The following is a 144,179-nucleotide window of genomic DNA, read 5'->3' on the forward strand; positions in this document are numbered from 1 at the left end:
TTCTGTGCTTTCAGTTTGCCCAAGTCAAAAACTTTCCTCATTTTGAGAGTACTTATACATAAATGTCCAGGAGGGCTGCCGTGTGGTGTTTTTATTGAGCGCCGTAAGTGAAATCAATGAGGAGCGCGCCGCGTGATCCCTCATACTACGTAAGGGAGGCGCTTCCGACAGGTGGCGACTCCGTAAGTCCTCGCCCCCAGTATGGCTAGCCAATTCGTCCGTCTGTCTATCGCCTGTATGCCAAAAACTCCTTCTACGCAACCCTATGCGAATGCAAGAAAAAAAAAGAGAGGCGCGCGATTGGCTGCGCCAGTAGAATGGCGTTGCTCTGCATCGCAGCCGAGGGCGTGCAGCAGTTTCTCTCCGGCTCCGAAATGGGTAGGCCACGCTTTATATGTACGTCTGAGGAGCAGGCAGCTTTCAATCAGCAACGCCGTTCAGCCATTCAACAACGCCGTGAGCAGAACCGGGAACAAACTCGTCTATGCAGTCCCGATGCTGCAGCCTGGGCACAAGAACAGGCTCGTGCAGCCGAGCTCAAGCAGCGTACCGAGGATCCGGCTGCCTGCCAAGCCGTCGTTTAATGAACCGTCAGGATTAACCCAGTAATAGACACCGGGCCCGCACGTTTCAGCTTCGTTTATTAACCGTCTGTACGGAGTGCTTGGGCGGTTTTTCTTTATTTCCTTCATTTGGTTCTGGCTAACTCAGAAGGGCCCTGTTCTAGGGCGCTGCTTTATGATGTAGGTGGGAGTGCGGTGACTTGGTATGTGCCATATTTCGCAGGGTTTATTAAGCAGTCGGAAAAAAAATTAGTGCGCAATTAGTACATCGCTGAAAATACCGCAGTTAGATGTCCCTTGGCTGTGTCTACATATGCCTCATTGACACTTTGATAATTATGATAGTATGTCTCGAGTTGGATATAATTGATTACAATTACCTAATTAAATATAAGTAACGAAAATATTACTGACAGCTACTTCACTGTACTGGATACAATATGCACTAGGTTTTGTTCGAATAACGCATTGCTTTTTTTCTTAAATCTTGGTGCATGATAGTTAATTGGTATATCCTGTATATATTTATGACCTCTGCATGCAAGTGACGATGCTTCTATCACTAATAAATGTTGCAAATTATTAGAAGTGTATTTTTTAATGAATCGTTAGCTTTGCTTACAGGAAAGAGAAGCGATACTGAGAAACATATCATTCACGTGCATTTCACACGCCATTGATAAAAGACTCTGCCGAAGGGGTCACTAAAGTCTACAAGTTTTATTGCGAAAGCAATACTGCTCGCACTTTCCGCCCATCGGTGGTCGTGGCGTCTCCTTACACAGCTGCGCGTCACGTGACCGTGTGACGTCACGCCAGACAGAGAGACGGGGCCCCAGCTCGCGGCATCGATGGTGGAGGCGAAGCCTTGCGCGCCGCTGCTGCGGTGCTACCGAGAGAGGGCGCTCGCTGGTGTGACGTCACGCTAGGAGGATAAATGGGGCTACAGCTCGGCTCCTCGCAGTGGTCGGCGCGCTGCCTTGCGCTATGTCGGATGATGAATAGCCATAAGTTTAACAAAGGGCAACCATGTCCACACCATCAGCCGAACCAAGGCGCAGCCAAGGTTCGGCTGATGGTGTGGTGTGGTGTTTTGACCCTGAAAAAAAAAAAATTGGCTGAAGGCTTAACCAAGCTAAGTCTTCAGCCAATTTTTTTTTTCAGGGTCAAAAAAGCATGGAAAGCATTTGGAAGCGAGGTGAACATACGGCAACATGTTCATTCTCTAGGCTTCATTAAGCTATCCATACCTTTAGTAACAATTGTTAATTGGCGACCGCCTTCTCTTTAAGAAAGTAATAAACTTTGACCTGTGTATATATTTAAATATATTGTGTATGTTCATGGTGTTTACACTGGAAATCTAAAGCAATGTTGAAGTGAGAAAATACGGATGAGGCAGCTGCCACTGGTACTTCTAATGCGCTTGTTCTCCTTTCGTTAAGAATTTCAGAAATAAATCAAATTATAAAATAAAGAGGAAACGCTTATGAGAGCCCCCATAAACGCTAGTGCCACATTTCCCTCTAGGGTATTTATTTAGAAACTCTATGCTTTCCTCCTATCCTCCCCGCAATACCTACTCTCCATTTGCATGCTGTGTGTCTTTCGGGAGGCTGTCAATAATGCGACCGGGCCGTCGCGCAATAGTTTGTTTATATGCGTCATGTATTGTGCCTGTGCCTTGCTACTGTTTCGGCTGGAAGACAGATAGCGATGTAAAGAAGGAAAGGACACTTGATTGCAGCGATGATGTGGCTCGTGGTGTGGGAAACCCTCCACACACACACACACACACACACACACACACACACACACACACACACACACACACACACACACACACACACACACACACACACACACACACACACACACACACACACACACACACACACACACACACACACACACACACACACACACACACACACACACACACACACACACACACACACACACACACACACACACACACACACACACACACACACACACACACACACACACACACACACACACACACACACACACACACACACACACACACACACACACACACACACACACACACACACACACACACACACACACACACACACACACACACACACACACACACACACACACACACACACACACACACACACACACACACACACACACACACACACACACACACACACACACACACACACACACACACACACACACACACACACACACACACACACACACACACACACACACACACACACACACACACACACACACACACACACACACACACACACACACACACACACACACACACACACACACACACACACACACACACACACACACACACACACACACACACACACACACACACACACACACACACACACACACACACACACACACACACACACACACACTTCACCGGCAATTTCGAGTTGTTTGAGGTGGGGTGCTTGCTCGGAACTTTATGGTATGCTGCGCAGACACAGATTTTCTTGTACGTGTTTCGCGAGTGGCCTGTGAGAGTAAAGACAACACATCGAATTGTAATTAATGGAAGCCAAACACAGACACGTGGCGACACTACTTCGGTTAGGTGAATCTAGAGGCAATGCTTCTCCAGAGACGTGCTGGCTTCTCACTGCTCACAGTACTGAGCACGCAACAAGATCCCCTTTAGCCCCCTTTCCATTTTCTGTAAGCATTAATGAGCCCTTAGGGTAAGTCTGTGTGTAGGCAGGTTGGTGGAAAAAAGCAGAAGGGAGGGATTCTGCAGCACTATTGAAAAGCTGGTGGGGCATCCCCAAAGCCAAAAATTTTCGAAGACCCCTGCCTTGTGCAACTGTGCACCATTTCATGTAAGAAAGGCCCATATGCTTGCACAAATCCCAAGTGAATCTGAAGTAATCTGTCAGGCCTTCAAGGTGTCACTTATTGTGAAGAGAGCCTGCACATGACAAAAATGATCTAAAAATAGGACAGAATTGGCAGCGTCATTTTGCTTCCACGCAATTTTAAAGGAAAGGGTCACTCATGGCAGAATGATAACTTTCCAAAAAAACAAATAATTAGGTTCATTCACTAGTGCATTAACATGCTTATGTTCTAAATGTCTCAGAAATATAACTTAGCTCCAACTAAACAAGGCATCCACATATTGGTTTTCCTTAACCACACAGAACTTTCAGACAATTCAGACGTTACCAACTCCGAAAGACAATATGCAATTAGTTTTTCTTGTGCTCCTCTAAATGTCATTTCATGCACGAGGACGTTCAATTAGGAAGCAGTCTACTTGGAGAACATGACCTAGTGAGACGTACAACATTCATGATTTATCGTTCGTGAGTATCACGTGGTCATGGCTACTGCAATATGTGCTATAAACTGATTAAGAGAAATGCCTCTGGCCATTTTCAAAAAGAAAAGCCATTTTCATATTTTATGCCATACTATGCCCACTGGGATGAAGTTGATCATACTTTAGTTCCAATATGATGTTTGTTGCACAGTAAATATTTAAAATATCTAAATATTTAAATAGAAAGATATTTGGATTTATGAAGTGCCCATTCAAATGTTTTGAAATATTTGCACATCCTTAATCAAAGCACTGCTAATTCTTGAAGGTTATTACACGTCCTGCACACAAATTTTGTTGTTCAGGAACTCTCCTATGAAAGACTGCTACAAATCTAAATCGTGAAGAATATATTAAGTGGTAAAAAAAAAGGATTGGCCCATTTTCGTGCCTCCTGTACAACAACGTTTCATACAGTGCAGGTGTTGTTATATGTTTGAGTCAAATTGCAATTTCATAGCAATAATTCTACAGACAAATCTTACATTAGAGCTAACAGAAATGCCAAAACAGTAGTTGAAAAATATGTAGGAACGAAGTAGGCATGGGGGACATGACATTTCACTCAAGACTTCAATTACTTGTGTATCTGTTATAACAAGTGCATTCAATGTTAATAATGAACTTTCAATGGCCATCACTTAACTTCTCTTGGAGTGACCAATACAATAAATGGTAATATCACTACACTGGATGCTGTCATGAGAGTATTAAAATATTAAAAAGAACAGACAATGAATACTCATTAAACACAGGCATTTATTTGGTGCTCTGATGCCAAGTAAACTCCATAAACAATCAATTGCTGTAAACAAGTACCTATTTGTAAAAGAAAGAAGCATAAATAGAAAAATATCATAGTCTCCAGGATAACACCATACACACCAGAACCTACAGGCAACGAGTACATGAGCCTAACAAAAAAGTTCATATGCAAAAAAAAAAAAAAACAGTACTGAAAGAATTAGTCACACAGATGTAAAAAAAAATTCACGAAGGTACAGCCACTAAAAGTAACATCACACATTCTAAAGCTGTTACATAGTGACGATGCGAATACATACAAACCTCGAAATAACAAAAAATTAAGAAACCTGCGATGTAACAAAATATCTTTATTACCCTATCTTAGCTCCACTGAAAATTATGTGGCTTTTTTGGTGATTTCACAAAGCAAGTTTATCAGAAAGTTTCGATTGAACAAAGTTTTTCACTAGTATTTCAAGATTGTGCTTGAACCCTCTATGGCTAGTAAATCTAGCAAAAAACTGTCAAAATGTTGGCCCAGGTAGAAATTGTCAATTGCCTGTGTCCTTAAGCATGAAACATTCAAAAAGCAAGAATCGCTGCCGCACAAATGAGAATTAGGTTTCCCGAAGCGCATGCACAGGAGAACAAATGCAGGTTAGGATGCCTCAATATCAACGCTGCCTCCCACCATCATGGTAGTGATGGCATTTGCCTAGTGCTACATCGCCACCACATTGTGTTTAGCTGCTGAAGTGGACATACTCTATGTAGCTGCATTTGTCACTGTGGCACTGTCGTGTTTCCTGGTGTTTGTATTTTCCATGGTGCCGCGCACATAATCACCAAGTTTACTTTTCGGGAACGTGACACGAGATGAAAAGTGTGCCATAGTTTTATAGCAAAAATACACTCCCTCATGCACAGTAGTTTCACATTTTCATGCACGAGATCAATAGTAAACGACACCTATGTATTGAATTTGGCCTTGACCTGCAACATAGAAAGAATTGGGCAAGAACATTGTCTATGTAAGCCCTTATGTCGTACATTTTTTGCCTTAGTATGAAATGGTGTTCAAGGGATTTTCTGGATTAGGCATTTGTTGACTAAATAATTAATCAAAGTGATGAGAAGCCTGCTCAAACCCAAGGTGTAATTTCCAGCAATTGTTTGCACTGAGCACCTCACTGTTATAAAAAGTTTTTGGGGAGTTTTATCACATTGTGGCTCAACATGTACTTGCATAAATAGCACCAGCCAGACGTAACAAGAAGGATGGAAATGTCAGTAAAACCACTGCAGATGTAAACTTGTACCAATACATTTTTGTTTGTCAGAAGAGTATGTATAAGTTTAGGTTCGTTTTGTCAATGCATTCAAATTTATGTATACAGCCTTCTGTGGTGAATGTGTTCGTGACCTGCCAATAACCACATCTTGGGTATTTCCAGGCTACTCTCCTGTAGTTCCACTCAAGTGACAGTCAAACATTCTGGCAAAACACTTTTCCTTTGTGTTGGCGAGATGTGTGACTATGCTACTCTTTTTCACATGGTCGTGATTATCTATGGGTAGCTGCATAATGAAACGTACAGTGAATGCATTTTACAGTGAAACATTTGGGCACTATACTTGGCTCATGCACAGAAAATATGCACAAGCCAGACACATGGCTTAGACATTAAGCTAGATAGCTACAATGACGCTGATAATTTATCAGTGTTGAAAGGTGGAACATCATGCCTTCCTTTTTCTTTTCTGTAGCAGTGTGCGAATATTCAAAACTTAGAATAGCCCATTCGAATCGGTTAGTGTTTGATTTGAAAGAGACATTTACTATTCTAAATATTTTAATCCTCGAAAATGGCTGCTCTAGGTTCTTTAATCAGCTTTGCTGCACTATAGCTGTGTTATGCAGGGAAGCGTATTTGGCGTGCAGTGAAGCATATTAAAATTAGGACGAGGGCTCTCTCATGGGGCCCCTGCTGGTGCTTACCCACACTGTGCTGCCACTGGATGAATCTGGAGAAGACGACACATACCAAGTGGAAACCTCTGTGTCTGCTACTAATCTGAGAAAAATATGTTCAAACTACAAATATGACCAAATAGCAAGTTTGGATATGTTTTTAGACCCTCGTTCTAATGTAGTTTAGTGTCACCAGTATGCTTAAATGGCAAACTGCATTAGAAACCTGGCTTTACAAGAGGCAAGAAAACCTTGAATACCAAAAACCCAGACATGTCCTTAAGCAACGAAAGCTTCTGAAAAGGCTCCCATCACGTAAGCACTCGGTTAAGCTCATCAACCACCAGCAATTTTGATTTGATTGTGGCAGCAATTTTCACTGAAACAAGCACACATTGGAAGATATGTGCACAATGAAATTTTGGGTGATAAAGAAGAAAAGAAGCGAAAGCAACAGGACGAGTGCTACCATCAGCAAAAATGTGCGAAAGCACAGCGCATACCCCATAATGTGACACGTCGCGAGCCATTTGAAGCGTTATTCATGGGTCATTTAGGCCAGGACCTCTGTTGACGCCGGCGCAGCATTGATGTTGTCAAAGGATCTTTGGCACGCACTTGTCCATGTCTAGTAGTCTCGCAGTAGCTTCTACAAGGAATGGGTCAGCATGGCCAGCCAAGTCAGGAATTTACCGTAGTAGTTTACAGCTCCAAGAAAAGATTGAAGCTGCTTTTTCTCTGGTACTGGCATGGCTACAATGGCATCCATCTTTTTTGTGGTAGGATGTATGCATTCCGCACTCAGTTGCCAGATCGTGGAGGCCATGGGTACACCATGAACAGGATAAGTAGGCCTGGCAACTGTGGCATGCTGACTTTCGCTAAGGCCCTGCTGCTGTTTGTTGATGTCACCACATGAAGTCATCGCAAAGTGAAATGTGGAATTTAGGGCAGCTAAAATTCCAGCAAAGGCTGAGGTTAACTCTTGTTTTCCTTGTATCTTGAATTATTTATGAGTGATAACACTGGTTTGTGGAGGTACATTTTCATCACTTCCTTTGCTCTTAGCTTTACGACATACAGAGAATAGATCTAGGGCAAATATGGTGACCCAGAAGTGTTTCAGGACCCCTTTAAGAGCATAAGGGGAGACTCATGCTATCTGATGCAGAACACTCTGCAGCACGCTCTATGTCTAAATTTCTAATTGAAACCCTAGTTCGACGTGGCTGTCGACCTACTCTACAGTATCATGGTGCTGTGTTTTCTAATGTCTGCTCAAGTAATCAGCCTGTACACAGGACTTAAAGCAGACAGCGCAACGGTCTGGTCGGCCACCAGTATGAATGCTCAGGTGTCGCTTCATGGCACTCTTCAGTGAAAATTTCTGAATCTACGAAGGGCACCGAAATGGCTTCTCGCCTGTATGGGTGTGCAGGTGTTCTTTAATGAAGGATTTATGAGAAACTTTGAGAGCATGAAGTGCACTTTCATGGCTTCTCAAATGTGTGGGTGCGCAGGTGGGTTTTCAGGTTAGTTTTTCGTGCGAAGTTCTGAAGGCAAAAAGGGCATTGAAATGGCTTCTCTCCTGTGTGGGTATGCAAGTGGTCTTTCACGCTGGACTTATGTGAGAAGCTTTGAGGGCATGAAGGGCATTGAAATGGCTTCTCGCCTGAGTGGGTGCGCAGGTGGTCGTTCATGCTGGACTTATGTGAGAAGCTCTGAAGGCATAAAGTGCACTGCCATGGCTTCTCACCTGTGTGGGTGCGTAGATGGTCTTTCATGGTGGACTTATGCGAAAACCTTTGAGGGCATGAAGGGCACTGCCATGGCTTCTCACCTGTGTGGGTGCGCAGGTGTTCCTTGACCTTGTACCTTTGTGAGAATCTTTGAAGGCATGAAGGACATTTAAATGGCCGCACATCCATGTGGACACACAAGTGCCTCTTTAGGGAATCTCTTTTTGAGAAGCTCTGAGGGCACAAATGGCACTTAAACAGATGTTCGCCAGTATGGACTCTGGCAAGTGCTTCCAGACAAAACAGTTTCTCAGCTCCATAGTCACAAAGATTATCTTGGCGGAGGAGTCCCTGCTGTGAATTGTGACCATTGGCTGTTGATGAAGAAATAGAAGGCCTGGATGCTGCATAAATAGAAGAAAAGTAATGTTATGAAATGCATAAAACACAGATACTAAAGCTAATGATGAGCTTAGTTTTTTTTCCATTTGGGAGGTCTTGAGAGTGATTTCAGGTATGGTGGAACAAACGAAGCCTAGTGGCCCTTTTTGATTTACTCAATATTTCTGCATCTGAATGCTTCATGACTCTGTTTATGAAGTCCACCCATACAAATTATTTTTCAGAAAGGTACAAAATTACTAAGTGAGAGAATATGGAGCGTTTGAAGACATTTGCAGATTTCTCTGACCCTTAGAGGACAGCATCAGAAAGCTTCGACCCAGCTTGCTGTCTGATCTTCAATGAGCACTCGAAGGTTTGAAGGCCATATTTGGCACATGCGAAACTTCTGATTCACTGGCACAACAAATTTCTCATACGAGAATTCATAAATGGGTTTCTTCTTGACCACATGCCTAACGTTGGTAATGTTTTCGTAAGTTAAGATAGCACACAGCCAGCTAGGACATACCATATTTTTTCGTCAATAACCTGCCAGAAAGTAAAACCCGCACCCCCTTTCAGAAGAGCCCAGAAAAACAATATGCAATGCCTCTAGGAAATTAAAAAGCTGGACAGAAGCACTTAAGACTGCTTACTTGTGGGAATGCGAAAGTGTCACAGTCCACCTCTTCCCCACTGGCTGCACCGTCTCGTGCCCACTGAAGCACAAATTAGGCCACACCTTTAGTCCGACGTGATATGTGCAATGACACATGCACGAGGCACACCTTTAGCCAACCAGAACCGTGGAGCCGCCGTGGCATCGGGGAAGCATGTTTGTCCCATTCCTCAGAGGCCCAGGATCGTTTCCCACCCAGACAGAAATTTTAAAAATTTTCTTTTCAAAGCTCTTCATTCACTTTGTTTACTGCAACCTCCCTGAAAAATTCAATCCAAGCATTTTATGACGTGTTTTTACTCATTGCACCGTCGGCAATATTTGGTACGATCACTCGGTGTTGTCGCTGCCGCTGGCAGATTTTTGCGCAGTGGGGCATACAATGCCTTCGCATGAGAAATTATGTGTATGCAACCCATAGAAATAAGTTACTACAATTCTCGAGTGTTTACAAAAACACTCTCCCCTCGGGGTTAAACGACTTGCCCATGTAGCTTCTTTTTGAGCGATCTCACCATTCTTTACCTGAGAAAACTACTTGGTGACCTGGGCTTTACTCAGTGTCGTCCTTATAGGCTTAACAAAGTATGAAAACATCTTCAGTTGCAGTTTTGCTCTAAGTGAGCACTGTTTGACATGCATTAAATTCTGCTCCTTGTGCTCAGCCATCACAAAATTTTGGCAAATAATTGCTGAAACAGTCAAGGGATGGTCTAAGCAAAGCTGTGCGATTGATTGATATATGAGGTACTATAGTGCAAGGGCCACATATGGCTAAAGTGCGCCATACACATGGTAATGGGTTTTCAATGAATCGTTTAGAAAGTGGAGTAATGTACTGTAGAATGGTGAATGTAGTATGGCTGTAAATCAGCCACTGTAACGTAAGTATTAAAACAATGACAATGACCAGAGATGTGAGCGATGACCATAAATGTTTTGTTACGCATGGATAGTGTGATAAAAAGTGTAAGTGAACGTAGCACTGCCGCCACATCAGGGCCCTTGAAGGCAAAGGCCTGGAAACACGTGCTATACAAGGTGTACTTAACACAGCTGCAGCCTATGGTAAGGGGCTGTCCCAAGTAACTTTTGGACTGATAATTTGTAAGGTAAGAATGTCAGTGAAAAAATTTAAAACAGATTTGGTGTTGACTAATGGGTTTGTGCCAAGAAACTATGCTGGGTGTAATAGAATACGTTACTGGTATGCAAAGGAAAGTGTTTCTTGCTCTCAACATTCCACAAGCGTGTGGATGATGGTCAGCCTTTCACCATATCTGCCACATGTAGGAGGTTCGTCACCAGTTAATAAGATGTGTATGCAGTATGTGTGCCCAATTCTTACAAGACATAACAGCATATCGGTTTGTTGTGATTTTATTATTAATGGGGAGGTGCTTAACTGTGGTTCAATTACTTTAAACTTCATTCAGGTTTAGGCATACCACAAGCACTGCCAACGTTGTTGAATTTTTTTTTAATGAAAGGTATCAAATCTATGGTGGGAATAGCTATAGATGAGTTGAAATCTTTTGTCGTAGTGGATGTGGCTATTTCATCGGTGAGCATATTTCCCTCGATGCCTCTGTGCCCAGGCACCCAGCATATGACACACTGATTACATGCATAAACAGTGCACAGGAGTGTATAAAGGTCAATAATTACAGGATTTTTATGCCTTTGTAGTGATACTAAAGCCTTGACAATGGTTAATGAACCTGTAAATATAGTTGGCCTCTCTAGCTTTAATTGTTTGATGTTCCTCACAGCCGACAATAGCGCATAGGCTTCAGCCATAAATATACCGGTTTGGCAATGCAATATGCCAGACTCCAAAAAGGAAGGACCGGTTGCTGCATAAGACATGTCAGCCTGTGAATTTGATGCATCAGTGTAAAACTCCCGACAGGAGTTCTTCGACCAAAGTTCAAGGAAGTAGATTCAAACGTGCATCTACAGAGCATGTTTAGTGACTTCAACAAACGACGTCACATTCCACAAGCTGCCATTGCCGTGGCAGTGTCAGCTTTGCTGGAAGCATTCAATGGTGTTCTAGAAGTGGCTCACACATTTCTTCATTGAAATTCCTCACATGCAGTAAGAAGGGCTCCCTCGCTGTGGGCTCCCTCGCTGATGGCACAGGACTCATCGTTTACAGCTGTGTAACAAGGATGTTCAGCATTCGCGTTTACCTTCAGATAATATGTGACGCTGGAATATGGCCTCTGTAGACGGAGTGACAACTTGTTTGATTCTACATAGTGGCTTTCTACAGGGCTTGTCCTGAAGGCACCAGTCGTGAGGTAGATACCTAAATGGTACACGGAGTATAGGATATTTAGTGCGCTTGGCATTGCAGAATGACAGACTATAGCACCACAATCAAGGCGAGAGTGGACAAGGCTCCTGTACAAGTTCAGGAGGCATTTTCCATCACTACCCTATGTTGTGCGTGACAATATGTTTAAAAGGATAACCTAAGATGGTCGATAAAGGGAAGCTTAGAGTCTAGAACTATTCCCAGGAATTTGTGTTCACTGCTCACAGATAGTTCCTCTCGATCAATCGTGAGTTTTGGCACTGGTGTTACGTCTCTTTCATTTGAAATGAGTATGCATGTACTTTTCTGCATTTTAAATCAATTTACATTAGCCCATTTAGACAATTTATTTAATCCAAGCTGTACCTGTCATTCGCAGATAGAATTATTACATGATATGAAACCTATCTGCACATCACAGATATACAAGTTGTCTCCAAGTTTGTCTCCGAGTTACCATTGGCTGCGCTGAAAAAAAATATTATTCCAGCACGACGGATCCCGGCTGCATCTTCATTCAGCGGCTCGTAAATTCATTGACGAGTCCTTTCCCAACCAGTGGATTGGGCGCAGTGGAAACACATCCTGGCCATCTAGTCACCCGATTTGTCACCGTTGGACTTCTTTCTCTGGGGATATGTTAAATATGAGGTTTTTGAGATGGAACCAGCCAACCTTGAGGATATGAAGCAACGTGTGAGAATCTCCCTCGACAACATTTCCAGACAGATGCTTTTATTTACTATGAACTCTATGAAAGGGCGCCTTCACCTGTGCATCGCAATGGATGGAAAGCAATTTGAGCACATCATGTAAATGTTCTGTGTTGTTGCCCAAAATGATATTCTTGTGGAGTGACCGAATAGGCCTACAACCAAATGAAATATTGAAATAAGCAATTTTTGTTCGTTGATGTTTGTTACATCACTCAAAACTGCTAAACATAGTTTGAAGTCAGGATTTCCTAATCCTAGGCCAAACAACAAATGGGACGGCAGCTGGTATGAAACAATGTCACGCTACAATGCCAAGAAATTCTCAGCTACGGATCCCTCATTTATTTTAGCTGTCAAGCCCATACCATGTAAAAATAAGTCCTGAGAGTTGCATGTCACAATATCGGCACCGCTGCACTGTAACAAAAGCATGGCTTCATTCTTTCAATGAAGCTAGCGTAATGTGAATGAAAATTCTGAGGCAACTGCACTGGCAAAGCACCAGGCCAGCTCCCAACAGCATCTTGATATCGACAGCTGCATAGTTGGCGATGACTCGCCTCTGCCTTCCACCAAGTAAGGAAGTAAAAGCTAACGCTGGCTGCACCTTATGCTAAGTGTCGAGGCTTCCTGGCTAGGGAAAACAGCACGTACATTTCGAACTGGCCGCCGCAGTCATCACATCACCAGCGGACGTTGGGTATGCTCAAGACTTCCGTCTCTCCTCAAGTGCCGAGTTTCGTTTATGAGGGGAAAAAATGTCAGGTTTTCTCATGCTGCAGAGCTGTAGACAACTACTTTTTCTTTTTTTTAAAAACTGATATGACATAGTCTTCTCCGGGGCTACAAACTCAGGATTGACAATAACCCCAAATTTCGCTAATTGATAACTGCGGGCTCATCTTAAAGAAACTCCAGAGGGTGACGAATTACATACTACAGCTCATTAGCCGAGTGGCTAATCAGCACCAGGCATGGGCGAGGGCGAGCTGCTTCGACTTGTGCAGGCATACATTACCAGCAGAACCATGTACTCGACACCATATGCCAAACTCACAGCCATGGACTTGGCTAAATTAAACACAATGATAAGAACCACAAAGGCAGCCCTGGGCCTTCCGAACCACGCAGCCACCGCAAGGCTAGAGGCCTTAGGCATGCACAACATGATCGAGGAGTTCTTAGACGCTCACCACACAGCCCAAGTCCGTCGTCTCTTGTAAACCCTGGATGGCTGCACAGTGCTCCAGAAGCTCAGTCTCGAGGCCATCCCCAAGGTTACAGAGTACATGACGATTCCGCGAAAGGTCAGGGGGCATATTTATGCCCCGCCTCTAGCCCGCAATATGGACCCCGAGTTCCATCAGGGCTGTTGGCAGGCTCGTAGTGAAGCCATTTGGCGACGCTACGGCTCGCAACATGGAGTGGTCTACACAGACGCAGCAAGACACCCTCGCGGCAACCTCATGACCGCGGTTGTAGCGGATCACAACGGAGGATTGATAGAACAGACAACAATCATTGCTGGCCGAGTGGTGGAAGCGGAGGAAACCGCGACTGCCATGGCCATGCATGCTGAAGTGAATACCGTCATCACCGATAGCAAGCAGGCCATAGACAATTTCATCCGCGGTAGAATTTCCAAACAGGCGCACAATGTCCTCACGCGGCACCCCCTAAGCGGCTTCAAAACTCTCGTGCGGACCCCCGCTCATGCAGCTGTGCCCGGCAACGTGTCGGTTCACAGTTTGGCTCGAGATCTTGTGCACCGAGCCTCGTCCGCGGATACATAGGCTCTGTAGGCTCTGTTCACAAACAGGGACACTCACACACATAATGGGGGAATGCACATCACTCCTGTTTCCTCATCCCCCCGTCAACAGCGAAACTGACTGGAAAGCCTGGCTCAGTTCCGGAGACGTCGACCGACAGCTTGAATTGGTGGACTGGGCGGAGGAGGCCAAGCAGGCCCAGGGCCTTACTTGAGCCCGATCCCTCAGCCACCTCCCCCTTTCCCCTTCCGCTTTTCAATAAAGTTTACCACCACCAAGAAGTTAATTAGTGAAGTTTAATCAATCAGCTAACTAATGAGCCCGCCTTTGACACCTCCTGGTGTCTGCCACAGCTAGCAGTTTCCTTCTGAAGAGGTTTTCTTTTTTTCTCGAAGAGTACATTTTTATCAATATTTGAAAGTATTCACTGAAACACATTGTATATAGAAGACATTTGCAGTCAGAGCCCCAGTGCTTGCGGGAGAATACTTTTAGAATTTTAAGTGCCTTGCTTCTTTTAATCGTCAGACTATCTATGTGCACAAGGAGTTCAGTTGCTTATTGAATAAAACCCTAAAACTTGTGGTCTTATATGACTCGCAGTATGGCTTCATGTAATTTCCAGATAGCATATGGTTGTAAGCCCTTTTTCTATTATGAAAGAACCACAGCAACAGCTTTTTCAGCGGAGAAACAGAAGATGTTTTTATCTGCCCACTCTGTCAATTCATTCAAAGCAATCTGGATCAGCCGTTCGCAAGTTAACAAGTTTGATGCAAAGCACACAATAAAGGTATAAAAATTTAGAGTTAGGCTGAAAAGTTAAAGATGGCATAATTCTGTTTCTGGAGTTTGTTTCCATTTCGAACAGTGTTGTGCTTACAATAGAACCTTGTGGCAAGCCGTTTTCTTCAACAAATATGCACGAAAGCACTGTGCCCAGACGTGCCTGAAATGTCGAATTGGAGAAATTGGACAAAGTCTGCTAGACACCTCAGCATCTCGCCACAAATCCCCAAGTTTGCCAAATACTCCAATATACCAAATATCCATGTAGTATTGTACGCTTTGTCCAAGTCTAAGAAAATTGAGGCAGTGTTTGTGTAGAAAGGCATTGCGTACTTCACGTCCTAATCAAACAAGGTGGTACGTTCTTGAACAACCCCTTTTATTCCCACATAGATGACTAACAGGTTTTGTGTATTGGGATAAATGATGGGGTATTATGTGACAAAACCAAAATCGCATTATGAGGCATGCCGTAGTGGCAAATTCCGGAAATTTTTCGGACGAACGAGAGTTCTTTAAATTGCACCTAAATCTAAATACATGGGTGTTTTTGCATTTCACCCCCACCGAAATATGGCCACCGCGGCTGGGATTTGATCCCACGACCTCGTGCTTATGAGCCCAACACCATAGCCATTAAGCAACCACAGCGGATGTATCAGGGTAAATGTTAGCCTTGTGTGAAGAATACTTTCATACAATTTTGCCAAACCGCTGGTGACAGCAATAAGTCAGTAGCTGCTGGAAGATGTTAGTACTATTACTGCGCTTTTTCCACGCTTTTGGCATTACTACCGTTTCCAATTCATGTTAAAAAATTCCAGCGGAGCCTCTACCTATGCTTGAGATAAGTGGGCAATCACTGAATTCTACAAGCGGCCAAGGCACGCTGGCGTGTTCGTGCCAGCAGGTCTGACCTGTTAATTCCAGCAGGGTCAGGGGAGCATCATACAGTTCATTTCAGGCACCGATAGTTGGAAATTATATTACAGTCCACTTATATTGACATCAAGAAGAATGAAAAATCCTATCATTATAACCGATCTTCACTATATCTGGACTGCCTTAAAGAGGCTGCAAAACATAGCTTTGTAGCTCCCAAACCAAATTTGCCACTTGCAATAAAAGGTCAACGATATAGTAAGTACGCTGTGAAAAATGAAATGTTTATACCTCTAAACATCATGCCAAGTGTTAGGTGCTCCGAATAAGTAAGAAAGCTGCACTTGCTTCGCAGAAGTTTCAGGTTCGCAACTCCGGTGTGCATTGCACGCAGCTGCTGCACGAACACTGGCTGGAATAATTTAGTGTGCTTGAAATCAATAAGTGGACAGTGCAATAAGTGGACAGTTGAGGACAGTGCAGTTTGGGTGAACATTGGGGTCAGTGTCAAAGATGGGCCATTGTCAATCATGGACATTGACATTTCGGCTTCAGCAATCACTAAATTTAAAAATCTCAATGTTCATGTGAAGCGCCAGGGTTTCTGCTTTACAACTTAAGATAGCATGGACACCGGCACTTGCTTGGTGATCATGGCTTTCAGCCACGTCAGAATAGCTTCCTGAAGGTTTCGGTGGACATCTTGGCTGACATTCTTCTGTCAGGATCCATCAGACTTCTTGCTGAGCTTCTAAAATCTTCAACTTCTTTTTGATAGTCTGATATTGTATGCTTAGAGAATTTTCAAATTCCTATCAGGCATCTGCTTGTAATTGGCCACTTTGCACTTGCCTGATAATGCTGGCCTTCTTTTTAATCGTCAGTCTCCAATATTTGCCTCACTTCAAAGTTTTTGCCAAGCTGGAGGCGGATGACGAAGGTGGTGTCAGCACCATTGGTAGCAGCTGCCAATGAAACCACTAAAGAGAATTGGTTGTTTAAACGGCTGAGCCTAGCATTGCAGTATGCATCTAAAGTGAACCCCAGTGTACATTAGAGGCAATACCAATAGTACAAATCACCATATGCAACTGACAGGTGCCGACAGCAATGACAGCGTGAAGCCTTGTGGGAGGGTGCAGCAAGTGGTGCCTGCTGTAGCACAGGTTGTACCGGAAATGATAGTTCTGAACTGGAATGCGAGCTGCGTGCAACGCAAGTTTGAGGCTGCAGAAAAACAAAATGATGGTGGTGATGTTTGCATTTTCAGTAGCTTTTGAGTTGCGATTGAGAGAAAGAGTCCGGAAAATCAGACGACAACTGTTTCAAACATGAAAAACTTTGGTCGTTGTTATACGTTGACCCTATAAAGCGTGTTGCGGTACCATGGCAGAGTTCGAAAAATCAGTCAGCGAATGTATTATATTTATGCTGCGACAAAGAACAGATATGAATTTTACTTAGTGCCAGTAAAGATACTGTAAGCCATTTCGGAAATCTTATGCTCCAACAGCATGTGACTGAATTATCAAGGAGAGGCTGGGCCTTGGTCAGGTGTTGCAAAACGCCTTTAGCACACTTTTTTTAATTATGGGGTTTTACGTGCCAAAACCACTTTCTGATTATGAGGCACGCCGTAGTGGAGGACTCCGGAAATTTTGACCACCTGGGGTTCTTTAACGTGCGCCTAAATCTAAGTACACGGGTGTTTTCGCATTTTGCCTCCATCGAAATGCAGCCGCCGTGGCCGGGATTCGATCCCATAGCACACTCTTCCTGTGTTTGCCATGTATACTGTGAATCAAAATAAGGAAGTTTTCCTGTTTGTAGTAGTCAAAATTTAGAAAGAGTCATCATTTTTTCGTTCCTGTGGACAACACGCCAACTCTGCAACCTTTGTGCCAACATGTGTTAATATAGCTACAGGTGCAAAAATGCCATCTCTAGGTATGACTTCATTATTGCCTTTGCAAACAATGTGATAACATAGGTGGAAGTGTACAGCAGTATTGTGGCAGTGCACCGTCCGGTTTCTGTGAACACAATTAGAAACAGTGTAAATGTCGATTTTAACTGGAAGCTTTGTTGCTCAACGACTACCCTGTTGACAGTGAACGTGAGGACAGTGCGGTGGAATTTCTCTGTGAGCACTTTGCATGAGATTTACCGATGAACGCAGGTTCAATTCATTGCAAAGGCAATGCAGTTTCCTCACTAGTGTCTCACTTCTCAAAGTGAAAAGGCTTGACTTTTCACATTGGCAAAGGTGGACGAGGTTTTAGCACATTGTAACAAGAGTACTGCTAAAGAACAACTGTCCTCTGAGATAAACTTGTGGTACAGAAGAGGCCTCGTCGACCACTACAGTCTGAAAACACTGTGCAAAAGAACTGAAGCTGCCATCGACTGGAGAGGATCAAAACGACTATGCCCAGCAATCACCAGAAAAGACCTACAGGTCAGCTAAAGTGATAGCTGGCGTGCACCTCAGATGCCCAGTACATGCTGCTCATTGCCTGATGGCAGTGTTTCGCATGCCTAGTTTTGCTTAGTCATGTGCTGCGGGAATGTCGTGACTCAAAGCTGTCTCAGAACGAGAATCCCGACAGTTCCGGTGTGGTTCTCACCTCTCTCAGTGACTGAGCATATTGATAAAACAAACTATGTAGTTAACTGCATTAAAGAATTTTGTTTGAATTTAATTTACCACAAACACAGGGGTCAACTTACATTATGCATTGATATACATTCCCGTTTTTACACTAATACACCGGCTTAGGCATAACTAAGATACTCACTGGGTTTAACGTTATCGTAAGGGCTACAACAACACCAGGGCAAACGGGCTCTGGATTAAGCTCTACCACCTAAGGTGCTTCAGTGTGCTCAATAGAGCAGTATTTTTGCGTGCTGCCCCCAATCAGAATTCAGACAAGAATCACAAACCAACTAATATGTCTTCGGCAGCATAATTTCATACACACTTGAGCAACTCGTACCAAGTAGGCAAACTTGGCTGTTTACCACAAACTCGCACAAACAAGCAAATGTAAGGGAAGTGCCGGTCACTGCCTACCTGTAGTGGAGTATGATTGATCCACAGTCTCTGTAGTCTGCACGCTCCTCGACTCGCTGCCTGCCCTGAAGGAGCACCCAACAGACTTGTCAACCAGAGGGAAGCTGCACTGTGTGCCAACCTCGACCTGACCGATGACGATGGAAGGGGCGTGGCATGCCGTTTTGGCAGTGATACTTTCAGCCAGGCTCATCGCATTTGTGAAGCCTGCACAAAATAATTGGAGTGATTGCAGTGCTGTTATAGCATAGAGAACATGAGAATAAAGGTGCGTAAAAAAAAGAGACGCACGGAACAGCATTTGCAGCCCTAACGTTTCAGTGCATATGTATATGCGTTGACGCGTGGGAGGTGCCACCTTTTTTTACATCGCGACTTAACACATGCGTGTTGTGCCTTACTAACAGTGACACTCTATTGTTTCAACGAAGGACAACGCATATGAACTGCAGCAGTGCTTATCGAAGGCAGGAATAGGTGGATCTGCGACTTCTGCGAGACGGCGGCAACTGTTGCGCGCTAGCTCGCATTTTGAGACCGTCTTATACAGCACGAATTCGCTATCTTTCCGACAAGTGTCAGCAAAAGAACAGCTAATCGTACAATACCATTGTACAAAACTCCTAAAAGTACTCTCATCTAAAGCACTTCCATACTGATTTACTGTCACCTTTTTTTTCCAGATGCGTTGCGGTAGCACATACCAGAAAGGAAACTGTACCTTACACAGTGGTAGTGGTACGACTGCGATGCCTTAGAACGCGAGGCACAACAACAACGAATAATAAGCATCCGCTTGCTGCGGTAAAGCTAGAGCATTTTGAATTTTGAATGAAGAGACGCAGAAGCTAGAGCTGGATAGATCAAAAGTTACAGCTATGGCTGAGGATTGGCTATTATTGGCTATAATGCAAGAAAGGGACATATTTAATATAATATCTCAGCCGTAGCGCAGATGCACCTATCTGATTTAAAGAAATCACGAACGGTAGACACAGTGCAACGGCTCTACATTGAATGCAGTTACAGAAAGTTGGGCCTCGACTGCTGCAACAAGGTCACAGCAGACAAAAGCGGTCTAGCAGAACGTCTACATTATGACGTCACATCCGCCTATTTGTGCACTGCCGGCTGCATGCCCACTTACAGCGTGCGTTATTGACATGTTTCTTTATTCTATGTTGACATTTCCACAGAAAAGGTTGGGGCTGTCACCCGCTTGATGCGTTACAGTTAAGTATATTGCGCGCATAGTTTGCCTCATGGCCACGTCAAATTGCAATCGGCCTGTAGAGTGGGCCGTGGAGACCGTGGCATTGCCTCCGTCATGATCGCCATTGCGTTCATAAAACTATTCAGTAATCTTTTTCAGGGAAGGATGCGCTAGAGAACGAGGACTTAAAAAAAAAAAAAAAACTGGCATGAGGAGCTGTTCCGCCAGATCGTGTTATAGCGCGCTTGTTTTGTCGCTTTAATCAGCTTTAAATTTGCTGCTGCTTTTTTTACAGCTTTCTTTCAGCTCATTTAATCACCTGCATTTTCTTTAATGAGACAAATGGCATCATTGCGCGGAAGAGCATCGCTTGACGTTTCCCAACAGCAGCCATTGGCGTCGTGCCTGCTGCACAACGCAGCTAAAAGGATTAAGACGTGGCATCACCCTGCTACTGCGTGGTGCAGGGTCTGTCTCTGTGATATGAAAGTTAAAAAGAACAAACGAAATTAATGCAGTAAGTGTGGTTAAACTTTGCCAAGCCTGGTACCGAGTAAGAAATGCTGCATAAGTCGGATTCCTAAAGTCAGCTTCGCCGCAGTAGTTGTCCGTTAGCGGTGAAGCATACTCACAAGTAGTGCAGTGAAGCATGCTAAAAGTGAAAAGGGGCCACTGTCACTAGACATAAGAGTATGTTTTCATTAGGTGAAGTGCCAATAGTGACGGCACACAAGAAGGAATACAGACAGGACAAGGCGCGCCTTGTCCTGTATGTATTCCTTCTTGTGTGCCGTCACTATTGGCGCTTCACCTAATGAAAGCTATGCACCAACTAGCCCCACAACGTCTTTTACTGTAAGAGTATGTGTTCCTTAATGATGTGCACGCGTATCCGCCGTCTCCTGTCACAGTACGCGCGCCGAGGCGCCTAATAAGTGTACTGGCAGACCTTCAGAGCTATTTCGGACGTGGTTGTGGCACTTTGGCCCGTTGTTTCGTCCACCTCGTAAGCAAATGTTCACGCGGGTCACTTTTAGAGCGAAGCTGTATATGGCTAGCCGATTCGTCCGCCTGTCGGGCGAGTCGCCGGGAACACCTCCGGTGCAACCCCATGCGCATCCACACAAAAAAAAAAGGTGACATAGTTACGCGCGATTAGCCATGTTGGATTAGCTGCACCAGTATTGACATCGTTACTCTCCGTCGTAGCCGAGCGCGCGCACAGCAGTTTCTCTCCCGCTCCGAAATGGGTAGGCCACACGTAATACGTACTCCTTAGGAGCAGGCAGCTTTCGATCAGCAAGGCCGCGAGGAGAACCGAGAATGAACTTGTCTAATGCTGCGCCGATGCTGTAGCCCGGGCACAAGAACAGGCTCTTGCAGCCTAGCGCAAGAGCGAGAGACAACTTTATTCGTTAGAGTGGGGAGCTAATTCATATGCTCGTCGGGTAGGCCAGATGGCCGCCAGGCGATGCGTGACGGCGACCTCTTCGGCTCGCTCCACGGATCGGAGTTGCACGCCTGGGCTGAAGCAAAGCAGCACTTCCTCCCACGATGAAAGCGAGGGAGAGGCCAGGGGATTGGATGAAGAGGGGCTGGGGTCCTCCTCACAGTCCCAGAGATGCGACTTAGCGAAGCTATAGCTCGCCGCACAGGTGACAGTACGGAGTTACTCTGTCCGGATAAATGTGCGAGTATATACGTAGGCGTTCGGATATGAGTGTCTGTGCATGACCTGCGCCAGGTACGTGATCTCCTGAAGCTTGTTTAGTTTACTGTGTGGTACGTACGGACCTAGTGTGCCGTGTAACGCGCAAGCAGCAACTGCGTACCGAGAATTCCGCAATCGAGCCGTCGTTTAATGAACCGTCGGGATTAACCCGGTGATAACCACTGGGGCCGCACGTCTCAGATTCGCTGGTTAGGGAGTGCTTGGGCGGTGATTTTTTTTTCTCTGAACTGTTTATAGTTCTTCCATAGCTACGTCATTTCGCAGTTTTCGAAAGCTAAACGACGCTTCTGCACCAGTAGTGTCGCCACCCATTTACAACACAATCAATGTCATTTTGTCACTGGGAGACCACCAAACGCGGGGTACTCACTCGCTCACGTGGAAGTTCGTAACTAGCCAGATCAGCGTTCCTCTCGAGGAGCTGCTTTGCATCCACCCATGCTATGTTTCACCGTAAGACAATCTGTATGTCTAATCGAATAGCATACTTGTAACTTTTTACTCTTGCTTCTCTACCAGCCACTACCAAACGCTTGTCGGTACGTCGCTTTGCCACCAGCTAATTCTGTTTGAAATGGGGGAGACTCACCTGCGTGAAAACTGCCAAGGAAAGCAGTTGCCCTGATGCAGACAAGCTCCCTTGTCAAAACGTTTGCACAAGCCTATTCGACCATCATTATTTGCGCATTACGATGAAGCATGCCGATATTGCGAAGGGTTCACGCGAATCGGGAATGTAGGGTTTCAGTCAGCAAAGAATGTATTGTTCTAATCTCAGCAAAGCAGATTTTCGCGGGAGGATGATGTTTTGACAACTTTCGTTGGTTAAAGGCACACATGCCAGGTTAGCTCTTGTCACTAAAAGTATGCATTGCCGTATGCCTCACTGCAGGACACATAGCCGAAACCATAGGTGACATGTTCACCCTTGTCGCTATTAACATGCTTCACTGGAAAACACATTGTGTATTGCGGTGAAACATACTAGAGCACATTTGTCAGTTTAGAATGCAAATACCTTTGCCCTTCGCTTTTGTGATATGACACTCGGTATAATGAAGACATATTCACTGCTAAAGACATCTGCATTGAAATGAAGACATGAACATTGATGGCTGTATGTGTCATGCTTTACATCCTTTTGCTTTGTTGTGTATCTGTCATACTGCCATTGTTAAATTTTCCTCTTTGTAAGGTGCTGACGTGCATAAAATCAGATCACAAGGAGTCACTGCGTAATGATTGTTCAAAGACCAGTGTGATGGCTTTCCTGAAGAGAGGTTCGGGTTAAGCTCCTGTGAAGATTTTTTTAGAGGGTACGTAGATTTCCTAAAAGAAATCAGGTATCAGAAATCAGACCTGTGGTACCCTGGGTTTGGGTAGTTTGGGTATGTAATGGTGGAAATTATGCAGAATACATTACCTTTTTTTTTGCCTGAAACCAAGAACTAGCTGAAGTAGGTAAAATATTTTAAATAGCACCTATGAACAACTGCAAGGTGTGCACACCTAGACTCAAAACACACAATTCTCTTGATTCAGTCCTAGCAGGCTTTTATCTGCTTTGTTGAAGCCTCAGGGGCATTTTCAGCGGCACTGTTTTGTCTGCTTTTTGCTCAAGTGTGCCCTAGACATAATTGAGCGATTTGCACTTGCAACTGGGCAGTAGCCTTACCTCGGGAGGCCAGTGGTAGGGCACATTTTATAAAACTAGGCAACGCATAGTATTACCAGTATTAGCAGAGACCAGTTTAAGTATGCATCACCTTTGATATCCTTTAATAAAAATCTCTAGCACATTTACATCCTAGATCTTAAATGCTGTATAAGTTTTCTTGTTCACTGCAGCTGCGCTCGGCTTCTGTCCAAATGTGAGCGCACTTATATATATATATATACATAGGCATAGCTAATCAGGGAGCCGTTAGGAATGGGCTGCCGAGGTGGCAACATGCAAGTTTTCGCAGCCAGCTGCAGCTGCGAGCGTGGCGAGCTTCCCCGAAGATACCGTGGAAGCCTTCAACACCTGCCGCGGTGACTCGTTTCGCAGGGGCCGCGAGGTGCCGCGTCAACAACCCCTCGGCGCCGCATGACTAAACGCGATCAGCTATTGTTAGTGAAATCGCCAACGCCTTCACGGTTCGTCTGAAGCAGGGGGATTTCCTGGAAGGAAGTACATTGCGGTGCCTCTTCACGGCTCTTTGAAGACGCCAGACAATTGGCAGCGGCGGAGGCCACTGTGCGAGGTCCGCGGCTGGGGTCGGGCGTGACCACCTAGCTACGGGGACGCAGGACAATGGACAACACGACGGCCGCGTTGCGAAGGTCAGCTTCGAGTGCAGTGAAAGTGCGTACGTGCGTGTGTAAACCGTCCCGCAGAAAGGCGGCTTGTTTACGATGCCGTAGAACGTTTTGCCTCACCTAGGGATCTAGGGAACACGAAGTGGATATAACCAGCTGTTGTCGGCGGCTAGAGTGTGCTCGTCGTCGTGCTCTGTGCTCGTCAATGTACTCGTGAGCTGTGTGCTCGTAAGCTGTTTTCTGTATGCTTCTTCTTGTGTGCTCCATTTGGGAGCCACACTAGACTGTCGATGTATCTCATAAACAAATGTAAATACTGTAAATAAATCCTGCTCGACTAGTCCTGTCGCCCCAAGTTCCTCCGATCGTCCTACAAGCCCGACTCCAAATCAAATAGAGCATTTTTCTTTACATACCTTCTTTTTATTTATCTTGCCTAGAATCAAGAGTGAATGCATTTAGCACATGAATCTGCTGTGCATGAACCTAGCTTACATTGCCATGTTCAACAGCACAGTATGTGTAGGTGGTGTTGGTTCATTCAAGCTATGCATTACTACAGCCTTTAACAGTATGTATCATGGTGTGAGAGAAGAGAAATGGATAGAAAAAGAAGTCTGCTGTAAATAAAGTGTTTCTACCCACACTTCTCGTTGTTTATCTATGCTTGTATCCCTGTATTTTCTAGCAAAACCAATTATATGGGGAATTGATCGTTATAAGTTCTCGTGAGCATTTTCAGCAACAGCGCTGAGCCCTTTCTCCTGGTGCACTGCTAAAATGTATACATTCAGTAAAATTGAAGTAGAAGGCGAAATAGCAAACATCAATGCTTGATGCAGCATTTGTCAGAGTTGTATGTCAGCAATTTTCGCGTAAAACAATATGCTCAGACAGAGCATACTAGCACTACAAAGCACCCATCTTTCAGGTTAGGTATACATGAAAACAAGATATTTAGTGGTGGTCACAAGAGATATGATGGCTTTAATGAGAAACTATAGACGTTAAAGGCAGCTGTAAAAATGTTTTGAGAATTTATGCAATATGTAGCGTTTACTCAGTTCAGATAACTTCCGAAGCTGCCATAACACATTGATAACTGTGGATGAGGGAACAGTGGTAGCCCTATTTGGAGCATGAAAAATAAGTTAAGATGGAAACAAAAGTAACAACTTGTAATGCAATTAAAGAATCTCGCTATACTTTTAAAAATGATGCAGTGAAATGAATTTAGTGTCACAATTCCCTTTTTTGTTTTACTTCATTTGGGTTACATAGACTGATTGTAATAACACGAGAAAGCAGAGGGAGTGGAGCACATTAGAAGAATGCTAGTATGTCTTTATATTCTGCCTTGTCTACATTGAAAGTTCAGTAAAGCTAACTTAGAAAGCTAGGGTGAAGCCATTGGTTGAACCTCTATGGTACACAACAGTTTCAATCGCTAACCTCACTGCTTGGGTTTAGAGTGCCTTATTTATAGTGCATACCTATTTAGGTGTTGAGCTATTGGAAGATCAAGGTCACCAACATGCTGAAAAATTAGTTTACTGAGTAGAATACATGGCGAAGGACGGAAACATGGGACAGAGCACAGGGAGTGTATTCTGTAAGTGTCCACTTAGTGGAAATGTCCACTTCATCTGCTGCTGAAGTTCTGATTGGTTCGGCTGAGGTACGCATGAGAATGAGGCAGGCACCCCCAACTAATCAGCACTTCATCAGCAGTGAAATGGACTTGTCCACTAGGTGTACACTTACAGAATGCCCCCCCCCCCCAACACCAACCCCTAGCTACCCCCAGCTCTCTAACATAGTATTTCTGTCACCAACATAGTGGTAACCACGGGAAACAGGGCTGAATACTAAGTGCTCCAAAAGGGAAGCCTTCATCGAAACAGATATGGAGGGGGGAGACTGCATGCTCAAATTTGTTGGTTCACAAGTTTGCCAAGAACGAGTCATGCTAGAAGTTGATGCAGACTACACGTTTGATGAATAACTGCATTGGCTAAAATTATTTAGGTACTTTTTACGAGGACTGCATGCTTACTGGAAATATCAAAATAATTGTGTTAGCACAGAATACCCTCCACTAGTGGTGATGTCCTTGAAAGAATGAAAATGCATGTGTTGAACTTGTGTGGTGCATGAAGTTACATAAAAAAACTCAGCAATTAAAACAAAATGGAAAGATTAGTACTCCAAATATGTCACCACCTCTTTAGGACTAGATGAATGCAAATAATAAGCAGTTGAAAATTAGACACCATCCACAAAAACAGAAGATATGAGATGTAACGGCTCACACATCAGAGCCTTGCTCACCACAATTGTGAACAAAGCTCCACTAGAACAATCTCTTATTTTTCATTTTTGTGGTTGGCGTCCAATTTATATTACCATGCCATACCATGTGCATTAACAAACAAAGCTTGCATAACCCATTTTGTTTCTGTGTTGCTTCAAAAACTTTTGTCGTTTCTTTTCTGATAATCTGTGATACATGTTAGCAGAAGGACAACAGTAACAACTTTCACACCTGGTTATTGCAATATATTTGGCTAGTTTTACATAATCAAAAATGACAAATAGTTAATCATTTTAGCATACAAATACTTAGCGTGAAATAGACTATTCATATGAAAAACTTCAAATATTCGTCCACCCCTACAAGTAATGCTTCCTTTACCAGTGTTCGAGGATTAAAACAAAACAATTACTTCACCATTGCTAACACAACAGCGCATTGAACATGTGCCAAAAATTGCCTCTGCATGGTCCTTTTAATAAATAGGTCATGTGTAGTACTCTGCAGTCTGATTGAGTGAACTGAAGTAACATAGGGTAAGTAGCATCAATTGACATGAGCTCAGTTTCTGTGGTTTTTTTCGATGCCGCTATACTGGACAGAATTGGCAAAAAAAAAAAAAAATTGCACCCATGAATGATCCGGACATTGCGATTCGAGGAGCTACGCCCCCCCCCCCCCCAATAAGGTAAACACATTCAAATCTCAATCTAACGAAATTTTCTGTTCTCTACAAGGGTGACAATGTGGGCTTCTTGGTCAATCATGGAATGTAGTGTAGTGCAGCAAAAACATGGTCACAAGCAGAAATGACAGACACAAGTGCCAAATTATGTGTGTTCCACTTCTTGTATCCTTGTTTTTGTTGCACTATATTAGATGCCGTTCGATACTCTAGCTGTCACATTTATGAGCAATGAAAACCTAGAATCAACTGTTTTGCCTGACTTACAGTAATAAAAAAGCAAAATGCGGATATAGTAGGTTTAATTGAGTTCTGGTGATTTTAGTATCATTGCCGTATAGCTTTTAAGAATGCTTAATTGTTTCTCCAGGGAAGGCAAAGCACATGCTCAACTGCTACAATAAGTGTGAACGTAGGCAAAAGTGATATCTTAACGCGACAGCGTTAAGGAGCTCGTGTCGCAGAAAAGCCGGTGTCGGCGTCCGCGGGGTGGCCGTGAGCGAAAAATCCCTGCAGGCAATGTATATATAAAAACAACTTGCAACATGGGCCGCGAGGGAATCGAACCAGGGTCTCCGGAGTGTGAGGCGGAGACGCTACCACTCAGCCACGAGTCCGATGCTTCAAAGTGGTACAAAAGCGCCTCTAGTGAATGCGGTGTTGTCTTAGAAACGTGCCGTAGAAAGCTATACTGCGGTGTAAATCGGTAATTATGAGCATGTAACTTACAGAAGTTGCAGTTACTCGAGTAGCGAAGTGCGTTTCCGCTACATTTCTTCTGCGCTTTCCGCACACGCAGTCATCTTGCGGCAAACACAGAAGACCCCCTCCTCTCAATGTACGGCGCTGCCCCGACAGGTGGCGCGCCACGCGCGCATTGGGGCTGTGCGGGGACCGGTGCGAGGCGCGTCCCCTACTCCCTCTCCCCTGACAACGCTTCGCCGTGCTCCCCCACGGGTTGCAGAATCAAGCGTCCTTCCTTTGTTTAGATCACTATATATCTCTCTGCCCGTGCCGATCACGACGTTTGGCTGGTGTAGATCGTTTCTCCCTCCGAGACACCGAGTTCTTTGGTTCGTTCCGCTTGCTCAGGCACACGTTTCGTTGCCGCGCCGAACGCTGCGTTGCTCGACGCTCACCGCGTGATTGGTGGGTGCAAAGTCCGATGCGGGGCGCCTCGTAAGTGATCGCTGCGCCGTAGCGCATTGTGTTACACCCCTTGGCGGGTCGACGGGAACGCTGTCGCGTTTCACTCTTGAAGGCGAAGCTTAAGCGTCCTCCAATTTTTTTGCTCTTGCATCGATTTTATGGTATGTTGCTTGATTTATTCAAGTAATTTCGTTTTAACCAAGCTCTCAATTGAAAAAAAAATATTAAACCTCATATCCTAATAAAATTTGTTAACTAGACTTGCTGTACTTTATAACCAAAGTACTGTGTAACCAAAGAAGCTACAGACGCCATGAGTGGCGAGCAAAATTAAAATGACATTGCTTTAGTCTAAACACACCGAGCCCTGCTGTGAAAGTACACGTTACGTGCATTGGGCAAGAAAAAATCTGAGGGAACCACAATACCGCACGCATTCATTCAAAGCAGAACATGAAAGTGCCACGGACTTGAAATGGTTATAGGCATTCGGGAGCAGTCTTTCGATTACCCATTCTTACTATCAGCCACACGCTAGCATAGCACGGCCATGTGGGAAATGCAACTGTGTGGGCACCTTGCCGTGCGCGGATCAGCAGGTTGTAATATAGTGGCACTCTAAGGGTGCATGTTTAAAACAGCGCTTTTGCTTTGCCTATCACCTGAGCTTTGCGATTGCTCCGTGGTTGCGTGCCTTGCACAGTACAGAATTGGCCCCGGTACCGAGAGTACATGGGTCGGGCAGACCTTTGCAGACGAAGCGCGAACGTGAGCTCAACATAAACATGTCATTGTTATTCTCTAGAGATTATTTATGAGGAAGCATCGAATTGTGCATTGAGCGAAAAAGCTGGTGTCTATAGTCTCAGCGAAACGGCATCTAAAATCCCATTGGCTGCGACAAGTGCCTCAAGAGCGTGCCGCGATGGAACAGAGCAGGTGAACAGGCACCAGGAGTTGCGCGAGGGGAAAGGGCATCGTCGTGACGCCACATCATCCTCTCTCACAAGCCGGCATGCGGCCCCATATCTCTCTCTCCCTCCCTCCACTGGGCTTAGCAATGCTGGCCATCACTTCTTTTGGAGCCACAAATAGAATTAAATGCTAAAATAACTGCATTGCATGCTGTCATGAGAGTACTAAAATAACAAGAACAGACAATGAACACTCATTAAACACAGGCATTTATTTGGTCCTCCAACGCCAAGTAAACTCCTTAAAAATCAATTGCTGTAAACAAGTACTTATTTGTGGAAAGAAGAAGCATAAATAGAACAATATCAGAGTCTCCAGGATAACACTAGACATAGCAGAACCTAGAGGCAACGAATACATGAGCCTAACAGGAAAAGTTCATATGCAAAAAAAAAAAAAAGAATAATACTGAAAGAATTAGTCACGCAGATGTAGGAAATATATACAGAAGTACAGCCACTAAAGATAACATCAATTATTCTAAAGCTGCTACATAGCAACAATGTGAATACAGACAAACCTTAAAATAGCAAATCTCAATTTACAAAACCAGCGATGTAACAAAATATTTTTGTTACCCTATCTTAGCTTCACTGAAAATCATGTGGCTTTTTTGATGATTTAACAAAGTACATTTATCAGGAGGTTTCGACTGAAAGAAGTTTTGTACTATATAAAGTACGTACTTGAAGCTTCTATGGCTAGTAAATCTAGCAAAAAAGTATCAAAATGTTGGCCCAAGTAAGTCATCAATTGGCTGTGTCCTTCAGCATCCCACCGTTCAGGGTAGTGACGGCCTTTGCCCAGTAGTACACTGCCACCACATTCTGCTAGCAGCTGAAGTGGTTATACTATATGTAGCTGCATTTGTCAGCATGGCGCTGTCATGTTTTCTGGTGCTGTCATGTTTCCTGGTGTCTGTATTCTCCATGGTGCCGCACACGTATTCACTAAATTTACTTTTCGGGCACGTGACACGAGATGAAAAGTGTGCGATAGTTTTATAGCAAAAAAACCTAAATCATGTGCAGTAGTTTCGCACCTTAATGCACAAGTGCAACAGTGAACCACACCTATGTATTGGATTTCACCGTGACCTGGTACCCTGAAAAAATTGGACAAGAACCTTGTTCACGTTAGCCCTTATGTCGTACATTTTATGCCTTAGTGCGAAGTGGTGTTCAAGAGATTTTCTGAAAGATGCATTTGCCGACTAAATAATTAATCAAAGTGACAAGAAGCCTGCTCAAACCCAATGTGAAATTTCCAGCAATTGCTTGGACTGAGCATATCGCTTTCACGAGAAAGTTCTTGGGGAGCTTTACCACATTGCAGCTCAACATTTACTTGCACTGATAGTACCAGCCAGATGTAACAAGGAGGATAGATATAGCAGTAAGACCACTGTAGGTGTAAACTTGTACCCATGCGTTTCTATATTTGTCAGAAGAGCATGTATAAGTTTAGCTTTGTTTTCTCCAGGCGCTCAAATTTCTGTGTATGGCCTTCTGTGGTGAATGTGTTCATGACCAGCTGATGACCACATCTCGGGTATTTCCAGAACTCCTTCCTGTAGTTTCACTCAAGTGACAGTCATACTTTCCGGCAATAAACTTTTCCTTTGTTGGTGAGACATGTCACTATGCTGCTCTGTTGGACCTCTGTTGCCGCTGGCACAGGTTTGATGTCATCAAAGGATCTTTCGTGGGCACTTGTCAACACCCATGTCTGGTTGTAACACAGTAGTCTGTACAAGGGATGGGCCAGCGCAGACACTAGAGGCAGGAATTAACTGTAGTAGTTTACAGCTCCGAGCAAAGAACGAAGCTATTCCTTGTTTTCTGGTGGTGGTGCGGCTACAATGGCATCTGTCTGTTCTATTGTGGGATTTATCCCATCTGCGTACAGTCAAGAGATCGTGGAGGCCATGGGTATGCCATGAAAAGGCTGAGCAGACTTGGCAACTCTGGCGTGCTGATTTTTGCTGATGTCCTGCTGCGATTCTTTGACGTCACCACATGAGGTCATAGCAAAGTGAAATGTGGAATTTAGAGCAGCTAAAATCGCAGCAGAGATTGAGCTTAACTCTTGTTTTCCTAGTGCTGTATATCTTGAATTTCTTTATGAGCGATAATGCGCTTGTGTGGGTCGATTTCCATAATTTCTTTTGCTCGTTGTCTGATGACATGCTGAGTATAGATATAGCGCACATATGGTAACACACAAAAAGCATTCCAGGGCCCTATTAAGAGCACATGGGGACACTTGTCCTACTTGATGCAGCAGAACACCCTGTAGCTTTCTCCATATCTATAGATTTCTAACTTAAGTTCAACATACCTGCTGACCCACTCCACTGCATGGTGGTGCTGTGTCCTCTTTATGTCTGCTCAAGTACTCAGCAAGTGCAAAGGACTTGGAGCAGGTGGCAGAACAGCAAGGTCGGTCACCTGTATGAATGCTCAGTTGCTGCTTCATGGCACTCTTCAGCGAGAATTTCTGAGTGTATGAAGGGCAATGAAATGGCTTCTCGCCTACATGGGTGTCCAGTTGTTCCTTCATGTTGGCCTTGCACGAGAATCTCAGAGGGCATGAATGGCATTGAAATAGCTTCTCGTCTGTTTGGGTTCGCAAGTGTTCCTTCATGCTGTTCTTATGCGAGAAGCTTTGAGGGCATGAAGGCCACTGAAATGGCTTCTCTCCTGTGTGGTTTCGCAGGTGGTCTTTCAGGTCTGGCTTTTGTGAGAAGCTCTGAGGACATAGAGGGCATTGAAATGGCTTCTCGTTGTGTGGTTTTGCAGGTGGTCTTTCATGCTGGACTTATACGAGCAGCTCCGAAGGAATGAAAGAACCGCCACGGCTTCTAACCTGTGTGGGTGCGCAAGTGGTTTTTCATGCTGGATTTATGTGAGAAGCTTTGAGGGCATGAAGGGCATTGAAATGGCTTCTCGCCTGTGTGGGTGCGTAGGTGGTCTTTCATGCTGGTCTTACGTGAGAAACTTTGAGGGCATGAAGGGCATTGAAATGGCTTCTCACCTGTGTGGGTGCGCAGGTGGACTTTCATGGTGGACTTATGCGTGAAACTTCGAGGGCATGAAGGGCATTGAAATGGCTTCTCACCTGTGTGGGTGCGCAGGTGGACTTTTATGCGGCTCTTTACTGCGAAGCACCGAGGGCATGAAGGGCACTGCCATGGCTTTTCACCTGTGTGGGTGCGTAGGTGGTCTTTCATACTGGACTTATGCGAGAAACATTGAGGGCATGAAGGGCACTGAAATGGCTTCTCGCCTGTGTGGGTGCGCAGGTGTTCCTTGACCTTGGCCCTTTGCGAGAATCTTTGAAGGCATAAAGGACATTGAAATGGTCGCTTGCCCATATGTACACACAAGTGCCTCTTTAGAAGGTCTCTTTTGGAGAAGCCCTTAGGGCATAAATGGCACTTAAAAGGATGCTCGCCAGTACGGACCCTGGCATGTGCTTCCAGACAAAACAGTTTATCAGCTTCATTGTCACAGAGATTATCTTGGCGGAGGGGTCCCTGCGGTGAATTGTGACCGTTGGCTGTTGATGAAGAAATAGAAGGCTTGGATGCTGCATAAATAGAAGAAAAGTAATGTTATGAAATGCTTAAGACACAGATAGTATCATGATGAGCTTAGTTTTTTTTTTCATTTGGGACATCTTGAGGGTGATTTCAGGTATGGTGGAACAAATGAAGCCTAGTGGTCCATTTGATTTACTCAATATTTCAGCATCTGAATGCTTCATGACATTGTTTATGAAGTCCAACCGAACAAACTATTCTTCAGAAAAGTGAAAAATTACTAGGTGAGAGAATCTGGAGTGTTCGAAGACATCTGCAGATTTCTCCGACCCTTAGAGGGCAGCGTCAAAAAGCTTCGACCTAGCTTCCTCTCCGAGCCTTTAAAAAGAGCACTCGCGGTCTGAAGGCAATATTTGGCACATGCAAAACTTCTGATTCGCTGGCACGAAAAATTTCTCATGTGAGAATTCATTAATCAGTTTCTTCTTGACCACATGCCTAACTTTGGCAATGTTTTCATAAGTTAAGATAGTACAGTGCGAACTAGGACATGCAGTATTTTCCGTGTATAACCTGCTAACACATAGAACCTGCGCCCCTTTTCAGAAGAGCCCAGAAACACAATATGCAACACTTCTAGGAGATTAATAGGTTCGGCAGAGATGCTTAAGAGTGCTTACTTGTCAGAATGCGAAAGTGTTATAGTCCACCTCCTTCCCATTGGCTGCACCGTCTCATGCCCACTGAAGCACACATTAGGCCACACCTTTAGTAAGACTTGATATGTGCAATGACACATGCACAAGGCACACCTTTAGCCAACCAGAACCGTGGAGCCACTGTGGCATCGGGGAAGCATGCTCTTCCCATTCCTCGGAGGCCCAGGAAAATTTCCCACCAAGACTGAAATTTACAAAATTTTCTTTTCATAGCCCTCGATTTACTTTGTTTGCAGCAACCTCCCTGAGAAATTTGAAGTCAATGCGAGAATTTTTGACGTGTTTTTACTCTGCACCATCGGCAATATTTAGCACGACTGCTCGGTGTCACCGCTGCCGCTGGCAGATTTTCGTGTACTGGACATATTGCTTTCGCATTAAAAATTGCGTGTATATAACCCCCAGAAATAACTGCATACAACCCTCAAATGTTCGCAAAAACAGCCTCCTCTCAGGGTGTAACGACTTGCCCATATAGCTTCTTTTTAGTGAGCTCAAAATTCTTTATCCGAGAAGACTATTTGACTTGCTGAGCTTTATTCAGTGTCGTCCTTATAGGCTTAACAATGTACGACATCTTCAGTTGCAGTTTCGCTCAAAGCGAAAACTATTTGGCATGCATTATGTTCTGCTCCTTGTGCTCTGCCATCGCAACATTGTGGCAAATGATTGCTGAAACGGGCAAATAATGGTCTAAACAAACCTGACTGATTGATTGATGTATGGGGTTTTATGGCGCAAGGGCCAGATATGGCCAAAGTGCACCATACACATGGCAATGGGTTTTCAATGAATTGATTATGAGATGGAGTAATGTACTATAGAATGGTGAATGTAGCAGGGCTGTATATAGGCCGAAAATCAGTCACTTTAATTTGCATAAAATATACAAGTATTAAAACAACAATGACCAGAGATGCGAGCTATGATAATAAATGTTGAATGCAAGGGCCTGGAGGCACATGCTATATAAGGTGTACCTAATGCAGCAACAGCCTCTGGTAAAGGCTGTCCTACATATTTTTTTTACTGATAACTTGCAATGTAAGGATGTCATTGAAAAATTTGGTGTCGACTAATGGGTTTTTGCAAAGAAACTGTGCTGGATGTAACAGGATACGCTGTCGGTAAGCTAAAGGAAAGTGTTTCTTCATGTGAATTTCTGCTTCCCAACATTCCACAAGAGCATAGATGATGGTCAGCATTTCACCACATCTGCCACATGTAGAAGGTTCGTCGCCAGTCAACAAGATGTTGTGTGTACAGTATGTGTGCCCTACTCTTACTCGACATAACAGCACATCAGTTTGTCGTGATATTATTATTAATAGGGAAGTGCTTAACTGTGCTTTAAATAGATTAAATTTAATTGAGGTTCGGGCATCTCTCATGCATTGCCAACAGGGTTTAATTTTTTTTAAGGAAAGGTTTCAAATCTATGGCGGGAACAGCTATGAATGAGTTGAAATCTTTTGTTATTGTGGATGTGGCTATTTCGTCGGCGAGTTATTACCTTTGATGCCTCTGTGCCCAGGCACCCAGCATATGACACACTGATTACATGCATAAACAGAGCCCAGGAGTCTATAAAGGTCACTAATTACAGGACTTTAATGCTTTTGTAGTGATACTAAAGCCTTGACAGCGCTTAATGAGTCTGTAAGTATAGTTGGCCTCTCTAGCTTTAATTGTTTAATGTGCCTCACAGCCGACAATAGCGCATAGGCTTCAGCCATAAATATACCGGTTTGGCAATGCAATATGCCGGACTCCAAAAAGAAAGGACCGATTGCTGCATAAGACACGTCAGCCTGTGAATTTGATGCATCAGTGTAAAACTCCTGACAGCAGTTCTTCGACCAAAGTTCAAGGAAGTAGATTCAAACGTGCATCTCAAGAGCACTATTAGTGACTTCAACAAACAACGTCACATTCCACAAGCTGCCATTGCCGCAGCGGTGACAGCTTTGCTGGAAGCATTCGATGGTGTTCTAGAAGTGGCTCACGCATTTCTTCATTGAAATTCCTCACACGCAGTAAGAAGGGCTCCCTCACTGTGGGCCGATGCTCAAAAAGTACGGCACAGGACTCATCGTTTACAGTTGTGTAGCAAGGATGTTCAGCATTCGCGTTTACCTTCAGATAATATGTGACGCTGGAATATGGCCTCTGTAGACAGAATGACAACTTGTTTGATTCTACATAGTGGCTTAATACAGGGCTTGTCCTGAAGGCACCAGTCGTGAGGTAGATACCTAAATGGTACACGGAGTATAGGATATTTAGTGCGCTTGGCATTGCAGAATGACAGACTATAGCACCACAGTCAAGGCGAGAGCGGACAAGGCTCCTGTACAAGTTCAGGAGGCATTTTCCATCACTACCCTATGTTGTGCGCGACAATATGCTTAAAAGGATCATCTAAGATGGACGATAAAGTCTAGAACTATTCCTAGGAATTTGTGTTCGCTGCTCACAGATAGTTCCTCTCGATTGATCGTGAGTTTTGGTACTGGTGTCACGACTCTTTCGTTTGAAATGAGTATGCGTGTACTTTTCTGCATTTTAAATCCATTTACATTTGCCCATTTAGACAATTTATTTAATCCAAGCTGCACCTGTCATTCGCAGATACGTAGAATTATTACATGATATGAAACCTATCTGCACATCACAGATATACAAGTTGTCTCCAAGTTTGCCTCAGCGTTACCATTGGCTGCGCTGAAAAAAAATGTGATTCCAGCACGACGGGTCCCGGCCGCATCTTCATTCAGCGGCTCGTAAATTCATTGACGAGTCCTTTCCCAACCAGTGGATTGGGCGTAGTGGAAACACATCCTGGCCATCTAGTCACCCGATTTGTCACCGTTGGACTTCTTTCTTAGGGGATATGTTAAAAATGAGGTTTTTTAGATGGAACCAGCCAACCTCGCGGATATGAAGCAACGTGTGAGAATCTCCCTCGACAACATTTCCAGACAGATGCTTTTATTTACTATGAACTCTATGAAAGGGCGCCTTCATCTGTGCATCGCAATGGATGGAAAGCAATTTGAGCACATCATGTAAATGTTCTCTGTTGTTGCCCAAAATGATATTCTTGTGGAGTGCCCGAATAGGCCTACAACCAAATAAAAGATTGAAATAAGCAATTTTTGTTCATTAATGTTTGTTACATCACTCAAAATTGCTAAACATAGATTGAAGTCAGGATTTCCTAATCCTAGGCCAGCACTTACAACAAATGGGACGGCAGCTGGTATGAAACAATGTCATGCTACAATGCCAAGAAATTCTCAGCTACAGATCCCTCATTTATTTTAGCTGTCAAGCCCATACCATGTAAAAATAAGTCCTGAAAGTTGCATGTCACAATATCGGCACCGCTAGAACAAACTCTGCACTGTAACAAAAGCATGGCTTCATTCTTTCAATGAAGCTAGCGTAATGTGAATGAAAATTCTGAGGCAACTGCACTGGCAAAGCACCAGGCCAGCTCCCAACAGCATCTTGATATCGACAGCTGCTTAGTTGGCGATGACTCGCCTCTGCCTTCCACCGAGTAAATAAGTAAAAGCTAACGCTGGCTGCACCCTATGCTAAGTGTCGAGGCTTCCTGGCTAGGGAAAACAGCACGTACATTTCAAACTGGCCGCCGCAGTCATTGCAACACATCACCAGCGGACGTTGGGTATGCTCAAGACTTCCGTCTCTACTCAAGCGCAGAGTTTCGTTTATGAGGAGAAAAAATGTCAGGTTTTCTCATGCTGCAGAGCTGTAGACAACCACTTTTTCTTTGTTTTAAAAACTGATATGACATCGTCTTCTCCGGGGCTACAAACTCAGGATTGACAATAACCCCAAATTTCGCTAATTGATAACTGCGGGCTCATGTTAAAGAAACTCCAGAGGGTGACGAATTACACAGTACAGCTCATTAGCCGAGTGGCTAATCAGCACCATGGCATGGGCGAGGGCGAGCTGCTTCGACTTCTGCAGGCATACATTACCAGCAGAACCATGTACTCGACACCATATGCCAAACTCACAGCCACGGACTTGGCTAAATTAAACACAACGATCAGAAGAACCACAAAGGCAGCCCTGGGCCTTCCGAACTACGCAACCACCGCAAGGCTAGAGGCCTTAGGCATGCACAACACGATCGAGAAGTTCTTAGACGCTCACCACACAGCCCAAGTCCGTCATCTCTTGTAAACCCCAGATGGCTGCACAGTCCTCCAGAAGCTATCCCCAAGGTTACAGAGTGCATGACGATTCCGCGAAAGGTCAGGGGGCATATTTATGCCCCGCCTCTACCCCGCAACATGGATCCCGAGTTCCATCAGGGCTGTTGGCAGGCTTGTAGTGAAGCCACTTGGCGACGCTACAGCTCGCAACATGGAGTGGTCTACACAGATGCAGCAAGACACCCTCGCGGCAACCTCATGACCGCGGTTGTAGCGGATCACAACGGAGGATTGATAGAACAGACAACAATCATGGCTGGCCGAGTGGTGGAAGCGGAGGAAACCGCGACTGCCATGGCCATGCATGCTGAAGCGAATACCGTCATCACCAATAGCAAGCAGGCCATAGACAGTTTCGTCCGCGGTAGAATTTCCAAACAGGCGCACCATGTCCTCACGCGGCACCCCCTCAGCAGCTTCAAAACTCTCGTGCGGACCCCCGCTCATGCAGCTGTGCCCGGCAACGTGTCGGTTCACAGTTTGGCTTGAGATCTTGTGCACCGAGCCTCGTCCGCGGATACGTAGGCTCTGTAGGCTCTGTTCACAAACAGGGACACTTACACACATAATGGGGGAATGCACATCACTCCTGTTTCCTGATCCCCCCGTCAACAGCGAAACTGACTGGACAGCCTGGCTCAGTTCCGGGGACGTCGACCGACAGCTTAAATTGGTGGACTGGGCGGAGAAGGCCAAGCAGGCCCAGGGCCTTACTTGAGCCTGATCCCTCAGCCACCTCCCCCTTTCCCCTTCCCCTTTTCAATAAAGTTTACCACCACCAAGAAGTTAATTAGTGAAGTTTAATCAATCAGCTAACTAATAAGCCCGCCTTTGACACCTCCTGGTGTCTGCCGCAGCTAGCAGTTTCCTTCTGAAGAGGTTTTCTTTTTTTCTCGAAGAGTACATTTTTATCAACATTTGAAATTGTTCACTGAAACACATTGTATATAGAAGACATTTGCAGTCAGAGCCCCAGTGCTTGCGAGAGAATACTTTCAGAATGTTAAGTGCCTTGCTTCCTTTAATCGTCAGACTATCTATGTGCACAAGGAGTTCAGCTTCTTATTGAATAAAACCATAAAACTTGTGGCCTTGTATGACTCGCAGTATGGCTTCACGTAATTTCCAGATAGCATATGGTTGTAAGCCCTTTTTCTATTATGAAAGAACCACAGCAACAGCTTTTTCAGTGGAGAAACAGAAGCATTTTTTATCTGACCACCCTGTCAATTCATTCAAAGCAATTTGGATCAGCCGTTCGCAAGTTAACATGTTTGATGCACAGCACATAATAAAGGTATAAAAATTTAGAGTTAGTCTGAAAAGTTAAAGATGGCATAATTCTGTTTCTGGAGTTTGTTTCTATTTCGAACAGTGTTGTGCTTACAATAGAAACTTGTGGCAAGCCGTTTTCTTCAACAAATATGCGTGAAAGCACTGTGCCCAGACGTGCCTGAAATGTTGAATTGGACAAAGTCCGCTAGACACCTCAGCATCTTGCCACAAATCCCCAAGTTTGCCAAATACTCCAATATACCAAATATCCATGTAGTATTGTACGCTTTGTCCAAGTCTAAGAAAATTGAGGCAGTGTTTGTGTAGAAAGGCATTGCATAATTCACGTCCTAACCAAACAAGGTGGTACGTTCTTGAAAAACCCTTTTTATTCCCACATAGATGACTAACAGGTTTTGTATATTGGGATAAATGATGGGGTATTATGTGACAAAACTAAAATCGCATTATGAGGCATGCCGTAGTGGCAAATTCCGGAAATTTTTAAGACGAACGAGAGTTCTTTCAATTGCACCTAAATCTAAATACATGGGTGTTTTTGCATTTCACCCCCACCGAAATGTGGCCACCGCGGCTGGGATTTGATCCCACGACCTTATGTTTATGAGCCCAACACCATAGCCATTAAGCAACCACAGCGGGTGTATCAGTGTAAATGTTAGCCTTGTGTGAAGAATACTTTCATACAATTTTGCCAAACCACTGGTGACAGCAATAAGTCAGTAGCTGCTGGAAGATGTTAGTACTATTACTGCGTTTTTTCCACGCTTTTGGCATTACTACCATTTCGAATTCATGTTAAAAAATTCCAGCGGAGCCTCTACCTACGCTTGTGATAAGTGGGCAATCACTGAATTCTATAAGCGGCCAAGGCACGCTGGCGTGTTCGTGCCAGCAGGTCTGACCTGTTAATCCCAGCTGTGTCAGGGGAGCATCATACAGTTCATTTCAGGCACCGCTAGTTGGAAATTACATTACAGTCCACTTATAATGACATCAAGAAGAATGAAAAATCCTATCATTATAACCGATCTTCGCTACATCTGGACTGCCTTAAAGAAGCTGCCAAACATAGCTTTGTAGCTCCCAAACCAAATTTGCCACTCGCAATAAAAAGTCAACGATATAGGAAGTACGCTGTGAAAAAAAAAAGTGTTTTCATCATGCCAAGTGTTAGGTGCTCCGAAATAGTAAGAAAGCTGCACTTGCTTCGCCGAAGTTATAGGTTCACGACTCCAGTGTGCATTGCACGCAGCTGCTGCACGAACACTGGCTGGAATAATTTAGTGTGCTTGAAATCAATAAGTGGACAGTGCAATAAGTGGACAGTTGAGGACAGTGCAGTTTGGGTGAACATTGGGGTCAGTGTCAAAGATGGGCCATTGTCAATCATGGACATTGACATTTCGGCTTCAGCAATCACTAAATTTAAAAATCTCAATGTTCATGTGAAGCGCCAGGGTTTCTGCTTTACAACTTAAGATAGCATGGACACCGGCACTTTCTTGGTGATCATGGCTTTCAGCCACGTCAGAATAGCTTCCTGAAGGTTTCGGTGGAAATCTTGGCTGACATTCTTCTGTCAGGATCCATCAGACTTCTTGCTGAGCTTCTAAAATCTTCAACTTCTTTTTGATAGTCTGATATTGTATGCTTAGAGAATTTTCAAATTCCTATCAGGCATCTGCTTGTAATTGGCCACTTTGCACTTGCCTGATAATGCTGGCCTTCTTTTTAATCGTCAGTCTCCAATATTTGCCTCACTTCAAAGTTTTTGCCAAGCTGGAGGCGGATGACGAAGGTGGTGTCAGCACCATTGGTAGCAGCTGCCAATGAAACCACTAAAGAGAATTGGTTGTTTAAACGGCTGAGCCTAGCATTGCAGTATGCATCTAAAGTGAACCCCAGTGTACATTAGAGGCGATACCAATAGTACAAATCACCATATGCAACTGACAGGTGCCGACAGCAATGACAGCGTGAAGCCTTGTGGGAGGGTGCAGCAAGTGGTGCCTGCTATAGCACAGGTTGTACCAAAAATGATAGGTCTGAACTGGAGTGCGAGCTGCGTGCAACGCAAGTTTGAGGCTGCAGAAAAACAAAATGATGGTGGTGATGTTTGCATTTTCAGTAGCTTTTGAGTTGCGATTGAGAGAAAGAGTCCGGAAAATCAGACGACAACTGTTTCAAACATGAAAAACTTTGGTCGTTGTTATACGTTGACCCTATAAAGCGTGTTGCGGTACCATGGCAGAGTTCGAAAAATCAGTCAGCGAATGTATTATATTTATGCTGCGACAAAGAACAGATATGAATTTTACTTAGTGCCAGTAAATATACTGTAAGCCATTTCGGAAATCTTATGCTCCAACAGCATGTGACTGAATTATCAAGGAGAGGCTGGGCCTTGGTCAGGTGTTGCAAAACGCCTTTAGCGCACTTTTTTTAATTATGGGGTTTTACGTGCCAAAACCACTTTCTGATTATGAGGCACGCCGTAGTGGAGGACTCCGGAAATTTTGACCACCTGGGGTTCTTTAACGTGCGCCTAAATCTAAGTACACGGGTGTTTTCGCATTTTGCCTCCATCGAAATGCAGCCGCCGTGGCCGGGATTCGATCCCATAGCACACTCTTCCTGTGTTTGCCATGTTTACTGTGAATCAAAATAAGGAAGTTTTCCTGTTTGTAGTAGTCAAAATTTAGAAAGAGTCATCATTTTTTCGTTCCTGTGGACAACACGCCAACTCTGCAACCTTTGTGCCAACATGTGTTAATATAGCTACAGGTGCAAAAATGCCATCTCTAGGTATGACTTCATTATTGCCTTTGCAAACAATGTGATAACATAGGTGGAAGTGTACAGCAGTATTGTGGCAGTGCACCGTCCGGTTTCTGTGAACACAATTAGAAACAGTGTAAATGTCGATTTTAACTGGAAGCTTTGTTGCTCAACGACTACCCTGTTGACAGTGAACGTGAGGACAGTGCGGTGGAATTTCTCTGTGAGCACTGTGCATGAGATTTACCGATGAACGCAGGTTCAATTCATTGCAAAGGCAATGCAGTTTCCTCACTAGTGTCTCACTTCTCAAAGTGAAAAGGCTTGACTTTTCACATTGGCAAAGGTGGACGAGGTTTTAGCACATTGTAACAAGAGTACTGCTAAAGAACAACTGTCCTCTGAGATAAACTTGTGGTACAGAAGAGGCCTCGTCGACCACTACAGTCTGAAAACACTGTGCAAAAGAACTGAAGCTGCCATCGACTGGAGAGGATCAAAACGACTATGCCCAGCAATCACCAGAAAAGACCTACAGGTCAGCTAAAGTGATAGCTGGCGTGCACCTCAGATGCCCAGTACATGCTGCTCATTGCCTGATGGCAGTGTTTCGCATGCCTAGTTTTGCTTAGTCATGTGCTGCGGGAATGTCGTGACTCAAAGCTGTCTCAGAACGAGAATCCCGACAGTTCCGGTGTGGTTCTCACCTCTCTCAGTGACTGAGCATATTGATAAAACAAACTATGTAGTTAACTGCATTAAAGAATTTTGTTTGAATTTAATTTACCACAAACACAGGGGTCAACTTACATTATGCATTGATATACATTCCCGTTTTTACACTAATACACCGGCTTAGGCATAACTAAGATACTCACTGGGTTTAACGTTATCGTAAGGGCTACAACAACACCAAGGCAAACGGGCTCTGGATTAAGCTCTACCACCTAAGGTGCTTCAGTGTGCTCAATACAGCAGTATTTTTGCGTTTTGCCCCCAATCAGAATTCAGACAAGAATCACAAACCAACTAATATGTCTTCGGCAGCATAATTTCATACACACTTGAGCAACTCGTACCAAGTAGGCAAACTTGGCTGTTTACCACAAACTCGCACAAACAAGCAAATGTAAGGGAAGTGCCGGTCACTGCCTACCTGTAGTGGAGTATGATTGATCCACAGTCTCTGTAGTCTGCACGCTCCTCGACTCGCTGCCTGCCCTGAAGGAGCACCCAACAGACTTGTCAACCAGAGGGAAGCTGCACTGTGTGCCAACCTCGACCTGACCGATGACGATGGAAGGGGCGTGGCATGCCGTTTTGGCAGTGATACTTTCAGCTAGGCTCATCGCATTTGTGAAGCCTGCACAAAATAATTGGAGTGATTGCAGTGCTGTTATAGCATAGAGAACATGAGAATAAAGGTGCGTAAAAAAAGAGACGCACGGAACAGCATTTGCAGCCCTAACGTTTCAGTGCATATGTATATGCGTTGACGCGTGGGAGGTGCCACCTTTTTTTACATCGCGACTTAACACATGCGTGTTGTGCCTTACTAACAGTGACACTCTATTGTTTCAACGAAGGACAACGCATATGAACTGCAGCAGTGCTTATCGAAGGCAGGAATAGGTGGATCTGCGACTTCTGCGAGACGGCGGCAACTGTTGCGCGCTAGCTCGCATTTTGAGACCGTCTTATACAGCACGAATTCGCTATCTTTCCGACAAGTGTCAGCAAAAGAACAGGTAATCATACAATACCATTGTACAAAACTCCTAAAAGTACTCTCATCTAAAGCACTTCCATACTGATTTACTCTCACCTTTTTTTTCCAGATGCGTTGCGGTAGCACATACCAGAAAGGAAACTGTACCTTACACAGTGGTAGTAGTACGACTGCGATGCCTTAGAACGCGAGGCACAACAACAACGAATAATAAGCATCCGCTTGCTGCGGTAAAGCTAGAGCATTTTGAATTTTGAATGAAGAGACGCAGAAGCTAGAGCTGGATAGATCAAAAGTTACAGCTATGGCTGAGGATTGGCTATTATTGGCTATAATGCAAGAAAGGGACATATTTAATATAATATCTCAGCCGTAGCGCAGATGCACCTATCTGATTTAAACAAATCACGAACGGTAGACACAGTGCAACGGCTCTACATTGAATGCAGTTACAGAAAGTTGGGCCTCGACTGCTGCAACAAGGTCACAGCAGACAAAAGCGGTCTAGCAGAACGTCTACATTATGACGTCACATCCGCCTATTTGTGCACTGCCGGCTGCATGCCCACTTACAGCGTGCGTTATTGACATGTTTCTTTATTCTATGTTGACATTTCCACAGAAAAGGTTGGGGCTGTCACCCGCTTGATGCGTTACAGTTAAGTATATTGCGCGCATAGTTTGCCTCATGGCCACGTCAAATTGCAATCGGCCTGTAGAGTGGGCCGTGGAGACCGTGGCATTGCCTCCGTCATGATCGCCATTGCGTTCATAAAACTATTCAGTAATCTTTTTCAGGGAAGGATGCGCTAGAGAACGAGGACGTAAAAAAAAAACTGGCATGAGGAGCTGTTCCGCCAGATCGTGTTATAGCGCGCTTGTTTTGTCGCTTTAATCAGCTTTAAATTTGCTACTGCTTTTTTCACAGCTTTCTTTCAGCTCATTTAATCATCACCTGCATTTTCTTTAATGAGACAAATGGCATCATTGCGCGGAAGAGCATCGCTTGACGTTTCCCAACAGCAGCCATTGGCGTCGTGCCTGCTGCACAACGCAGCTAAAAGGATTAAGACGTGGCATCACCCTGCTACTGCGTGGTGCAGGGTCTGTCTCTGTGATATGAAAGTTAAAAAGAACAAACGAAATTAATGCAGTAAGTGTGGTTAAACTTTGCCAAGCCTGGTACCGAGTAAGAAATGCTGCATAAGTCGGATTCCTAAAGTCAGCTTCGCCGCAGTAGTTGTCCGTTAGCGGTGAAGCATACTCACAAGTAGTGCAGTGAAGCATGCTAAAAGTGAAAAGGGGCCACTGTCATTAGACATAAGAGTATGTTTTCATTAGGTGAAGTGCCAATAGTGACGGCACACAAGAAGGAATACAGACAGGACAAGGCGCGCCTTGTCCTGTATGTATTCCTTCTTGTGTGCCGTCACTATTGGCGCTTCACCTAATGAAAGCTATGCACCAACTAGCCCCACAACGTCTTTTACTGTAAGAGTATGTGTTCCTTAATGATGTACACGCGTATCCGCCGTCTCCTGTCACAGTACGCGCGCCGAGGCGCCTAATAAGTGTACTGGCAGACCTTCAGAGCTATTTCGGACGTGGTTGTGGCACTTTGGCCCGTTGTTTCGTCCACCTCGTAAGCAAATGTTCACGCGGGTCACTTTTAGAGCGAAGCTGTATATGGCTAGCCGATTCGTCCGCCTGTCGGGCGAGTCGCCGGGAACTCCTCCGGTGCAACCCCATGCGCATGCACAAAAAAAAGGTGACATAGTTACGCGCGATTAGCCATGTTGGATTAGCTGCACCAGTATTGACATCGTTACTCTCCGTCGTAGCCGAGCGCGCGCACAGCAGTTTCTCTCCCGCTCCGAAATGGGTAGGCCACACGTAATACGTACTCCTTAGGAGCAGGCAGCTTTCGATCAGCAAGGCCGCGAGGAGAACCGAGAATGAACTTGTCTAATGCTGCGCCGATGCTGTAGCCCGGGCACAAGAACAGGCTCTTGCAGCCTAGCGCAAGAGCGAGAGACAACTTTATTCGTTAGAGTGGGGAGCTAATTCATATGCTCGTCGGGTAGGCCAGATGGCCGCCAGGCGATGCGTGACGGCGACCTCTTCGGCTCGCTCCACGGATCGGAGTTGCACGCCTGGGCTGATGCAAAGCAGCACTTCCTCCCACGATGAAGGCGAGGGAGAGGCCAGGGGTTTGGATGAAGAGGGGCTGGGGTCCTCCTCACAGTCCCAGAGATGCGACTTAGCGAAGCTATAGCTCGCCGCACAGGTGACAGTACGGAGTTACTCTGTCCGGATAAATGTGCGAGTATATACGTAGGCGTTCGGATATGAGTGTCTGTGCATGACCTGCACCAGGTACGTGATCTCCTGAAGCTTGTTTAGTTTACTGTGTGGTACGTACGGACCTAGTGTGCCGTGTAACGAGCAAGCAGCAACTGCATACCGAGAATTCCGCAATCGAGCCGTCGTTTAATGAACCGTCGGGATTAACCCGGTGATAACCACTGGGGCCGCACGTCTCAGCTTCGCTGGTTAGGGAGTGCTTGGGCGGTGATTTTTTTTTCTCTGAACTGTTTATAGTTCTTCAATAGCTACGTCATTTCGCAGTTTTCGAAAGCTAAACGACGCTTCTTCACCAGTAGTGTCGCCACCCATTTACAACACAATCAATGTCATTTTGTCACTGGGAGACCACCAAACGCGGGGTACTCACTCGCTCACGTGGAAGTTCGTAACTAGCCAGATCAGCGTTCCTCTCGAGGAGCTGCTTTGCATCCACCCATGCTATGTTTCACCGTAAGACAATCTGTATGTCTAATCGAATAGCATACTTGTAACTTTTTACTCTTGCTTCTCTACCAGCCACTACCAAACGCTTGTCGGTACGTCGCTTTGCCACCAGCTAATTCTGTTTGAAATGGGGGAGACTCACCTGCGTGAAAACTGCCAAGGAAAGCAGTTGCCCTGATGCAGGCAAGCTCCCTTGTCAAAACGTTTGCACAAGCCTATTCGACCATCATTATTTGCGCATTACGATGAAGCATGCCGATATTGCGAAGGGTTCACGCGAATCGGGAATGTAGGGTTTCAGTCAGCAAAGAATGTATTGTTCTAATCTCAGCAAAGCAGATTTTCGCCGGAGGATGATGTTTTGACAACTTTCGTTGGTTAAAGGCACACATGCCAGGTTAGCTCTTGTCACTATAAGTATGGATTACCGTATGCCTCACTGCAGGACACATACCCGAAACCATAGGTGACATGTTCACCCTTGTCGCTATTAACATGCTTCACTGGAAAACACATTGTGTATTGCGGTGAAACATACTAGAGCACATTTGTCAGTTTAGAATGCAAATACCTTTGCCCTTCGCTTTTGTGATATGACACTCGGTATAATGAAGACATATTCACTGCTAAAGACATCTGCATTGAAATGAAGACATGAACATTGATGGCTGTATGTGTCATGCTTTATATCCTTTTGCTTTGTTGTGTATCTGTCATACTGCCATTGTTAAATTTTCCTCTTTGTAAGGTGCTGACGTGCATAAAATCAGATCACAAGGAGTCACTGCGTAATGATTGTTCAAAGACCAGTGTGATGGCTTTCCTGAAGAGAGGTTCGGGTTAAGCTGCTGTGAAGATTTTTTTAGAGGGTACGTAGATTTCCTAAAAGAAATCAGGTATCAGAAATCAGACCTGTGGTACCCTGGGTTTGGGTAGTTTGGGTATGTAATGGTGGAAATTATGCACAATACATTACCTTTTTTTTTTTTGCCTGAAACCAAGAACTAGCTGAAGTAGGTAAAATATTTTAAATAGCACCTATGAACAACTGCAAGGTGTGCACACCTAGACTCAAAACACACAATTCTCTTGATTCAATCCTAGCAGGCTTTTATCTGCTTTGTTGAAGCCTCAGGGGCATTTTCAGCGGCACTGTTTTGTCTGCTTTTTGCTCAAGTGTGCCCTAGACATAATTGAGCGATTTGCACTTGCAACTGGGCAGTAGCCTTACCTCGGGAGGCCAGTGGTAGGGCACATTTTATAAAACTAGGCAACGCATAGTATTACCAGTATTAGCAGAGACCAGTTTAAGTATGCATCACCTTTGATATCCTTTAATAAAAATCTCTAGCACATTTACATCCTAGATCTTAAATGCTGTATAAGTTTTCTTGTTCACTGCAGCTGCGCTCGGCTTCTGTCCAAATGTGAGCGCACTTATATATATATATATACATAGCCATAGCTAATCAGGGAGCCGTTAGGAATGGGCTGCCGTGGTGGCAACATGCAAGTTTTCGCAGCCAGCTGCAGCTGCGAGCGTGGCGAGCTTCCCCGAAGATACCGTGGAAGCCTTCAACACCTGCCGCGGTGACTCGTTTCGCAAGGGCCGCGAGGTGCCGTGTCAACAACCCCTCGGCGCCGCATGACTAAACGCGATCAGCTATTGTTAGTGAAATCGCCAACGCCTTCACGGTTCGTCTGAAGCAGGGGGATTTCCTGGAAGGAAGTACATTGCGGTGCCTCTTCACGGCTCTTTGAAGACGCCAGACAATTGGCAGCGGCGGAGGCCACTGTGCGAGGTCCGCGGCTGGGGTCGGGCGTGACCACCTGGCTACGGGGACGCAGGACAATGGACAACACGACGGCCGCGTTGCGAAGGTCAGCTTCGAGTGCAGTGAAAGTGCGTACGTGCGTGTGTAAACCGTCCCGCAGAAAGGCGGCTTGTTTACGATGCCGTCGAACGTTTTGCCTCACCTAGGGATCTAGGGAACACGAAGTGGATATAACCAGCTGTTGTCGGCGGCTAGAGTGTGCTCGTCGTCGTGCTCTGTGCTCGTCAATGTACTCGTGAGCTGTGTGCTCGTAAGCTGTTTTCTGTATGCTTCTTCTTGTGTGCTCCATTTGGGAGCCACACTAGACTGTCGATGTATCTCATAATCAAATGTAAATACTGTAAATAAATCCTGCTCGACTAGTCCTGTCGCCCCAAGTTCCTCCGATCGTCCTACAAGCCCGACTCTAAATCAAACAGAGCATTTTTCTTTACATACCTTCTTTTTATTTATCTTGCCTAGAATCAAGAGTGAATGCATTTAGCACATGAATCTGCTGTGCATGAACCTAACTTACATTGCCATGTTCAACAGTTCCAGTATGTGTAGCTGGTGTTGGTTCATTCAAGCTATGCATTACTACAGCCTTTAACAGTATGTATCATGGTGTGAGAGAAGATAAATGGATAGAAAAAGAAGTCTGCTGTAAATAAAGTGTTTCTACCCACACTTCTCGTTGTTTATTTATGCTTGTATCCCTGTATTTTCCAGCAAAACCAATTATATGGGGAATTGATCGTGATAAGTTCTCGTGAGCATTTTCAGCAACAGCGCTGAGCCCTTTCTCCTGGTGCACTGGTAAAATGTATACATTCAGTAAAATTGAAGTAGAAGGCGAAATAGCAAACATCAATGCTTGATGCAGCATTTGTCAGAGTTGTATGTCAGCAATTTTCGCGTAAAACAATATGCTCAGACAGAGCATACTAGCACTACAAAGCACCCATCTTTCAGGTTAGGTATACATGAAAACAAGATATTTAGTGGTGGTCACAAGAGATATGATGGCTTTAATGAGAAACTATAGACGTTAAAGGCAGCTGTAAAAATGTTTTGAGAATTTATGCAATATGTAGCGATTACTCAGTTCAGATAGCTTCCGAAGCTGCCATAACACATTGATAACTGTGGATGAGGGAACAGTGGTAGCCCTATTTGGAGCATGAAAAATAAGTTAAGATGGAAACAAAAGTAACAACTTGTAATGCAATTAAAGAATCTCGCTATACTTTTAAAAATGATGCAGTGAAATGAATTTAGTGTCACAATTCCCTTTTTTGTTTTACTTCATTTGGGTTACATAGACTGATTGTAATAACACGAGAAAGCAGAGGGAGTGTAGCACATTAGAAGAATGCTAGTATGTCTTTATATTCTGCCTTGTCTACATTGAAAGTTCAGTAAAGCTAACTTAGAAAGCTAGGGTGAAGCCATTGGTTGAACCTCTATGGTACACAACAGTTTCAATCGCTAACCTCACTGCTTGGGTTTAGAGTGCCTTATTTATAGTGCATACCTATTTAGGTGTTGAGCTATTGGAAGATCAAGGTCACCAACATGCTGAAAAATTAGTTTACTGAGTAGAATACATGGCGAAGGACGGAAACATGGGACAGAGCACAGGGAGTGTATTCTGTAAGTGTCCACTTAGTGGAAATGTCCACTTCATCTGCTGCTGAAGTTCTGATTGGTTCGGCTGAGGTACGCATGAGAATGAGGCAGGCACCCCCAACTAATCAGCACTTCATCAGCAGTGAAATGGACTTGTCCACTAGGTGTACACTTACAGAATGCCCCCCCCCCCCCACACCAACCCCTAGCTACCCCCAGCTCTCTAACATAGTATTTCTGTCACCAACATAGTGGTAACCACGGGAAACAGGGCTGGATACTAAGTGCTCCAAAAGGGAAGCCTTCATCGAAACAGATATGGAGGGGGGAGACTGCATGCTCAAATTTGTTGGTTCACAAGTTTGCCAAGAACGAGTCATGCTAGAAGTTGATGCAGACTACACGTTTGATGAATAACTGCATTGGCTAAAATTATTTAGGTACTTTTTACGAGGACTGCATGTTTACTGGAAATATCAAAATAATTGTGTTAGCACAGAATACCCTCCACTAGTGGTGATGTCCTTGAAAGAATGAAAATGCATGTGTTGAACTTGTGTGGTGCATGAAGTTACATAAAAAAAACTCAGCAATTAAAACAAAATGGAAAGATTAGTACTCCAAATATGTCACCACCTCTTTAGGACTAGATGAATGCAAATAATAAGCAGTTGAAAATTAGACACCATCCACAAAAACAGAAGATATGAGATGTAACGGCTCACACATCAGAGCCTTGCTCACCACAATTGTGAACAAAGCTCCACTAGAACAATCTCTTATTTTTCATTTTTGTGGTTGGCGTCCAATTTATATTACCATGCCATACCATGTGCATTAACAAACAAAGCTTGCATTACCCATTTTGTTTCTGTGTTGCTTCAAAAACTTTTGTCGTTTCTTTTCTGATAATCTGTGATACATGTTAGCAGAGGGACAACAGTAACAACTTTCACACCTGGTTATTGCAATATATTTGGCTAGTTTTACATAATCAAAAATGACAAATAGTTAATCATTTTAGCATACAAATACTTAGCGTGAAATAGACTATTCATATGAAAAACTTCAAATATTCGTCCACCCCTACAAGTAATGCTTCCTTTACCAGTGTTCAAGGATTAAAACAAAACAATTACTTCACCATTGCTAACACAACAGAGCATTGATCATGTGCCAAAAATTGCCTCTGCATGGTCCTTTTAATAAATATGTCATGTGTAGTACTCTGCAGTCTGATTGAGTGAACTGAAGTAACATAGGGTAAGTAGCATCAATTGACATGAGCTCAGTTTCTGTGGTTTTTTTCGATGCCGCTATACTGGACAGAATTGGCAAAAAAAAAAAAATTGCACCCATGAATGATCCGGACATTGCGATTCGAGGAGCTACGCCCCCCCCCCCCCCAATAAGGTAAACACATTCAAATCTCAATCTAACGAAATTTTCTGTTCTCTACAAGGGTGACAATGTGGGCTTCTTGGTCAATCATGGAATGTAGTGTAGTGCAGCAAAAACATGGTCACAAGCAGAAATGACAGACACAAGTGCCAAATTATGTGTGTTCCACTTCTTGTATCCTTGTTTTTGTTGCACTATATCAGATGCCGTTCGATACTCTAGCTGTCACATTTATGAGCAATGAAAACCTAGAATCAACTGTTTTGCCTGACTTACAGTAATTAAAAAGCAAAATGCGGATATAGTAGGTTTAATTGAGTTCTGGTGATTTTAGTATCATTGCCGTATAGCTTTTAAGAATGCTTAATTGTTTCTCCAGGGAAGGCAAAGCACATGCTCAACTGCTACAATAAGTGTGAACGTAGGCAAAAGTGATAACTTAACGCGACAGCGTTAAGGAGCTCGTGTCGCAGAAAAGCCGGTGTCGGCGTCCGCGGGGTGGCCGTGAGCGAAAAATCCCGGCAGGCAATGTATATATAAAAACAACTTGCAACATGGGCCGCGAGGGAATCGAACCAGGGTCTCCGGAGTGTGAGGCGGAGACGCTACCACTCAGCCACGAGTCCGATGCCTCAAAGTGGTACAAAAGCGCCTCTAGTGAATGCGGTGTTGTCTTAGAAACGTGCCGTAGAAAGCTATACTGCGGTGTATATCGGTAATTATGAGCATGTAACTTACAGAAGTTGCAGTTACTCGAGTAGCGAAGTGCGTTTCCGCTACATTTCTTCTGCGCTTTCCGCACACGCAGTCATCTTGCGGCAAACACAGAAGACCCCCTCCTCTCAATGTACGGCGCTGCCCCGACAGGTGGCGCGCCACGCGCGCATTGGGGCTGTGCGGGGACCGGTGCGAGGCGCGTCCCCTACTCCCTCTCCCCTGACAACGCTTCGCCGTGCTCCCCCACGGGTTGCAGAATCAAGCGTCCTTCCTTTGTTTAGATCACTATATATCTCTCTGCCCGTGCCGATCACGACGTTTGGCTGGTGTAGATCGTTTCTCCCTCCGAGACACCGAGTTCTTTGGTTCGTTCCGCTTGCTCAGGCACACGTTTCGTTGCCGCGCCGAACGCTGCGTTGCTCGACGCTCACCGCATGATTGGTGGGTGCAAAGTCCGATGCGGGGCGCCTCGTAAGTGATCGCTGCGCCGTAGCGCATTGTGTTACACCCCTTGGCGGGTCGACGAGAACGCTGTCGCGTTTCACTCTTGAAGGCGAAGCTTAAGCGTCCTCCAATTTTTTTGCTCTTGCATCGATTTTATGGTATGTTGCTTGATTTATTCAAGTAATTTCGTTTTAACCAAGCTCTCAATTGAAAAAAAAAATATAAAACCTCATATCCTAATAAAATTTGTTAACTAGACTTGCTGTACTTTATAACCAAAGTACTGTGTAACCAAAGAAGCTACAGACGCCATGAGTGGCGAGCAAAATTAAAATGACATTGCTTTAGTCTAAACACACCGAGCCCTGCTGTGAAAGTACACGTTACGTGCATTGGGCAAGAAAAAATCTGAGGGAACCACAATACCGCACGCATTCATTCAAAGCAGAACATGAAAGTGCCACGGACTTGAAATGGTTATAGGCATTCGGGAGCAGTCTTTCGATTACCCATTCTTACTATCAGCCACACGCTAGCATAGCACGGCCATGTGGGAAATGCAACTGTGTGGGCACCTTGCCGTGCGCGGATCAGCAGGTTGTAATATAGTGGCACTCTAAGGGTGCATGTTTAAAACACCGCTTTTGCTTTGCCTATCACCTGAGCTTTGCGATTGCTCCGTGGTTGCGTGCCTTGCACAGTACAGCATTGGCCCCGGTACCGAGAGTACATGGGTCGGGCAGACCTTGCAGACGAAGCGCGAACGTGAGCTCAACATAAACATGTCATTGTTATTCTCTAGAGATTATTTATGAGGAAGCATCGAATTGTGCATTGAGCGAAAAAGCTGGTGTCTATAGTCTCAGCGAAACGGCATCTAAAATCCCATTGGCTGCGACAAGTGCCTCAAGAGCGTGCCGCGATGGAACAGAGCAGGTGAACAGGCACCAGGAGTTGCGCGAGGGGAAAGGGCATCGTCGTGACGCCACATCATCCTCACTCTCACAAGCCGGCATGCGGCCCCATATCTCTCTCTCCCTCCCTCCACTGGGCTTAGCAATGCTGGCCATCACTTCTTTTGGAGCCACAAATAGAATTAAATGCTAAAATAACTGCATTGCATGCTGTCATGAGAGTACTAAAATAACAAGAACAGACAATGAACACTCATTAAACACAGGCATTTATTTGGTCCTCCAACGCCAAGTAAACTCCTTAAAAATCAATTGCTGTAAACAAGTACTTATTTGTGGAAAGAAGAAGCATAAATAGAACAATATCAGAGTCTCCAGGATAACACCAGACATAGCAGAACCTAGAGGCAACGAATACATGAGCCTAACAGGAAAAGTTCATATGCAAAAAAAAAAAGAATAATACTGAAAGAATTAGTCACGCAGATGTAGGAAATATATACAGAAGTACAGCCCCTAAAGATAACATCAATTATTCTAAAGCTGCTACATAGCAACAATGTGAATACAGACAAACCTTAAAATAGCAAATCTCAATTTACAAAACCAGCGATGTAACAAAATATTTTTGTTACCCTATCTTAGCTTCACTGAAAATCATGTGGCTTTTTTGATGATTTAACAAAGTACATTTATCAGGAGGTTTCGACTGAAAGAAGTTTTGTACTATATAAAGTACGTACTTGAAGCTTCTATGGCTAGTAAATCTAGCAAAAAAGTATCAAAATGTTGGCCCAAGTAAGTCATCAATTGGCTGTGTCCTTCAGCATCCCACCGTTCAGGGTAGTGACGGCCTTTGCCCAGTAGTACACTGCTACCACATTCTGCTAGCAGCTGAAGTGGTTATACTATATGTAGCTGCATTTGTCAGCATGGCGCTGTCATGTTTTCTGGTGCTGTCATGTTTCCTGGTGTCTGTATTCTCCATGGTGCCGCACACGTATTCACTAAATTTACTTTTCGGGCACGTGACACGAGATGAAAAGTGTGCGATAGTTTTATAGCAAAAAAACCTAAATCATGTGCAGTAGTTTCGCACCTTAATGCACAAGTGCAACAGTGAACCACACCTATGTATTGGATTTCACCGTGACCTGGTACCCTGAAAAAATTGGACAAGAACCTTGTTCACGTTAGCCCTTATGTCGTACATTTTATGCCTTAGTGCGAAGTGGTGTTCAAGAGATTTTCTGAAAGATGCATTTGCCGACTAAATAATTAATCAAAGTGACAAGAAGCCTGCTCAAACCCAATGTGAAATTTCCAGCAATTGCTTGGACTGAGCATATCGCTTTCACGAGAAAGTTCTTGGGGAGCTTTACCACATTGCAGCTCAACATTTACTCGCACTGATAGTACCAGCCAGATGTAACAAGGAGGATAGATATAGCAGTAAGACCACTGTAGGTGTAAACTTGTACCCATGCGTTTCTATATTTGTCAGAAGAGCATGTATAAGTTTAGCTTTGTTTTCTCCAGGCGCTCAAATTTCTGTGTATGGCCTTCTGTGGTGAATGTGTTCATGACCAGCTGATGACCACATCTCGGGTATTTCCAGAACTCCTTCCTGTAGTTTCACTCAAGTGACAGTCATACTTTCCGGCAATAAACTTTTCCTTTGTTGGTGAGACGTGTCACTATGCTGCTCTGTTGGACCTCTGTTGCCGCTGGCACAGGTTTGATGTCATCAAAGGATCTTTCGTGGGCACTTGTCAACACCCATGTCTGGTTGTAACACAGTAGTCTGTACAAGGGATGGGCCAGCGCAGACACTAGAGGCAGGAATTAACTGTAGTAGTTTACAGCTCCGAGCAAAGAACGAAGCTATTCCTTGTTTTCTGGTGGTGGTGCGGCTACAATGGCATCTGTCTGTTCTATTGTGGGATTTATCCCATCTGCGTACAGTCAAGAGATCGTGGAGGCCATGGGTATGTCATGAAAAGGCTGAGCAGACTTGGCAACTCTGGCGTGCTGATTTTTGCTGATGTCCTGCTGCTATTCGTTGACGTCACCACATGAAGTCACAGCAAAGTGAAATGTGGAATTTAGAGCAGCTAAAATCGCAGCAGAGATTGAGCTTAACTCTTGTTTTCTTAGTGCTGTATATCTTGAATTTCTTTATGAGCGATAATGCGCTTGTGTGGGTCGATTTCCATAATTTCTTTTGCTCGTTGTCTGATGACATGCTGAGTATAGATCTAGCGCACATATGGTAACACACAAAAAGCATTCCAGGGCCCTATTAAGAGCACATGGGGACACTTGTCCTACTTGATGCAGCAGAACACCCTGTAGCTTTCTCCATATCTATAGATTTCTAACTTAAGTTCAACATACCTGCTGACCCACTCCACTGCATGGTGGTGCTGTGTCCTCTTTATGTCTGCTCAAGTACTCAGCAAGTGCAAAGGACTTGGAGCAGGTGGCAGAACAGTAAGGTCAGTCACCTGTATGAATGCTCAGTTGCTGCTTCATGGCACTCTTCAGCGAGAATTTCTGAGTGTATGAAGGGCAATGAAATGGCTTCTCGCCTACATGGGTGTCCAGTTGTTCCTTCATGTTGGCCTTGCACGAGAATCTCAGAGGGCATGAATGGCATCGAAATAGCTTCTCGTCTGTTTGGGTTCGCAAGTGTTCCTTCATGCTGTTCTTATGCGAGAAGCTTTGAGGGCATGAAGGCCACTGAAATGGCTTCTCTCCTGTGTGGTTGCGCAGGTGGTCTTTCAGGTCTGGCTTTTGTGAGAAGCTCTGAGGACATAGAGGGCATTGAATTGGCTTCTCGTTGTGTGGTTTTGCAGGTGGTCTTTCATGCTGGACTTATACGAGCAGCTCCGAAGGAATGAAAGAACCGCCACGGCTTCTAACCTGTGTGGGTGCGCAAGTGGTTTTTCATGCTGGATTTATATGAGAAGCTTTGAGGACATGAAGGGCATTGAAATGGCTTCTCGCCTGTGTGGGTGCGTAGATGGTCTTTCATGCTGGACTTACGTGAGAAACTTTGAGGGCATGAAGGGCATTGAAATGGCTTCTCACCTGTGTGGGTGCGCAGGTGGACTTTCAGGTTGGCCTTTAATGCGAAGCACTGAGTGCATGAAGGGCACTGAAATGGCTTCTCACCTGTGTGGGTGCGCAGGTGGGTTTTCAGGTCAGACTTTCGCAAGAAGCTTTGAGGGCATGAAGGGCACTGAAATGGCTTCTCGCCTGTGTGGGTGCGCAGGTGGTCTTTCATGTTGGACTTATGCGAGAAACTTCGAGGGCATGAAGGGCATTGAAATGGCTTCTCACCTGTGTGGGTGCGCAGGTGGACTTTTATGCGGCTCTTTACTGCGAAGCACCGAGGGCATGAAGGGCACTGCCATGGCTTTTCACCTGTGTGGGTGCGTAGGTGGTCTTTCATACTGGACTTATGCGAGAAACATTGAGGGCATGAAGGGCACTGAAATGGCTTCTCGCCTGTGTGGGTGCGCAGGTGTTCCTTGACCTTGGCCCTTTTCGAGAATCTTTGAAGGCATAAAGGACATTGAAATGGTCGCTTGCCCATATGTACACACAAGTGCCTCTTTAGAAGGTCTCTTTTGGAGAAGCTCATAGGGCATAAATGGCACTTAAAAGGATGCTCGCCAGTACGGACCCTGGCATGTGCTTCCAGACAAAACAGTTTATCAGCTTCATTGTCACAGAGATTATCTTGGCGGAGGGGTCCCTGCGGTGAATTGTGACCATTGGCTGTTGATGAAGAAATAGAAGGCTTGGATGCTGCATAAATAGAAAAAAAGTAATGTTATGAAATGCTTAAGACACAGATACTATCATGATGAGCTTAGTTTTTTTTTTTTTCATTTGGGAGGTCTTGAGGGTGATTTCAGGTATGGTGGAACAAATGAAGCCTAGTGGTCCATTTGATTTACTCAATATTTCAGCATCTGAATGCTTCATGACTTTGTTTATGAAGTCCAACCGAACAAACTATTCTTCAGAAAGGTGAAAAATTACTGAGTGAGAGAATCTGGAGTGTTCGAAGACATCTGCAGATTTCTCCGACCCTTAGAGGGCAGCGTCAAAAAGCTTCGACCTAGCTTCTTCTCCGAGCCTTTAAAAAGAGCACTCGCGGTCTGAAGGCAATATTTGGCACATGCAAAACTTCTGATTCGCTGGCACGAAAAATTTTTCATGTGAGAATTCATTAATCAGTTTCTTCTTGACCACATGCCTAACTTTGGCAATGTTTTCATAAGTTAAGATAGTACAGTGCGAGCTAGGACATGCAGTATTTTCCGTGTATAACCTGCTAACACATAGAACCTGCGCCCCTTTTCAGAAGAGCCCAGAAACACAATATGCAACACTTCTAGGAGATTAATAGGTTCGGCAGAGATGCTTAAGAGTGCTTACTTGTCAGAATGCGAAAGTGTTATAGTCCACCTCCTTCCCATTGGCTGCACCGTCTCATGCCCACTGAAGCACACATTAGGCCACACCTTTAGTAAGACTTGATATGTGCAATGACACATGCACAAGGCACACCTTTAGCCAACCAGAACCGTGGAGCCACTGTGGCATCGGGGAAGCATGCTCTTCCCATTCCTCGGAGGCCCAGGAAAATTTCCCACCAAGACCGAAATTTACAAAATTTTCTTTTCATAGCCCTCGATTTACTTTGTTTGCAGCAACCTCCCTGAGAAATTTGAAGTCAATGCGAGAATTTTTGACGTGTTTTTACTCTGCACCATCGGCAATATTTAGCACGACTGCTCGGTGTCACCGCTGCCGCTGGCAGATTTTCGTGTACTGGACATATTGCTTTCGCATTAAAAATTGCGTGTATATAACCCCCAGAAATAACTGCATACAACCCTCAAATGTTTGCAAAAACAGCCTCCTCTCAGGGTGAAACGACTTGCCCATATAGCTTCTTTTTAGTGAGCTCAAAATTCTTTATCCGAGAAGACTATTTGACTTGCTGAGCTTTATTCAGTGTCGTCCTTATAGGCTTAACAATGTACGACATCTTCAGTTGCAGTTTCGCTCAAAGCGAAAACTATTTGGCATGCATTATGTTCTGCTCCTTGTGCTCTGCCATCGCAACATTGTGGCAAATGATTGCTGAAACGGGCAAATAATGGTCTAAAGAAACCCGACTGATTGATTGATGTATGGGGTTTTATGGCGCAAGGGCCAGATATGGCCAAAGTGCACCATACACATGGCAATGGGTTTTCAATGAATTGATTATGAGATGGAGTAATGTACTATAGAATGGTGAATGTAGCAGGGCTGTATATAGGCCGAAAATCAGTCACTTCAATTTGCATAAAATATACAAGTATTAAAACAACAATGACCAGAGATGCGAGCTATGATAATAAATGTTGAATGCAAGGGCCTGGAGGCACATGCTATATAAGGTGTACCTAATGCAGCAACAGCCTCTGGTAAAGGCTGTCCTACATATTTTTTTTACTGATAACTTGCAATGTAAGGATGTCATTGAAAAATTTGGTGTCGACTAATGGGTTTTTGCAAAGAAACTGTGCTGGATGTAACAGGATACGCTGTCGGTAAGCTAAAGGAAAGTGTTTCTTCATGTGAATTTCTGCTTCCCAACATTCCACAAGAGCATAGATGATGGTCAGCATTTCACCACATCTGCCACATGTAGAAGGTTCGTCGCCAGTCAACAAGATGTTGTGTGTACAGTATGTGTGCCCTACTCTTACTCGACATAACAGCACATCAGTTTGTCGTGATATTATTATTAATAGGGAAGTGCTTAACTGTGCTTTAAATAGATTAAATTTAATTGAGGTTCGGGCATCTCTCATGCATTGCCAACAGGGTTTAATTTTTTTTAAGGAAAGGTTTCAAATCTATGGCGGGAACAGCTATGAATGAGTTGAAATCTTTTGTTATTGTGGATGTGGCTATTTCGTCGGCGAGTTATTACCTTTGATGCCTCTGTGCCCAGGCACCCAGCATATGACACACTGATTACATGCATAAACAGAGCCCAGGAGTCTATAAAGGTCACTAATTACAGGACTTTAATGCTTTTGTAGTGATACTAAAGCTTTGACAGCGCTTAATGAGTCTGTAAGTATAGTTGGCCTCTCTAGCTTTAATTGTTTAATGTGCCTCACAGCCGACAATAGCGCATAGGCTTCAGCCATAAATATACCGGTTTGGCAATGCAATATGCCGGACTCCAAAAAGAAAGGACCGATTGCTGCATAAGACACGTCAGCCTGTGAATTTGATGCATCAGTGTAAAACTCCTGACAGCAGTTCTTCGACCAAAGTTCAAGGAAGTAGATTCAAACGTGCATCTCAAGAGCACTATTAGTGACTTCAACAAACAACGTCACATTCCACAAGCTGCCATTGCCGCGGCGGTGACAGCTTTGCTGGAAGCATTCGATGGTGTTCTAGAAGTGGCTCACGCATTTCTTCATTGAAATTCCTCACATGCAGTAAGAAGGGCTCCCTCACTGTGGGCCGATGCTCAAAAAGTACGGCACAGGACTCATCGTTTACAGTTGTGTAGCAAGGATGTTCAGCATTCGCGTTTACCTTCAGATAATATGTGACGCTGGAATATGGCCTCTGTAGACGGAGTGACAACTTGTTTGATTCTACATAGTGGCTTAATACAGGGCTTGTCCTGAAGGCACCAGTCGTGAGGTAGATACCTAAATGGTACACGGAGTATAGGATATTTAGTGCGCTTGGCATTGCAGAATGACAGACTATAGCACCACAGTCAAGGCGAGAGCGGACAAGGCTCCTGTACAAGTTCAGGAGGCATTTTCCATCACTACCCTATGTTGTGCGTGACAATATGCTTAAAAGGATCATCTAAGATGGACGATAAAGTCTAGAACTATTCCCAGGAATTTGTGTTCGCTGCTCACAGATAGTTCCTCTCGATTGATCGTGAGTTTTGGTACTGGTGTCACGACTCTTTCGTTTGAAATGAGTATGCATGTACTTTTCTGCATTTTAAATCCATTTACATTCGCCCATTCAGACAATTTATTTAATACAAGCGGCACCTGTCATTAGCAGATAGAAATATTACATGATATGAAACCTATCTGCACGTCACAGATATACAATAAAATATAGTGCGTGGAATGACTATATACAGGGAATTCATTTTTACAACAAAGAGCATTCAACTAAGCACACCCGTTTGCGGCATGCCAGCTACCTGGGTGAATGTTCTAGATAAAGCAGTGCCCACTCCTATGCGAAATGTGAGGTTAGACAAGTAGCTTTCGACTGTGTCTAACATATTTCCACAGACCCCCATCGCGGAAAGATCTTGCAGAATCCCGAAGCGTCATGTTGTACGCTTTCTCTAGACCTAGAAATACCAAAAGTAAAAACTGCTTATGTATAAACACATCTCTGATTTGTGCCTCAACGTGAACAAGGTGATCTATTGCAGAACTACCATCTCAAACGCTACACTGGAAGCGGTCCAGTGTTTTGTTATCTTCTAGGAAACAGATTAAGTGCTCGTTTATTTTTTCATACGGTTTGCACAGACAGCTTGTTAGGGTTATTGGCGTGCAGCTGGTGGCTGAGGACTGGTCCTTGCCTTGTTTAACTCTTAGAATGACTATGGCTTCATTCCACGAAGACGGAATATATCCAGCTGTCCACGTGGCATTAAATAGACATAGGAGTGTTTTCAGTGCATCAGGATGTAGGTATCTAATCATTTTGTACATAATACGATGACCACCTGTCTGTTCAAGTTACAACTAAGCTTTTTCATCCCATTGCTTGGGGGGAGGATGGTTTAATTGTCCAAAGGGCTAAATAAATAATTAAACAAAACCCTATAAAGTAAGGCACTACACAGGTAATCCAGAAGATACGACTACGCCTGTGGCATATTTTTTTTTTCCCTTTTCCACATTATTTCTACAATCAACATAATTATTTTGCTCAATGCTATATCCGGCTTTGTTGCCTATTGCCTACATATATTCGTAACTTCAAATAGGCAGCAGTATATTTGGAGATTACCAATACAGCTGAGTAAGTCATCTAATTATCAGAATTTATCATGACTTGGTATATTATCACACATTCAGCCTTTTGAGGGCATACCTGATGGATAAACATTTATTTGTTGTGCCTTTACAGGAATGAATATCACAAGAGCACGGGCACTGTAGTTGACTGCAATCTCATTGCTAAAAATGCCCCTGCAGCTGCCTAGATTACGCACGAACATCGTGCAATTGGGCTTGTCAGTCCCACATTTAAAGAGGCCCTAAATACACACCATTAAAAGCTTGATGAGTGGCACTGATGGTGATTTTGTGTACTTCATAAACAGAGTCACGCTATTATCATCAGCTGAAAATGTAATGTGCGATTTACATTAGCACGATACTGCAAGTGCAGTAGAACCTCGTTGAAACGATTGTATTTTGTATGGTTTCCCGAAGCCAACGTTTGCGATCAAGAACATAAAAAGTGACCCGATCCATTTATGCTCCCTTTTTACCAGTTAACGGGTCCCTAGGATGGTGTGGACAAATTCTGTAGACATGTCGGGTACAGCTAGAGCAAAACATTTTCGTCAGAATTCAAGGGAAGCACCTCATAATTAGAGAGTCACGGACAATTACAAGTTACCCTCCTCCCTACCCATGCTTTTCCTGTTCAACTCGTTTGTCGAGCAACAAGGGCTAAGCTCCGCCTTTACCGGTTCTTCGTTATGATGTGATGTACGTGAAGCCCACTTCCAGCGACTTGGAGCCAGCCCGCAAAGCCTCTCCAACCTAAGCAGTAGCCGCCTGGTCGTTGATACCCGCAAGAACTATCCAAGCAACGTGTATGGTGAGCATTTTGCTGGGACGCCAAGCGGGTACAGTATTACAGAAAACGCAGGGGAGCTGGGCATTTTTACGGATAGGCGGAGGTGGAAACCGGAGCAACTTGCATGCAGGGCAGCCACATGTTGGCGCAGAGCTCGACCAGCCAAGCACTGAGGTGATATTGCAGTAACCAAGTGCAAAACATTCTAAACATTTAAAAAGACGTGTTCACCATTATGCTGCTGCCGAGAACTTATACTCAATCGCCAGATTTCCAGCCAAAAATGCAACAAGGGCAATTCAGGACGGTCACGGAAAGAAACTTCAAGACCAACAGGGAGCAAGCTGTAGCACAAGTAGATTATACTTGCTGTGTTTTGGAAGTACGTGAGTGTAGTGACAAATTCTTGTGTACTGTCTTTCTGTTACATTTTTTATAGAAATAAGTTAATCAACGTTCCAACTATTGTGAATATTCATTCACCATTAAAGTTGAAACAATTATCAATGATGCAAAGTGAGTAGTCAATCGGTTAGCTTGCTTGACTGATGTCATGTGTTCCCGCTACACAGATGGAGACAGGGAGGCTGAAAGCTCAGGGAATCAGCGCCAATGCGATCGGCAGCAATGCACATTTTCAAACCTTCTAGTTAGGCGTGTGTCAATATTAGAAACATTCAAATAACGAATTAAATAGCCACAATTCTTGAATACCAAAATTTTTCGGATAGTTCTCAAATGCATTAAAATGTCAACTGTGGGCAACCAAACAGAAAATTGGGGCGAAAGCACAATAATTGTCATTCCCGTGAGCATAAAATACGTATAAACTTGATAGACTACATAGTGCAACAGGCTATGCTACAGGGGTCATTCTCGCTTTCAGAAAGTTCTGTATATGCGAACAAACTGTTAAATGGTTTCTAATGGTGCATTCATGAATTTTGATAAAAACATGATAATGCACAATATCATGGCAGAAAGATGCTAAGCTTATGACTACTATGATCTGAATACCGTTTTACATCCATTATGAAAATGGCTGCTTATTATTAGAAAACTATTAGAATAGTATTGACATTCAATTCAATCCTGGCACTATTCAATTTGTATTTGATTCGGTCTCAAGAATTGCCATTAGCACACCCCTCCTCATAATATATTATGTGCCTTGCGAGGAGCGCTTAAATGTATCATTTAATGACTAAAAGGATGTGCCCTAGCCACTCGGTGTGTTTGTACAATACTATCAAAGTCGTTCCAGGGTCTCCTTAATATGTTCCCGGAAATTAAGATCTTTCGCCACCAGTGTTGAGTAAATCACATAACTGGTAATGTCTTGTGGCCGCTAGATCTTAAGTGAAGAAGAAAAGGTGTGAGGCACACGCAATTGAGAGCAGTATGCGCTCGCCACAGCAGCTTCCCCCCGCAGTACTCACCCGCCCGTGCCAAGTGAAAACGATGGCACGCACTTAGGTTCCCGTTCTGATGCAAGTAAATCTCCTCGGCTGTTGCAGATTGCATTTACAGCTATCGCAGCCAACCTTAATGTGATGAGCATCTTTACCTATACGTTTCATGGCACCTGTGGCATAGTGCCATAGGAAGCGTAATGCATACTTTTAATAGGCGATAACCCAAATACACCGCTGTCCCCTACTGCAGGCGGCCTGAAGTGAGCATCATGTTTCACTCTGGCGGCATCGTATTCTGGCATCACCCACCAGCTTGATCTCATTTCGGTTTCCCATCACCGCATTGAAACACTGTTCAAACAAAAAAACAGCATAATGTATGTAGTTCCGCACGAGCAGCCCCAGCTCTTCGCATGTAGATGCTCATGCTGCAACGATCCTCGCGAAGTCAGCATGTCAAACCATCCTACCCACATAATGCCCCACCTAAAGCTGCTGACGAAGGCCGAATTCGAAGAGTGCAAAAGAGAGCTTACGAAGCAGCAAGAAAACACAACACGCACCTCAAGCCGCCCTGGCCCCACCAGTTCAGCATGTGTCGGTGTTTCATGCTACTACAATTTGTGCAATGCACAGATGCCAACAAAAGCTGAGCCTGCCAAATGTTTCACTGACTTCAGATGGTATGTTTGCCCAGTTAGAATGTGTTTTCTAGCGTTTTTTTCCCCAGAAGCTTTGGTGTACCACGATAAAAGCTATGGCATTACATTTTACAGCCATTTAATGTAACGCGCAGCCATTGGAAAGATGTTGCAATCATGAGAATTTTACATCCCAGGCCGAGCACTCTGATGCCGAAAGGCCATGGCGTCATGTAGCGTCGTAGGAAACCGCAAGCGAACGTAGAACAGTAGCAAACAGTTTATTGCTACATGGTGCAGCAAAATGGATGTACAAGTACAATTGCCACAAAAGAAACTTGCCAGCCTTCTCTGGAATCGGGGTTGGGTCATTTGATTATGTGGGATCTTGACTTGCCAATTCTATAAACAGCATGTGGCACTATCACGTACATGACATATCTTCCCACTTAATTTGTGGGGAGCTACAGTTATACAAAACTAAGATGGTGTGTAATGATCTGGTGGTTGCCGAATGTGCGCGAGATATCTTCGTAAGATGGCGCAGCCTCTGAAGCAATGTGTGCTGCCGTAGTGATCTCTGCAGGTGTGTCTGAGAACTCCCAGAAAGTGTCCTTATTCTCTTCACACTTGGAGACGTCAATGGTACCCAGGAGAAGCCGACCTTGGCGACAATGCCATACTGCGAAGCCCTTTGGTGTGTGCACCTTGACGGCATAATAAACAGGTCCATTTTGCAGTAACACAGTACCCGGAAGCCATCTTGGTGGCCCATTGCAATTTAGAAACAAGAACATAGTCTTCCACAGAAAACTGCCGAGCCATGGAGCTGCGCTGGCTGAGCTGAAAAAAATTGCTGGTGCTGAACTAGTTCTTCTACTGCCAGTTTGAGAATGTCCTGTTTGGAACGGAGACGGCGTCCGAACATTAAAGTGGCCAGGGCTTCCTTCGTAGTAGCATGAGGTGTATTACGATAAGCTAGTAAGAAATTGTGAATGCTGGCCTGCAGGTTTACCACGTTTCATTCTTTCTTTAGTGTCTGAACAAAATGCTCTGCCAAGGCATTCGAACTTTCGGGATAAGCCACTCCTGTGACTTGACGTGAGCCTATCTCTTCACCTAATTTTTGAACTCTGTTAATGTAAATTGTGGTGCGTTGTCAGATACAATTGTTCTTGGTGAACCGAAGAGGGAAAACATTTTGCGAAGAAGTGGATAATTGCCTTGCTGGTTGTGTTATTCACAATGCAGACTTCTGGCCATTTAGAATGAAACATCAACTGCAACTAAGAACATGGTCTGCCGGAAGGGCACTGTAAAATTGATGCGCATTTGCTTCCAAAGAGCTCTTGGCGACGACCACAGGTGCAAAGGGGCACTGTTAGGGTCATAACGCTGATTCTGACATGGTTTGCATTCATTCGTGTGAGATTCCAGATCAGGGTCAATAGAAGGCCACCAAATGTAGCTGCGCGCCAATTCTTTGGATCGCACTATACCTGGATGACCGTGGTGAAGTTCTTGTAGAACCAGGGACCTCTGCTTTGAAGGTATCACTACACGCATTCCCTGAAGGAGGTAGCCTTGATGCGTGGTCAGCCGTGTTGTCCACAAAGTTAGGGCATTCGGTACTTGTGAGCTCGAGTACTCTGCAAAGTTGGTCTTGTGATGTTGCGAGTGCAATGTGCTTGTTTGTGACCGGAATCGACCGCAAACATAGCGAGTAGAGTGCTTCGGCTTCGTCAGCCGGTGCCTGACGAACTGTCAAATGCGAAAAACAGTAGGCCTCTACATTTTCATTTGCCAGTCAAAACTGCAAGGAGTACATATAGGCAGACAACGTAACCGCCTAATGCTGAATTCATGCTGCTGCCAAGGTTTATATGCCAGACTTTCGCCCCAAGATTGATTGCAGCAGTTGATGATCTGTTATCAGCGTGAAAGAGCGTCTGTAAAGATAGTATTGAAACTTCTTAACACCTAAGATGATTGATAATGCTTCTTTCTCGAACTGGCTATATTTTTGCCCTGTATCAGACCATGTCTTGGAAGCACAAGCCACAGGACGGCTGCTACCGTCAGCGAAAATGTGCGAAAGCACAGCACATACCACATCCTCTGATGCATCACAAGTCATTTGAAGCATTCTTTGTGGGTCATAGTGGCTTAGGACTTCTGTAGATGCCAGCGAAATTTTGGTGTCATCAAGTAATCTTTGGCATGCACTTCTCCACGTCCATGTCTGATCGCGATGTAGTAGCTTGTACAAAGGATGGGCCAGCGTGGCCAGTCGGTGCAGGAATTTACCATAGTAGTTTACAGCTCCAATCAAAGAATGAAGCTGCTGCTTGTTCTCTGGTGCTGGCATGGCTACAATGGCATCCATCTTTTATGTTGTGGGATGTATGCCACCTGCACTCAGTTGCCAGGTTGTGAAGGCCATGGGTACATCATGAACAGGATAAGGAGGCTTGGCAGCGGTGGCGCAAGAACTTTTGCTAACAACCTGCTGCTGTTTGTCGGTGTCAGCACATGAAGTCATGGCAAAGTGAAATGTGGAATTTAGAACAGCTAAAATCCACCAGAGGTTGAGGTTAATTCTTGTTTTCCTTGTATCTTGAATATTTTATGAGTGATAACATGGGTTCGTGTGGGTCGATTTTCATCACTTCTTTTGCTCTTTGTTTTATGACACAGAGAATAGATCTAGAGCAAATATGATGACCCAGAAGAAGCATTCCAAGGGCCCTTCAAAAGCATTTGGGCACACTTGTGCCACCTGATGCAGCAGGACACCCTGCAGCATGCTCTATGTTCTATATTTCTAACTGAAAATGTAGTTCGACAGGGCCGTTTACGTACCCTGAAGCTGCGTTTTCTTATGTCTGCTGAACTAATCAGCATGTGCAAAGAACTAAAAGCAGACAGTGCAACAGTATGGTCGGTCACTTGTATGAATGTTTAGGTGCTGTTTCCTGGCACGCTATAGCGAGAATTTCCGAGTGCATGAAGGCCACCGAAATGACTTCTCGCCGGTGTGGCTGTGCAGCTGTTTCTTCACATTGGACTTCCACGATAAGCTCCGAGAGCATGAAGGGCATTGAAATGGCTTCCAGTCTGTGTGGATTCACAAGCGTTCTCTCATGATAGACTTATGCGAGCAGCTTTGAGGGCATGAAGTTCACGATCATGGATTCTCCTCTGAGTGGGTGCGCAGGTGGGTTTTCAGGTTCGTCTTTTGTGCAAAGCTCTGTTGGCATGAAAGACACTGAAATGGCTTCTCGTGTGTGTGGGTGTGCAAGTGGTCTTTCATGCTGTACTTATGCGAGAAGCTCTGAAGACATGAAGGGCACTGCTATGCTTTCTCACCTGTGTGGGTGTGCAAGTGTTTTTTCATGGTGGATCTATGCGAGAAGCTTTGAGGGCATGAAGGGCATTGAAATGGCTTCTCGCCTGTGTGGGTGCGTAGGTGGTCTTTCATAGTGGATTGATGCGAGAAGCTCTGGAGGCATGCAGGGCACTGCCATGGCCTCTCACCTGTGTGGGTGCGCAAGTGCTTTGTCATGCTGGATCTATGCGAGAAGCTTTGAGGGCATGAAGGGCATTGAAATGGCTTCTCGCCTGTGTGGGTGCGTAGGTGGTCTCTCATAGTGGATTTATGCGAGAAGCTCTGGAGGCATGCAGGGCACTGCCATGGCTTCTCACCTGTGTGGATGCGCAAGTGGTTTTTCATGCTGGATCTATGCGAGAAGCTTCGAGGGCATGAAGGGCAGTGAAATGGCTTCTCGCCTGTGTGGGTGCGCAGGTGGACTTTCATAGTGGATTTATGCGAGAAGCTCTGGAGGCATGAAGGGCACTGCCATGGCTTCTCACCTGTGTGGTTGCGCAGGTGGCCGTTCAATCTGGACTTACGCGAGAAGCGCTGAAGGCATGAAGGGCACTGCCATGGCTTCTCACCTGTGTGAATGCGCAGGTGGACATTAAGGTGGGCCTTTCGTGAGAAACTCTGAAGGCATGAAGGGCAGTGAAATGGCTTCTCATTCGTGTGAGTGCGCAAGTGTTCCTTGACCTTGGACTTTTCTGAGAATCTCTGAAGGCATGAAGGGCATTGGAATGGCCGCTCATTAGTGTGAATGCACAAGTGTCTCTTCAGGTGGTCTCTTTTTAAGAAGCTCTGAGGGCACAAATGGCACTTAAAAGGACGCTCGCCAATATGGACCCTGGCCTGAGGTTCCGGAAGAAACATTTTACCAGCCTCACAGTCGGGGAGATGATCTTGGCGGAGGCATCCCTGCTGTGAATTGTCACCATTGGCTGCTGATGAAGAAACAGAAGGCCTCGATGCTGCACAAATGAAACGAAAGTAGTATTATGAAATGCAAAAAAATAACAGAAATACTAAAGCTAATGATGAGCTTTCTTTCCTCTTTTTTTCATCTGGGATGCCTTGAGGATTTTAGGTATGACGGAACAAATGATGCTTAAGGGTCCTTTTTGATTTGGTCAATATTTCTGCATCTGAATGCTTCATGACTCTGTTTATTAAGTCCACCCATATAAATTATTTTTTCCAGAAGTTAAGAAGCTATGAAGTGAGAGAATCTGAAGTATTCAGACTTTCACGGATTCCTACGACCCTTATAGATCAGTGTCAAAAAGCTTCAACCCAACTTGCTCTCTGATCCTGAACGAGCACTCGACGTTTGAATGCCATATTTGGCCTTTGAGAAACTTACAATTCCCCACACGACAAATTTCTCATATGAGACTCGATTAATGCGTGTTTTCTTGAACACATGCCTAAGTTTGGCAACGTTTTCATACACTGTGGTTGTAAAGAGCTACCTAGGACATACTGTGTTTTTCTGTGTATAACCTGCCAACATGGAAAACCCACACCCCCTTTTAGAATAGCCCAGAAAAAAGAATATGCAATACGTCTGGGAGGTTAAAAAAATTTGGCAGACACACTTAAGACTGCTCACGTGTGGATTTGCGAAAGCGCTATAGTCCCTTTGGTGAAATGTTTTTTCCGCCCGTTCCTTGTCCGTGCAAGCTCTCGCGTGCGCTCTCACTGCACCTCGCTAATGCCAATTAAAAATGCGCCAAGCATCTCAACAGGCTCGCTTGCCCTTGAGGAGTTCATAACATGAAGGACTGCTCAGTGGCGTTCAATTTAATATCTTTATTTTATACACTCATGAAGTTACACCATGTCCTCCCCATTGGCTGCACTGTGGATGTAGTATGCCTATAAATAGGCCTAAAATCAGTTGCTGTAACTTGTGCAAAATATTTAAATAGTAAAACAATAACAATGACCAGACATGTGAGCTATTACCATAAATGTTTTGTTACGCAGGGGTGCCGTATAGGTCAACGTAGCACTGCAGCCTCATCAGGGCCCTTGAATGCAAGGGCCTGCAGACACATACTATATGAGGTATACCTAACACAGCTGCAGCCTCTGGTAAGAGGCTCTCCTATGTAACTTTTGGACTGCTAATTTGCAATGTAAGAATGTCAGTGAAAAAATTTTAAATAGATTTGGTGTGGACTAATGGGCTTACGCTAAGAAACTGTGGTAGGTGTAATGGGATATGATGCCAGCATGCTAAATGAGTGTTTCTTCCTCCCGACATTTTTAAATTTAAAGCCCTCAATGTTTATATGAAGTGTCAGGTTTTCTGCCTTTTGATTTAAAACATCACCAGACACTGGCACTTCCCTGCCGATCATGGCTTTTAGCCACATTAGAATAGCTTCCTGAAGTTTTCCGTGGGCACCTTGGCTGACATTATTCTGTCGGGATCCAGCAGATTTCTCGGCGGCTTCTAAAATCTTCACCTTGCTTTTAGATAGTCTGATATTGTCTGCTTTGAGATTTGAAATTCCATTGTGACGTCCACTTGCGATCGGCCGGTTTGTACTTGCCTGATAATGGTGGCCTTCTTTTCTATCGTCAATCTGCTATAATTTCCTCACATTGAAGCCTTTGTCAAGTTGGAGGCGGACAATGAAGGCGGTGTGAGCACCGTCAGCAGAGGTGCCGATGAAACCACTGCAGACAACTGGTTGTTGAACTGGCTGAGCCTGGCTTTGCGATATGCAGCTGAACTGTACCGCAATACGCACTAGAGGCAATACGAACAGTACAAATGACCATGTGCAACTGACAAGTGCCAACAATAACGACAGCTGACAGCAACGACAGTGCGAAGCCTCACTGGAGGGACGGCTGCAGCAAGCAGTGCCTGCTATCGAGGCTGTACCAGATGCGAAAGCCCTGAATTAGCATGCGAGATGCATGCAATGCAGGTTTTAGGCTGCAGAAAAACAAAATGACGATGATGATGTTTGCATTTTCGGTAGCTTTTGACTTGTGATTGCGAGAAAAAACTCCAGAAAATCAAATGAAAAGCGTCTGACACATGAAAAAATTTTGGTCGATGTTATACATTGACTCTATGGAGCACGTTGCGGTACCGTGGTAGAGCCCGAACATTCGGGCAGTTCTGGAAAATCAAGTGTCAGAAAAATCAGTCGGCGATTGTATTATTATTATGCTGTGACAAAGAACATATTCGAATCCCACTTAGTGCCAGTAAACATTATGTAAACCATTTTGCAAATTTTATGCTGCAACCACATGCGACTGAATTACCAAGAAGCTGGACCTTGGTCAGGTGTTGCAAAATACCTTTAGCACAATCTTTTAATGTTTGCCATGTATGCTGTGAACCAAAATAAAGAAGTTTTGTTGTCCGTAGTTGTAAAAATGGAGAAAGCGTCATCATTTTGGTTGTTACTGTGACCAACATGCCCTGAGGATACAATAAATAAATAAATAAATAAATAAATAAATAAATAAACAAACAAACTTTGCAAACCTTGTGCAAACGTGTTAATACAGCTAGCGGTGTACAAATAACATCTCCGGTCTTGACTTTATTACTGCCTTTGCAAACAATCTGATAAATTAGATGGATGATGATGATGGTTACAACGTTTATTGGGCCCGAAATAAATCGGTGGTGCAAGCAGGCACCAGACAGGTTCCCTAGTTACGGGACCCATATGTTCCCAGCAGCTCCTGGCCCCTGTCCGTTAGTGCGAGCTGAATCAGCAAGGCGGGGCTGGATAACAAAGTCTCCCATCGCTCAAGGGGTTGGGGATTGGCCGTGTTGGTGGGATGGGGAGGAGGGGGGGTCTTCAGTTTTGTGCACTCTGCCAAGATGTGCGGCACAGTACCCTTTTCTCTTTTGCAAAAAGGACAGAGCATATCGTGTTCCGCAGGGTACATGCGGTTCATCAGTATGGGATACGCTCGACGCAGGATCGTCTCTTGTTGCCTGGTGAGTTTGGGGTGTGGTTCTGGCAATCTGCACCTTTCCTCTCGGTACAAAAGGGTAATGTCCCGAAAGCTGGTAACCGGGTGCGGTAGCTCTTCCGGCTCGTGCTCGGCCCTGATTGACATTTCTCGGGCATGGTAGTCGGCGATGGTGTAACCTGCTACCTGCGAGTGAGCCGGGTCCCACATGGAGCTCTATGGCTCTTCCCGGAGGCTTGTGCTTGGATAGAATGGCTCGAGCCGCGAAGAGAATACCCCCCTGCGGAAGTTTCCGTAAGCTGTCTTTGAGTAGGCGACCACAGTGTCCACGCTCGGCTGTGCGAGTGAGAGGGCCACGGCTGCTCCTTCGGCAACTGTGGGGTCTGTTGTCTTCAGGGACGCGCTGACGATCAACCTGTCTGTCTTTGGACGTAATCACCACCGCTGCACGGTCACTGTGTTTTCGGAACGAGGCATCCGCGTAGAGGACCCTGGGGTTCTCTTCCAGCTTCCGGGCTATGGCTTCGGCCCGCGCGGTGCGCCTCTCGCCGTCCTTGCCCGGCGTCATGTTCCGGGGAAAGGGTTTGGTCTGAATGGTCGTCTTCCAGTTTTCCGGAAGGGTCGCCTTGATGGGTACTGGCTTGATCTGCCATCCTACCTTGCGTAGGACGGCTCGTCTGTGTTCCGTGTGACTGAGCCGGATTCACTGATTAAAGAGGTGGGCTTCGATGAGCTCCTCCACCGTGTTGTGGGCGCTCATGTCTAGCAGTCCTTGCATGGATGAGTATATGGGCATGCCCAGTGCTTGCTTCGTTGCCTTACAAAGCATCATGTTTAGAGTGTCCCTATTCGACCTCGTGGAAGGTGGAAGCGTACAGCAAGATTATGGCAGTGCGCCATCTGGTTTCTATGAATAGAAATAGAAATGGTGTAAATGTCGGTTTTAACTGGAAGCTTTGTCGTGCAACGGCTAACCCTGTTGACAGTGAACTTGAAGACACTTCGGTAGAATTTCTCTGTGAGCCACGTGCACGAGTTGTACTGATAACAGCAGATTCACTTCATTGCAAAGGCAATTGAATTTGCTCACTAGTGTATTGCTTCTCAAAGTGAAAAGACTCGCATCGGCAAAGGTGGACAATGTTTTATAACAAGAGTGCTATGAAAGAACAACTATTCAGTGGGATAAGTTGGCGGTACGGAAGAAGTCTCGTTCACCACTGCAGTCGACAAACACAGCGCAAAAAAAAACTGAAGCTGCTATCGACTGGAGCAGATCAAAATGAGTATGACCAGCAGTCACCTGAAGAGACCTACAGGTCGGCTGAAGTGACAGCCGGTGTGCACCTCAGGTGCCCAGTACATGCTGCTCATTGCCTGATGGCAGTGTTGTGCAAGCCTAGTCCTGCTTAGCCATGTGCTGCGGGGATGTCGTGACTTAAAGCTGTCCCAGAACAAGAATCGCAACAGTTCCGGTGTGGTTTTCACCTCTCTCAGTGAATGAGCATATTGATAAAACAAAGTATGTGTTGTAGTTAACTGCATTAAAGAATTTTGTTGGAATTTTATTAACCTTAAACACAGGGGTCGACTTACATTCCTTATTGATCTGTATTCATGTTTTTACACTAACATACTTATTTAGGCATTACTAAGAGACTCGCTGGGTTCAACGTTATCGCAAAGCAATGTAAGGGCTACAACAACACCAGGTCAAGAGGGCTCTGGATTAAGCTCTACCACCTAAGGTGCTTCAACGTGTTCAGTAGAGCAGTAGTTTTGCATTTTGTTTGTGATCCTTGTTTGCAGAATGCAAACAAGGATCACAAACCAGGTAATATATCCTCAGGAGCAGAATGTCATACACACTTGAGCAGATCGTACCATGCTAGGCAGACTTGGCTATTTACCAAAAACTCACACAAGCAAGCAAATGTAAGATAAGTGCCTGTTACTGCCCACCTGAAGAGGAGCTTGACTGATCCACAGTCTCTATGGTCTGCACGCTCCTCGACTCGCTGCTTGCTTTGAAGGAGCACCCAACAGACTTGTCAACCAGAGGGACGCTGCACTGCGTGCCAACCTCAACCTGACCGATGGCCTCGGAAGGGCCGGGGCAAGCCGTTATGGCGGTGATATTTCCATCTAGGTTCACCGCATTTATGAGGCCTGCAGAAAATAATGGGAGTGATTGCAGTCCTGTTACAGCATCGAGAACAAGCGATAAATCCAGCAATAGAATAAATGCAGGGGCAACTTACAATGCATAGCTGTGGAACACAACATAGCCCTTTGGGTTCAGTATTCCTAAACGTCAACAAGGGCAATCCACACTGGCCATTTGAAAACAGGGCAACCTTTTTCTGTGCAAGGTTTTCGACAGCAGAACACATATTCAACTTTTTTTCATCTCATACATATTAAAGCTATTGGTGGAGTCTAATTCAAAGTGATTGCAGGATCCTAAGATCAATGCCATCAGCCTATTTAATGCCCACTGTAGAATCCCAATCACCCCATATTTTGGGCCAGCTGACATCATCCTACGCTTGTAAATTTTTTTATTTCATCACAATACCTAGTTCTCTGTCCACAATTGCACGTCAGTTCTATTGGTACCCATTCAGTAGCTTCACAGACCATTATTTACCTGGCCAACACATCACATTTTTTGCCAAAGTTCGTTTTTAACGCAATAGCATTCTTTAGGAACTTCACCCAGTTAGTAGTAGGTCTGACTGTGTGTGTGTCTCTATGTATGCTTGTATGTATGTACGTATGTATGTCCATACCTAAACTCTTTCCCACCAACTTGGGTCACTGAGTAGTCTATAGTCAAATGGATAGAGCACCTAGCTGCTGTGCTGATTGAACTGGGTTGAAAACCAAACATCGGCCCAACTTGGGTCATTGAGCATGTAACACTGTGTATGCGCTGCTCTTTGACGCCACGTTGGGTCTACTTTGATGCCAAGTTGGGTCACTGGGCATGTGGCACTTCGTATGCACCACCCTTCAGTGAACCTTTTTGACACCAACTTTGGTCACTTGGTATGTGACGCTCTTCAACAATCATGGGCAGCCTATCCTAATGATCTCCACTTACCTCTGTCTTGCACTAGCCGATTTCAAGCTGTGCCTGCAAATTTCTTAATTTCATCATCCCACCTAACTTTTTGCCGTCCTTGACAGTGCCTGCCTTTCCTTAGCACCCATTCCGTATCTCTGATAGACCACTGATTATCTGCCCTGTGCATTACACGACCTGGCCAGCTCCATTTTTTCCTCTTAATGTCAACTAGAATATTGACTACTCTTTCTTGCTCTCAGACCAACAACGCTCTCTTCCTGTCTCTCCAAGTTACACTTAACCTTTCTCGTTCCGTCGCTCGTTGTGCAGTTCTTAACTTGTTCCCAAGCTTCTTTGTTAACCTCTCAGTTACTGCCCCATATGCTGGTACCAGTAGAATGCAATTTTTGTGCACTTTTCTCTTGAATGATAGCAATAAGCTACTAGTCATGATTTGATGATGTCTGCAGTATGCGCGCTTTCATGGTTTGTCATTCCTATATTAAGTTATTTGTTGCTTGGGTTAGCTTACATACTTGTTGCCCTTGTGCTTTACTTCCGACTTCTATTTCTGTTTTTGAAATCAGCCTAATTACAGTTTCATTCATTACCTTTAATTTTATCTTCATATTTCTGTTCTAAAGCTACATATTTGTTGAGAGCACCAGGCTGAATTCATCTACTTTTACCCGGAGCGCTTCTGGGTTGGCCTGTTTCCGCTTAATTTGGTCTATCTCTCTTCATATTGAGAACAATCCTAGGTGTCACTAGCCTGTGATCACTGCTAATTACCATATACAACACTTCTACATTCTGCACTATGCTAGGGTCAGCATGGAGTACAAAATCTATTTCATTTCTTGTTTCCCCATTCGGGCTTTTCCAGGTGCACTGCATGTTACTGCACTTCCGGAGGAAGGTATTCATCATTTGAAGGCGATTCCTTTCCGCAAACTGTACCAACATCTCTTCTCTACTATGTCTATATTCGATGCCATAGTTGCCAGTTGCCTGTTCTCCCATCCAATTAACCTCCGACTTTTGCATTAAAGTTACCCATGAGTAGTGTAACTTTAGTTTGCACCTTCCTCATTGCCAATTCAACATGCTCATAAAGCTGTTCTATTTCTCTATCATCGTCACTGGAGGTTGAAGAGTAGGCTTGTACGTGTAATCTGTATCTCCTATTATGTTTTATTATGACGGCTGCTACCCTTTTAGTAATACTGTCACGTTGAAATGACGCTGAACAACCACAGTGGCAAAACGCGTTATGCAAACCTGTGCCCAGCAAAACAAGGAACACTCGACACAATGAAAGCAGGGAGCACACTCAACAATCGTCAAAATCTGATCCATGGGTAGAGTACAGTAGCTTTTATACATGACTCATGGAATGTTCCAGCATAATTGCTGGTGTCTTCATGCCTTCCAGAAAGCACTACACAATTCATGTCACGCATACAATCTGATTACACATGGTTCAGTGATAAGAGACAACAGACAGAACCAGTGAGGACATTCAATGTTCAAAGAAGTATATTTTTGTTTCCTAAACAGTTTGCTTTTATTCCCCTTGGCAATGATTTTTGAACGCACTCCGTAGCTTCACAACCGTCAAAAAAGAAACCAAAGACGGCCACCTGAAGGCGGTGCATGCATGCATAAGGAATGCATACTAGGCCTCTTTCCTTATTTGGCATGCTTCACTGTGCAGCAGATATGCTTCACTGCAAAACGAAGCTGTATTGCAACAAAGTGCAATGATCATTGCACTTCGCAAAGTCGAATATTACTTCTTTTAATGACTTGGCATTAGGAGTGTCAAAGTGGAAAAATGTGTATTTGTGTAAAGTGTGTAAAGCTGATCATGCGGTAAAGTTAGAAAGGGTACGAGAGAGCTTAGAAGAGCATGTATGTGTATATGTGTATATATGCGTATATAGTGCGAGTGACAATGGTCTACTCCGGAGCCTCATTAGTGGCATCTCACTTCTCTAAGAGCCAGGACGTGTTGAGTGAGCTCCTGAACAGCAATTTTCAATGTGGTGATTTAAATTGTGGATCTGGGAGCTCAAGGAGGTGTGAAGTAATGCACCCTAATGCATTTCTCTCATTTTTACCACTAAATCGCCACAGAATATCTTTTTAAGGCAAGCATCAAATAGCAAAACATTCAAAACTGCTATTCAAGAATTCTTATATTTACATGCCACTGTGTGCATTGAACCTACACCTGGGAGTGCTTGCTAGCACCCCTCACTGGTATGATCGTAGATGTGAGGCTTCGTTTAAGCCATAGGGATTACAGTGCCGTTCACTTATAACAATATCAAGAATGAAAAATTCGATCATTACAACTGAGCATCACTATATCTGGACTGCTGTAGAAAAAAAAGAAAAGCTGTCAAACATACCTTTGTAGCTCTAAACACAAACTTGCCACTTGCAACATAATATACACATTATAGAAAGTAGGCTGTGAAAAATGAAATGTTCATTTATCCCTCTAAACAGTGTCGAGCGTTGGGTGCACCTCAAGTCAAAAATCTGAACTTAATTTTGAGGTAATTTAATGCATACAACTGCAGTGTGTATCACATCCTGCTGTTGTGCAAACACTGGCGGCAATCCTTAACCCTTTCCCTGCAGAGTTTCTTGGCCAAAAATAATACAAAAACACTGATTTTTTTTTATTTGCCTACCGATCTTTTTTTTTTACTTGCCCAAATAATTCTAAGTATCTTCAAACAACCAGAAAATATACTTAAAAGCACTTTATTTGCAAGATACATGCAAAATATGTTTTTGAGAATACGGAAAGAGAGGATTAGCTTCCCTGCACTTCACAGCGGAGAGTCTCCAACTTTCTGTAGTCCTCATAGGAAAAAATGTCTCTTTAGAAATTCAAAAACAATACTGTGACAAGCGGGGCTCATACTTGTGGCGAGGGATGTCAGATCCCTACATTGCAGACTTGGTGTGGTAAATTTCAAAGCACAGAATAGTGCAGAGTGCTACTTCACATTCCTCATACCAAGTACGCGTTTCGTTCCTGGACGTCTTTGTGACATCCTTTCCTGAACGCTTTGCGCAGTGAAGCAGCATTCTGTGGGCTTCTGGTTGTTGTTAGCTTTCTTTTTTTTCAGTGGGAGGGAAGTATTTCGGAAAGTGGTGGGTGAGGGGTCTTGGTACCAAATTGCCAGCCACCCTTCCTTTCTCGCTGCGAGTTTCACTTCGGAGGTTCGCTGTGATTAGCCCCTCCAGGAGATTCAGTCGAAAATCTATGGGCATGCTCTTCCCACCTTCAGCTTTCTTGAAAATGATGAAAGCATTGAATATGGCCAAGTCCAGAATGTGACGGAACACCTTCTTATAGATTAACTCTTTTTGGTGCCGCACAGACGGATAATAAGAAAGATTTTGATTGTTCTTATCTACACCTCCCATTTTATGATAGTAGTCAAGCACTACATGTGGTTTTGCGAGCGTCTCATTCCGCTTTTTTCTCGCTTCTGTGGCTGTTGCGGCATGAACAGTGCTCAAGAGAGAGGTGCGCTTATCTTGCCAATGAAGAGACAAGCATTTCTGCTGTTGAAAAGCTTTGTCAGGAAAAGGTGCGTCCTTGCGTGTTGCATGCACGGTACCATACACATCCATTTTCTTTGAGATCAGAGCATTGACCAGCTTCAACCAGCATCGAAAAACTGAGGAGAGCAGTAGAAGTTATCTACTGTTAACTAGTACCTACAATCAAGATGGTTCTCCATCAGTGAAAGGACCACCTTTTCCCCCATATCCTTATCTCTCTCTATCGTTCCTTTTCTGGTCTATATAATAGCATTTGACATATACCAGGATGCCAACTCACAGAGCAAAAAAACTTCTTCCAAGCGAGGCACCATCACAAAGGCTCTCATCAGCAGAGACATTCGCATTCTGGCATGTAAACAGTGCGAAAACGTTCCCTTATCATCTCTAACATAGGCCAGATCTTCCACAGTCTTGGCTGAGGATGATTTTCTTTGTCAAGGCCAGCTTCATTCTCAACAAAATGAAGGAACTTCATTACCATCTGAAACTGGTTTCATTTGAAACTGGAGGATCGCTCTCTTCGACCAATACATAGAAATTTCCTGTTTTTTTAATTAGCTCCTGAAGAATAATTATCGCCTGAAACACACTGAGCTCTTCCGCAGTAAACTACTCCCAAAATATGTCGCTCAAGTTGTGCCGAGTAAAAAAACTGTTCAGCGTAGCAGTTGGTTTCATGGAGAATGAAATCTGTTATTTCATTCATTAGAAACGATTCAAAATACTGCACAATGTTCCCGTCCTTTCTCACAGGTACTTTTATGGCAGGCACAACCATGAAAACAAACCTTGGAGGTACCGGTGAGGGTTCTTTACACCTATTGGCATCCATTGCCAACCTATTGAGACGCCGTCGTTGTCCGAATACAATGTCTTAAGAAGAAGATATGCTGCTCAGTATCGTCGCTGGCAATCTCAGAAGAAAACCGAACGTTTTCTTGACTATCCGGGTCAAACAAAACTTCCGCAAACAAACATTTTTTTCCTTTTTTCCAGAGCAGAGCCATTGCCGGCACACACACGCACAGAGGAGGATGCCATTTTTAAATCCCTGTTGCCAGCATAGGAAAGTTTCTCAACAAAAATGCAAGCTTTGAGTGTTCTTATTTTATTTTGTACTGTGCCAACTGTCAAAGCCAAAAAAGAACTAAACAAAATGTATCAAAGTAGCTTGACTTCAGCAGTGCGCAAGCACTTGTTTCAGCGTGGACGAGCCCAGCTCCTTTTTGGTGGTAGCGGTACAAACCATGTGGATGAGCTCAGCTTTTCTACGGTAGGGAAAGGGTTAAAAGTGCAGGAAATCAATGAGAAACTTAATCAACGACAGCGCATTTTGCGTGAACATCGCGATGGTCATGGTAAACGATGGGCCATTGTCAGTCGCACTGTCACTGCAGCTGCCGTCGTTGCGCAACACCGCCATCTGTTGGGACAATGGTCACCTCATTGGAGATCTCTTCGCAAAAAGATGCATCAATATCTGCAATCAAACTCCTATATTGAAGCACCACCTGTTTAGAGGCTAGAAGTAAAGAGGCACTCCCAGAGCTCAGTAATGTCAGCAGCTTGCACCGTGTTCATTTTACTATCATGGGGGGTTACGTCCTGGCACATAAAGCAAAGAAAATAGCAGATTGGGTGAGGGAACAAATGCGAGTTAATGATATCTTAGTTGAAATCAAGAAAAAGAAATGGGCATCGGCAGGACATGTAATTAGGAGGGAAGATAACCGATGGTCATTAAGGGTTACGGACTGGATTCCAAGGGAAGGGAAGCGTAGCAGAGGGCGGCAGAAAGGTTGGCGGATGAGATCAAGAAGTTTACAGGGACAACATGGCCACAATTAGTACATGACCAGGGTAGTTGGAGAACTATGGGAGAGGCCTTAGCCCTGCAGTGGGCGTAACCAGGCTGCTGCTGATGATGATGACATAAAGCCCGCCTTTTTGAAACAGTTGTTTATGGTGAAAAACAGTTCCCTAACTCTTCTTCCATTGATCGGCATGACCACTAGGCCTAGCCTTCATGATCACTGCACTCCCGGTTTTCACAATCGTCAATATGAGCTCATACTATCTAGAGCCTTGCAACATTATCAGCTTCGTCTCAAGCAACACAGCTTTGCGCTTTGTCGGCACTATCATCTACAAACTAGGCCGTCCACTGCTTTGGGCCGCACAGTTTTTGCGCTCGCTGAGAGAGAGAGATTGTTGAAGGGTGGGCACCACCGCGCCGCTTCGCATTTCACTTTTACCTCTCTTTCTTTCTTTCTTCCTTTCTCTCTCTTTCTGTCCGAATGCATATGAAGTGCTATTGGGAGTGACATGCGTGTAACGCAGCTGGCGCCATTTTTTGGCGTGCTCCGCCAAGTTTCAAAGCTCCCTGTGGCTTTCGTAAGCACCACGTGGGCAAGATGCGCTGCGTGGAGATGGTGGCAGATACTACGCTGCGTAGGCAACCTTTCCGCCCTGTCTCGGGACCATTCATTTAAAGGGAACTTGGTAACGCAAATGTCAAGCTCAGTCTGCTTTGAAAGCACCATCTAGAAGGCAAAACTTTGACCATTCTAGTCGACACATGGTCATAACGTATTGTTATATGTTTCTTTTATAGCCCGAATGCATAAGTGGATACTCTAGATTGACTCATAGTTATGACTGATATATTGTTATCTGTGGTGTCATTACAGGTGCACTGCATTGTATGTAGCATGTAATCTTAGAAGTAGGCAAGTGACTAGCAAACCCTTGTGACCTTTAGGCATCAAGGTGACCAAAGTCGAGACCTCCGCAGTCAGTGAGCGAGAAGAATAGGGAGAACGAAGTGGCTCGAGTATTTGTTCGTGACAACTATGCAAAGACAAGAGACAACAAAGACAGGGAAAGCATAAAACCATCTACTTGTAGGTACCCAAAGTCAAGATGAGGAATGATGCATACAAGGCAAATGAGTGTTAACAAGTCTAAAATTCAAAAAGATGTGAAACACTGAATCGGGACACTGAGGTGAATGCGCAAAATTAATAGGAGAGAAAATCTGGAATGACGGCATCCTAGACTGCAAGCACCGTAAACATTACAAGATTGGAAGCAATGAAACCCATGTACAAAATGTGAAGACCAAGATGGTTCGACAAGGCAATGAGAAGGGATGAAAACATCGCCTCTATGGAGGTAATTTAATGAACTATCAAGATAAAATTAGCTTGACAGCACAATGACAAGACACCTTAACATAGAGAAATTTTGCAGGACGTGTCTGGTGTGTCTGGAGGAGAGGGGAGAAACACGTATGATGTGGCAACATGTCAGTCTTTGCTGTGTTGATATCAGCCGGGTTCATTTTGTTATAATCCCTGATTACAAAATGTGACGGGAGACTTCAGGCATTTAAGTTCAATAAAAAGAGATAGTTTAATAAATGATTAATAAAAGCCCCATGTTTTGAACACAGAATAAGAAATGGGTTGCTGCGACAAAGGGCAGAGAGACGAAACTATATCCAAGATGCGTCTTGACCTCTGAAGTTTCCACATTCTTAGCAAACAAGAATGCGAGCCCTAAGCTCTTGTCGGTAAGGTTTCTGGCCCCTTCTTCAGCAAATTAGAGTGTGAACTTACGTTAAATAAATTGTGCAGAAACCACAGACCATGACTGGCAATTTAAGCAAATAGGCCAAACGAACGAGAGGGTGAATTAATGTTTTCCTTGCCAAGTCTGACCACCAACCATCACAGTCCTCCAACTAAGAACGAAAACGGCCGAAAGAGAAAGAAAAAGAAAAAAGCTATCCACATTAAACGATTTCGTAGCAGCTGCACATCCATGCCAGAATGAAATGTACAGATTACACCACGCTGTTACACATAAAGCCCAGAGCAAGTGGTGAAGCTGCAAGAATATACCTACCTACTAACAATATACCAACAGCTGCCAATCCCAACTCAAACAAATATTGGGACATTTAAGAACACCTGCTGACCTGCAGAGCTATTTCTGATGTGTTTGGAGCAGTTTAGGCACTTGTTTCAGCCGAGTGGCATTCCCTGTGCATGAGACCTAAGCTAAACTAAAACTTTCGCGCACCACTCACATGCATTGCTCATGGTGCAGCCATTGCATCGTCCAGATAGAGTCTTACAACTATAAGTCAGACGTTGAGAATGCCATTGGCAAGTGATAGGGCCCCTGATGCAAAGGATGTTGGTGAACAACAGTGGTCCCGTAGAAAAATGGCTCACAGATGACAAAAATCTGTTGGTAGTTGGCAACACTATTCTTTTTTTTTATGATTTATTGTCTTGGGGACAGCTGCAAACAAGTTTCCTGGATTATTCTTCCACTGTGTCTTTTGTGATGGCACCAGGCATTAAGTGCAATACACTATTGTATGTGTTGTGGCCTACACAATTTTATTACGAGTTTAACACATTGTGGGAACTTCCAACCTTTAAATGGCAAACCTTAATAGCTTAAATGTGTGAACAAGCCTTGCCACTTCTCCAGCGCGCAGTGATAGGATGTCATACATCACTCAAGCCACTATTAATTAACTCCTCCTTTACTGCAGCAACACAAGTTATAGAAGAAACAGCATGCCTTGAGCAAATGGATATACATACCAAATTCTGGACTAAGCTGACCAGCAGCAATCGGCACTTGTGGCTGTTTGTTGTCAACGGTGCAGAGACAGGCTAGATCTTCGTTGGCACAACAAACATCAGCAAAAGCTGTAAAGACAGCAGTAGCACAGTAAAACACATTAGGCAAATGGCTGTACACACAGCCAGGGATATGGACCTAGGGCACTGCACCACATAACTGCCACAAATTGAAACATATCCTCCTCACGCAGCTGGGAAAAACGTTATTTTACCTGCAAGCATCACAATTTTATAGAGTTGGTCTAGCTAGTTAGTGACTGACGTCTTAAATAAATCGTGGAGCTGCAACATTCATTTGGGTACAGATTACCAGCCGAGCTGTTTAGGCTACATACATGTGCTGCATACATTATGAAACCATACATTATTTTGCATACATGACACTCATACGCACATATACATTTATACATATTTTATTTCAAAACGATGGTGATCCCTGCTTTATGATTCCGTCTTCACCAAGGTCAAGTCGATGCACGAACTGTGTATGGTCATTGCTTTCAATGTGTCAGTGTCGCACACGAAACCAAATTCGTAGGTGATGTATTCGATGAACCACTAATTTTGCCATTTAGAAATGTCCACGTTGAAATCACCAACCACCAAGATTGCCGTGCTCTGGTCTGTCACACAATGCAAGAAGTGGACACGCGTGCACTTTTCCACGTCCACCTTTGACGTATTCAGCGATGTGTACACAGTGTACACGACGATTTTGTCGGATGTCTTTGTGATGCACACTTCCACAGTAGACGGAGTCCGACCAAAGTTCATATCCTTCCATTCCGACTGCATCGTTGGCATATATTGCAACTCCCGCAAACTGATTGCCCCTTCTTTTAGCACACACAACTCCGCTGTAACTTTTCACCTCATGAAATGCAACATCCGTCCACGTCTCGGAGAAGCACAAGATGGGTACTGCGCGTAGCAAAGTCGTGCACAACATCTATCGAATGCAGCCCCAATGAATGGATTCTAAGAGCCGTGAGTGCAACGGGACATGGTTCTTTCAAGTATTCGAGGCGCATGCTGGTGACAGTATGCAACCCATGGTTCTTGAGTCGCCAAAATTCGTCACTAATTTCCCAGTCGACAGTGTGTTTGTAGTTGTAGAATTTAAAGTTGTTTTTTGCACTGGTAAGATACAGACGATCGACATCGGTACACCTACTCAAGGCAACAAACACCAAATTTTTAGGGATGGGTCCTGTCATACTCGCATACGACTTTGCTGTATGTAGATGCCTGCGATTTGTAAACAGTCAATGTGCTGTCCTGCACCAACAAAAATTGTGTCCGCTTACATCCCATGTCATTTTTCACGTGGATGGTGACGGTGCTTGTCTGTACTCGATGCGCATGCCACGTCTCTTAGCCACATCACTTAACGGCTTTGCCTTGAGATGGGCTAACCTAGCGCTGCTGTTTGCATTTAGCTTGAACCAAAGTCGACAGGGGGTGTCAATGGAATTGTTGGTGTACTCCAGAACGCGTAGAACACCAGCGGCACCGTTCACAAGTCTGTCACATCGATGTTCAGTGTTATCATGGAAGGCTCTCCGACCACAAGAATAATCGCAGGGGGTAGATTACCCAACTCCGCAACCTTCTTCTTGACGATCTCGACCACCCGAGACTGCTGAGTGTTCGTGTGCCAATCCACATATTGATCTTTGGCTCCTGCCACAACGACACCGTCAATCCCCACACACTACCACTTCCACATTAACCTTTTGGGCTTCTTCATTGTAGCAGTACAATCTCAGCAACCTTCTTCTTGACAATCTCGACCACCCGAGACTGCTGAGTGTTCATGTGCCAATCCACATATTGATCTTTGGCTCCTGCCACAACGACACCGTCAATCCCCACTCACTACCACTTCCACATTAACCTTTTGGGCTTCTTCATTGGAGCAGTACAATCTCAGCACATTGGCAGCGAGTGCCATTGCGTGGTTGGCAGTCATGAAGCTGGTTTCGATGAGGGCGACTTCAGGTGCATCCAACTGGCCCCCCATCTCCAATCTTGGTCAGAATCAAAGAGAATGTAGCATCCTTCTGCCTCACCACCTGGCACAGAGGGAAGTAGTCCAGGCGATTCCACCTCACCCCGATGCAGAATGCTTTGTTTTTATCTTGTTCTCGTCTGTATATCGGGCTCGCTCTAATGGTTGGCAACTGGTACAAATCGTCACACATTATGACATCAAGCCCCCCAAATGGCTCGTCGTAGTTGTACATGATTTGTCTTTAATGCAATAGTTCTGTGGAAACCCGCAAGGTGGAGAGAAGTAATTAATAAGGGGAAATGAGACGTCCACCCAAACATAGCTAAGTGCCTTCCTTTGCAGCACTTAGCTATGTTTGGGTGGACGTCTCATTTCCCCTTATTAATTAATTATTTGTCTTAATCAGACATCTATTCTGGTGAACATAGTGGCGGATATCACACTAACTTTGTCAATAAACACGCACTTGACGTTTCTGAAGGCGGCCCGATACGTGTTGAGATTGCAGTCCAACAAACCAACATTGTTTAATTCATCTTGAATGCCACATGTACTGAAGTGCCTGCAATGGCAACTGCCACCTTTCTAGTACTGGCGCATATGCAGTACGCATTGGTGTTGTATTTACCGAGGGAAACCACACTGAAGTACCTGTTGTACATGTCCATGATCAAATGAAGAACAAACACATTCCCGCATCCAGCAGGCCCGGTCAGAAACACTCAATGTGAACGGGATCCTGACATAGTAATGTAATGCATGGCTTCTCGGATAATTTCGTACTGTTCCTGATTAGTCAGTCTCACCATCGTGTATATCACTTCCTTGGTGTAGATATAAGTCCTCTTGCACACGGCAGCACAAGGCATGTCGCTCTCAATGAGCACTTCGTACTTGGTGTCTCCAAGGATGTCTGCATCTTTGTCCAAGTCGATGTGCACTGACGCCTCCCGTCTCTGTTGAATGCCATTGTCTCTTTGCTGATCTTGCATGTTATGTTCTTCGGAAATGGCGGTTCTCAAAATTTCCATAATCTTTCGACAATCCATTCCCATCACGTACTCTCCGCTTTTTGTCACTATAGTTTCAACGTTTTAGTCGTAAATTATGTGAAACATGTTGCCGTCGAGGACGTCCACTTTTCGTCTGACTGCAAAGAAGAGCAGAACCTGTTCTCTTTTGTAGTTTGAAACGTCTTCACTGCTGCACTGCCTCGAGAGTATGGGGCATGGCTTCTCTCTGAGTTTATAAGTGTGTGTCTTGGCATCATATGTATACCACAATATGTAATCGGCCAGGCATACATGTTCAAGGTCTGATGGGCGATCCTCAAACTCTGGACCACATTATGTTGCCAGACCTGTGTCGAGGTTCCATCAATGCCTTCCCTGGTTCGTGGCTCTTTTCAACCCATGTTCGCTCTTTGGGAAGATACGCATGTGTGTACAGTATGGCCCGACTCTTCTCCAACACGTTTTGCTTGAGCATAGACCATGCCGCCTCCTGTGCAGACATCTCGATAGTCTTTCAGCATGGTTGCACCTAGCACCTTCAGCACATCGGCTTACTGCATCTCCAGCTTGTCTTCCATAATCTTAAGTATGGCTTTATGCAGATGCAAAATGCCTCTGTCTTCCTTGTTGATGTAGTTGACCCCATAGTTCGCGTAATGATTGAGAATAATCTGGAGATCCATGTTCAAATTAAGGACCAAACCAATCCAAGGGTTAAATGCATTCGTCTACTTTTCCCTTACAGTGCATTTGTGAAGAATGCACAGTCTTGCAAACACAGACCTGAGGATGTCGACATACTCTTCCTTGATACGGACATTAAGGTAATCAAAAAAGTCCTGGTTTGTTTCATATTCAATGTCTTGCAATTTTGCACGCATGGCGTGATACTTTTCTCTCAACGCATTTTGTCTGTCTACTTCTATGGGCAACTCCGTTGGTGGAAATAGCACAATAACCATAGTGCGGTCACTCAGCCTGAACGGAGCTCCGAAACGACAGATGTTCTGGTTCTTCTTGTACCAGGTGAATGCGCGATGGTATATCTGACACGCCTCTCTAGGCAACACCGATGAGTCCAAAGAGATCAATCAGCCAGTGAACCATCGTGTCGGGCATGTTCATACTGAATTCCTCAGCAGGAGTTCCATTCGGCCACCGCAGAACATGCATGTAAGAGCTGCCGTGGTGCTGGAATTCCACGATGTAATACAGCTTAAACTGGGACACTGTCTTTTCTTTGAGTATGCTGAGAATTATGTCGAAGATGCGACTGCAGTAAATGGCACACCTCACAGGATCATTATTGACGAGATCTGTGACACCCATAAGATTCAGTTCCTCGAGGGACCGTGGTGAAAAATGCTTGTTTCCGTTCACTTGCAATTGCTCCAAAAGTATGTGCAGGCAAACCCAATGCAGTTCTGATGCAGACAATGTGAGAAATGCGGTGGGCTTTCCGGGTTGTTGAACTAACGCAAACACCTCTCTCTTCCTCGCTCTTGATCGATGGCCGACTTGACAAACCCCATTTTCAAGCTGATTATGTGTCATGCAGTCCGTAGCGTGGTTACTCAAGAACATCACCATCTTCTCCACCATGTGATGGCGAATCACCTTTATTACCATATACATCACGTGTGTGGGGTGCATGCCCCGTCGATCCGCAAGACGAATCTCGCTCATGGCCAGAAAAAATGGAGTTGTGCGGTCACTTTGGATTTTGCACGGATGCCAAAGCTATATCTGGGAAAATACAACTTCTACATTGGAATCACACAGCAGAAAAATCGGCATCTGACCTTCGCCAGGAGCAACGAGCACATGCTCACTCCCGTTTACCACATTCAACATACGCATGTTCAAAATATTATTTGCAATCTGCTGTTCATCATACACCACATCTCACTTGTTGCATTCAGTGTTTTGACACAAAGGCACTAGTCGTTCCCGTCATCAACATCTACCAGATGTTCGACTTCATCGTCGTTGATGGAGTCGGTGTCTGTGGAGAGATCTTTGAATGTGTATGGGTATGTTGGATATGTTGTTTCATCTATAAAGAGGCATTTCTATTAAACAGTCAAGCCACAGCTATATTTTACTCTTTTGCATGGTGCCAGCCACATACATTGATCTTGAGAGGCGCTGACACTTCGAATAAACATTTATTGCAATGTCATCGTCTATCTTGCATGGAAGTGTCTGCAGCATTTCCCGAATGTCGATCAGCATCCGTGAGACAGACATGGAATTGACATGAACACAATCCGCAGAGCAACGAGGAGTTCTTCCAAGACGTTCAAGGGAGGAAGATGGGCCGATATGGGCGGGTACACATAGCCGCGAGCCATAGACAATAGAGGGAACTTCCCGTGCTAGAGAGAGTCCTTACACGAGCTGCACACCGTGAACGCACTCACATCTAAGGATGGGTTGTTCAGGAGCGAGCCGGATCTTTTGAGCAGCTCTTTTTAAAGAACAAGTGAGCCATGGTTCAGTACAAGTGAACCACAGTTCTTTTAGAGAAAAAGCCGTACCGAGCCGTTCCCTCTGAGCCAGCTCCTTCTCGGTGTGATTTTGTCAGTTCTCAGTCTTTCTCCACGTTCCAAACGTTCATTTGCGTTCCAGTCAGCTCAGCTCGGACTCGGCTGCTGTTCTGTTTTTGCCCTCTGCCGTCACTCTCACCCAGCTACAGAGAGTGCAGCTCCACTCAGCTCGTTGGCTCATAGCTCACAGGAGGCGAGATCGCGCAAGCATCTTGCTTTCCAAATTTTTGTTTGTGCACTAGTGTATCGCTAGCAACACGCTTTCGTCTGCGGACAATTGTCAGCATGGCAAGGTACGTGACAGTGAATGCTGCCTACTCAGTGACGTATCAGTCACAGTATAATTTTATTGTCAATATCAGAAAAGAAAGGTATTAAATAGTTACCAGCAGTGGCCTAGCCAGAAATTTATTTTGGGGTGGGGGAGGGGGTTTCTGCCCACTACCACTCTTTCCTCTCTCTCTCTATTATATATATATATATATATATATATATATATATATATATATATATATATATATATTGTTACGTGTAGCTGACGTACGAGTCTACAATATATGTACACGCAGACAAGCGGTGGCAATGATGGCGACGCTATATCAAGCGGTCGCCACGTCGTCTTCCTTCTCCTCAGTGCAGCCACACTGTGGCGGCTGTTCCGTAGCATCACCCCCGGCAGTAGAAGCGCCGTCCCGGTGCTGAATCTACACATCCGCGGCGAAAGGTGTGTGATATGGCTTTAGTCTCGCCACGTGAACGATGTCACTTGCAGCCGACGATGACGCTGACAGGTCGGCGGGGACGACTTCATACGTGACATCGGTCACTTGTCGCACCACACGGTATGGGCCAGTGTAGCGGGACAGCAGCTTTTCGGAAAGGCCCACACGTCGAATGGGGGTCCAGAGAAGCACCAGAGAACCCGGAGTAAACTGTACGTCGCGATGGTGGCAATCATAGAGGCGTCTCTGATGCTCCTGCGAGGCCTCGAGACGGGTGCGGGCGAGCTGGCGCGCGTGGTCGGCGTGTGCGATCGCGTCGCGGGCGTATGCAGTGGTTGAACGTGTGGCCGAGGGCAACAATGTGTCCAAGGGCAACGCGGGTTCTCGGCCATATAGGAGATAGAATGGCGAATAGCCGGCGGTGTCGTGACGCGATGAATTATACGCGAACGTCACATATGGTAGGTGAAGATCCCAGTCGTGGTGGTCGGTCGCGACGTACTTGGATAGCATGTCGGTGATGGTCCGGTTGAGGCGCTCCGTGAGGCCGTTGGTCTGTGGGTGGTAGGACGTGCTGAACTTGTGCTTAGTCGAGCAGGAGTGGAGAATGTCCTCGACGACTGCCGACAGAAAGCTGCGGCCACGGTCAGTGAGTAATTGGCGCGGGGCACCGTGCACTAAAATGATGTCATAGAGCAGAAAGTCAGCAACGTCAGTAGCACAACTTGTCGGGAGGGCTCTGGTGATTGCGTACCGCGTAGCATAATCAGTAGCGACGGCGACCCATTTATTGCCGGAGCCCGAGAGAGGGAACGGTCCAAGAAGGTCTAGACCAACACGGAAAAAGGGTTCCGGTGGGATGTCGATCGGCTGAAGACATCCAGCTGGAGGTGTGGAGGGCTTCTTCCGGCGCTGACAGGGCTCACAAGCGGCAACGTAGCGCCGCACGGAGCGAGCGAGACCCGGCCAAAAGAAGCGACGGCGTACACGGTCGTATGTGCGCGAGACGCCCAAGTGTCCAGCCACGGGAGCGTCGTGAAGTTGTTGGAGGACAGTCGACCGCAAGTGGGATGGAAGTACGAGCAGAAGGTCACGGCCGTGTGGATCGAGATTGCGGCGGTATAGTGTCCCTTCCTTAAGGAGAAACATCCGGAGAGAAGCGTCGCCAGGCGTTGACTCCAGATGGTCGATGAGGGCTCGTAAGGAAGGATCGCGGCGTTGCTCATTGCCGATTTCGAGCAACTTGGACACAGAGAAAACGCAAGTGATGGTGTCCGCATCAGCCGGGTCGTCGACGGGGTAGCGGGACAAACAATCGGCATCCTGGTGCAAGCGTCCCGTCTTGTATACCACGGAGAAGGTATATTCTTGCAGGCGTAACGCCCAGCGAGCGAGTCGTCCCGAGGGGTCCTTGAGCGAGGATAGCCAGCAGAGCGCGTGGTGATCAGTGATGACACAGAAGGGGCGTCCGTACAAGTAGGGGCGAAACTTGGCAACAGCCCACACAAGAGCGAGGCACTCGCGCTCTGTGATTGAATAATTGCGCTCGGCGGGTGATAGAAGTCGGCTGGCATAGGCTATAACGCGATCATGTCCACGCTGGTGTTGTGCTAATACTGCTCCTATGCCGTGACCACTGGCAGCAGTTCGAACTTCCGTTGAAGCGGACGGGTCAAAATGGGCCAGAATTGGAGGCGTGGTAAGGAGAGTAGTGAGCTGCGAAAAAGATGCGGCATGGTCAGGTCCCCAAGAAAAGAGGGCGTCTTTCTTCAAGAGGTCGGTAAGGGGACGGGCGATGGTCGCAAAATCCTTCACAAAGCGTCGGAAATATGAGCACAGCCCTACGAAACTACGAACGTCCTTGGTAGACTTCGGAACAGGAAAGTTCGTAACGGCGCGAATCTTGTCCGGGTCAGGTCGCACGCCTCTGGCGTCCACGAGGTGTCCAAGGACGGTGATTTGGCGGCGAGCGAAGTGACATTTTGACGAGTTCAACTGGAGACCGGCGCGGCGGAACACGTCAAGAATCGCTGAAAGGCGGTCTAGATGCGTGTCAAATGTGGGTGAGTAAACGATGACGTCGTCCAGATAGCACAAACAGGTGGACCACTTGAACCCCTGAAGCAAAGAGTCCATCATTCGTTCGAAGGTGGCGGGCGCGTTACAGAGACCGAAAGGCATCACCTTGAACTGATAAAGGCCGTCAGGGGTAACAAATGCAGTCTTCTCTCTGTCCATGGCGTCGACGGATATCTGCCAGTATCCGGACCGTAAGTCGATAGAAGAAAAATAAGTGGCACCGTACAGGCAGTCTAGAGCGTCATCAATACGTGGCAAAGGGTACACGTCCTTTTTTGTGATTTTGTTCAGGTGGCGATAATCGACACAAAAACGCCACGTTCCATCCTTCTTTTTGACTAGTACGACGGGAGAAGCCCAGGGACTACAGGAAGGCTCGATAATGTCCTTTGCAAGCATCTTTTTGACTTCCTGTTGGATAACAGCTCGTTCTGACGCAGAAACACGATATGGACGACGGTGAATAGGGTTCGCATCGCCAGTGTTTATGCGATGGGTCACGACGGACGTTTGACCTAAGGGTCGATTGTCAAAGTCAAAAATGTCGCGATAGCCTTCAAGAACGCGGCAAAGGGCTGCAGCTTGAGCAGGTGTAAGGTCAGAGGAGACCATCTTCTTCATGTCGACGTCAGTACTGTGCGATGACGTCACGGTATGGGCTGAGCTGTAACGATCTTCCACTGTGAATGGCTCAACCTCATCATCCTGCAAAGCGCGAATTATAGCCAAGGAGATCCCCTGAGGCAGAACTTGCGCGGTTAGCGCGAAATTGACGAGTGGAAGGCAGGTGCGGTTACCAGTAATTTTCAGCACAGTGTGCGGCACGATAACACCATGTGTAAGCATAACGGCCGGAAGTGGTGCGGCCACGTAATTGCCGTCAGGTACAGCTGGTGAGGACAACAAGTCAACGTGTGTCATAGAGTGAGGTGGTAGGCGAATAAAATCGATGCAGCTCAGATGGCCGGGAGGCGGGTCCACAGGGTCGGCAAGAAGAGGCAAGGCAAGGCGAAGTGAGCCGGCCGAACAGTCAATGAGGGCAGAATGATGGGCAAGAAAATCCAGACCGAGAATGAGTACGTGAGGGCAATGCTCGATGACGGTGAAGAGAACGACGGTGTGTCTCTCAGCAATGGTGAGTCGGGCAGAGCACATGCCAACAATAGCGACAGTCCCTCCGTCGGCGACTTGTACAAATCGGTTCGGGGCAGGCGTCAGAACTTTCTTGAGCCGACGGCGAAGAGCAGCACTCATAATGGACACATGCGCCCCGGTGTCAATCAACGCGCACACAGGAACATTGTCGACGAGAACGTCCAAAAGATGCTGGTTCGTCGGTAAGGTGAAGCGAGGATTTTGAGCCAATGTCGTCTTTGCAGCTTCACCTCCAGAAGCTGCGCTGTCTAGTTTTCCGGTCGGGGGAGCGGCGAGTAGGTCGGAGAAGAAGCACGGCGAGACGGGGGCGAGCGAGATTGACGACGGGAGGGAGAAGGCGAGCGGGAGTAGCGGGGACGTGTCAAAGGCGTCGCAGGGTCAGATGATGGGGTGGGCATAGAAGGGGCGAAGGAAAAGGACGCACTAGAGGGGCGAGGGTGGTAATTAGGAGAATAGCGTGTGGGGGAAGTCCAGCGGCTGCGGCAGTGGCGAGCGACATGTCCAATGCGTCGGCAGTTAAAACAGATCGGCTTGTCGTCCACGGTTCGCCATTCTGAGGGGTTGCGCTGTCCATAAGAGTAAGAAGGGCGCGGTGGGGCCGTGCGTGGAGAGAGAGGTTCCGAGCATGCGGAACGAATGGAGTGCAGGCCGACGTTGGATAACTCTTGACGGACGATGGCCTGGATCAAGGAGATTGTCACCGGAGAATGATCAGGTGACGGAAAGGAAGGGGCCGCCGGTTGTGCCGCTTCGACCTCACGACGAATAATGCGGGTCAAGTTGTCACATCGCGACGGCTGGTGGAAGAGGTCGTCACAGGATGACGTAGCAGCTGTGTTGGGAAGTCGCGTGATGTGCTGGGATAACCGGCGGCTTTTAGCATGCTCAAGACGGCGGCACTCCTTGAGGATCGTATCGATGCTGGTGACGTTGGTAAACACCAGTAAATTGAAGGCGTCGTCAGCAATCCCTTTGAGGACGTGATTTACCTTATCGTCCTCAGACATGGTCGGGTCAGCCTTGGCACAAAGGGCCAAGACGTCGAGAATGTAGGACACGTAGGACTCGGTCGACGTCTGTACACGTGTGGCTAGGGCTTTCTTGGCAGTGACTTGACGACCGAAGGGATTGCCAAAAAGGTCGCGGAGCTTCTCTTTGAAGAGATCCCAGCTCGAGATCTCCTCTTCGTGAGTCTGGAACCATGCAAGTGGAGCTCCGTCGAGGTAGAAAACAACGTTCGCGAGCATAATAGTCGAATCCCACCTGTGACTGGTGCTGACACGTTCGTATAAGCGGAGCCAGTCGTCAACATCAGGACTGCCGACTCCGTTAAAAACACCAGGATCCCGAGGTGGGGAAATGGCGACGTAGGTCGGGGCTGCAGGCGGAGACGGTTGCGTAGAGGAAGTGCCGCCAGCAGGAGCCGAAGTTGCACTGTCGCCGTTGCGACCGCTGCGAAGCTCCATGACGGGTACGGGGAACGTCCACCTCCACCAAATTAATGTTACGTGTAGCTGACGTACGAGTCTACAATATATTTACACGCAGACAAGCGGTGGCATTGATGGCGACGCTATATCAAGCGGTCGCCACGTCGTCTTCCTTCTCCTCAGTGCAGCCACACTGTGGCGGCTGTTCCGTAGCAATATATATATATATATATATATATATATATATATATAAGTTGTACATCATGCAAAGACAAACTCCGCGGACAAGAATGCTTTAACGACGAGGATGCGTGTTTTGCAGCCACTTCGAATCAATTATGCTATCATCCTTAAGCTATTAAAAAAAAAATTCATTTACGAATTGATGCACTTATATAATGTATGTCGATGACGTAACTGTTACATGACTTGGAAAAATAAACAGCTCTAGAAACGGGGACATACAAAAACAAGACAGCACACTATCATGTGTCTTCTGGTTTGCAGGCCAGGCTTTCTGCAGCCCAGGTAACAGTGGAGATCATCATTGTTTTGCAGTCAGACCTTCTCGTGAGTGCTACAGCCACGGCTACGTGCGGGAGACGGCCGGCACCATTTTGCAAGTTTTCTATCGCTCAGCTGTGCTTTCGGCATTGTGGGCATGCTATATTATTCTAGATTTAAAAATAAAGGAACAAAGCTTTGCGCTAGAACTTCGACAGTATCATATGATGCAAATTTCACTTTTGGCGAGTTGCTGTCCGACTTTTTTGAAGAGATGTTTAAAAGTAAGTTGCGAACATGGTATTGTAGTCATCACACAACGCATATTGTTATTTGATCACCCCCGGGAATTGACGAGGCAGACAGTCCCAAGCAGGGCTGCTTCCTGTTTAGAAGCCTTTGTGAAAATTACAGCATCCGTTGTTCGCAGTAAAATAGGAGCAGGTAGCTCCGAGAGATTTGAAAGCGTCGCGTCTCCTGACACCTGTCTATTCTGAAAATTCCCGCGACGTTTAGTTAGGATGGGCTCTCCACAGCAAGCAGCACATGTTACCACGTGGTAGGTGAGCCTCAGCCAGGTAACCGGCCACATCTCTCTGGGGTTGAGCAATCGGGCACTGAAGAGGAGCTCTCTCCATGTCCATAATTATCCGCCAAATTAGGCAGTTGTTGTGGCAGTTGCTTAGCCTCCTTGGCCCAGCACCCCCATCATTGATATATTTTACGGTGCGCAAATCAGTGTTCTTTTAAGGCAAAACTTTCTTTTCCTCAAAAGTTTGCCCGCATCGGGGGTGGTTCAGAGTAGGTATATACATGGAAAGAGCACGGCAGAGAGGAAAGATGCGAGAAACTCATTCAGACCTTTGCACCGCGTCAAATATGCGCAAAGCCCTCTGAAGCTCCCAGGGCATTCAATGCCACAGTAGCCTCTTGACAGCTGTAATTATTCGTGACCCCCCGCAAAACCACTGCAGAAATTACAGTGCTTCCCTTTCTACTAAATAAAAGTTCATTGTCTGTCTGTCTGTCCCTTTCTACTATACCCAAGTCCAGAAGGAAGCTAGATAAAAAGGTAGAGGGGGGAGAGGAGACAGAGAACAGGTATACCCGACGCAGTCGCGAAACGAGTGATTAACAGCCTTGTCACTCTTCATTCACAACTCCCATACAGGGCGGGGAGCCGAGGGGACAGGGAAAAGGTGATGTGAGAAGGCAAGAAAATGCGATTACTATAGCCGCGACAGCGGTTGTGGGCAAACTGGATAAAGTTCTCGGTACGGTGACATGACAATCCCCTCCTCCCCCCTTGGACTTTCCCTTTCATCCATGTCACTCTTTCGGTGTCCACCTCCTGAAACTTTCTGCTCCGTCAGAAAATTTCGGGGTGGAGGGTTTTTCGACAGCTCCCCCCCCCCCCCCCCCCCCCACCGCCCCTGTCTACGCCAATGGTCTTATTTTACTACTGCGTGTAATTCTACTAATGCATTTATAATCTTTTTTTCGTTTTTTTTTTTCAGAGCACGCTGGGTGCATACCACATGTTACGGATTTAGGCGAACCGGTGAGCTGTTTAAATGAACCGGTTCATTTCAGTGAGCTGAGGCCATATTCTGAAACAATCCACTTCGACGATACTGTCGCCATCAGGTGCGTGCCGATTGGCTGGTTGCACAAAATCGGATGACGTAATGCTCAACCAGCCAATCAAATCATCCGAGTTTTCTAAGACAGCCAAAACAGCGCGCGCCGACTGAGAACGCGTGGCCAAGGCGATAGTATTGCCGAAAGTGACCGTTTCAGAATACGGCCCTTGAGCCGTTCCGAGCCGCTCACTGAAGTGAGCCCTCCTTCCCATCTCTACTCACATCCACGTCTCCGCCGAACGATTCCGATAGCACTCTCGTTGCAGCTTCCCTGTCATCGGTCACGGTCCAAATACATTTCAAATCATGCTTGAACCACACAGTCAATCGCAGAGCGAATGGCTATGTCCAGACTCCGCGTCCAGAAACATTTTCTTGAATTTGGAATTTGCCCCGATAAAACTCGGCGGAGGTCGCAACTCACGTTTCTGACGCTTGGACACAGCCTCGGACGCCTGCGCTTGACGCTCACGAGTGGCTTCTTGTGCACGATCATTATCGGCAAGTTGGGCACGACGTCGTCGGCTATATTCTCGCATCTGACTGAGGCGACGTTCCTCGGGGTCTTTGGGTGCATTCTCTGCCAATGTCTCCGCTTTTGCACGGTCCCGCTGTCGCTGGCTATATTCGCGTCTCTGTTGTCGGCGCCTCTCCGCTTGTTCCTCCGGCGTGAGCGCGCTGCGCCGTCTCCCCATCTCCGATTTCTCGCAGTCACAGAATAAAGAACCAGTGCTATAACGCGCGCATTCCAGTTTTTAGTTATGGCGGTAACTGGCTACACGCGTGTGGTAGAAAAAGCCTGTGAAATGCAGCGAAATGCCCAACCAAAACGCTGCTGCCACGCGCGGAAGTGACGTCACAGTTGAGACGACGTAGTCGTGACGTTTTATTGCACAAGTATGGCGTGTTCCGGTTTATAGTTTTGAGCGCGCTGCTTGAGCTGCTTGTATTTTCGAGCTTTATTAAAACACGATTTAGTCGTTTTTTACTGTATTGTGTGCTAGAATATTCTCCTAGTTAGTTACGTTGGAAGAACCGGATAGTTTCCGGTGGTGGTAACAACTTTATTGAGACTGGCAGGCCCGAGTCCTAGGATGGCCCCTCACGAGGAGCGACCCTATCGGCCCAGGCAACGAGGGCTTTTTGTAGTTACCGAGTTTGCGATCACGAGGGACACATGGGCGCAGCCATGGAGCAGCTCGTTTCCTTGTGCCTTGCGGCGCGTTTATTTTATAGTAGTGTGGTCTTGTGCAGCTCCGTATGTTTTGTTTGTTGAATTTATTGTTGTGAAAGGGGCACAAGTGTGCTCTCGGCTAGGCAGCACGTTTTTCTCTTATGGTAGAAAGGTTTCAACTCGTTATTTGTTTTGTTTATTTATTTATGTAATTATTTGGTACAAATTAATAAACGCTTGAGATTTGTGCATTAATCACGAAAAAAAAATTTTTTTCTTTCCTCCTTCGTGGCTACCTGAACTGAGGAGGCCACCCACCTTTAGGCGCAACTCAACAAGAAAATTTACTCACCCGTCGCAATTGCTTAGTGGCTGTGGTGTTGGGCTACCAAGTACGAAGTCGCGGGATCGAATCCCAGCCACGTTGGCTGCATTTCGACGACGAGGGCGAAATGCGGACGCATATCTTGGTATAGATTTAGGAGCACGTTAAAGAACCCTAGGTGGTCCAAATTTCCGGAGTCCCACTACGCTGTACCTTATAATCAGATCGTGGTTTTGGCCCGTAAAACCACGTAACTTTGAAGTTTATTCTCTCCTTTGTGGGACTTGTAGCAGATAATGCGCTGTCGTATTTTATTTTTTAATGGCACTCGATATACTGTTTCCTGCCTTGCATGTTCGAACTGTTTCCCAGTTTATCTCCGATTTTGCTGGCTACTGAATCACGGCTTGCTTGAGCACCTGCTCGCCACAATTCAAAATGCACATGTTGAGTAACCCGAATGTAAAGGATGAAGGCCAATATTGAGAAACCTGGCCCAGCCGCTGCTAGTTCTACTCAGGCTCATTTTGCTGTAAAGCTTGGCTGCCTTGATGACCAAGAAATTTTCAATTTATTCCAGCTAGATTGCGAAGCTGCTATATATTATTGCTTCTTTTGATGGTATGCGAGGTACCATGTTTGCACAAATGTTCCTCGCATCTTGTATGCAAACGCAACATACGTTGCATGCATGCAAGTAGGTGCATGCAAGTATGACCAGTGTAGGTGTGCAGGCCCATGCCACTCTCAAGCAAATGCCAAGTTTCCATTGTATGAATCTTCCTTCACCTTGCTGCGCTTGACAGGGCTTGTTTGGGTAATACCTTGATCTGTACAATGGAATTATAGAAAATCTTGATCCTTAACCTGATCCTCTTGTCTAACAAAAACTTTTTAGGCATTGCATTAAGAAACATATTAAGTAGCCAAAAAAAATTGGCTGGGATTCACCATGGCTTGAACTATAGTTATACATGTGAAAGCTCTGTTAAGCGTGGTTAGACACGGTTCTTCAGTGCTTCTTCCCGACAAGTTATTGGGGATAAGCTCCACCACTAGAAAAGCTGGCGCTGCCGTCGGCGTGACGTGTTACGATGGGTTACGTGGACACAGCGGCCGCGTCGGCTGCTTCGGAAGCGCAAAAGCAGGCTGAAAACGAAAGTTTGAAGACCCACCTGCGCTGCAGTTCTCATTAAGTGGGGAGGTTTACCTGCTTCGGGTGTCTGCTTGAAAACACTATAATAAATAGTGGCTGCCTTTGAAGGCACCCAACGTGGTTATAGGATATACTGATCCGTGCTGCAGTGCCGGACATACGCGACAAAGTCCACAGGACAAGAAGCTGCGTAAAGCTTGGATCGTGAAACTTAGAAAAACCAGACTTGCAGCCGATGGCTTGCAGCAGGGTTTGCAGCAAGCATTACCACGAGGAATATTTCTGCTATGGCGTCTGGGCCGCGATGTTCAGCGGGTAGCAGAAAGCAAGCACCGAGACGCTCGCCCACGCATGCTGCTTGGCTAATGTCATGAATTTGACCTACGAACTTGTTGATGCTTGATACTGGCAAGTCCGCTGGAATGGAAAGGGAATGGCAAGAAGCACATTTTAAAAAAAAGGCATGGCATATGCTCAGATTCGTGTTAGCACCGAACATTGAATGTACTGGATTAAGAAAAATAAGCAGCAGGAAATTGCTCCCCGAGAAGACCGATAAACATTCAGTGCGATGCAACTTGAGAAATGATATTACAACGTCCAAGAAATTAGAAGAAAAAAAAAAGATTGCATCGTCCCGACAGCATATCAAAAGCTGCCGTAGGCTTCGAAGTTCCTATAGTTATAATGAAATTATTTTTGAACAGCTCTGATAGCGTACATACAACGTTGGTTGCTTTTTTACGGTGAAATGCTCATATGCTGCAGCCTGGAGCTCATGGCACGGTACGAAAACGTGCTCGCAGCGAAAACGAAACATTGTGCGCAGACATGCATGCAGACACACAGTCAGTCGCTACGAACCTGTGTGATTGCTGCATTGAGGCTTCGTTTTGTTATGCTACGTTTCGTTAGACAGCCCAGTACAAGACCATATTTCACATAGTTCGCTCTCAGCGACTGCCTACCTTTCACGCAAGAAAGCGGTTCGGGGGGACTCCATCACGGCGACCGCGCGCAGTGGGCATTCACTGTACCTATTCGGTAAAGATATGGTGTATGTAAACGATTATGTGCTTTCTGTTTCCCCAAGATTATTAGTTTGACAGTAAAAGCTTCTGTCGTTTCGAGAATGCTTACAGAAATGTCCAGGAGGGCTCCTGCCTGGTGTTTTTATTGAGCACAGACAACCAAACCTATGAGGAGCGCGCTGCGTTATCCCCACAGAGGAAGACATTGGTTATCCCTCATACTAAGCAAGCGAGGCGCTTCCGACAGATCGAGACTCCGTAAGGCAGCTGAGGCTGCCTTACGGAGTCGTATTTATAATCAGGCGTGTGCAAATATTAGAAACTTTCGACTAACAAATTGAATAGTCACTATTCATAACGAACATTTTTCTAGCAGTATTCAAATACTTTAAAATGTCAACTCTGCAGAATAAAACAAAATTGAGGCAAAAATAAAATAATTTTCATCCCCATGGGCATAAAATATGTGTAAGACTTGATAACCTACATTATGCAAGAAGCTACGCTACAGGGATAATTCTCACTTTCAGAAAGTCCTGTATACGCGAACAAACTGCTTAACTGTTTCTAATGCTCCATTCGTGCATTTTGATACACTTGATAATGTACAATGTCATCACAGAAAGATGCTACAAGTATGACTACTACGATCTGAATGCCGTTTGACATCTATTACCAAAATGGCTGCTTATTATTCGAAAAGTATCGATATTCAATTCGATTCTGGCAATATTCAATTTGTATTTGATTCGGTCTCAAAAATTGCTGTTTGTACACCCCTACTTATAATAAACCAGGAGCTTTACCTGGAGTGCTTAAACGTATCACTAAAAGTGTATCCAGACAACGGACCACGGACCTGTTCTGGCCCGCGGATCCGGCAACACGTCACGTTTACTCCCGGTCTGTCAGGCCCGCGGCAGTTCCATGGGCTGGCACAGGCCAGAAATGCGAGCAAATTTTTTCTGGCAGTGGCCCACGGACTTTTTAGAGTATTTGCAGCCACCAGTTCTAGCAACAGTACAATGCTGGTCGTTTTCGGCAACTGCAGCGCCACCATAAGCATGAGCCGCGGCGCGGGTGACAAGCTGGTCTTTCACGTGTTGCTGCGACCATGGTATCATGGTCAGATGACGCTACATTTTAGTTTTTTGGCCTTGGTCCAACAATTTCTTACTTTGCAGGACAGCAGCCGTGATGATGTATTGAGGTGCCCGAAAAAAGAACTGTGGATAAACATCTGCAAGGAAACGTCCCCCCCCCCCCCATCGCAGCATCCGTCACGCTAATCTCGGAAGCAGTGCGCTGCAACGAGTTCGTGAAGCTACGGGGTCGAGAGTATCCCTCCCGGGCTGCGCTGTCTGCTCATCGGACTTGCCGGGTGGATGCTTTCACAGACAGGGTCAAGCATGGTCAACCCCACGTGACTGGTCCGTGGCCGAGTCCATTGTGGTCCGTCATCTGGATACACCTTTAATGATCAAAGGACCTTCCCTAAAACTCGGTGTATTTGTACAATATTGTCGAAATAATTCCTGGGTACCTTTCACACGTTCCCACAAATTAAGATTTTTTTTCGCCACCAGTGTTCAGTAAATTAGCAAACTGCAGATGTTTTCCGGCTGCTAGATCATATGTGAAAAAAAGGCGTGAGGCACACCCGATTGAGAGCAGTAGGTGCTCACTTGCCCCGCAGTACTCACCCGCCCGTTCGAAGTGAAAATGATGGCACATGCCTAGTTTCCCATTCTGATAGAAGCAAACCTCCTTGGAAGTTGAATATTGCATTCTCAGCTATCGCAGCCAACCCTATTGTGATAAGCACCTTCACCTATACGTTTCACAGCACCTGTGGCATAGTGTCGTTGGAAGCGTAATGCATGCTGTTAATGGGTGATAACCCAAGCACACTGCAGTTCCCTGCTGCAGGTGGCATGAAGCGAGCATCATGTTTCACTCTTGCGGCATCGTATTCTGGCATTACCCACCATCTTGATTTCATCACCATTTTTAAACACTGTGCAATCACAAAACAATACAACATATCTAGTTCCGCTTGAGCACCCCAGTTATTTGCACGTAGACGCCCACACTGCAACGATTCTCGCGAAGTCAGCATGTCAAATCTTCCCACCCACATAATGCCCCACCTAAATCTGCTGACCCAGGCCGAAATCAAAGAGTGCAAATGAGAGATTCCGAAGCAGCAAAAAATACGACGTGCATCTCAAACCGCTCGGGTTCGCATGTTCAGCATGTCTCATTGTTTCATGATGCAACCGTTTGCGCCATGCCTAGATGTCAACAACACTTGAGTCTGCCAAATGTTTCAGTGACTTCAGATCTTGTGTTTGCCCAGTTGGGTTGTGTTTTCTAGCATTTTTTTTTTTTTTTCAGAAAGCTTTGGTGCACTACGATACAAGCTATGGCTTTACATTTTACAACAATTTAGGGTAATGCACAGCCACAGGCAACGTGTTGCAATCATGAGAATTATGCGTCCCATGTCGACCACTTTGGTGTGGCATCATAGGAATCCGCAGGCAAACATAGAACAGTAGCAAACAGTTTATTGCTACATGATGCAGCAAGAATGGATGTACAAGTGCAAGTGCCAGAGAGAGAGAGAGAGAGAAAACATTTATTTGAGCCATCGAGGTCGTTGCTCTTGAGGTCGAGTCCTCATTCCACGACTCCACTGGCCATGGCTGCTCGACGTACTTGCTGGACGAGAGCTTCTTGTCTCACCAGGGTATCGCCGGCCATCTGTAGCTCCAACTGCTCAAATGACATGCTAGGCGTCTTTGAGTGCTGAGGTTTGCCCCCGCACCCCCTTGCCAGTCTTACATGAAACTGCGGTCAGGTCATGTGACTACCTGGAAGCTTGACTTGCTGATGCTATTGACAGCATGTGGCACTATCACATACATGACATATCTTCCCACTTAATTTGTGGAGAGCTACCATTATACAAAACTAAGATCACGTGTAACAATCTGGTGGTTGTAGAATGTGCACAGGATATCTTTGTACACATGGCGCAGCCTCTGAAGCAATGTGCACTGCCGTAGTCGTCTCTGCAGGTTTGTCTGAGAACTTCCAGAACCTGTCCTTGTTCTCTTCGCGCTTGGAGACGTCAGCTGCACCGAGAAGAAACTGATCTTGGCAACGATGCCACACTATGAAGCCCCGTGGTGTGTGCACCATGACGGCATAACAGGTCCATTTTGTGTCTGAGAACTCCCAGAAAGTGTCCTTGTTCTCTTCTGATTTGGAGACGTCAGCTCCAAGTGCGAGCGTTTTGACTGCTTGATGAGCAGTCAAAAGGCTTCATGTGGCCAAATCATTCCACCCTCGTCGTAGGTGTTGCATTGTAGGGATCTGCAGATGAACGTTGAACAGTAGCAAACAGTTAATTGCTGCATGGTGCAGCAAGAATGGAAGTACAAGTGCAAGTCGCTTGAAGTGTTCATTGTGGGACATAGTGGGTTAGGACCTCTGTAGATGCCAGTACAGCTTGGATGTCGTCAAGAGTTTTTTGGCAACCACATGTCCACGCACACGTCTGGTCGTGACGCAGTAGCTTGTCCAAGGGATGAGCCAGCACGGCCAGGCGAGGCAGGAATTTACTGTAGTAGTTTACAGCTCCAAGCAAAGAATGAACCTGCTGCTCATTCTCTGGTGCTGGTGCTGCTACAATGGCATCCGTTCCTTCTATGGTGATATGTATGCCATCTACACTCAGTCAGCAGGTCTTGGAGGCCAATGGTACACCATGAACAGGCTAAGCAGGCTTGGCAACGGTGGCGCACCGACTTTTGCTAATGACTTGCTATTGTTTGTCGATGTCAGCACATGAAGTCATGACAAAGTGAATTGTGGAACTTAGAGCAGCTAAAATCCACCAGAAGTTGAGGTTAACTCTTGTTTTCCTTGTCTATTGAATATTTTATGAGCGATAACATGGGTTTGTGTGGGTCGATTTTCATCATTTCTTTTGCTCTTTGTTTTATGACACACTGAGAATAGATCTAGAGCAAATATGGTAACCCAGAAGAAGCATTCCAGGGTCCCTTCAAGAACATATGGGCACACTTGTCCTACCTGATGCAGCAGAACACCCTACAGCATGCTCCATGTCTATATTTCTAATTGAAACTCTAGTTCGACATGGCTGTTTACCTATTCTACAGTATCACGATGCTGTGTTTTCTTATGTCTGCTCAAGTAATCAGCCTGCGCAAAAGACTTAAAGCAGACAGCCCAACAGTATGGTCGGTCACTTGTATGAATGCTTAGGTGTTGTTTCCTGGCATGCTTTAGGAAGAATTTCCGAGTGCAAGAAGGCCACCGAAATGACTTCTTGCCGGTGTGGCTGTGCAGCTGTTTCTTCACATTGGACTACCACGATAAGCTCCGAGGGCATGAAGGGCATTGAAATGGCTTCTCGTCTTGCGTGGGTTTGCAGGCGTTCCTTCAAATAAGTCTTATGAGAAGAGCACTGAAGGCATGAAGGGCATTGAAATGGCTTCTTGTCTTGTGTGGGCTTGCAGGCGTTCCTTCAAATAAGTCTTATGAGAAGAGCACTGAAGGCATGAAGGGCACCGCCATGGCTTCTCTCCTGTGTGGGTGCGCAGGTGTTCTTTGACCTTGGTCTTTCGTGAGAATCTCTGAAGGCATGAAGGAAATTGAAATGGCCACTCACATGTGTAGACACACAAGTACCTCTTCAGGGGGTCTTCTTCTGAGAATCTTTGAGGGCACAAATGCTTTGGTGTACTACAATAAAAGCTACGGCATTACATTTTACAACCATTTAAGGTAACATACAGCCATGGGCAAGGTGTTGCAATCATGAGAATTATACATCTCATGCCGAGAACTTTGGTGCCGAAAGGCCATGGCGTCACTGTTGTCGTAGGAATCCGCAGGCAAACGTAGAACAATAGCAAACAGTTTATTGCTACGTGGTGCAGCAAGAACAAAAGTACAAGTGCAAGTGCCGGAAGAGAAACATGCCAGCCTTATACGCAATTGCTGTCAGGTCATGTGACTATCTGGAAGACTGACTTGCAGATGCTATCGACAGCATGTGGCATTATCGCATACATGACACTTCCTCCCGGTTAACTTATAGGGTGCTACCTTTATACAAAACTAAGATGTGTAGCAATCTGGTGGTCGTCGATCCCGTGTGAGATATTTTCATACAGGTGGCGCAGCCTCTCAACCAACCTGCTGTCATAGTCGTCTCTGCTGGTGTGTCTTAGAACTCGCAGAAAGTGTCCTTGCTCTCTTCGCACTTGGAGACATATAGAGACACACACGCTACTTGATGCTGCAGAACACCCTGCAGCATTTTCCATATTTATACATTTCTAACTGTAACTCTAGTTCAATATTGCTGTTGACCTACTCTACAGTATCATGATGCCGTGTTCTCTTATGTCTGCTCAAGTAATCAGCCAGTGCAAAGGACTTGGAGCAGACGGCACAACGGTATGGTCGGTCATCTTTATGAATGCTCAGGTGTTGCTTCATAGCACTCTTCACCGATAATTTCTAAATTCATGAAGGGCAATGAAATGGCTTCTCGCCTGTGTGTGCGTGCAGGCGTTCCTTCATGTTGGTTGTGCAAGAAGCTCAGAGGGCATGAAAGGCATTGAAATGGATCCTCATCTGTGAGGATTCACAAGTGTTCCTTCGTGCTCGACTTATACGAGAAGCTTTGAGGGCATGAAGAGCACTGTCACAGCTCCTCACCTGTGTGGGTGCGCATGTGGGTTTTCAGGTGGGTCTTTCGTGAGAAGCTCTGAAGGCATGAAGGGCACTGAAATGGCTTCTCATCTGTGTGGGTTTGCAAGTGTTTCTTCATGCTGGACTTATGCGAGAAGCTTTGAGGGCATGAAGGACATTGAAATGGCTTCTCACCTGTGTGGGTACGCAAGTGGACTTTCATGTGGCTTTTTACAGCAAAGCTTTGAAGGCATGAAGGGCATTGAAATGGCTTCTCGCCTGTGTGGGTGCGCAGATGGTCTTTCAGGTGGGTCGTCTGTGAGAAGCTTCGAGGACATGAAGGGCACTGTAATGGCTTCTCACCTGTGTGAGTGCGCAGGTGGGTTTTCAGGTGGGTCTTTCGTGAGAAGCTCTGAACGCATGAAGGGCACTGAAATGGTTTCTCGCCTGTGTGAATGCGCAGGTGTTCCCGCATGACGTACTTGCGCGAGAAGCTCTGAGGGCATGAAGGGCATTGAAATGGCTTCTCGTTTGTGTGGTTTCGCATGTGGTCTTTCATGCTGGACTTATGCGAGAAGCTCTGAAGGCATGAAGGACACTGCCATGGCTTCTCACCTGTGTGGGTGCGCAAGTGGTTTTTCATGCTAGACTTATGCGAGAAGCTTTGAGGGCACGAAGGGCACTGAAATGGCTTCTCACCTGTGTGGGTGCGTAGGTGGTCTTTCATGCTGGACTTATGCGAGAACCTTTGAGGGCATGTAGGGCACTGCCATGGCTTCTCACCTGTGTGGGTGCGCAGATGGGTTTCCAGGTTGGCCTTTCGTGTGAAGTTTTGAAGGCATAAAGGACACTGAAATGGTCGCTCACCCGTGTGAACACACAAGTGCCTCTTGAGGTGGTCTTTTTTAAAGAAGCTCTTAGGGCACAAAGCACACTTAAACAAACGCTCGCCAGTATGGACCCTGGCCCGAGGTTCCCGACGTAACAGTTTACCAGCCTCATAGTCACAGAGCTGATCTTCGGAGAGGCGTCCCTGCTGTGAATTGTCACCATTGGCTGTTGATGGAGCAACAGAAGGCCTTGATGCTGCACAAATGAAACAAAAGTAGTATTATGAAATGCAAAAAAAAAATGAATACAGATACTAAAAAGCTAATGATGAGCTTTCTTTTCTTCTTTTTCATTTGGGAGGTCTTGAGGGTGATTTCAGGTATGATGGAACAAATGATACCTAGTTGTCCTTTTTGATTTAGTCAATATTTCTGCATCTGAATGCTTCATGACTGTTTATAAAGCCCACCTGCATAAATTATTTTTCAGAAAGATAAAAAATTACTAAAGGTATAAAATCACCAAGTGAGAGAATCTGGAGTGTTCAAAGACAGTCGCGGATTTCTTTGATCCTTAAACGACAGTGTCAAGAGGATCCAACCCAGCTTGCTCTCCGATCCTCAATGAGCACTCGAGATCTGGAGGCCATATTTGACATTTGCAAAACTTATTATTTGCCAGCACGACAAAATTCTCAAATGAGACTTCATTAATGGGTTTCTTCTTGAACCCATGCCTAACTTTGGCAACGTTTTCGCAAGTTGAAATTGCAAGGAGCCAGCTAGCACATACAGTATTTTTCTGCATTTAACCCAACAACATGCAAAACCTGCACCGTCTTTCAAAATAGGGCAGAAAAAAAATATGCAATACCTCTGGGAGGTTAAAAAAATTTGGTAAAAGCTTACTTAAGACTGCTTAGGTGTGGGAATGTGAAAGCATTACAGTTCCTTTGGTGAAATGTTTTTTTCCCCGCATTCCTTGTCCACGCAAGCTCTTACTTGCACTCTAACTGCCCCTCTGTAAGGCCAAATCAAAATGCGCCAAGCGTCTCAATGCACCCGCTTGCCCACGAGGAGTTCATAACGTGAAGGTCTGCTCAGGACCGTTCAAGTGGACATTAATGCTTTATTATTTTACACACTCATGCCATTAGTCAACAAGAAGTTGTGCGTATCATATGTATGCCCTATTCTTAGTAGACATAACAGCAAATCGGTTTGTCATCATTGTGTTATTAATGAAAAAGTGCTTAACTATGGTTTAATTAGATTAAGCTTATTCAAGGTATTGGCGTCCCACAAGCATTGTCAATAATCTCTTTAATTTTTTTCAAATGAAAGGTTTCAAATCTACGGTGGGAACAGCTATGAGTGAGTTGAAATCTTTTGTTGTAGTGGATGTGGCTATTTCATCGGCGAGCATATTGTCCTCGATGCCTCTGTGCCCAGGCACCCAGCATATTATGACAAGTTGTTTACATGCATAAACTGTACACAGGAGTGTATAAAGGTCAATAATTAAAAGATTATTGTGTTTTTGTAGCGACACTAAAGCTTGACAATGCTTAAGGAGTCTGTAAATATAATTGCCTTCTCTAGGTATAATTGTTTGATGTGTTTCCCAACCGGGAATAGCGCATAGGCTTCAGCCATAAATATACTTGTTTGGCAGTGCAGCATGTCGGACTCTAAAAAGGATGAACCGACTGTTGCATAAGACATGCCGGCTTGTGACTTTGACGCATTGGTGTAAAACTCCGGGCAGCAGTACTTCAACCGAAGTTCAAGGAAGTGCATTTGAATGTGCATCTCAGGAGCACGCTTAGTGATTTCAACAAATGATGGCACATTCTGGAAGCATTAGATGGTGTTTTAGAAGTTGGGCATGCATTTCTTCGCTAAAATTCCTCACACGCAGTAAGAAGGGCTCCCTCGTTGAGGGTTGATTATTAAAAAATATGGCACAGGACACATCGCTTACAGTTGTGTAACAAGGATGTTCAGGATTCAAATTTACTTTCGGATAACATGTGAAGCTGCAATGTGACCTCTGTAGACGGAATGACCACTTGTTTGCTTCTACATAGAGGCTTTCTACAGGCCATGTCCGAAGGCCACGGTCACAAAGCTAAATGGTGCACAGGGTCTAGGATTTTCAGTGCGCTTGGCGTTGCAGACTGATAGACTACAGCAACACAGTCAAGGCGAGAGCAGACAAGGCTCGTGTACAAGTTCAGGAGGCATTTTGAATCACTACCCTACGTTGTGCATGACAACATTTTTAAAAGGTTCATTGTCTTCAGGCATTTTGCCTTCATATGGTTAAAGGGCCCCTGAAACGGTTCGGATGAGTTTTGTAGATGCATAGGGTACAGCTAAAGTTAATAATTCGTACCATAATTTGCGTTAGTCGCCTCGTATTAAGAGAGCGACTGACGATTACAGGTTATCCTCCGCCATAGCCATACTTTTCTCCTCAATTTGCTTGCTGAGTGATCGGAGCTAAGCTCTGCCTTCACTGGCTCTGCTTGCATCATAATGGCACGTCGTGTCATCTACTTCCGGTTGTTCAGGAGGGCACACGCGAAGCCTTTCCAACCTCTCCGCCAGAGCTGCTTGGCTGTCGACCCCTAGCGAGAGCCATCAAGCAGCATGCGTTGCGAGCATTTTATCGCAGCACCGAGTGTGCCCAGTATTCCGGTAAATACAGGTGAGCTGGGCGTTCATCGGATGGGTGGAGGCATAAACTCAATCTGACAAAGGAGCCTTAGCCACCTGGTGGCGCAGAGCTTAACCAGCGAAACAAAGAGCTAATATTACTCTAACCAATTGTGAAATATTTTTAACATTTACAAAAACAATGTGTTCAAGATTACGTTCCTGTGAAAAATTTACACCAGCAGCATAGACAAATATACTTTGTTACTGCTACTGTTAGGTTGAGCTCTGCGCCACCAGGTGGCTGCACCACACACACCATTCACGTTTCTGCCTGAAATGAAATGGTACGGTCAAACGGCCAGGCCCAATCCACTTGCGTTTACCCAAATACCGGACACACGAAACACTATTGTGGTAGTAATACTCCAGCATAAAGTGACGGCCGCAAACACGCAAATCCTGGCGCCAATTGGATAGTAACATTCTGATGCACTGCAGCCACTCCTCTCGTCTGCTGCCTTCCAGAGGGATGCAATGTTGCAGCTTGACATATTGCAAGTCTTTAGGTTTGCAGCCCACAATGTAACAAGGGCGAACCATGGAGCTTGCAAAAAGATAGAGATCAACATTTTGCATGGAGCTCTCCTCAACACGGAGCACATTGTAACACAAGTAGACGACACCTGCTTTGTGCCAGAAGTGCTTAAGTGTAGTGTGGAATTGTCCTTGTGCTTTCTCTTTCTGCTACTTGATTTTTATAGAAACAAATTAACTAACATTCCAATTATTATGAACATTTGTTTACCATGAAGTTGGAAAAATTATCGATGATGCACCCTGGGCAGCCAATCAGCTACCTCACCCTACTAGCATCATTAAGGCAACTTGTGTCAAATGGTCAAGCAGCTTTCGACTACACATATTTCCACGGACTCCCAACGTGGAAAGATTTAGCAGAACCCCTAAGCGCCATGTTGTGTTGTACACTTTCTCTGTGCTTATGTAAAAATGCATCTATGATGTTTGCCTTGATGCGAATGAGGTGATCTATTGTGAACCTACCTACCTATTGTGGGCGGGCCCTTTCCTTGATTAAGTATCAGAATGACTATGGCTTCTTTCCATCAGGACGGAATATATCCAGCCACCCACATGGCATTAAAAAAAGACAGGAGTGTTTTCACTGCTTAAGGATGTAGGTATCTAATCATTTCACACATAATACAATTGAAAGCCTCACTTGATGAATTTTTGCAATTAAGGGGCTGTAGCTCTTTGAACCTCAGGAAAGTTTCTGTATAGTGTGATGCACTTCAGAAATATTCAAAGTGTTTGACTATGACAACCTGCCTGGTCTTCCAGGCTATCACCTTGGCTACTTACTCAGTGTAGCGGGTGCGACTCCCGGTCTATGATTTATTTACCTTACTCCAGACTTTAATTTCATCATTGTATGAATTTATACTGGAGATGTACTTTTCCCAACTCTCTCTCTTAGCATGTCAACACATTCTCCTGCCCTGTGATTTTGCTTGTTAAAGTTAATCAGCTGTTCGGCTGTTGGAGAGTCGAGAAGCAATCAACAGACTTTGTTTTGTTTTTTACATGCTTTTTCGCATTCGGTGTTCTGCCAAGGCAAGAGCGCTTATTAGCCAGTTCACTAGTTTTGCTGCATGCATTCTTCAGCAGCGTCAATGATAAAACCTGTAAAATAAGCTAGAGTATTGTCATTATCAAACGCAGCAATGTGGTCTCAGTCTAAATGTGTAAGCTCTCGAATGAGCTCCTATTTGGCTGTGTTGACTTTGCATCTGGGAAAATGTGAGAAGCATCCACCCTTATCTACTATTATAGCCCCACTGCCCGAAGAGGCGGTAGCGTCGTCGCGGTCTTCGCAAAAAATGTCATGTTGCCTTAATAAGCTTGTGTGTGCCAGTTTCAGATGAGTCTCCTAGACACACAGCATCCCCGGACTATATTTACGAAGGAGCTCTTTAACGTCATCAAGGTTACGGAGAAGTCCCCTGACATTCCACTGTAATATTTGCATGTTCATATTAGGAAGAGGCTTGCGGTGGGTGTTAAGGAAATTAAATTTAGGTTACAGAACCTTCAACGGGCCCTGTGATACACAGTTTTACATTTTTGGAGCGATAACGAGAATCTCGCCACTTCTTAGATGCTGGCAACGCCGCCTGGCTGTGGGTTGTGTCCATCGTGGGTTGTGTCTATCGGGGCGCTGGCCACCCGGTCTTGCGAGCGGTTTGTTCGCGGGAGAGGTTTTGGCCTCCAAAGAAAAAACACGGGAGGAAGACACCAGCCCAGTTGATGGGCTTGGATGGTGGAGCAGTGCCGGCTGCATCCACTGAGGGGCCGGTTGGCTTCCAGTGGACAACCGCTGGAAGCCGTTGTGACGCTGCCCTTTGATACGCCACTTCGGCAAAGCTATTCTTTGGCAGGTAGGATACCTGCCTGCGTGTCTCCTTAAACGAGATGTTCTCCTTGACTTTTATTGTGACGGTTTCTTTCTCTTTCTTCCACAACGGGCAGGACTGCAAGTATGTGGCATGCCCCCCATCACAATTCACACAGTGTGCAGTGTTTTCACGTTTCAGAGGTGTGTTCGTGGGCACTACACTTAGCATAAGTCAATCGGCCTCGACAGTTCTGGGAACTGTGGCCGAATCTTTGGCACTTAAAGCATCGAAGCTGGTTAGGCACATATGGCCTGACACAGATCTTGACATATCCGGCCTCAATGGTCTCGGGTCGCTCTATCAGGGGTGAGACTGCCCAAATTCATTTAGGAGCAAATTTTGGAGCAAGTAAAATTAAGTTTTGGAGCACTTTTGAGCAGACAAAATTTCATTTTGAAGAAGCTTGGAGCAGGCCAATTTGAATTTTGACGGAACAACGAAATATCGCAGCGTACTTCGGAACCACAACAAACCAACGCGAGCCGCGGTACTGCAACTGTCTTTAGTAACGTCTTGAGCTGAATTTTGAAGCAGATTACTCCAATACTCAAATTTTCCAGTGCACGGAAATTTTGGTAATAGCGCCTGTAGTTCTTTAATTAGTGATAGCAATCACAAAAACATGCATTGTGCAATAGTGAGTCAGAAATTTTGAAATGTTGCCCAAGACATTTTTTTTCATAAATACAATTTGCTTTAACCTCTTGACAGTGCGAGTGAGGTGTCTGGTGCTGCGGCTTGATGTGGCGTTTGGGCCAGGAAACCACCAAGCCCAACAATGAGTACGTCCGGTAGTAGGAGTGAAGGAAAAAGGGTTTATTTTACATTAGTTACACTGGCTCCAGATACAGAAGCCCACTCCTTGCAGGAGTATATTAAATGGCTGAATTCACCTAAGGACACGTCAGCATCTGCACAAGAAGTCTCCGCTTTTAATACCGCCGTCTTCCCTAGGCGACTTGACTAGAGAATCTGACGACTGTATCGTGGCCAATCACAATCGATGAATCGGTCGCGATACCCCACCCACGATATCACTTCATTCTGCTGCAATCCACCTCTGATGCTATAGATGACCGAGAATAGATGACCGTATTGGTACCTGGGAATTCAAGGTCAAAGCTGTTCCCACGGTAACATTCGACGTTGGCCCTTTTCATCATTAGTTCTGGCTGTCAAGTATTGATAGGGGGTGGGGGCCTTTTGTGGACCTGTGAGTAGTTGGTGTCGATGCTGCGTTGACTTCTGGGTACGCATTGATGAATGCGTGGGTTTGCCGCGTGGCAAACGTCTAATGCCCTTGGCCCAGTTGAAACGTAACATTGGCAATGCACTTCACCAAAAGGCCATATGGAGAAGCCGGAGTTATGAACTACTCTGGTTTATTATTGAGATAGCAATTATGCAGACACTTCAGGGACATTTATGCCGGCAGCGCCGTCATGTCCCGTACAAAGTCCAAGGGCAATAAAATCATCGCCGTAAGCTGTGTGTGCGACTGAAAGCGTGCGAGGGTGAGCCGACGATGGTGGCTCAATCGCATACGCACAAGGGAGGAAAACTGGGAAAAAGTGTTCCGTCTTCGGTAGCGCGCAAGGCAACTGGGGGGAAGGGGTACTACTACGGTGGCTGTTGTGTATGGTGCAGCTAGTGCAGTCGCGCAGGCCCTATCTTGAAAGCGATCTGCAACGGGGACAGAGGCAGGCGCTGAGTGCTGATAGCTTCGTGTACGCTGTATTTTCGCAGCTCAGTTTACGTTGAAGCGAGGCAGCACGAAAGTCAATTCGCCCACTGCTGCTACCGAGCTTCCTCACTCCAGCGCTCTGACAGCAAGTGCACGTGGTGATCGAGATGTGTTCATGCTTGCTTGTACGTGTGTGGCACCACACTTGTTAATTTATTTAGTAAGCTAATGATTACAATTTTATACAACCGATAAGACTACTCTCCTTACTTCGTATAGCTGCCCTCTAATTTGCTATTGCAACTGATGCTTCACCTTTCGGGTGAAACTACTTTTCTTGAAAGGCAGTTTTACAAAGTAGACGAGGGCGATTCCAAAGCACCTAATACTTAACTTTTTGGTATAATGTAAAATTATTCCAAGCTGTTTTTGTTACAAATCTGCCATTAGCCCTTCGTGATAGGTGCCTTGATTACTTTAATCTTCAGGCTATCTGCGTGCACTAGGAAGTTCAGCTTCTTATTGCATAAAACTCCTAAAAACCTGTGGTCTTGTTTGACTGGCAGTATGGCTTCATGTAGTTTCAAGATAGGGTGTAGTTGTAAGCCCCTCCCGCCCCCCCTTTTTTGTGGAAGCACCACAGCAACGGCTTTTTCAGTGGAGAAACAGGAGACGTTTTGAGATGAATGACGAATATAACGGATGAACCCTGAATGATCATCTAAAGTGCCAGGGTTTCTGCCTTTTTATTTAATACATCACCAGGCACCGGTACTTATATGCCGATCATGGCTTTCAGCCACACCAGAATTGCTTCCTCAAGTTTTGGGTGGGCACCTTGGCTGGCATTCTTCTGATCCAGCAGATTCCTCAGTGGCTTTTAAAATCTTCACCTTGTTTTTTTAGATAGTCTGACAATGTCTGCTTTGAGATTTCGATTCCCTTTGTGATGTCCGCTTGTGATCGGCCACTTTGCACTTGCCTGATAATTGTGGCCCTCTTTTCCATCGTCAAGGTGCTATAATTTCGCTGATTCAAGGCTTTTGTCAAGTTGAAAGCGGATGACAAAGGCGTTGTTGGCGTCATCAGTAGCAGCTGCATATGAAACCGCTGTAGACGATTGGTTGTTTAAGCGGCTGAACCTAGCATTGCGGTACGCAGCTGAAGCAAACCACAATGGACACTACAGGTGATACAAATAGTACAACTGATGATATGCGACCGACAAGTGCCAACAGCAACGACAGCGTGAAGCCTCGCAGGAGGGTGCAGCAAGCGGTGCCTGCTATTGAAGTTGTACTGGAAACAGAAGTTGTGAATTGGCATGCGAGATGCGTGCAACACAGGAATAGTCTGCAGAAAAACAAAGTTACAGTGATGTTGTCTGTGTTTACAGTGGCTTTTGACTTTTGATTGAGAGAAAAAGTCTAAAAAATTGAACTAGAAGAGTTTGAAACATGCCAAACTTTGGTCGTTGTTATACATTGACTCTATGGAGTATGTTGCTGTACCGTGGCAGAGTCCAAATATTCGGGTATCCAAAAAAATTAGTCAGTGACTGTATTATTAATATGCTGTGACAAAGAGCAGATTCAAATTCCACTTAGCGTCAGTAAACATTATGTAAACAATTCTGCAAATCTTATGCTCCAACCGCATGCAACTGAATTACCAAGGAGAGGCTGGGCCTTGGTCAGGTGTTGCAAAATACCTTCAGCACAATCTTTCTGTGTTTGCCATGTATGCTGTGAACCAAAATAAAGAAGCTTTGTTGTTTGTAGTTGTCAAAATGGAGAAAGCGTCACAATTTTGGTCATTACTGTGGCCAACATGCCAACTTTGCAACCTTTGTTCAAACATATATCAATACGGCTGTGGGGAAAAAAAACATAACATCTCCGGGCTTGACTTTATTATTGCCTTTGCAGACAATGTGATAAAATGGGTGGAAGCGTACAGCAGGATTGTGGCAGCACCATCTGGTTTCTGTGAACAGAATTAGAAACAGTGTAAATATCGATTTTCACTGGAAGCTTTGCTGCACAACAGCTACCTTGTTGACAGTGCACTTGAAGACACTGTGGTGGAATTTCTCTCTGAGCACCATGCAAGAGTTCTACTGATAAAAGCAGATTCAATTCATTTCATTGCAAAGGCAATTGAATTTGCTCACTAGTGTCTCGCTTCTGAAAGTGGAAACACTTGACTTCTCGCATCGGCAAAGGTGGACGAGGTTTTAGCACATTGTAACAAGAGTGCTGTGAAACAACAACTGCCCGCTGGGATAAATTGGTGCTATGAAAGAGGTCTCGTCGACCACTGCAGTCTGAAAACACTGTGCAGAAAAACCGAAGCTGCCATTGACTGCAGAGGATCAAAACGAGTATGCCCAGCAGTCACCAGAGGAGACCTACAGGCCGGCTGAAGTGATAGCTGACGTGCACCTCAGATGCCCAGTACTTGCTGCTCATTGCCTGATGGCAGTGTTGCGCATGCCTAGTATTGCTTAGCCATGTGCTGCGGGGATGTCGTGACTCAAAGCTGTCTCAGAACAAGAATCCCGACAGTTCCAGTGCAGTTTTCACCTCTCTCAGTGAATGAGCATATTAATAAAACAAAGTGTGTGTTGTAGTTAACTGCATTAAAGAATTTTGTTTGAATTTTATTCACCTTGAACACAAGGGTCAAATTACATTCCGCATGGATATATATTCACATTTTCACACTAATTTACTGACTTAGGCATAACTAGGAGACTCACTGGGTTTAATGTTGCTGTAAAGCAACGTAAGGGCTACGACAACACCAGGGCAAGAGGGCTCTGGATTAAGCTCTACCACCTAAGGTGCTTCAATGTGTTCAGCAGAGCAGTAGTTTTGCATTTTGCCGCCAATCAGAATGCAAAAAAGGAACACAAACCAGGTAATATATCCTCAGCAGCAGAAATTCATACACACATAAGCAGGTTGCACCAGGCTACGCAGACTTGGCTATTTACCACAAACTCTCACAATCAAGCAAATGTAAGAGACGTGCCGGTCACTGCCCACCTGAGGCGTAGCTTGACTGATCCACAGTCTCTATGGTCTGCACGCTCCTCGACTCGCTGCCTGCTTTGAAGGAGCACCCAACAGACTTGTCAGCCAGAGGCAAGCTGTACTGTGTGCCGACCTCGACCTGGCCGATGACCTTGGAAGGGGTGTGGCGTGCCATTTCGGCAGCTATACTTTCAGCTAGGCTCATTGCATTTGTGAGGCCTGCAGAAAATAATTGGAGTGATTGCAGTACTGTTACAGCATCGAGAACAAGCGGTAAATCCAGCAATAGAATAAATGCAGGGGCAACTTACAATGCACAGCTATGGAACACAACATAACCCTCTTAGTCCAGTTTTCCTAAGAGGCAACAAGGGACAATCCACACTGTATACTTGAAAGCAGGGACACCTTTTTCTGTGCAAGGTTTACAACAGCAGAATGTATATCCGACTTTTTTTCACCTTGTACATTTTAACGCTCTAGTGGAGTCTATGGAAAGTGATTGCAGGATCCTAAGATCAACGCCATCAGCCCATTTAATGTCCACTGTAGGTTAGCCAATCACCCCCCGTTTTGGGCCAGCTTATACCATCCTAGTTATACCATCCACACTACCTAGTTGTGTGCTGTCCACAATTGCATGTCAGTTCTATTGGTACCCATTCAGCAGCTTCACAGACCATTATTTAACTGGCCAATACATCACATTTCTTGCCAAAGTTCATTTTTAATGCAATAGCATTTTTAAGAACTTCGCCCAGTTAGCAGCATGCATGCATGCATGCATGTATGTATGTATGTATGTATGTATGTATGTATGTATGTATGTATGTATGTATGTATGTATGTATGTATGTATGTATGTATGTATGTATGCATGCATGCATGCATGCATGCACCTAACGTTTTTCCCGCCATCTTGGGACACTGAGCAGTCTACGATCAAATGGGCAAAGCATCTGGCTGTTGTGCTGATGGAAGTGGGATGATAGCTTGTGTCGCTGGGCATGTGGCACTTCGTATGCGCCACCCTTCAATGAACATCTTTGACACAAACTTTCGTCACTTGGTATGTGCCGCTCTTCAACAATCTTGGGCAGCCTATCCTAATGATCTCCATTTACCTCTGTCTTGCACTAGCCGATTTCAAGTTGTGCCTGCAAATTTCTTAATTTCATCAGCCCACCTAACTTTCTGCCGTCCTTCGATAGTGCCTTCCTTTCCTTAGCACTCATTCCGTAACTCTTAATAGACCACCGATTATCTGCCCTATGCATTACACGACCTGGCCAGCTCCATTTTTTCCTCTTAATGTCAAGTAGAATGTCGGCTATGTTCGCTTGCTCTCTTCCCGTCTCTCCAAGTTGCACCTCACCTTTATCGTTCCGTTGCTCGTAGTGCAGTTCTTAACTTCTTCCCGAGCTTCTTTGTTGACTTCCAAGTTACTGCCCCATATGCTGGTACCAGTAGAATGCAATTGTTGTGCACTTTTCTTTTGAATGATAGCAGTAAGCTACCTTTCACGATTTGATGATGTCTGCAGGATGCGCACTTTCACGGTTTGTCATTCCTTTATTTGGTTCTTTGTTCCTTGGGATAGCTTACATACTTGTTGCCTTTGTGCCTTACCTCTCACTTACAATTTCTGCTTCTGAAATCAACCTAATTACAGTTTCATTCATTACCTTTAATTTTATCTTCATATTTCTGTTCTAAAGCTACATATTTGTTTGAGAGCACCAGCCTGAATTCATCTACTTTTACCCTGAGTGTGTCTGGGTTGGCCTGATTCCTCTTCGTTAATTTGGTCATTCCCTCTTCAAACAGAGGACTATCCTAGACGTCACTAACCTATGTACACTACCATTTACCGTATCTAACACTTTTACATTCTGCACACTGCCAGGGTCGACACCGAGTACAAAATGTTTTTTTTTTTTTTTCATTTCTTTTTCTCCTCATTAGGGCGTTTTCAGGTCCACTTCCTGTTACTGCACTTCTGGAAGAAGGCATTTATAATTCAAAGGCGACTGATTCCTTTACGCAATCTCTACCAATATCTCTTGTCTACTATTTCTAGAGTTGATGCCATAGTTTGCCAGTTGCCCGTTCTCCCACCCAATTTCCCCCCACTTTTGCATTAATATCTCCCATGACTACAGTAAATTGAGTTCCCACCTTTCTCACTGCTAATTCAACATCCTCATAAAACTGTTCTATTTCTCCATCGTCATCACTGGAGGTTGGAGAGTAGGCTTGTACAAAATGAAATCGATAGCTCCTATTGAGTTTTATTACGACTGCTAACGTTTTATTAATAAGTGGTCTGACCTAAAGGTCATAAAAGGACGTTCCACCTCCAATGCCAAGGCGTGGGCCTTGGCAGTGGACCTAAAATCATGTAGGCCTAAAATATGTATAATATTGAAAACCTACATAGTGCTACAGGCTATGCTACATGGACCATTCTCACTTTCAGAAAGTCCTGTATATGGAAACAAACTGCTAAATTGTTTCTAATGCCACATTCGTGAATTTTGACAAACACTTAATAATGCACAATGTCATGACGGAAAGGTGCTAAGCTTATGACTACTATAATCTGAATACCGTTTAACATCAATTGTGGAAACAGCTGCTTATTATACAAAATCTATTAGAAAATTATCAATATTAAATTCAATTCTGGTACTACTCAATTGATATTTGATTTGTCTCAAAAATTGCCATTTGCCACACCCCTACTTATAATAAGTTACGTGCCTTACGCGGAGTGCTTAAATGTGTCACTTAATGATCAGAAGTACCTACCCTAAAAGCTCAGTACGTTTGTAAAGTATTGTAAAAATCATTCCAGGATCAATCAATCAATCAATCAATCAATCAAGTTTTATTTTCGCCGCAGACAATACATTGTTACTGCGAAAATAGGGGGCCAGAGAAAAAAGCTGCATCTGCGCAGCTTGACTAAGCTCTAGCCACCTGTACAACAGCAGTGACACGACGATTTATTATCTTGATTCAGTTATATAAACATATCAGCAAATAAACGATCAGGCAGTCCGATCACAAATGACAATTACAAGAACAATTAGAAGCATAAGCAGTTTCAATACAGTCAAACAAACAGGTCAAATAAGGTTTTGTTAGTAAGGGCCAGAACGTTCACACCTTTCCGGTCTAGCTCATTTAGTGTAGTTGCCAGGGCGTAGTCAAGTTTTTCTTTCCCATAATGGGTGCGCGAGGAGGGAACGTAGTATGGCGGTTGATATCGGAATGGGTAGGAAATTGTACTTTTCCTGAGATTTGATAATTCTTGGAATAGTTCCGCCCTACCTAATGTGGATCCCTTTAGTACGCTTTCGACATTGAGATCTTTTGCCACCAGTGTACCATAAATTGCCAAACTGCAAATGCTTTGCAGCCGCTAGATCTTAAGTGAACAAGAAAAGGTGTGAGGCGCACACAATTGAAAGCAGTAGGTGCTTGCCGTGGCAGTATTCATCCGCCTTTGCCAAGTGAAAATGATGGAACGCACTTAGTTTCCCATTTTGATACAAGCATATCTCTTTGGCCGTTGCACACTGCATTCACAGCTATCGAAGCCAACCCTGCTGCGATAAGCACCTTCACCAATACGTTTCACAGCACCTGTGGCATAGTGTCGTTGGAGGCGTAACGCATGCTTTTAATAGGCGACAACGCAAACACACGGTCGGTACCTACTGCAGGCGGCATGAAGTGAGCGTCAGGTTTCGCTACGGCGGCATCGTATTCTGGCACGACCCACCAGCTTGATTTCATTTCGGTTTCCCATCACCATTTTTAAGCACTGTAGGTCGTAATTAATTTATCCTAAAAACAGCGCAGATAAAAAATTAAGGCAGGCACAGTGCCTGTGTCATCTGCCTTCTCGGTGTTTTCACAATGTCGATCAGGGATGCAAAGTTACGCGCATGATGTATGAACAACGAAAGCAGCGGCCGTGTGTATAACATACGGATGAGCTGATTCGTGCGCTCATATGTGTTTACCTTTGAAAGTGCTCGTAAGCGATGGCAGCAGGGAAGTTAAGTTTACGCGCTCGTTCACCGCGCACACATAACATGACATAACTGCACAGCTCACACATAACAGCTGCTAAGAAGATGCAAGTGAAGGAAATACTGTCATTATATGAGTGCAACAAACGGAAAGTGTTGATGCCCCAGCTGATGTGGTCAGCACAAGCAGTGAGGAAAGTAAAGATATGCTGTCACGTGTGTGACCACCACTGAGCACAATAGCACAACTATCCCGTGACCTGCGCATATCAGAATAAAGTTGTATAAAAAAGAAAAAAAAAAGACCCATGAGGCAGCATTTGCAGCGCTAACAGTTCAGTGCACATGCATGTGTAGGCGCGTATTAGGTGCCACCTTTTTGACATCGCGACTAAACACAAGTCTGTTGCACTTTACTAACAGTGATACTCTATTAATAGTTTCAACTAAGGGCAGCACATAGGAACTGCAGTAGTGCTCATCGAAGGCACGAACAGGTGGATCTGGGATCTCTGCGAGACTGCGGCAACTGTTTCGCGCTAGCTCGCATTTTGAGATCATTTTATACCGCACGAATTCGCAATCTTTCCTACAAGTGCCAGCAAAATAACAGGCAATCGTACAAAACTCCAAAACGCAGAACTCTCACCTTTCTTTCCAGATGAGTTGCGGCAGCACATTAGAGAAGGGAAACTGTACCTTCCACGGTGGTGGTGGTGGTACGACCATAGAGAAAGATGCGACTGCAGGATGCCTTGGAACGCGAAGTACAACAACAACGAAGAAGCACGTGCCTGCTGCTGTAAAGCTCAAACATGGCTAGTGAACTAGAAAATACTAAAGTACATGATAGAGTATATTCCAGTTGCTAGAGTATGAGCCAAGTATGAGCTACAGAAACTACAGAAACGGAGGAGTTATGGCTGCGGACTGGCTATTATTGGCTACAATGTAATTAAGACACAGACCGAACATGTTTAAATATGACATTATCTCACCCTTAGCGCAGGCACACCCGTCCCATTTAAATAAATTACGACCGGTAGACACAAAGTGACGGGTCTACGTTGCCTGCAATTACTGAAAGTTGCTGTTCTCCACGCCTCAACTTTGCCGGTCTGAAACTCAAACATGGCCGCGCTCATGTGGTCTTCGCGCAGAGCCGTGATCGCTGCGGCGCGGCGATTTGGCGTAGCCGGCGCTCAGAAAAGACACAAGTATATTGTTCTGTAAGTGTCCGCAAGCCTTTGCACAATGCGCTCTCATGTGCTGAAGCGAACCCCTAACCGGACCTTTGTGAGCGTCAGCACGCCTGAAGAAAACCAACGCAGTTTCGCCTCCACTGTGTCCGGAAAAAAGCCGGAACGAATACCGCCGCTTTCAGCAAACGCTAGAACCAATCGTTATGCTTAGTTAATTACCTTGCCTCTGTGGTGGGATGTGTGCGAGCAAGCTAGCGTGTTTATAGGCTTGCAGTTTAACCCACTCAAAATATACGCGATCGCGAAGAAAGGACGATTTAATAAAACCTTGAAGGCCCACCGAAACTGCTCACTAACTCTCGCCTACCGGCCTTTGCTTAACCATTGCCAATGGATCAGTATATTGACTGTATATATACCGTGTCAGAGCTGCGCGAAATTCTGTTGAACAACTCGAGTGAACGTGTTTTTCACTGGCTTACAGGACGTAAGAATTACCCGATGTCTGTTGGAGTGTGGACACAGTGTCGTTATTAACGATGTTATGAAGGCGAAAACAAGGTGCCAACCGTTTTTTAGGCAGGTGGTAGGTAGGTGTCAACCGTTTTATTAACCTCACTGTGCAGTACATGACCTTTCGTCATTATCATCACAAGCCTTTAATCAAGTGCACTGCCTGACAACTGCTTCTTCCAGAGATATTTGCTATGTCTGGATAATACGCTCCATAGTTTGTGTATTGCGTTCGCCCTTTGTCAACCACACTTGCCGATACTAGCCTGTAACACAGTTGAAAAGCCAAAGGGCTAAATCAAGTGATGTTGCCACAAATCACTCTTGTGAACCTCTGTTCAGGGCGTACGATTGCTTGTTGGCTTGTTGGTGTCTGCGTGGCCTTAAATTTAGAAGAGATTTCGAAAAAAGCAGATCAGGTGCTTTATTAGAAAAGTAATGCGGCAAATGGTGAGCAGTTGCATTCCAATCCCACCGACTAGAGTTGCGGCAATCAAGCCCCCAACTTCGTATTCAGCAGCAGATAGCAATACAGCCACAGGGCAGCATTTGGGCAGTGCAAAATCAAATACATCTCTGGCCACTGCGCAGGGTGCCTGAGGTGCCTGAGGACACGGCCGACACCAACCCGCTGCTGCGGTTCACAGCTGCGCCGCCAGAGTATGTGCACCTCACGGGAGCCCAGTGCTACAATGCTGTCGGCAAGCTGCTCGTCGAGTTCGAGGCGGGTGTGTCCCAGCTGGAGGAACGATTACAAGGTGCTTGTTTCACTGGCTGCAGTTGCTAATCAAAGTTCGGGAGATGCAAGCGTGACCTGAAGTGATCAGTGACTGTGTGTACACTAATCGCTTTGTGCTGACTGAGTGATCATACTGTTCAGCAGATGACATTCGTGAAGCTTTGTAGAGCTGCAATGACCTGGCGATTAGTGTACATTCCACTCTTAAAGGGAGCACTTAATTACTATTTGAACTAATATCACTTGAATGTGTCATCAGCTTTATTGGAAATAGAATGCTGAATGCAATGTGTTAGGTAGAACTCTAACGGTAAGGAATGATGGTGGATGCCTCAGTGTTAAAACTGAATTATGATCAGTCCAGATATGTACTAATTTCATGATCTAAAGAGATCATCACTGTAAACTCTACATGCACATTAACTTTTTTTTTCTACGTGCACCTTGTAGAAGCATGCACACATGGGAGACAACACTGCACAGTAAGGAGGGCTTGACTAGGCTGAGGTTCTACTTGAGAAGCGCAAGTAGTGGACTCCACTTCTACCCCGCTGGTGGTGCATTTTGTGATGACTGAGTGTTTGTACTGTTCAGCACCATGATCCATTAACGGGGCCCTGAACCATGTTTTATCAAAGTGGAGAAATGCATTTGAAGTTAAAATAGGCTATTGTAAATACATTGCTGCAAAAAGTACTTCAGTTTGTTCAGCAGAAGCTGAGTTGGCAATTGAACACACCCTTCACGGAGCTTCTGCTGCTTCAATGACTTGCACTGGGAAGGCTACAGCGGAGCAGGACGTGCCCACAGCGCTCCGCCTACTGAATGTCACTGCCACATGCAGTTCAAATTTGATTTTGGATGTTCACCTAGACGCCACTACTTCCGAATTTGGTGCCTATAACGTGCCAAATGCGCTTGTCCTCAGTGAGGCGAAGTGCGCTCAGCCAGTGGACACAGCATTTACGCTGTGTAGCAGACCGCAGGTACATGCAGCTGTAGTGCGTATGTGCAGTGTTTGCTTTGTGCACGACAGGGCTCGAGTGTGTGCTCATGCTTATATGCTCCAGTCTGACCGTGCTGCGTGGTTCGGACTGGCTTTGTCCTTCACTAGCTTGACCGACAGGTAGTACCCACATCTAACTTCATTTTTGAAGCACTATAAATGAGTCTGCCAAGGCATCTAAGCAGGAGTGAGTGCACACTGGCAAGCGTGCATCTGGTCTGACTATCAGTTTCGTGTGGTTCGAGGCTAGCTGAGTGTTCAAAACAAGCCGAAATCAGCGAGACCCAACGGCTGTGACACTGATAAGCAAAGCGGCCGCAGTTTTAATTCCTACGAGCATGAGCCAAGCATGAGTAGACAGCAGTCGGCTTCTTCTGGAAATACGTAATTTTTACCGAAATTTGAAAGCAGACTTTCGCTTACTTCAGCCAGTTTATTAAACTTTGTCAATAAATATACACAGTAACAGTAAGAAGAAGCCCACTGATTCAAGCACCCTTCATGAATGACGTCAGCTATTGGCTAATAACAGCCACGTATGGGAATCCGCTATATTATGAAATAAAGCATCTAGAAAAGAGTGAGTAGTAGGCTTCTGTTTAAAAGAGAACATTTGAGAGAAAGGTGGCGTCATGCTCCGTTTGCGAGTGCCACGTGCAGCGCATGATTGCGGAACTTGGTTGAGATGTTTACAGCAGCATATGCTATTCACGGACCATGTTCTTTCGCACAGCCTGAGGGGTGGTTCAGGATCCCTGTAAGTGTCGTAGAACTGCATTGACCTGGTGATCAGCTGCATCTGAAGTTGCGGGAAGCAGGTCACGGTTTCGGAAAGACAGACGATGCTGACAGATGAAGTGCTCGAGAGTACAGTTCTTTGGCATGAGCAGGAATTGGCTCTCTATGAGTAACTCTGATATACAGCCCATCACCGTGCAGATTTGATGTAGTGCATTGTACCAAGACAGGATACTATGCTGGTTAATTAACCTTCCTACCTTCCTTCTCATCTCTCCCTTTTTTTTTGCCTCAGCAGCAGTTTAAAACTTGAGTCCAAGTTTGCTCTGTCTGTCCGTCCACCTGTCCTTTCCAGCATCACTATTGTGTCCATTTCCTTATCAGTTAAACCGAAAGTTGGGCAAGTTGGTACGGATTCATTTTCACATGGAATGCAATGCACAGAACAGATGAGAGCGCAAAGAGATGGAACACACTGTGTAAGCAACCCATCATCGGCACTCTTTGATAAAGAATCCTAATTTTTGAACGCCTGACTTGCTTTTACTGACTTATAGTTATTGCCTCGGTACTGCACATGCTAAGATGGATTAGTTGTTTTTTGTGTACTTATCATACTCAATACTGGCTGCAACGCAGCGTGCATGCTCAAAGGTGCTCTGAGACATCACAGTAGCACCGACATACAAGACAATTGGGGAACTGAAAAACAGTTCACCGCTATTTTGTATGTCAGTGCTGATTAGTGGTATGTTTCAGGGTGGGGCATAGTACATCAATTTTGTCTATTTTAGATGCCTCGATAAGTAAAGTTTAGACTTGTAATTTTATTGTTTATTGCTGAATTACAAAGTTGTAAACTTGATGCTTCAGATTTTTTATTACTTGCATTCTTTTAAGAATTTGATGGCCTAGATAAATGAATATACTTGCTACTATCGGTAGATATTATAATTATTTCTCTTAATTTCAATAAACCTCCACTTCGGTGCACTGCATGTCAAGAAAAAACGTTTCTTTGTGCCCATGTAGTTTGATAGAAGCTCCCTAGGTAAAGCTCTCTCTTAAGCTGTATCATTTTGGTACCGCACTGTAGGTAACTAGAACACTTGTTTGAATCTAGTGTTCTTAAAGAGCAGTCTTAAACGTTTAGTAAATCAACTGATGTGTGGAGATGTACCCGTACAAGCTGAAATTTACAAATAATCTAAATTCAAATAATCACAAGTCAACTGTGCTTTGCTACTCCACTCCAGATGGAGCCTACGTGAAGACCTTTGAGTCCGTCATGGAGCCCTTGGAAAGATTGGCTGCCCCCTTGGAGTCAGCTTGGAGCGCACTCCGCCTGTTGTACCTGGTGAATCAAACAGAACAGATTGCCGAGGCATATGAAAGGGTTAGTTCATTGCGCACATTTTATTTCAAGTTTGTAACGCAGGTCCACTGGCGGATCTGGAGGGGGCCCCGAGAGCTCAGCTATATGTAAGAGCTGCAGTCCACAGCTGGATATAACGAAGGTTTGCGGGTCTCTGTCTTTGCAGCTACAGGCGCGGGTGCATCGAGCACTGTCCAGACAGTACCAGAGCCTGCCCATCTACCACGCTGTCAAGGTGAGCTACGTCTAAGCTCGTCTGCTTTCTTGGGTGTCTTATACCCACGTCATAAGAATGAATTTAGTGCAGTCAAACCTCATTATAGTGAAGTCGCATCTGACAGAAAAAAAGTACTTTTGTTATTTCCAATAGCCGTTATAAGCTTGTATTTCTTACACAATAATAGCAACGAGAAAAAATTATGGGTTTATTTCATTATATTGTGTTTGTTGTATAGAGCTTTGGTTGTAAGAACCGTATGAAGCCAAAAAAATCTCAAGAAGGCGTAATAGAAATAAGCCCAGGGGCACATCTACCTACTCTCCCGAAATTTCCTTTTCCTAAAGTTTACGAATTCGGGCTCATTCTGAAATCTTACGAATGTTTTGCAAAGCTTTATGAAAAATAAATCCTGCTTGCAAAAAAATTTCACTCATCAATATCTAGCCTTGCCTTTAGAACTCTTTTGACCGTGAATGCATAGGAGAGGAGCACTTTAGTACCTACTTCGAGCAACTTTATTTAGACAACCCCCTGAAGCAGGCAAAATCAGCGACATCAGAGTCGCCATAGTTGTAGTGAGTTGCTTCTCTGTTTGTGCAGTTCCAAGTTTCCTATTGTTTGTGTTGCTTGTGTAAAATCGTTAGTATAGTGCATCTGTATCACAGAAAAAGAGTGTGCTTTGTGCAGTCTAAAAGAATATTTTGTTGCTGCCACCTCCCTCCCCCCTCTGCCCCTTTCTTGTGCAGTGTCTGCAGGATATTTATAAATTTTAAAGTCTACAGGTTGGCATGCACGCAAGGAGCTGTGCAGACTGGGAATGTATTGGCAGCAATGTTACACTGCATTTTTATATGTCATTCTTTTTTGCAGTATTTTCCCTGTAAGGCTAGCCGTGGGGTCTGTATGGCCTCTGAGGTGAGCAGCACCCCTGTGTGCCAGTGCTGCAGAACGGCCCTGGACACATGTGCTGCACAGTTCCATATTGCGCCGAAGCCTGCGCCTCCACTAAAATATTATGGATAGAGAGATAAATGAAACTATGTTTGCAAACTATTTGCAAAGTATCGCTCAGTAGTCAAGACTGCAGGTCCACCTTACTAACCTTGTGCCATCTTCATCGCCATCGTCATAATACTTGCAGTACCGTGGCACTCTGAAAGTGAGGATAAGCTGTGCTCTGTTTCATATATAGCACGCAATGCTGCAGAAGCAATCCTAGTAGTGCAGTCGTAGAAGTCTCGCCCCATGCATCGCACAGCGAAGTTGCTTTTGATCCGCAACGCTTTCTACCAATTCACTGCACCCGACTTCCATTAATTTGATCCTTACGGGACCGACGAAATTGATCGAATTATCCGGTGGGTCGGAATAAACAAGATGCAGGGAAAAAAACGCCAGAACACACTGCTGATTCATTTGGCAGTATTTGCCTGTTTCTAACACGCCCCCGAATCAAAGGTGCGCTCACTTTCTGGGTGTCCAGAGTTGTAAGTTAACGCAGAAATGACATTAAGGCTCCTAAACGAAGTAGAAATCTAACGCACGCCCGAGTGCTTAGCAAAAAAAAAAGAAATTGTTGAACAATGGCTGCCGGTTTCCTGAAGTCAGCTTCGCCACATTGGTTTTCATGTTCGCTTTGCCGCAATACAACTATGTTATGCGGCAAAGCATGCAAATGCTGCAAAGGTTGTTTTGGTTTTGCGTTCGATTACACCCCACAGGCAGTTTGCAGCCCAATTTTCTTTAATAGAAGAAGGCGCACGTTACAGTCGGGTAAATACCCTAATCAAACATTGTGAGTTACGATTATTGCTTGAAAATCTTCCTGGGCGGACTGTAAATAGGCGTTTTCGACAAGAGATGATGTGTGCTCAACGCAATTACCGATCTCTAAGCTCTGTCGGCTCAGATGCTGCCTCTAAAGGGGTCGCTGTTGGAGTCAACACAGGGGTCGGGTGCGTGTGTGCCAATTGGTCAAATTCAAATTACCCGGAAATGGACAATTTTAGAGTCAAAATAACTCAATTTTGGGCCCATAGACCTGGACCTTCGGCTGGGATCGAATTAGCGAAGGTCTGCTGTGCCTGATATGTGACGACTATACAAATTGCGCATGTAAGCTTACGTGAAATAATATATTATTTGTGCAGCTTTGTGCATCCAGTTTGCGACACACCATGTTTGGATTGCGAGTGCATATGGTGGCCTGCGGTTGCAGAAATGCGTCATTGGTAAAAAAGCTCAGATCTGCGACGCCTTCCTCGTAACATTGACATCATGTTTTGCAACCCAAATGTATTAGACCTAACATCACATTGAATTACAATGGCCTGTACCTATGTCTTTCTTTGATGTGTGACACAATATATTTTGACCACAAATGCGAGCAGGAAGAGAAGTCGCTCTAGCCTCTTTTGCATTGCTATGCATGGAACGGAATGAGCGGTTACTGAACGGCATACCTATAGATTTTGTATTTCTTACTCGCTGCTGAAAGGCAGCGCCAGCAAGGCTAGCTCCGCCTGCAGCCAATGACATCCTCCTACACAGGTTTCTTTGATTAGCCCATGTAGCTTCCTACAGAGAACATTACCAGACAGAACTGGCACTAGTGGCTATAGTAACTGCAATGACCGGTGGCTCAGCCAGCATAGTAACAAGGGTCAGTACATGCAGTTGCCTGAACTTCGTTCTTCTGGCTTCAAACAGCTTTCTGACATTGCAAATTCGGCACTTTCACCAAAGTGTTGGGCTATAAATGCAACCTTTGGCAACGATACACATGTACGCAGAGTCTGTCTCATTGCATTCTGTGCTTAGAGAAATATGACTGCCTCGAAATTTAGGCCAATAAAGACTAAACGTAGATGAAGCATAGCAAAAAAAAGCCGTAAGACCATCTGAAGCCACAAGCCATTCCCCTGGCAGCTGAAGTTCCCTCTAGTAATTATTGTGGGAACTCTGTGGATTAGTAAACTTAGACTGCCCGAGACAATGCACACGCCAACGCTTATTCGCTGAAGGCAGCACCTCGGATGATCCTGAGCAGTTCGGGATGGCAAATCAAAGACGCCCGCTGTGTGGAAAGCAGTTACTGACACAAGTGGACGCACTATGTCTTTTTTTTTTTTTTTTTCAGGAGCTGATCGAGGATGAAAAGCGCTATTCGGAGGAGGAGCAACGCATCGTTCAGCGCCACTGCCTCGAGGCTAGGCTCATGGGTACCGACCTCCCAGTGCCGCAGCAGAAGTCGCTGGGGCAAGCTGTAAGCCGCATCGAGAAGGAGGCGCAGACCTTCCGGTCAGTGAACACTGCCAAATGAAAACTAGTAGAAGCTGAAAATCTTGTGTGTAGGGCAACACTTTTAAAGTTTCAACTCAAGAGGCTATGACGCCAAATTTTCAAGCTTGAATTGTGCACCACACGGTAAATTGTGCAGCATACCCCAACAAGCTGAACAAATTTCACTGCATCCAGTGTGTTGTAGCGACAGTGATGAACGAGACAGTATCAAAACCGTGAGCAAATTGAACGGTTTATTGGGCGAACCTGTGCCCAGTAAAGCAAGTGACACTCAAAGCACAGCAATAGTGCTGAGCACAGTCGTCATTTATCGAAATCTGATCTGTGGGTCAAACAAGTCGGTTATTTTTACGTGGCTCATTGTATATTCCAGCCTAATCGCTGGTGCTTGTGTGCGCTCTAGAATGTGTTGCACATGCAATCGGATAAAACAACATTCATTCGCGATAAAATGGGCGACAACATTCAAGAAAGTTCTTATGCACGAAGGCACATGTTGCGCCTTGCCATAATTTCGTAAAAGTAGTTGGGAGGTGAAAAACAGCTACCGAGAAAAGATAAACAATTTATGCGTGTCAATATCACAGCTGTACCATACAACAGCTTGCTAACACAGGTTACAAGCTGATGTGCGCTCCGCGTGGTCAGTTGTATGCGGTGTACACGTGGTTCCGTTTTTGCATGCGTGTCTCGGTGGTCAGTCCGAGATAGTTTCTGCTGATATTCTCTGGTTTGTGCTGCTTTTATGTGCTGCCCTTATTAGTGAAATAAATGCGGGCACAGTGCAACGATGACACCCTTGCTGCTCCCTTAGGTGCCTGAGCAAGCAGAGTCCAGCACATTGCGCACATGATTTCAGAATGTTTTAGAGCAGACATGGTGAGTGTGCAGGTGAGCGTGCGATATTATGATCAAGCGTGAGATAGCTATGAGAAGGGGGGCGTAGGATAGCACGCAGCGACGTGATCAAGCATCCGCTGGGGACTATTTCCTGCTGCTTCTAAGCAGGATGGGAAAGGAGGGCCATGCTGCTCTGCTTGCTCCGGATCAGTATTGGCTGCCCATGCGTCTTTCACCATTTTTACTGTGTGCAACTTTGCATTACGGTGCATGACAACAAACCTTTGCATTTGGCTAGGGTTTGTCGAAAAAGCGATGCATGGGAGTGGGAGATCTTGTTCGAAATAACCACTGCACGGTTTTACAAGTTTGAATTTGTGGAGTTTTTCTCTATTACAATACATAGGACTTTGCCAACGCCAACAAAGCAGTTTGAATTATTTATGAATTCGAATTCAGGGATTTCAAGTCATCGGGATTCCGCTGTATGACGGTACACACTCATTGCATGGCAACCTTGGATGTCTCGATTTCACATACAGGGGTTTATTGGCCAATTGCCTGCCCCAGAAACTCATGTACTACGTGGCCCCTGTGGTTGAACGGATGTTCCACATCTGCTGCCGTGGCCGTGAGTTGCACTGGCTAATACTTCCAGTGCTATGCTCACTACACACACACATCTGCCTAAGTAACTCAGAAATTTGACGGCACAGCTAAATTGGGAGAGCATCGCATGTATCGCACAGAGGTTGCGGGTTTGAATCGTACTGGTGGCAAGGTGTCTTTTCCTGCACTTTCCTTTTACTTTTCCTAATTGTTTCCATATACCAGTAACAAAACACTTCCCATATTTACTCGGTTCTAACGCACCCTCGATTGTAACGCGCACCTGTTTGCTGTGACTTAAAAAAAAGAAAAGTCTTTTACAATACCGCGCGCCTCATTCTTTCATACTGAGATACAACTTTCTCTCATTTGTGAAAAACAAAAATTTACTCCCAATGCACTAAAGTTGCGATAAATAAAGAAAAGTCACAGTTTTGCCCGAAAGGGGAAGCGTCGATTACAATAGCAAATTAGTAGACAGCTATACAAAAAGTAAAGATAGTAGTTTAATCGGCCCTATAAACTTCGGAACATTCGCTTACTAGTTAAATTACGAGCCATGGTGTCACGCACACGCAAGCAAACATGAGCACGTCTCACTCAACGACCGCGGAAACTCTTTATAAAGACGCTGAAGCGAGGAAGTGCGGTAGCAGGAGCAAGGGCATTGACCTTTGTATGGCCTCTCACTTCAACGCAAACTAAGCGACAAGAACACAGCGCGATGCGCTTAGATGTGTAGACTCTTGTCTCCGTCACAGATCGCTCTCAGGATAGGGGCAGCGCGGCCATGCCTTTTGTAGCAGCCTCCAGTGCAAAATGCCTCTCCTGTTTGCACCAGTCCCGCACTCAAGTTTTCAAGAACTCCGAACGCCTGTGATGTGGCCCGATTTCTGTCCGTCTCCGCATGTGTGATCGCTTTCCTTTTAATCGCAGCATCGTGGTGAAATCGGCATGTCTTTGCAGCTGGCACTTCCAAGCTGATAGAGCAAACACAGAAAACAGGAAGACGGACAGTGTACTAACCTAGGCCAAAAGGAAGCATTGCCTAAGCACACATACTGCAGCACATGGAGGAAGCTGTGGCAGCTAGGATCGAAGCGCATACGAGGCGGACATTTTGAAATGCCGATGGCAATATGGTAACGCAGATTTAAGGTCGTGCCCGATTCTAACGTGCACACAATTTCTGGACCCACTCTATCTGAAAAAAAGTGCGCATTAGATCAGAGTAGGTACGGTAATTTGCCCCATGCTTTCTTTGGCCACTGCTTCTGTCGACCCCAAAAGGTTATTAGTTGCAAGAAACGTAGCCCCTCAGTTCCCCGATTCTTCTCATTCATCGTATAGATTGAGCAGTCCTCCGTGTTTTACACGGAATTGTTGCATGCACGTAATTTTCACTTTCCCAATGACACATACAAAAATACTTCACTGTGTCTATGACGGAAACTGATGGTGAGGGTGCCCTGCTTGTCTCTAAGCCCATTGCCACTGGTTTTGCATTTAATGCACTGGTTTAGCTACTTACACTAGTTGTGCACTGATCCCAGTCTGTCTGGTGCAGGCAAAACATGCAAGCGGCCACCAACGATTTCAGGCACCAGGTCGACGGAGACCTGGTGAAGCACTTTCCTCAAGATCTGGTCAGGCGGATGGCAGCTGACAAGTGAGTGACGTTTATTTGTTCACAGTAAATCAACTAGTTCATTGCCCATTGCTTAAAGGCGGTGGTGGCGGGTACAGTTCTTTTGCAACAAAACTGTTAAGGGGAGTTCCACAACGGTTTGCCTGTGGCCTGTGGCGTCGTCATCGGTATCAAAAGTCAAAGAAAAGTCGGCAACGCTGCCTTCATCAAAGCCCCCAAACCACCCGCATGACTGAAGCGTCGAATGAGAATGCACAGTCAGACGCCAGAGCCAGTGCCGAATCATTACTGGCCGAAATATCCAGCACACGGCTGATTTATTTGGCACTATTTGCCCCGACTCTTAACATGCCCCCAAATCGAATGCGCACCCACTTCTTGTGGGTTTAAAAGTAGAAAACTAACATAAAGATGACATTAGAGTTCCTTGTCAAAGTAGAAACCAAATGGGCACCCAATATTTCAGCAAGAAAAACTTGCTTGTGTCTGCTACTTCTGTCTGTAAGCCAGTTCGGGTTTTGGTACCCTTGAGAAGGATGAGTCATGATGCCATGAAACAGTAGCTCGCTCCATTCCTGAAATCACTACGGCTGCCACATGCAAGTTCAGCCAGAAGAAAAACATGCACAGCACTCTTTTTAAAATTTTATTGTATCAGCAGCATCATCATACCTAAGCTCGCCTGCTATGTGAATGTCAGCTGACTTTGCTCTTTGTTATGACATTACGACAATGTCGATGATGACTGGTTCGTAATTTCAACACCAACTTAATTACTAATCGAATTGAAGTACAGGCGCACCTTGATGGAACGAACACGGATATAATGCATTATCAGATATCACAAGATAAATCCAAGGTGTTTCCAGCCATGTTAGTATGTAACGAATAGTATATGCTTATAATGAATATCAAACATACTAGCAGAGGTATATTCATATTGCGTGCGACTTTGCTGTAACAGTGATGTTTTACTGGTATCCTACAAGTGTTTTCTAACCTGTGTACTAGCACTAGCTAAGTATCGTTCTTCCATGAGCAGGAAGCCTGTGGTGGAGTTCCTTACAGCTTTGAGAATGTGTAGATGCTCCTCTAACTGCTGTTGCATGTCACGTCAGCGACATGTCCGATTCTTGTCAACAGGGTCCATTTAGATAACTTGTATGGGTGTGTGAATAGTCATTTTCTAGAGCGAGTCGAATACGAATCGAATATCGCCAGCAGCATATCGAATTGACTATTGAATACCTTGCGAAAACATCTCAAATAATGAATTTCGGTTCTCTGTAGATTTTCACATCCTAGTGTGTTCGCAACGTTAGCAAGTCGCTTGTCATTACATTGCAAGCTACGAAAAGCACAGGTGGAGCATTCGGAGCAGGCAACCACTGCCCACGCGTAACCTCTCGTGTTTTACATCTGCTATGGCCGCCGGGATAAAATTTATCGCACGGTTGGCGATTTGAAGTATTCGAAAACTCTTTTGAAAAACATTCGCATTTACGAATAGTGACTATTCAATTCAAAGGCCCAATCTGAACAGGGCAATTATTAGAAAGTTTCGAATGTTCACACACCCCTGTGGAGAAAACGAGTGGCAAAGTGTGGCCGCACTTCGCAGGAGTCAACCGTCTCGAGGTCCCTGGCTCGTGACCTTGGAGGAGGAGACGTACCAGGGATTCATGCAGCACTGTGGCAATCGGCTGCAGCGGTGGAACCTCTGGCAGGCGTACCACGCGAGGGCCACCTCAATCAAGCGCAGCAACAGCCTCCCCATCGAGGAGATCCGCTCCCAGAGGCAGCTGCAGGCCCAGGTGCTTGGGTACCCACATTTCGCCGCCCTCTCCATGGAGACCAAGATGGTGGGCTCCACGGAGCGAGTGAACACCTTCATTGACAGGTTGGCATCACTGGCGTGTGCAGCACTACTTGATGAATCGTTTCGGGGCCTTGTGCTGGCGCATTTCTCACTCACCACAAGTTTTGTATTTTACTCAGACAACAATCATAATGAAAGCTCATTACTACAAGCAATTTATTCAGAATAACAAAGGTTTGAGAAATTGCCACCCAAAAGCCTATTCTTCTAAGGGGAAGGTGAAAGGCAGAAACGCTTGTGTGCATAGATTTAAGTGCACGTCAAACAACCCCAGGTAGTCAAAATTAATCTGGAGTCCCCTAGTAATCTAGGTCGTGGCTCTGGCACGTAAAATTCCAGAATATAAATAATTATATCTGACCAGCCAGCGGTGACATAGTGTGTTTTGACCGTCTCTGCTCGAGTCTAGTCAATTTTTTCAATGTTAAAGATAGACTGTATTTTATTCTGAAAGAGCCAAAAACTGAACTTGGCAAGTTTGGGTAGCGTTTACTGCACCATGATAACCTAAATACAAGATAACATGACGTCACTCTGATTGCAGAGTGACGTCAGAAAATTCCAGGTTGGTCTTCATTTTCTGTTCTATTAAATGTAGTGCTCCTCTTCAGTGACCCTTAAGCCCTGCGAATCAATCAATATCTCTCTCTCTCCCCCAGCTTAGCGGCGCAGGTGCGGCCAAAAGCGGAGAAAGAGCTCGAGACGCTCGCAGGTTTCTGTCAGGAGCGGGGATTCCGAGACCAGCTGCAGCTGTGGGACGTGCCCTACTGGCGACGAAAGCAGCGCCAAGCCCTGCTGGCCAGGTGGGAACTGGTTTAACCTGGTGTCACTGTGCAGCTTTAGAACAGCACCTGTAACCACTCCTCGGATGTCGTAAACCTAGAGTTTTCGAAATGGTGCAGAATTTTTCGCAGAACCCACGCACGAGCTCCGGCATAACTTTCTACATTGATGCAACCAATGTGTTTCTCAGAGTTGTCCTATTATTGCCCTATCTTAGCGTGTCTTCATTTCAAAGCTTCCGGCTCATTTGATAGCATTCACGGTGCTGGACGCACGTCATCGAGAAACTTCTGCATTACGTATAGTAGCAGAGAGCTGCTTCAGTTCCGAGTCATTCACAGCTACTGTGCTTGTCACAGTCTTCACCACCGAGCAGGTCCCAGTTCTTTCGGATGCAAGTTCGCCCAGTAAAAGCGTTTTACTGTGTGTTTTCCTTTTTACCCAGTGAACTGTTTTTCTGTCACCTTGTTCGTACACTGCATGACAAACTGTAGCTTGCTTTTGGATGCATGTTTTACACTTGGAATTCTTACGCAGCTGACTGTGGTGCACGCAGGTACGACGAAGCAGCGGTGCGGGAGTACTTCCCGCTGCCAGCCGTGCTGGAGAGCCTCTGGCAGGTGCTGCACGATCTGCTAGGCATTACTGTCAGGGAGTCATCGCAGTTGGCAGCCAAGGCCTGGCACTCTGATGTGCGTGCTTATGAAATCCTCCATCCATCAGGTTGGTGTGATGTGAAAAGGCTGGTACTAGTGTGCAAACGTTGCTTCTGGGTGTATGAAATCCTGCATCCATCAGGTACGTGTGATGTGCAAATGCTGGTAGTAGTGTGCAAATGTTGCCTCCGGGTGTATGAAATCCTGCATCCATCAGGTAGGTGTGATGTGCAAATGCTGGTAGCAGTGTGCAAATATTGCCTCCGGGTGTGTGAAATCCTGCATCCATCAGGTAGGTGTTATGTGCAAATGCTGGTAAGTAGTGTGCAAATGTTGCCTCCGGGTGTATGAAATCCTGCATCCATCAGGTTGGTGTGATGTGCGAATGCTGGTACTAGTGTACAAACGTTGCCTCCGGGTGTATGAAATCCTGCATCCGTCAGGTAGGTGTGATGTGCAAATGCTGGTACTAGTGTGCAAATGTTGCCTCCGGGTGTGGCTTCATGGCAGCACATTCTTGTGTGGTTCCATTGAATCCTTGGGGTTATTTTTTCTTTACCTACGCTGGCTACACAAGTGCAGTTGGTGTAGGAAGTCAGCATTTTTAAAAATTGGTGTAGGCTAAGTGTAACTACGCCAACCTTCCCGAAGCCATTTTACAGCATGAGCTGTCGCATTTGATATTTGTTATAAGCATATATATTTGTTGCACGCTGATATCAGTGAGAATGTTTTAGACTTACTTCATTATATCCATGTTCATTATATTGAATTTTGAGTATATTTGAGTCACCATATATACTTGTGTAATGAACACACTTTTTTTCCCCAAAACATCACAGCAAAGTTGGGGGTTCGTTTATTATGCGAGTGTATCCATTACACGAGTATACCTATATACAGTATCTCACTGCCCTACTGTACTGCCACCTCAGACAATGTAGGTTCCTGCATAAATAATTTTTCTAACTTGGCTGTGTTCTTTCAGGTGAGGTAGCTGGCAGCTTCTTCCTGGATCCTTATGCACGGGCAGGCAAGCACAGGGGTAGCTGGACAGAGCCAGCCAGGGGTGAGTGGAGTTTGGCACATTCAACGAGCGTTCTGCTGCCCTTACCGTGGATGCTTGATCGCATTCATGTGGTGCGACACCTGCCTTATTATCATTCGTGAGTGCAGTGCTTACTGTGTTATGCACGTCAACTGTTCTTGCAGGGACATTGTACTAGTTTCTTTAACGAAACCTATATTTGCACTTGCCACCTGATTGTTGTTTAAAGACAGAAGGTTTGACACAAAAATCTCGGCCAACTGTGCGTGCCTGCAATCCTCTCCTAGACGTAGGCAGCATTGTCATTGTGTGGAGAGACAAGGAATCCTGGCAGGATGCACGGCAACTACTGCAGGAAGCAACATGAATGTGGTTACTATTTCAGGAAAACATGCATAAGCACACAAGCGTGTGGGAAGGATAGAAATACTTTCCTGAAAGGAACATTGTGCCCACGCACATGAAGAGGTCCTGAAACACTTTTTATCGAAGTTGAGAAATGCATTTGAAGTTGAAGTAGGCTATTTCAGAAATGCATTGCAGCAAAAAGTACCTCAGTGCATTCAGTCAAAATGGAGTCAAAGATTGCCTTTCATCCCCTTTGCGGTGCTCCCTCTCCTTCTTCAATGCCTCGCACTGCGAAGGCTACGGTGGAGCAAAGCGACGGCCACAACGCCCTGCTTACTGAACGCCACCGTGGCAAGCAGTTCAAATTTGATTTTGCATGTTCACATAGACGCTACTGCTTCCAATTTTGGCATCTACGACACACCAAAACTCAGACTAAGTAGGTGCAACAGAAACGAGAGTCAAATCCCATAGCGGAAGACCATGGAGAACTGTTGCTGCATGCCGAAACTGCATCCTAAAGAGTGTAAAACATGAAACAAGAAACTACACTAAAAATGCTACACACTTTGAGGTTTATCTCGTTCTACAACAATAATCATCGATCTCGTGTGCACCACCTTTATTTAACACTGTGTTCTCGACTTTACTGTCTGCGGCATGCTTAGATGCAAGTGCCGTTCCTGACTGAAAACCACCAGGTGCTGTGCATCATAGAAGACGTAAGATGCACCAAGTTAAAGGAGTATTGTTGTGGGAAAAGATAAAGCCCAAAAAGTAAACCTTTTAAAGTATGCCTCAAAAGGTGTAAAGTGCAGTTTTGACGTACTGAACATTTTTTTTTACACCTCTGTGCAGGATAGAGTAGAGCCCTGGTTAGCAGCAATCTAAAAAAAAGAAAAACCTTACACCCCTAGGGGCACATCTTGTTCCCAAAGAATAATCATCACCTGTCTTGCTTGTGTTTCCTTTTTTGAAAAGTACGCGCTCTCTTCTTTCCTGTCTAGAATACTACGTCACGCTGCTAACATGCCTGTCATTCAGAATCTGGAATTACGGGGCACGCAGCATTAAAGAATGGAAAGGCATGCAAGATAGACAACGATCATTGTTTGGGGGCAAGACAAGCCCCAAAGGGTGCAAACTTTTCTTACAGTAAGCCTGGCAGTTACATTTTTCACGCTCATTTGATGCCTCTTCAGGTCACAGCACCCTTTCTGGTCAGCCTGCCACTGACACCTCCGACACCTCTGCAGGGCGCAGCACCTTGCTGAACAGCCCGCCAGTGACACCCGTGACCCTTCCTTGACATCTCTGTTGCAGGGCGCAGCGTCCTGTTGGGCAGCCTACCAGTGGCCAACGTGGTGCTGAGTGTGCCGGGACCGCCTGTGGCGGGCCTGTCATACGCGGAGCTGGGCCTCTTGGTTGGCCAGGTGGGCCATGTGCTGCAGCAGTGCCTGAGTCGGTCGGTGCACAGCCATCTGTCGGGCAGCCGGGGCATCGAGTGGGACCGGGTGCAGGTCTGCAGCAACGTGTTGCGCCTGTTGCTGCTGGGGCAGCACCAGTTCACCACACGCCTTGCCGGCCAGCCTCTGTCCACCGAGTTGCACGATGCTCTGAAGGCAGGTGCGGCACTCGAGTTACTGCAGCTGCTGCACTAGGGAATTGTGTTTTTTGTGCTGAGGCACGAAGAAGGAAGAGTGCTGTAAATGTGGATGCTAAGCTAATCACCTGGTTTGGCTCCAGTGCTGTGGCGTAACGTGAACACTTCGATCAGTGGTTCCCAAGCTTTTGTCTGCGACGGACCACTTAACCAAGCAGCATGTCATGCAGGAATTTGTTTAGGTTTTTTTTCTTCTTCTTTTCTTTTGTGCATAAAACATTTTTGTGCCAGGATTACATTTTAGGTCCCTTGTACAGTAGAACCTCGTTGATACAATCCCGTTCCATACGATTTCCCGGCGCCAACGTTCACGATCGAGAACGCAGAAAATGACCCACAACAGTTACACTCCTTTATTACCAGTTAATATGGTCCTGGAAAACACAGTCTTTCGACAGCAACATTGCGTGCATTGCCAAACTATGATTGTATGATACGTTTTCTGGACACTAGATTCTGTGTGAACAAGACTTATGCCCATGTTGGGATCAGTGGAGGACAGTTTAATGCAAGTTTGAATTAGCATCAGCAGCCCGGTTTCTCATCTTTTGATTTCGCCAGAAACAAGCACAATACTTGTCAGTGTTGAGGACACAGTTTCCTGTAAACGGGTCATTGCAAACGCGGTGCCAGACTTCTGCCACAAATCTGTGGCACCAGACCCACTGCTTTCAGCTATCAGATTGTAGTACTCCAAATATTCTAGATGAAAACGTAGTGCTTCACTCTTTGTCGCAATGGAAGCCATCGCGCAAAGACAGCAGAAGTGACACCGGTGATACTAGGACTTTCGGTTGGCTCTGCGTCTCGACGGCGGAGCGATATCCACTATGGAGCAAGTTTGTCTCACACAACTCTTGGAAAAGACGGGCTCACTCTGAGTCGGCCGCGGTAAAATAATTCTTCAGCTGCGGAGCAAGAAAGTGTGCTAGTGGTTGACAAGTGGAATTTGTCTCAAGTTGTCAAGCGAAATGTGTAATGCTCCGACTTCCATGCCTCTTTGCTCCGCATGGCTTCCTTGGCTTTGGCAGCTGACAGGCACATGGTGGCGTGGGACCTCTGCTGGCAGCTGTACTACTCCAAGTTGGACCTTGAGCTGCACTCCCGGTGAGTGCAGTCCACTGCTGTCCGATTCAGTATTGACTCTATAGAATGCAGCTCCATCATGGATATTGTTCTTTTTTTAATGCGAAAGCATTATATGCCCCATTATGTGAAAATCCGTCACCGTATTCGGTGTGACTGAAAGATGGTGCGAAAAATAGCCAACGGTGCAGAGCGAAAAGGTTGACTGTATTTCACGTTGTGTATTTAATTCCATCGTGCAACGAATTCAGTGTTCAGTGGATTTGCTTGGGCAGCCCATAGTGTACATGTGCATATGTAGGAGCTACTTATGATGATAAATAAACATTTACTATAACGAAGTCAAAATTAGAGCTTAAGTTACTTCAATGTGACTGTTGTCCACCCTCGTGGTTAGCATTTCCTGCCTGTAAGGTGTACACTACCCCCAGATAAGGCGAATTTGACTGCCGATTAAACGAAGTTACGCACTAAGATATGTCTCCTCTGCCAAGCATCGATGATGTGGACTGCTTGCAAGGAGCCAAATTCTTTTCGTCACTAGACTTAAGGTACGATTATTGGCAGGTCCCTATGGCACCATCCTATCACCCGAAAACTGCCTTCGTGACTCCCGATGGGCTGTACGAATTCAGTGTTATGCACTTTGGCCTCTGCAATGCCCCAGCAACATTCGGAAGGACGATGGGCAGTGTTTTGCATCAGTTGGAAATGGAAGACATGCCTGTGCTACCTGAAGGACGTCATCGTTCTCTCCCCCGATTTCGACAGTCACCTTCATCGTCTTCTCTCAATAGTTCCCGACTCTCTTCCCCACTACACCATTAGTCTGATGTAAAACGCTGCCAGTCACCGCAGCGTTCAAAGATCCAGGCCGGCGTTTTCTCAGATGAGGCCATTGGCTCAGACGTTCGCACGGGCTCGTTTGCTGGCTCCAGGAATGAAGGAGACTGAAAGAGTGCCCCCTCCTGATGTAAATGTTTGTTCGTGCGACTCGCAGGCGTGACTTCTGGCGGGACCTGAGTCAAAACCTGTGGGAGCAGTTCTTGCCAGTGGCGAACGATACGGTTGCCCAGGGACGCCTCTGCTCGATGGACAGCTTCCTCACAGCTCCAGCCGCCCAGTTCTGCCCCCTGTGGGCTCAGGTTAGTTTTTGTTTGTTTTGGTTTCACACACAAAGTAACAGCAACGAGCCTGCAGTCCCAAGCAACTTCTGGTCACACAACTTATCGGTCTACTGCGTCGTAACAAAAGGCATGTTATTAAGCTGCTTCGATGTGCGGAAAGTCTCTCTTTACATTTTCTTATAAAAGAAGGCTGCATTATGCCTGAGGAATAACATGTATAATTTGTCGTATAGCTTGCTCAAGCTTGGCTTGTAATATTATAATTATGGACAGGGTAAAAGCATGTAATATCTGTAGGCTTCCAGTTTAACACACTCTTGCTGCTCGTCCTTGTATTTATTTCGCCCCCCAAAACTTAGGCTATTTCAGTGTGCAAAACCGGATGATGTCCAGGACCTATATTTGTATACAGCGAAAGGCCCTACAGACAGATGTGTACGACTAGCAGTAGCAGAGCATGTTGTGTGCATTCCGCGATGGTCATCTTTGGCGAACATTGCAGCTCTATGCACCGCAGGGAAGCCAGAAATTAAAAACAAAATTTCTGGTGCTTCTCTTCAGAATTTCCTTGTCCTTCCGCCGCACATTGTGACGCCAGCAGAATCTCACGCTTGACATCACAAAGGTAAACATTGTCGATTGGTCAAACGACAGGAGCACCAACCTGAAGAGCACAGCTGCATGTTCAGAAAAGGGAGCGGGGCTCGTCCATTGTGCTCTGCTGATCCTTCCGTGTAGCTTCCACTTGTCGTCTTGTGGACGACGATGGACGATGAAAGAGCTCTTCTTTTCGTTCACTATTCTGGTTGGCCAACATGGCGGAGAGGGCACATGTGGGGAGGGGAGGGTAGCAAAAGTGAGCAGGAAACCACAGTGGCCACATAGCCATTCAAATGCCTGTGACTTTATTGTTATGACATTGTTTCAAAAAAGTGATGTTTAGGGGCTCTTTAACGGCACATCCACAGGTTACCATTCCAGCTCGGAGGCACTCTCACCTTTGAGCTGGCAGCACAGCTGAGATCCGATAGAATTCTGACCACATGGCTCCTGTGATTGCTCTGGTAGCAGCAGAATGTCTGGCTCAGGTGTGCTTTTTTGTTGCCTGAGCCAGGTAATCTAACAATTTTAATTGAGTTTGCCTTTTCGCATTATACCAGTGATCTGAGTAGCCCTCCGCCAATGTTATCACCAGGACTGGCCGTTCTTGAACAGTGGATAAGAAAGAAACAGATTTGAGCAGAAGGAATCTTTGCGTCATAATTGCTCTGGGTTGTTACGAACAGTCCCTGCTGTGTGCCCGTCTTGTCACTTATGTTCACTTATGTTCAATCCGCTCAGTAACACGTGTGTTGAAAATCTGTTGCTGCAGATGATAGCTGCGGATGTGTTGGGGGCATTCCAGAAGGCCGAGACCTCATCCGACATCAGCAGCGTAGGAAAACGGTAAGTCTGCTTGGTGTGGCCAAAACGGTCTCACACCTTTAGCATCAAATGGTGCATCTTGAAACAGTGGCAAGACACACGCTTGGCCTTTGCCTCAAGCTGCATTGTTCAACACTAAGGAAGCTGAACCAGCAGCAACTTTAGCATTGCTTATAGTAACAGCTCTCACCGGCGGCACGTTGTCATTTCGTCCTCTTTTCATTGTTCTTTCCAACTAAAAGATGCAGTTAATTTTCCCTCTACTTTCTTTTGTTCTATTTTCTTTTGGTTTATTATGCTTCTTAGTAACAAAATATTGACCCCCTTGGTTCCTTTCAGTCTTCTCGCTAATAACAGGGGCAGCATCATTTTGGAGCCCAACTGTGCAAATTACTGGTATCACTGCAGTGCTAAAAAAAAAAAAAACGGTTTGCCTGCCTTGATGGCGTGTTGAGCACTGATCTGCCATCCGCTGTGCGCAGGTTCCGGGAGACCTTCTTGGAGCTTGGAGGTAGCGTCAACGGAAGCGAGGTTTTCCGGCGGTTCCTAGGTCGTGACCCATCTTCAGACTCTCTTCTAGTCGCGTATGGTTTGCAAGAGGAGCAGCAGCAGCAGCATATGAAAGATCAATCATAGTGTAGAACAATAAATATGTATTCTGGAAAAAAAAGGCTGCTAGTACTCTGCTGCACTCTGCCTTTGGTGCACAGTGGATGGCAAGGGGGAAGCCAGTGGAAAAGAATAAGAAAATGACATCATTGCTTCCCCACTTTAACATATTGCAGTGTGACTCACGTTGCTTCCATTCTTTTCACCCTTCGTCACTGGCTTGCCATTACCAAGCTGCACTTTCCACTGCTATTGGGACAGGCACCATAGATCAGCACACTCATGAGTATACTCATTTCGAAGGCATCAGTGCGAGTGAGTGACAAAGGGTGTGAGTAGATGTGAGTATGAACATGAATGAGTGTGAGTTGTGGGGACACTCTACTCTCATGTCCCCACATGGCTCGCACATTTCCTGTAATCCGGCTTCGCCGCGTAGCTAAGTGCCGGTGGTGGTCGGTGTAACTGCAGAATAGCACGAGATGGCACGAGTGTTGTGCTGCTAACGCCACTTAACAGCGAGGTTACCTGCATCGTCGTTCCTTTGTACCAAGAACATGTTTCGGACCTCACAGAGTGGACACGAGTACGGACAAGAATAAGCACCAATGAGTCTGAATAGATGTGTGAACGTGAGTGAGGACCCATGAGTGTGAGTCAGAACCCGTGAGTGTGAGTGACTACCTGTTGGTGCGAGTAGGTTCAAGCTGTAATGTGAGTTCTGGTGACTACTAAGTGTCGGCGATAGTAAGTAGACGGTATAACTGTGAGAAAGTACACTTGACTTTCACTGATTTGACCCTGACGAGACCAACAAAATTGATCAAATTGTCCAGTGGGTCGAATTAAACAAGACGCAGAAAAAGATGTCGGGACACACAACAGATTCTAAGGCGCCCGCCTGAGTCAAACGCCCGAACGCTTTCTGGGTGTTGAAAGTAGGAAACTAATGTAGAGATAACATTAAAACTCATAAAGTAGAAATCTACTCTGCCCCAGACTTTTTAGCTAGGAAAATGGACAAGGGTCTAACATATGTTACACAATGGTGACCAG

At 45.3% G+C, this 144,179-nt stretch overlaps 4 protein-coding genes across 10 annotated transcripts; 1 reads left to right on the forward strand and 3 right to left on the reverse strand.

Annotated features, from left to right (window-relative positions):
• Nucleotides 1-2,974: 2,974 nt before the first annotated feature.
• LOC142590020 (uncharacterized) lies at nucleotides 2,975-44,197 on the reverse strand. 4 transcript variants are annotated; one of them, XM_075701845.1, is made up of 7 exons: nucleotides 43,794-44,197; nucleotides 43,125-43,331; nucleotides 19,007-19,213; nucleotides 11,644-11,762; nucleotides 9,426-9,488; nucleotides 8,487-8,789; nucleotides 4,668-4,746 (listed from the first exon to the last, which is right to left on the reverse strand). In XM_075701845.1, exons 2-6 carry the CDS (start codon nucleotides 43,315-43,317, stop codon nucleotides 8,595-8,597), a joined length of 777 nt encoding a protein of 258 aa, XP_075557960.1. In that variant the 5' UTR covers nucleotides 43,318-43,331; nucleotides 43,794-44,197; the 3' UTR covers nucleotides 4,668-4,746; nucleotides 8,487-8,594. The 4 variants fall into 4 exon arrangements, with proteins under 4 accessions (XP_075557959.1, XP_075557960.1, XP_075557957.1 ...); XM_075701844.1 differs by lacking the exons at nucleotides 9,426-9,488; nucleotides 11,644-11,762 and adding an exon at nucleotides 2,975-3,083 and having other exon boundaries at nucleotides 4,674-4,746; nucleotides 43,794-44,195; XM_075701842.1 differs by lacking the exons at nucleotides 9,426-9,488; nucleotides 11,644-11,762 and having other exon boundaries at nucleotides 4,668-8,789.
• Nucleotides 44,198-53,680: 9,483 nt separating this feature from the next.
• LOC142590009 (uncharacterized) lies at nucleotides 53,681-97,017 on the reverse strand. Of its 4 annotated transcripts, none has more exons than XM_075701814.1 (5): nucleotides 96,573-97,015; nucleotides 82,998-83,105; nucleotides 73,674-73,880; nucleotides 68,633-68,725; nucleotides 53,681-57,246 (listed from the first exon to the last, which is right to left on the reverse strand). In XM_075701814.1, the coding sequence occupies exons 1-5, from the start codon at nucleotides 96,841-96,843 to the stop codon at nucleotides 56,351-56,353; spliced, it is 1,575 nt and encodes a 524-aa protein (XP_075557929.1). In that variant the 5' UTR covers nucleotides 96,844-97,015; the 3' UTR covers nucleotides 53,681-56,350. The 4 variants fall into 4 exon arrangements, with proteins under 4 accessions (XP_075557929.1, XP_075557931.1, XP_075557932.1 ...); XM_075701817.1 differs by lacking the exon at nucleotides 68,633-68,725 and adding an exon at nucleotides 60,058-60,176 and having other exon boundaries at nucleotides 56,941-57,246; XM_075701816.1 differs by lacking the exon at nucleotides 68,633-68,725 and having other exon boundaries at nucleotides 96,573-97,016.
• Nucleotides 97,018-102,387: 5,370 nt separating this feature from the next.
• On the reverse strand, nucleotides 102,388-121,252 carry LOC142590017 (uncharacterized). The gene is made up of 3 exons (XM_075701838.1): nucleotides 120,956-121,252; nucleotides 116,276-116,482; nucleotides 102,388-106,656 (listed from the first exon to the last, which is right to left on the reverse strand). The coding sequence occupies exons 1-3, from the start codon at nucleotides 120,984-120,986 to the stop codon at nucleotides 105,584-105,586; spliced, it is 1,311 nt and encodes a 436-aa protein (XP_075557953.1). The 5' UTR covers nucleotides 120,987-121,252; the 3' UTR covers nucleotides 102,388-105,583.
• Nucleotides 121,253-121,405: 153 nt separating this feature from the next.
• On the forward strand, nucleotides 121,406-143,176 carry LOC142590011 (uncharacterized). Its single transcript, XM_075701820.1, has 15 exons — nucleotides 121,406-121,535; nucleotides 122,613-122,779; nucleotides 125,761-125,900; nucleotides 126,046-126,114; nucleotides 129,239-129,399; nucleotides 132,419-132,520; nucleotides 134,121-134,399; nucleotides 135,038-135,181; nucleotides 135,718-135,884; nucleotides 136,806-136,886; nucleotides 138,537-138,839; nucleotides 139,908-139,983; nucleotides 140,963-141,107; nucleotides 142,462-142,535; nucleotides 142,997-143,176. The coding sequence occupies exons 1-15, from the start codon at nucleotides 121,438-121,440 to the stop codon at nucleotides 143,148-143,150; spliced, it is 2,160 nt and encodes a 719-aa protein (XP_075557935.1). The 5' UTR covers nucleotides 121,406-121,437; the 3' UTR covers nucleotides 143,151-143,176.
• Nucleotides 143,177-144,179: the final 1,003 nt, after the last annotated feature.

Source organism: Dermacentor variabilis, chromosome 8 (genome assembly GCF_050947875.1).
Source record: "Dermacentor variabilis isolate Ectoservices chromosome 8, ASM5094787v1, whole genome shotgun sequence".
Lineage (NCBI taxonomy): Eukaryota > Metazoa > Arthropoda > Arachnida > Ixodida > Ixodidae > Dermacentor > Dermacentor variabilis.

Coding starts and splice junctions, on each gene's coding strand:
- LOC142590009 (XM_075701814.1), bottom strand. CDS start 96,843: ATGGGGAGACGGCGCAGCGCGCTCACGCCGGAGGAACAAGCGGAGAGG. Junction 83,106..96,572: donor TGTGTCCAAGCGTCAGAAAC/GTGAGTTGCGAC, acceptor CTGTCTTTACAG/CTTTTGCTGATGTTTGTTGT. Junction 57,247..68,632: donor TCTCCCCGACTGTGAGGCTG/GTAAAATGTTTC, acceptor CTATTTATGCAG/CATCCAAGCCTTCTATTTCT.
- LOC142590017 (XM_075701838.1), bottom strand. CDS start 120,986: ATGTGCTGCCGCAACTCATCTGGAAAGAAAG. Junction 116,483..120,955: donor CAACTCATCTGGAAAGAAAG/GTGAGAGTTCTG, acceptor TATTTTCTGCAG/GCCTCACAAATGCAATGAGC. Junction 106,657..116,275: donor TCAGTCAAGCTACGCCTCAG/GTGGGCAGTGAC, acceptor TCATTTGTGCAG/CATCAAGGCCTTCTGTTGCT.
- LOC142590020 (XM_075701842.1), bottom strand. CDS start 43,317: ATGAGCCTAGCTGAAAGTATCACTGCCAAAACGGCATGCCACGCCCCT. Junction 19,214..43,124: donor TCAATCATACTCCACTACAG/GTAGGCAGTGAC, acceptor TATTTTGTGCAG/GCTTCACAAATGCGATGAGC. Junction 8,790..19,006: donor TCAATCATACTCCACTACAG/GTAGGCAGTGAC, acceptor CTATTTATGCAG/CATCCAGGCCTTCTATTTCT.
- LOC142590011 (XM_075701820.1), top strand. CDS start 121,438: ATGGCCGCGCTCATGTGGTCTTCGCGCAGAGCCGTGATCGCTGCGGCG. Junction 132,521..134,120: donor AGGCGGATGGCAGCTGACAA/GTGAGTGACGTT, acceptor CGCACTTCGCAG/GAGTCAACCGTCTCGAGGTC. Junction 138,840..139,907: donor GCACGATGCTCTGAAGGCAG/GTGCGGCACTCG, acceptor TGGCTTTGGCAG/CTGACAGGCACATGGTGGCG.